We start from the raw sequence: 144,179 nt of genomic DNA, 5'->3' as shown, positions 1-144,179 counted from the left end.
TGCTTTCAAGTCCAAGTTGAAGAAATCTTGTTAAATGTTGACAGCATAACTACCAAAATACAGAAGTATGTCCTTAATATTTTTGCAGTGCTATTTCTGTTGAAAAGTTCAAATGATTACATTAGAGATGTGATGTGCCACTTTTCAAGTGTCTGATGGCTTAAATTAATTTTCATTCATTTTTCATATTTTGAATTCTTTTGAAAGGCTTACAAAAAAACTACATTTGAATTGTAATTCCATGCTATTGACAGGACTATTAATTTTAATGAAGTTAGCTTACCATGTTTACAGTATGATAATTGTGATAGAAATGTGAATTTTAGGCACAGAATATTTTTTACAATTGAACAAGGCAGTAGATTATACAAGCTTGGACAGAAAGTTAATAATGACACCAATTTTTTTTTTAATGGAATTGTTTAGTACTGTTTTACCATTTGTTTACTGTAAAAAGTGTTTATACTTTCAATTAACAAATGGAAGTCTTGTGAAAGATTGACAGGATAACTGGCATTAACTGTCAAAATAATTTCAAACTATTGAAGTTAGCTTACAGAATAAACATGTCAATCAACCCATATGATTTTTGCTGTAATATTTTTGTTTTGAAAAGTCACTGTGACTGATAGAAAAGTGATGGTTTTAGCAACATTTTAACCTGTCTGAATGCTAATAATCATTTTGCGTCGGGGGGGCGAAGGAACCCCCCACCAGGACTTTGTCCTGGACCTACCGGGGCCTGCGGCCCCTGGACCCTGGCTACTAGGTTTTTCTGATTTCAAAAGTTGGCAGGTATGCAATCGAGTTTATATATGTCGCCTATACTGTATAAACTACAAAATAACAAACACGGAGGCTCCAGTTTTACACGAGGAACACTTTATTAGGGCCCGCAATGGCCCATTGCAAAAGGACTCCCACAGGGAGTCCTTATGCAATGGGACATAAGGACCTATTGTTATTGTAAGGTTTTATTCTTTATTCTTTATTATTCTTCCGCCGCCTCTTCGAGCACTAATTTGACCCACTTAACATGCTTCAAAACTCACCATATTTGACCCACACATCAGAACCTGCGAAAATTGTCTTTTAATAAAAAAACCAAACTGCAAAAATCAAAATTGCGCTCTAGCGCCCCCTAGGAAAAAACAAACTAGACTGCCTGTAACTCCCACTAGGAAGGTCGGAAAGACATGAAACAAAATCCTCTATGTAGGTCTGACTCAGACCTAACTTTCATAATGGTACATTCTCGGGCTAAAATCTACAGGAAGTTGGCAATTCCCCCTTCAAGACAAAAAAGTACTAAAAACAGTCACTTTTGCCTCTTTGAGCTGTAATTTGACCCCCTTAACATGCTTCAAAACTCACCGAACTCAACACACACATCAGGACTGGCTAAAACTGTGATCTAATGAAAAAACCTAACCCCAAGTCTAAAAATTGTGCTCTACAGCAATTTTTTTATAAAACGCACAAAAAACTGCTCCTCAGATGAAAAATCTGACAAAACTGCCTGTAACTCCCACTGGGAAGGTCAGAGAGAGATGAAACAAAAACCTCTATGTAGGTCTCACTTAGACCTACATTTCATAAATTGACAACCCCCAGCAAAAATCAACAGGAAGTTTGCTATTCCCCCTTCAAAACAACATTTTTGGAAAAACCGGTCACCTTCCTTCAAAAACGAATTCCTCTGAGCGCGTTTGTCGTTTCGCCTTCAACCTAACACAGGAGAGACATTGAACCCTTGTGATTACAACAACAGAAGCGCTTTTTAATTAACTGCTCCGGTTTCGATTTTATGACCCTTCAAAGACCCGCTGCGCTGATGCTGCTGCACTGCTGTTTTTTTAAGATGGCTGCTTAAAAGCAGGAAGCACCAACGTGCCCACACAATGCAGACAAGGTAGGTACACTAGACAAAAGTCTTGGGACACTTCAGACTACAAGTAGACAAAAGTATTGGGACACTTAGGACTAGCACCTGCCAAATACGCGGGCCCGAACAACGCTGCTTGCAGCTTTAATTTCCTTTGTTTTCAAAACCCCGCTTCACCACAACGTGTCACCACTTCCGCTCGTAGCGCCTTCAAAATAAGAGCTCAAGGCTTATACTGTATAACAGCTTATAACAGGAACTTAACATCACATAGAGGCAAGTCCATAAAAAAATAGGTTACAGTTATATTGTTATTTTTGTAACATTATGCATGTTTTGTATGAATATATAAACGATGCATTTCACTCCACTGCTCCAGCGGGTGGAGGCCTGATCCAGGAGCCGCTGAAGAACAAACTAAGGAGGCTGCAACAAGGTGACCTGTCACATATTTTAGTGCACGTTTAAATCGTACAAATGTTGTGTTCTTATCTGATGATCCCAGGGCGTTCAATCGATCTATCTGACGGTTTGTTTTGTTATGGACGGATTGAACTCAGCAGCGACACCTGCCGGCCGAACACCGACACGACAGCTGGGTTGTACACTACTTCCACTGTTTTGTCGCCTTTTGTCTTTTTTTAAACTAACCAAAAGGGCAATGATTACGGCAATTTACGTTATTTGGTGTATACTTACATAATAAATATAAAAAGTACGATCAATCAGTGAGTAATCCAAGGATAAAATGTTCGGCTGAAAACCGGAAGTAGAATCCTGCATTTTCTTCTTCGGTGGTTTTGATTGATTGATTGATTGATTGATTGAAACTTTTATTAGTCGATTGCACAGTGAAGTACATATTCCGTACAATTGACCACTAAATGGTAACACCCCAATAAGTTTTTCAACTTGTTTAAGTCGGGGTCCACTTAAATTGATTCATGATACAGATATACTGTATTATGATGATAGTATACAGGTAAAAGCCAGTAAATTAGAATATTTTGAAAAACTTGATTTATTTCAGTAATTGCATTCAAAAGGTGTAACTTGTACATTATATTTATTCATTGCACACAGACTGATGCATTCAAATGTTTATTTCATTTAATTTTGATGATTTGAAGTGGCAACAAATGAAAATCCAAAATTCCGTGTGTCACAAAATTAGAATATTACTTAAGGCTAATACAAAAAAGGCATTTTTAGAAATGTTGGCCAACTGAAAAGTATGAAAATGAAAAATATGAGCATGTACAATACTCAATACTTGGTTGGAGCTCCTTTTGCCTCAATTACTGCGTTAATGCGGCGTGGCATGGAGTCGATGAGTTTCTGGCACTGCTCAGGTGTTATGAGAGCCCAGGTTGCTCTGATAGTGGCCTTCAACTCTTCTGCATTTTTGGGTCTGGCATTCTGCATCTTCCTTTTCACAATACCCCACAGATTTTCTATGGGGCTAAGGTCAGGGGAGTTGGCGGGCCAATTTAGAACAGAAATACCATGGTCCGTAAACCAGGCACGGGTAGATTTTGCGCTGTGTGCAGGCGCCAAGTCCTGTTGGAACTTGAAATCTCCATCTCCATAGAGCAGGTCAGCAGCAGGAAGCATGAAGTGCTCTAAAACTTGCTGGTAGACGGCTGCGTTGACCCTGGATCTCAGGAAACAGAGTGGACCGACACCAGCAGATGACATGGCACCCCAAACCATCACCCAACCATGCAAATTTTGCATTTCCTTTGGAAATCGAGGTCCCAGAGTCTGGAGGAAGACAGGAGAGGCACAGGATCCACGTTGCCTGAAGTCTAGTGTAAAGTTTCCACCATCAGTGATGGTTTGGGGTGCCATGTCATCTGCTGGTGTCGGTCCACTCTGTTTCCTGAGATCCAGGGTCAACGCAGCCGTCTACCAGCAAGTTTTAGAGCACTTCATGCTTCCTGCTGCTGACCTGCTCTATGGAGATGGAGATTTCAAGTTCCAACAGGACTTGGCGCCTGCACACAGTGCAAAATCTACCCGTGCCTGGTTTACGGACCATGGTATTTCTGTTCTAAATTGGCCCGCCAACTCCCCTGACCTTAGCCCCATAGAAAATCTGTGGGGTATTGTGAAAAGGAAGATGCAGAATGCCAGACACAAAAACGCAGAAGAGTTGAAGGCCACTATCAGAGCAACCTGGGCTCTCATAACACCTGAGCAGTGCCAGAAACTCATCGACTCCATGCCACGCCGCATTAACGCAGTAATTGAGGCAAAAGGAGCTCCAACCAAGTATTGAGTATTGTACATGCTCATATTTTTCATTTTCATACTTTTCAGTTGGCCAACATTTCTAAAAATCCCTTTTTTGTATTAGCCTTAAGTAATATTCTAATTTTGTGACACACGGAATTTTGGATTTTCATTTGTTGCCACTTCAAATCATCAAAATTAAATGAAATAAACATTTGAATGCATCAGTCTGTGTGCAATGAATAAATATAATGTACAAGTTACACCTTTTGAATGCAATTACTGAAATAAATCAAGTTTTTCAAAATATTCTAATTTACTGGCTTTTACCTGTATACTATCATCATAATACAGTCATCACACAAGATAATCATCAGGGTGTATACATTGAATTATTTACATTATTTACAATCCGGGGTGTGGGGGGGTTAAGTTTGGTTGGTATCAACACTTCAGTCATCAACAATTGCATCATCAGAGAAATTGACATTGGAACAGTGTAGGTCTGACTTGGTACATATGTACAACAAGTAGTGGACATAGAGAGAGAGAGATCAGAAATTATAAGAAAAAGTGACTACATTTGATTATTTACATTTGATTATTTACAATCCGAAGAGGTATGATGAGGAAGGGAGGGTGTTTGTTTAGGGTTGAAGTTGCCTGGAGGTGTTCTTTTAGTGCGGTTTTGAAGGAGGATAGAGATGTCCTTTCTTTTATACCTGTTGGGAGTGCATTCCACATTGATGTGGTATAGAAGGAGAATGAGTTAAGACCTTTGTTAGATGGGAATCTGGGTTTAACGTGGTTAGTGGAGCTCCCCCTGGTGTTGTGGTTATGGCGGTCATTTACGTTAAGGAAGTAGTTTGACATGTACTTCGGTATCAGGGAGGTGTAGCGGATTTTATAGACCAGGCTCAGTGCAAGTTGTTTTACTCTGTCCTCCACCCTGAGCTAGCCCACTTTGGAGAAGTGGGTAGGAGTGAGGTGGGATCTGGGGTGGAGGTCTAGAAGTAATCTGACTAGCTTGTTCTGGGATGTTTGGAGTTTAGATTTGAGGGTTTTGGAGGTGCTAGGGTACCAGGAGGTGCATGCGTAATGGAAAAAGGGTTGAACGAGAGTTCCCGCCAGAATCTTCATGGTGCTTTTGTTGACCAGAGAGGAGATTCTATAGAGAAATCTCGTTCGTTGGTTGACCTTTTTGATGACCTTGGTTGCCATTTTATCACAGGAAAGATTAGCCTCTAGAATGGAACCTAGGTAGGTGACCTCATCCTTCCTGGTGATAACAATGTCACCCACTTTCATAGTGAAGTCACTGACTTTCTTAAGGTTGATGTGGGACCCAAACAGGATGGATTCCGTTTTACCCAAGTGTATGGATAGCTTGTTGTCAGCGAGCCAGGTGCAAGTTCTACAGAGTTCAGCACTGAGGATTTTCTCCACCTGTGACTTGTCCTTGTCTGATACCAGCAGGGCCGAGTCATCCGCAAACAAGAACAATTCAGTCGCATGCTGATGACAAGTCATTTAAAGACAGTAAAGACCCTAATACACTGCCTTGGGGGACTCCACAGCTTACTGAGAGGGGGGGACACGGTGTCGTTCAACTCAACCACCTGTTCCCTCCCCTCCAAGTAAGATTGCATCCAGCTCCATGAGGTTTTATCAAATCCGATTGCTCTGAGCTTATCCAACAGTATAGTGTGGTTCAACAGTATAGTGTGGTTAACGGTGTCAAAGGCCTTCTGAAGGTCCAGCATGACCATGCCCACGTCTACCTCATGTTTGATGTGGTCGCTCAGATAGAGAAGGCATGTGTCAGTGGAGTGGTCAGTTCTGAAGTCAGATAGAGAAGGCATGTGTCAGTGGAGTGGTTAGTTCTGAAGTCAGATAGAGAAGGTATGTGTCAGTGGAGTGGTTAGTTCTGAAGTCAGATAGAGAAGGCATGTGTCAGTGGAGTGGTTAGTTCTGAAGCCGGATTGGAATTTGTACATGAGTTTATTAGTGGCAAGGTAACTATCGACCTGTTCATAAACTATTTTTTCCATTACTTTGGAAATGGAACTGAGAATAGAAACAGGTCGGTAGTTGCCAGGTTCTAATTTGCTTCCTTTTTTAAAGAGGGGAGTTACTCTTGCTATTTTGAAATCTTTTGGTACTTGGCCTTGAGTAATTGAGAGGTTTATTATGTGCGTGATGATCGGGGCAATGATGGAGGCAGAGTCCCTGAGGAATCTGGAGGGGATATTGTCAAGGCCGGTGGCCTTGTTTGGGTGGAGCGCGCTCAATTTTTTAATTGAGACCATTTCTAATTTGAAATCATTGTTGGATACTCCTAGCTTTAATGTGTTCTACACCAAAGCGACCAGAGTGGTGGGACAGCTTGTTGACAAGAGTTGTGGCTATGCTGGTGAAAAAGGCGTTAAGTCTGCTTACTACCTCCATTTTGTCTGTAATGAGGGAGTCACCCTCCTTGATGTTGATGTTGGTGAGTCTGGTTTGAAGTTTCTGGCTGCAACCAGTACTGTATTTCCGTCTCGGTTGTGTGTTTTTATTCTTTCTTTTTTTTAAATAATCACATTTTAGTACACATTTAAATATTTTAATCGTACAAATGTCGTGTTCTTCTCTGTTGATCTCTCTGAAAGTAAACAGGTTTTTAAAAAGAAAGTAATAGTTTATCTGAGTCTGTAAATTAGTTTGCTTGTTGATGATTTTTGTTTGTGTAGTTATATTTGTATGGTAAGTAATATTCTGTGACTGTACCGTATTTTCCGCACCATAAGGCGCCCTGGGTTATAAGCCGCGTCTTCAATGAACGGCATATTTCAAAACTTTGTCCACCTATAAGCCGCCCCGTGTTGTAAGCCGCATCCAACTGCGCTAAAGGAATGTCAAAAAAACAGTCAGATAGGTCAGTCAAACTTTAATAATATATTAAAACCAGCGTGATGTGGGCGCGCATGGAGTCGTATATCAACATGGACGGAGCTGCGTGAAAAAAGCCACCCAGCCTCTTTGCGTAAACTTAAACTTACCTTAACCACTCGCTCATCTTTTCTTCATCCATCCCTTCGAGTTAGCTTTTATGATGACGCCGGCTGGAAAGGTCTCTTTTGGCAAGGTCTTCCTTTTGAATATCACCATGGGTGGAAGTTTCTGGCCATTAGCATGGCAAGCTAGAACCACAGTGAAGGATGACTTCTCATTCCCTGTGGTGCGAATATTCACCGTACGTGCTCCCGTTGTATCCACAGTGCGGTTCACAGGAATATCAGTTGCTGTGAAATAGTAATCCGTGTGCGGATGGAGAGATTGCGTCTTTTCATGAACCGGATCCCTGTCGCTTAGTAGGAGCCATTTTGTGGTCTTTACAGATGTAAACACACAAAGGAAATGAAACGTACGGTGATATCCGCGCGCTTTTTCTTCTTCTACGCGGGCGGGTGGTTGCTTACAGTAGAAGAAGAAGCGCTTCCTGTTCTATGGGGGCGGGTGCTTACCTTGGCGGTTGCTTGCGTAGAAGAAGAAGCGCTTCCTGTTCTACCGGGGAAAAAGATGGCGGCTGTTTACCGAAGTTGCGAGACCGAAACTTTATGAAAATGGATCTTAATATTTATCCATATATAAAGCGCACCGGGTTATAAGGCGCACTGTCAGCTTTTGAGAAAATTTGTGGTTTTTAGGTGCGCCTTATAGTGCGGAAAATACGGTAAATTGTTTGCTTGTTGATGCTTGTATTTGTTTCTGTATTGTGTAGTTCTAATTATATGCTTTCACTTGTAATTGTATTGAGTTTGTGGACCCCAGGAAGACTAGTGGGCTGTTGTGGCAATTAATAAAAATAAAAATCAAATCTGAGGGCGTTCAATCGATCTATCTAACGCTTTGTTTTGTTATGGACGGATGGAACTCAGCAGCGACATCTGCCGGCTGAACTCCGACACGACAGCTGGGTTGTACACTACTTCCGCTTCCGCTGTTTTGTCGCCTCTTGTCTTTTTTAAAACTCACCAAAACTGCAATTTACGTCGTTATTTGGTGTATACTTACACAACAAAGAAATATAAAAAGTATGATCAATCTCTGAGTAATCCAAGGCAAAAATGTTCGGATCAAACCCGGAAGTAAAATCCCGCATAGTCTTCTTCGGTGGTACTGTATTTCCGCCGCGGTTGTGTGTATTTATTCTGTCTTTAATCAAAATAATAGCCAACAAAGTTAATGTTTCTGATAGCTGAGAGTTTTATTAGGGATTAAATGAATGATCCATACGTGTTGGGTGGATAGAAGCTCCGTCCTGGGCTTCTGTAGTGAGTGTCTTCACTGTGCGCCAATGAGAAGCACGCTTGTGATGACGTCATGCGTCATTATGCACACATCGCTGCGATCCGAACACGAAATGTGAGCTTTTAACTCGCATCTCCCAGCATGTTTGCCTTCTGCTTCATCTGGTGAGAGCATGTACGCTCATGCACCATATATATATGTCAAAAGGAATGTTGCTATGGTGTAACCGCGACTTTGTTGGTTGTGTTGTGGAGGATAAAGTAGCTGCTGTGACTGACAGAAGGCGTCACCAGTGAGGTACATCCTTACCTGTTACTCCAGCAATGGAGTTTCAGAACATGATGAATGGAGATCATGAGATATGATTATATCTTCCGCTTGCAGAGAAAAGCAACACTCTGCAAGACCCATTCTGAACCCTTTTCAAAGTGTATAAAATCAAATTTACCAGGGTATAAGGTACTGTGACCAGAGGTGGGTAGTAACGCGCTACATTTACTCCGTTACATCTACTTGAGTATCTTTTGGGATAAATTGTACTACTAAGAGTAGTTTTAATGCAGCATACTAGAGAAGGAACGCTACTTTTACTCCGTTACTTTTATCTACATTCAGCTCGTTACTCGCAGAGGTGGGTAGAGGAGCCAGAAATTGTACTCAAGTAAGAGTACTGTTACTTTAGAGATTTATTACTCAAGTAAAAGTAAGGAGTAGTCACCCAAATATTTATTTGAGTAAAAGTAAAAAGTATGTTGTAAAAAAACTACTCAAGTACTGAGTAACTGATGAGTAACATACACACACATATCATATATATATATATATATATATATGTGTGGGGAAAAAATCACAAGACTATTTCATCTCTACAGGCCTGTTTCATGAGGGGGGGGGTACCCTCAATCGTCAGGAGATTTTAATGGGAGCATTCGCATACCATGGTTTATATAGGGCACAGAGTGGGTGGGTACAGGCTGGCCTAGGGGCGTGGTGATTGGCTCATGTGTTACCTAGGAGGTGTTTCCGTCTGTGGCGGCATGCTGTTACAATTTCGCTGCGCTTGTTGAGGGATGACAGGTCTGGACGGTAAATAATAAACAGTTTCTCTTTCAAGCATAGGTTGCATCTTTTATTACCACTATTGTAAGGTGTGCTGGATGCAAGAATTTGCCATGTTATTGAATATTCAACATTATTGTCTTTGAGGTCCCAAATGTGTTTGCTGAGTTCTGTGGTATTTTGCAGGTTTTGGTTCCTGAAAGAAGCCTTGTGATTGTTCCATCTGGTTTTGAATTCTCCCTCGGTTAATCCTACATATGTGTCGGATGTGTTAATGTCCTTGCGTATTACCTTAGATTGGTAGACAACTGATGTTTGTAAGCACCCCCCGTTGAGGGGGCAATCAGGTTTCTTTCGACAATTACATCCTTTGTTGGTTTTGGAGTCGCTCTGTCTGAGGGCCGACGGCTCATTTGCAATTGTTTTGTTGTGGTTTGAGATGATTTGTCGTATATTGTTCATGCAGCTGTAGCTCAATTTAATGTTGTTCTTGTTGAATACTTTTCTTAGGATGTTGTCTTTGGGAAAGTGTTTGTCAATCAGATTGGGGAATTTGTGTCCAATGTTCGTTGAGACGTTTTTGCTGTATGGGGGGTTGTACCAGATGATGTCGTTCCGTTTTCTGTTCTTTTTTGGCTGGTTTCCTGGCGTGGGTTCATAGGTGAGGGTGAAATTGTATCCGCTTTCATTAATATATATATATATATATATATACATACACACACACACACACATATATACATATATATATATATACACACACACATATATATATATATATATATATATATATACATACATTGATATATACAGTATATAATTTATTTATTTATTTTTTGCCGTTTTTGTTTACATGTTAATAGTGTTTTAATGAATATACATGCATGTTTAACACATATAGATTCCTTTCTTTCATGAAGACAAGAATATAAGTTGGTGTATTACCTGATTCTGATGACTTGCATTGATTGTAATCAGACAGTAGTGATGACAAACGTCCACGTTTTCAAATGGAGGAGAAAAAAAAGTTCCTCCTTTCTGTCTAATACCACATGAAAGTGGTTGGTTTTTGGCTTCTTATTTGTCCAGCTTCCATATTCGTTTTTATACACTTTACAAGAAATACATTGGCGGCAAACTCCGTAGCTTGCTAGCTTGTTTGAACAGGCTTTCGGAGACTCTTATTTTGAAAGCGCAGGCGCGATGGAGCGGCACTTTTATTGTGAAGACAGGAACTGTGCAGTCAGTCTTTAGGCTTTTGACGGAGTGTACGGTTGAAATAAAAAATGGTCTTTTTTCCTTCACACTTTTGATTGATTGATTGGAACTTGTATTAGTAGATTACACAGTACAGTACATATTCTGTACAATTGACCACTAAATGGTAACACCCCAATACGTTTTTCAACTTGTTTAAGTCAGGTCATGTGACCACCTGGCTCTGTTTGATTGGTCCAACGTCACCAGTGACTGCATCTGATTGGTGGAACGAAGTGAAACGTCACCAGTAAGGCAGGCACTATGAAGGTCTGTCTGACAGACCAAAACAAACAAAGCGTGCATTAACAGATCGATAAAAATTAGTAGCGAGTAGCGAGCTGAATGTAGATAAAAGTAGCGGAGTAAAAGTAGCGTTTCTTCTCTATAAATATACTCAAGTAAAAGTAAAAGTATGTTGCATTAAAACTACTCTTAGAAGTACAATTTATCCCAAAAGTTAGTCAAGTAGATGTAACGGAGTAAATGTAGCGCGTTACTACCCACCTTTGGCTACTCGCTACTAATTTTTATCGATCTGTTAATGCACGTTTGTTTTGGTCTGTCAGACAGACCTTCATAGTGCCTGCGTTTCAACAAATACAGTCACTGGTGACGTTCACTCCGTTCCACCAATCAGATGCAGTCACTGGTGACGTTGGACCAATCAAACAGAGCCAGGCGGTCACATGACCTGACTTAAACAAGTTGAAAAACTTATTGGGGTGTTACCATTTAGTGGTCAATCGTACGGAATATGTACTGTACTGTGCAATCTACTAATAAAAGTTCCAATCAATCAATCAAAAGTGTGAAGGAAAAAAGACCATTTTTTATTTCAACCGTACATCCCGTCAAAAGCCTAAAGACTGACTGCACAGTTCCTGTCTTCACAATAAAAGTGCCGCTCCATCGCGCCTGCGCTTTCAAAATAAGAGTCTCCGAAAGCCGGCGCAAACAAGCTAGCAAGCTACGGAGTTTGCCGCCAATGTATTTCTTGTAAAGTGTATAAAAACGAATATGGAAGCTGGACAAATAAGAAGCCAAAAACCAACCACTTTCATGTGGTATTAGACAGAAAGGAGGAACTTTTTTTCTCCTCCATTTGAAAACGTGGACGTTTATCATCACTACTGTCTGATTCCAATCAATGCAAGTCATCAGAATCAGGTAATACACCAACTTATATTCTTGTCTTCATGAAAGAAAGGAATCTATATGTGTTAAACATGCATGTATATTCATTAAAACACCTTTAACATGTAAACAAAAACGGCAAAATAAATAAATATAAATTATATACTGTATATATCAATGTATGTATATATATATATGATATGTGTGTGTATGTTACTCATCAGTTACTCAGTACTTGAGTAGTTTTTTCACAACATACTTTTTACTTTTACTCAAGTAAATATTTGGGTGACTACTCCTTACTTTTACTTGAGTAATAAATCTCTAAAGTAACAGTACTCTTACTTGAGTACAATTTCTGGCTACTCTACCCACCTCTGACTCTGACAATGGTGTGATCTTCACAGGAAAATGCACCGTGGAAGACGACATCGATGCCAACAATACGATTTCCGAGTCCCTGCTGAAGGAGTTGGACACATGTAAGACACGTCATCAAATGTCGGACCATATATGTTTGGTGTTATATCAAGTATGTTTCTGTCATTTCAGTGCAAACAGAATCTCAACTACTAGAAATAAGTCATCAAGAAAAACAAGGTATAGGATATATGTCTCTCTCTCTATTTATATATATATATAGAATAGAATAGAGTTTTAGTGTCATTATTACAGTGAACAGGTTCAAAGAACAACGAAATTGGAGCAGATCCCCTAAGGTGCATACACAATAATATAGTAATATAAATAGTAAAAAAGAAGATATATATCTATTAGAGATGCGCGGTTTGCGGGCACAACCGCGGATTATCCGCGGATCGGGCGGATGAAATTTAAAAAAATTAGATTTTATCCGCGGGTCGGGTCGGGTCGGGTCGGGTCGGGTCGGGTCGGGTCGGGTCGGGTCCGGTGGTTGAAATAAAAAAAAATTAGATTTTAAATAGATTCAGGCGGGTGGCAGTTAAACCAATTGGTAAATATATATACATAGTTAAATGTTGTTACCCACATACGAAAAACGAGCAGGCACCTGCAGCATATGCCACAACAGAAGAAGAAAAAGAAAAAGAGATGGACACTTTTACGGAGCGGAGAAGGGACGCCTCGCCGAGGCCCCTTCCCCCGAGAGGGCCCCACCGGGAGCCGTAGCTGAGGCGATCCGCGAGAAGGGCCCGACGCACGTCCAGGGTCACCACCGCGCCCACCGCACCGACACCCCGCCTCGTCCGCCTTCGCCGCGGCCGGCGTCACGCGCAGCAGGTAAGCAGCTTACCTGCCCGCCACCCCCGTGGCCGGGGGCTCGTAACAGGGGTCACTCCGCGCGCTCCGCCCGCGCAGCTTACCTGCCCGCCACCCCTGTTGCCGGGGGCGCGTAACAGGGGTCACTCCGCGCGCAGTGCGCTCACGAAAGGGGTGGGGCTCACCCTGGTTGATATAGACAGCAGCTAGACGGTGGCCATGGAAGTCGGAACCCGCTAAGGAGTGTGTAACAACCCACCTGCCGAATCAACTAGCCCTGAAAATGGATGGCGCTGGAGCGTCAGGCCCATACCCGGCCGTCGCCGGCAGCGAGACGCGCTTGGAGGTGCGCTCAGCGCGGCTCCCATATGATTGCGCACTGGTGTGCGTCTGGGTCGTGACAGCGTGGCACGCGAATGTCTGTGCTGCATTGGATCAGTCTCCTTTCTTTAACAGGCAAAAGCTTTATAACCTCACTAATGCCTTGCATCGTCTATATTAGATATATAACTGCGGGCGGGTGCGGTTCTGATCAAATGTTACATCGGGTGGATGGCGGATGGTTGACGACTTTCTGATGCGGTTGCGGATGAAATAATTGCCTATCCGCGCATCTCTAATATCTATACATATGTATATATCCACACACATGCATATATCCATACATATGCATATGTACACATATATACATACATACATATATATGTATACACACACACACACACACATATATATATATATATATATATACACACACACACCGTATTATTCCGAGTATAAGTCGCTCCGGACTATAAGCCGTACCGGCCGAAAATGCATAAAAAAGAAGGAAAAAAACATATATAAGTCGCACTGGAGTATAAGTCGCATTTTTTGGGGACATTTATTTGATAAAAGCCAACACCAAGAATAGACATTTGAAAGGCAATTTAAAATATATAAAGAATAGTGAACAACAGGCTGAATAAGTGTACATTATATGAGGCATAAATAACCAACTGGTATGTTAACGTAACATATTATGGTAAGAGTCATTCAAATAACTATAACATATAGAACATGCTATACGTTTACCAAACAATCTGTCACTCCTAATCGCTAAATCCCATGAAATCTTATACGTCTAGTCTCTTACGTCAATGAGATCAATAATATTATTTGATATTTTACAGCAATGTGTTAATCTTTTCACACATAAGTCGCTCCTGAGTATAAGTCGCACCCCCGGCCAAACTATGAAAAAAACTGCCACTTATGGTCCGAAAAATACGGTATATTTATTTTTTTAAAGTAGCTTGTTTTCATCAAGGGAGTAATCACTCGCGACAGTAATAAAATAAAAGTTTGGTCAGTAAATCAAAATGTACACCCACACTGACACTTGATGACAATTACTTTGAAATATTGACAATAATCTAAATTGGTGTTTGTAAACGTTCCACAAGGTGGTGCCATTTCCCCATTTTTTGACAGTGACGTCACTATGTGGCACATCCGAATGCTACGTTAGCTTTTTTTATACCAACGGCTACAGAGAGATTTATCCTTAAAAGGCAGAACCTTGCTTTCCAAAGCAGAAGGTATCTCCAGGCATACGTATGCTGCTATTTCTTTAGATGTTAACCAAAACATATGTAAGACTATTGACAAAATACTTGTTGACTACCATGAATTGATTAACGTGGACCCCGACTTAAAGAAGTTGAAAAACTTATTGGGGTGTTACCATTTAGTGGTATGGAATATGTACTGTACTGTGCAATCTACTAATACACATTTCAATCAATCAATCAAAAGACTTTATTTGGAAAAACAAAATTCATTATACTAAGAAATCTGTTATAATGAACAATTACAATCAGGCAGGGGTGGGACCAAGTCATTGTTTTGCTAGTCACAAGTAAGTCTCAAGTCTTTGCCCTCAAGTCTCGAGTCAAGTCCCAAGTCAAGACTGGAAAGTCTCAAGTCAAGTCCCAAGTCCTGCATTTTGAGTTTCGAGTCCTTTCAAGTCCTTTTAAGCACCGACTAATATATTTACACAGATTGTGTACGCTTTTAAAATGCTGTATTTATTTATTAAAACAAGTGCATTTGAAATTGCAGGGAAAAAAATAGTGGTGACATTGCACTTCATAATAGCACTATTAACCAGTCATTTTAAACATTTAACTCATTCCTTTACAGAATAAACAAAACAAGTGCAACTGTACTTATTTGCACAAAAGTGTTAACATTGTATTTCCATGGCATATTGCATTGTAACTAGTTCCACAGCAGTTTCTATCCTGTTCTTACCTTATCTCATTGATCTCATCTCATACTGTATGTGTGTTGATGTGTGCATACACATGAAAAACATAACAAATACATGAACAAAACAATGAACAGAGTTGTACTTTTTAGATATCAGGGCCCTATGCAATATGTACACATATTCTTAATATATTATAAATTTTAACTGACCTTTATTTGACTATGTTTGTCTTTTTGTAGGTGGCTAAAATACGCCGTGCTGCTGACCGCCGTCTAACGTTACGTTACTGTGTGTGATACATTGACTAACGTTACGTTACTGTGTGTGATACATTGACTAACGTAACGTTACTGTGTGTGATACATTGACTAACGTTACGTTACTGTGTGTGATACATTGACTAACGTAACGTTACTGTGTGTGATACATTGACTAACGTTACGTTACTGTGTGTGATACATTGACTAACGTAACGTTACTGTGTGTGATACATTGACTAACGTAATGTTACTGTGTGTGATACATTGACTAACGTAACGTTATGTGTAGGTAGGGCTGCAGCTAGCGATTATTTTTCTATCGATTAATCTATAGATTATTTTTTCGATTAATCGGTTAATCTATAGACTATTTTTTTTCGATTAATCTATAGATTATTTTTCCTTTTACCGATTATTTTTTTTATTTAAAATGAAGAGGAAAAAATAAATGTAGGCCAGTTTTTTCAAAAGGCATGGCTTTTATTTACAAAAAAAAAAGTATGGCCACTCAGTCAACATTGACAACAACATGACAAAATATTCTGTAACAATGTAAACATTTAAAACTTTTAACATTTAACAAAATTAAAAGTAGCTTATTTGCTTTTTAATGTGCAAATATAAAAGTAAACATCCAGTGCAAATCTTAATATTCTGGAATAGTATAAGCATTTAAAAAGTAAAAGTATTGCTTATTTTGCTTTAAAATGTGCAAAAATAAAGATAAACATCCAATACAAAAAAGTGCAAAACGGAAATATTCTGTAACAAGTGTAAACATTTCAACAAAAGTAAAAGTATTGCTTATTTGCTAAAATGTGCAAAAATAAAGCTAAACATCCAATACAAAAAAGTGTACAGTGTAAACATTTCAACAAAAGTAAAAGTATTGCTTATTTTGCTTAATTACACAACAATGATAGTATGATTAAAGTGAAAGTTAATTGTTGGTTTGTACATAGTATATGTAACTGTTAATGTTGTAAAAGGTATTTGCACAACTAATTAACGTTAGCGTTTGTGACACGTCTTGTGCCGTGGGGTTCTTTCAGGACCGACAGACTGAACGCCAGACGGCTTTGCCAGGTTTACAATCTTTTAATTTTACACAAAGTCTTTTCTCTTCCAACTCTTTTCTCTTTCTTTCCTCGCCTTTCAGCTCCTCTTGCTCGCTCGCTCGTCGTCCCCTGTCTCTTGCGGCGTCGCTCCCGGCGCGCCCCGCCTCGCCGCTCGCTCGCCGCCGCCGCCTCTCCACAGCGTTAAAGAGGAGCGCGTCTTTTTAAACACTGAACAGGCACGCCAAACGCGCCTCTCAGAGCAAACGGTGCTTTAGTTTATGAATTTACAACGCAGATGCAAATGACACATTCATGTTTTTGTGTAATAATGACAACGTATACGCACGCGGACGATTGACTTGTTGATGGTGATGGCAAGAACGCTGTCGGGGGTTTTCTTTTCAAATGTTCGTTCATAGCCGTTGTGCTGCTATGATAGGCCATTTCCGCTCGACACAGTGTGCATACAACAACATTATTAGGCCGTTTATTGAAATACTCCCACACTTTTGGCGTGCTTTTTTCCCCTCGCTCGCATCGTCTGCTTTGCGCTCCGCCATGACAGTAGTGTGACGTAAATATGCGACGCGCCGACGCACAAAAACGGCGTCGACGTATTTACGTAACCGACGACGTCGACGACGTCGACTACGTCGACGCGTCGTTTCAGCCTTATGTGTAGGTAACTCATGCAACCCTGCTTAAAAAAAATCACTTGACAAAAAGTATGAATAAGGTAGCGAACTGCAGTGGACGCAACAGATAGCCGTGTTTGCAATGACGTTATAACCATAGGCATCTTATAAGACGCGAGCAATTTGGCCGCCATCTTGAAGTGGTGATGAGGAGCCGGCGAGCAGCCTAAACTGACAGTTGACAGGTAGAAAACAAAGATGGTGTTCAGCGTTTTCTTGCTCAAATAAGCAGACTGTTGAAAATAGTAATCGGGGGATTACTTTTCACAAGTAAGATTTAACATTATTGACTATTGGTTGTATTTTGTGAAAAGAATATTAGCACAGAGTTGAGAAGGAGCAAAGATCTTCAATATTTGTTTGTAAAAATCACAAATAAATCTTCTGGGGGAGGATGACCCCCCTACAGGGGTTTGCTTTACAAACTTTCAGCCCCACCTAAAACAAAATTCACCAGCCGCCACTGATTATGATACATTTTCATTTTAGGCAAAATATAAGACAATACTTTCTTAACAGTATAATTGTAACCAGGAATAAGTCTTCAAGTAACAATATTCAAATACTAACATTGTTGGGTAAGACAGAATAATTTGCTTTTATTCTGAATCCAGTGAAACAGATTGGTGGTTTTAGCTGATATAAAGACTTTCAGGTGTTTATACAGGTAAAAGCCAGTAAATTAGAATATTTTGAAAAACTTGATTTATTTCAGTAATTGCATTCAAAAGGTGTAACTTGTACATTATATTTATTCATTGCACACAGACTGATGCATTCAAATGTTTATTTCATTTAATTTTGATGATTTGAAGTGGCAACAAATGAAAATCCAAAATTCCGTGTGTCACAAAATTAGAATATTACTTAAGGCTAATACAAAAAAGGGATTTTTAGAAATGTTGGCCAACTGAAAAGTATGAAAATGAAAAATATGAGCATGTACAATACTCAATACTTGGTTGGAGCTCCTTTTGCCTCAATTACTGCGTTAATGCGGCGTGGCATGGAGTCGATGAGTTTCTGGCACTGCTCAGGTGTTATGAGAGCCCAGGTTGCTCTGATAGTGGCCTTCAACTCTTCTGCGTTTTTGGGTCTGGCATTCTGCATCTTCCTTTTCACAATACCCCACAGATTTTCTATGGGGCTAAGGTCAGGGGAGTTGGCGGGCCAATTTAGAACAGAAATAACATGGTCCGTAAACCATGCACGGGTAGATTTTGCGCTGTGTGCAGGCGCCAAGTCCTGTTGGAACTTGAAATCTCCATCTCCATAGAGCAGGTCAGCAGCAGGAAGCATGAAGTGCTCTAAAACTTGCTGGTAGACGGCTGCGTTGACCCTGGATCTCAGGAAACAGAGTGGACCGACACCAGCAGATGACATGGCACCCCAAACCATCACTGATGGTGGAAACTTTACACTAGACTTCAGGCAACGTGGATCCTGTGCCTCTCCTGTCTTCCTCCAGACTCTGGGACCTCGATTTCCAAAGGAAATGCAAAATTTGCATGGTTGGGTGATGGTTTGGGATGCCATGTCATCTGCTGGTGTCGGTCCACTCTGTTTCCTGAGATCCAGGGTCAACGCAGCCGTCTACCAGCAAGTTTTAGAGCACTTCATGCTTCCTGCTGCTGACCTGCTCTATGGAGATGGAGATTTCAAGTTCCAACAGGACTTGGCGCCTGCACACAGCACAAAATCTACCCGTGCCTGGTTTACGGACCATGGTATTTCTGTTCTAAATTGGCCCGCCAACTCCCCTGACCTTAGCCCCATAGAAAATCTGTGGGGTATTGTGAAAAGGAAGATGCAGAATGCCAGACCCAAAAACGCAGAAGAGTTGAAGGCCACTATCAGAGCAACCTGGGCTCTCATAACACCTGAGCAGTGCCAGAAACTCATCGACTCCATGCCACGCCGCATTAACGCAGTAATTGAGGCAAAAGGAGCTCCAACCAAGTATTGAGTATTGTACATGCTCATATTTTTCATTTTCATACTTTTCAGTTGGCCAACATTTCGAAAAATCCCTTTTTTGTATTAGCCTTAAGTAATATTCTAATTTTGTGACACACGGAATTTTGGATTTTCATTTGTTGCCACTTCAAATCATCAAAATTAAATGAAATAAACATTTGAATGCATCAGTCTGTGTGCAATGAATAAATATAATGTACAAGTTACACCTTTTGAATGCAATTACTGAAATAAATCAAGTTTTTCAAAATATTCTAATTTACTGGCTTTTACCTGTATATGTTTATGTTGAAGTATTTGGCAGACGCTTTTATCCAAAGCGACATACATAAAAAATACATATAAAACAATCAGTGTAAACATGATCATTTGAGGGAAGAATGTAATAGAAAATATAAATACAAAGTGTCAAGACAGAATAAACTCTCTGCTGCTGCAGCAACAGAGATACAGTCTATAGATATATAGATATCTAATGTATTCATACATTGTTTATGTAGCATGTATATATAACCTCATCATATTGTTTCTTCAAATTAAAAATAGCTGACCGTTTTTCCCCCCTTATAGCATACATACCTGCCAACTACTCCGGTTTTCCCGTAATTAGTACGGTTTTCATCAACCTATTCCGGGTTACGGTTGCAGTGATAAAAAATACGTTTTTTCATTAATTAAAAAAAAAAATTGTTTTAAAAAGTTTTATTCACGAAATCGCGTAACAACAATGACAATGGACACTGCTTCCAGTAACTTCCTATCGAGCCATTCCGAATGCCATGTGCGAGGCTATTTATAGCACCGCTGCCAAGCACGAGGCACCAGTTGCCATTGTTTCCAAACGAGCGAACGATCATGGAATCAGCCGGAGAAAAATCGCAAACGAGTCTTAAACCGAAAAGAAAACTGCAGTCATTCCGTGAAGAATATTCAAAAGCCTATCCGGGAATAATTATCCGTTCCAAAAAGGGTGAAAACTACGCCAATTGCACCTTGTGCAGACAAGATTTTTCGATCGGACACGGAGGAATTAGCGATGTAAAAGACCACGTTGGGACAAAAAAACACAAGTCTAATGCCGTTGCTAGCGATACAAGTGGAAAACTTTCAACGTTTTTCGGATTTTAGCCACAAAAAGGTAATGACACCAATGTTATCTATTGGAATTGTTTAGTACTGTTATACTGTTAAAAGTGTTTATACTATTTATGCTTTCAAGTCCAAGTTGAAGAAATCTTGTTAAATGTTGACAGCATAACTACCAAAATACAGAAGTATGTCCTTAATATTTTTGCAGTGCTATTTCTGTTGAAAAGTTCAAATGATTACATTAGAGATGTGATGTGCCACTTTTCAAGTGTCTGATGGCTTCAATTAATTTTCATTCATTTTTCATATTTTGAATTCTTTTGAAAGGCTTACAAAAAAACTACATTAGAATTGTAATTCCATGCTATTGACAGGACTATTAATTTTAATGAAGTTAGCTTACCATGTTTACAGTATGATAATTGTGATAGAAATGTGAATTTTAGGCACAGAATATTTTTTTACAATTGAACAAGGCAGTAGATTATACAAGCTTGGACAGAAAGTTAATAATGACACCAATTTTTTTTTTAATGGAATTGTTTAGTACTGTTTTACCATTTGTTTACTGTAAAAAGTGTTTATACTTTCAATTAACAAATTGAAGTCTGGTGAAAGATTGACAGGATAACTGGCATTAACTGTCAAAATAATTTCAAACTATTGAAGTTAGCTTACAGAATAAACATGTCAATCAACCCATATGATTTTTGCTGTAATATTTTTGTTTTGAAAAGTCACTGTGACTGATAGAAAAGTGATGGTTTTAGCAACATTTTAACCTGTCTGAATGCAATCAATCATTTTGCGTCGGGGGGCTTCGCCCGCCTGAATCCCCCACCAGGACTTTGTCCTGGACCTACCGGGCCCTGGACCCTGGCTACTAGGTTTTTCTGATTTCAAAAGTTGGCAGGTATGAGCATATAAGAATATTCTATTACTGTTAAGCAAACTATGAATAATAAAACACGCCACAACATTTGTCCTTTATCATAGCTACACGTATGACAAAAAGGGGGTGAAAATCAGTGGTATTCAGTGAGGTAAGATGAATTAAATGTCATTGATCCTGCCAAATGAATTGCACTGAGTGGAGCGGATCACCACTCCAAGATGGCGGCAGTAGGCAGTAGCGCTCCATGCTGCGTTCTACTTATAAGATGTCTATGGTTATAACGTTAGCAGGGAGTTTACAGCCTCACTGATTTAAATACACAGCAAATAAAAGTCACGTTACTTAGCCAATAAACGTTAGTTTACATTCAAAACTTACCCATCTTTGTGCAATTTAAAATGTCGAAAGTTGGAAGTTATTGCGTCTCCGTCTGTAATCTTCGAACTGCGTGCTTTGCATACGGCAATTCGTTTTTTGTTGACCAAGTCGTAGTTTTTATCCCCGAACGAAACCAACTTTGGCATCATTTTTTCCTCACCGCCGCGTTGTTTGGCAATTCTTCTTCGTTGGTTTTCCTGCAATTTGATTGGATGCGAGCTGTGGGATGAAAACAAGGTAGATCTGATTTGATTGGCTGTTGTACTGACAGGAACGACACGCTGATAGATAGACACACAAGTACAAAATGAAAGATGCGCAGCGATCCTGAATAACTTTTTAATCTTTGGGTTTTGGGGAAAGTAGCAAGTCAAAAGGCTCAAGTCCAAGTGAAGTCATTGATGTTAAAGTCTAAGTCCAGTTGCAAGTCTCTTTACATTTTGTCAAGTCCAGTCTAGAGTCATCAAATTCATGACTCGAGTCTGACTCGAGTCCACACCTCTGCAATCAGGGTGGTCTAAACTTTCTGGATTTCACGACACTAAACAACACCTTCAAGATGAATTGAATAAGACACTATTTGAAAGACCCTACCTCAATTTGGAACTTCATTTCTGAGTTCAAACCCCGGCCGAGTAATACCAAAGACTATAAAAATGGGAGCCATTACCTCCCTGCTTGGCACTCAGCATCAAGGCTTGGAATTGGGGGTTTAATCACCAAAAATGATTCCCGGGCGTGGCCACCGCTGCTGCTCACTGCCCCCCTCACCTCAGAACTTTGATATTGAATATCCTTTTATGTGCAGAGTTGTGCCAGAAGCTGCAGTTCCAGTGCAAAGAATCTGAGCAGGAGTCTGTCAGGTGACCTTGTTGTTTGTTGTTTGTCAAGTCAAAGTCTTCTCACCAAAACGTATTTTAGTCTTTTGTCAAATATCGCTTTTAGTTTTGGTCAACAAAATAGGACAACATTTTAGTCAGCTAAAGTATAAAGTATGAGGGGTGTAGCAAGTTGATTCATAATTGGATGTTGCCGATACAATTCAGAGATGATCGTATTTTTGTGGACCGATCCAAAATGATACAGTAACTTTTTTATTGAAGTAAAAAAATAATAAATAGTTTATAGTGGACACTGCAGGTGAAGTTTCCTATGTTGCTGTTATTTCTTAGTTCTTATTTACTACATGAATGATGGACACAAACAAGCAAACAATGATTCATGTTATTTCTTGTAAGGAATGATGTATACATGAATGATGAAACAAACAACAACAATTATTGTTATTTCTTAAAAATAATGATGTATACATGAATTATGATACAAGTAAACATTAATTAATGTTATTTCTTGTAAGGAATGATGTTTACATGAATTCTCAAACAAACAAACAAGTAAACAACAATTAATGTTATTTCTTGTAAGGAATGATGAATACATGAATTATGAAACAAACAAGTAAACAATAATAAATAATGTTATTTCCTTTAAGGAATGATGTATACATTAATTATGATGCAAACAAACAAGTCCTTGTGTGTGTGTGTGTCTTTCAGTGGTATTTTAACTTCTCTTTTTTTAAAACTTTAAACAACAATTAATGTTATTTCTTGTAAGGAATGATGTGTACATGAATTATGATACAAACAAACAATTAATATTATTTCTTGTAAAAAAAAAAGTTTTATACATGAATTATGAAACAAACACATAAGTAAACAACAATTAATGTTATTTCTTGTAAGGAATGATGTATACATGCATTATGATATAAACAAACAAGTAAACAATAATTAACGATATTTATTGTAAGGAATTTTATGTATATAAGAATTATGATATAAACAAACAAGCAAACAATAGTTAATGTTATTTCTTCTAAGGAATTATGTATATATGAATTATGAAACAAACAAGTAAACAATAATAAATAATGTTATTTCTTGTAAGGAATGATGTATACATGAATTGTGACACAAACAAACAAGTAAACAACAATTAATGTTATTTCTTGTAAGGAATGATATATACATGAATGATGATACAAACATACAAGTAAACAATGCATTCATGTGTTATTTGAATAAAGTTCCGCAATGTTGCTCGATAGTACACAGAATATCTCTTCTGCTTAACTTTCAAAACTTCCCCTTTTTGCCAGAAAATCCCGTTTTTGATCTTCTCTCCTGCCATCCTCCCACTTCTGTTTTGTTTGTTTTGGCTACTGCGGCGATGGAGTCGCTCCACCAGCAACACTCATTAAAGGAGCGCCACAAGTTTCATGATTCGTCATTTAATCAAACAATAACGTGACAGAGATGGAATATATCTCTGCAAAAGTCCAAACTTTGTGTAAATATCTCGACAAATATGCGATGATTCTATAAGTAAAGTAGAGCAGGCAGCTGCTCGCACATTCTCATACTTTCTGTAACATCCAGGGAGGTTTTTTATTGAAATGTTCCTCACCTGCAAACCTTACAATGAGAAATGTCATTTTTTTGACCAATTTTCCCAGGAGATGTGTCTTATTTAGAAATCAAATGTTGATGCTCCTCTTAGACACACGTAATAAAGGTGTTTTTTCATGATCAAACATTATGTCACTACTTTGCTACAAAATAATGTTAAAAATACAAATTGTCCAGATTTTTACTGACATATAATATTCATCTTTAATAACTGTTACTGTAAATATGGGTTATTCCTTTACTATTAATCGGTATATAGTGGTGAAGATGCTGAAGTGTAACACGAGAGGGCAGCATTCATTTGCCATGCTCAACTTTCTTGCCTGATTTGAAACTCTCTTCTTCCTTCTGATCCTGCAAGAAAGACTTGAATATCAGGTGGAATATTTTGTCAATTGTTGTGTTTGTGTGCTCCAGACTTGCCGAGGAGATCAAGAAGCGTGAAGAGCTTCTGGCACAGCTCAGATGTGAAATCCAGGATCTCAAGCTCAAGCAGCGGAAGCAACGGTGGGCATTATTAGTATCAACCAGCGATGGGCAGTTCTGCTCTTGTCAGGGAGCCGCTTCTTTTGGCCCGACTCACTGGACACCACATGTTTTCTTTCTTGATGCGCAGCCTGAAGTCGTAGCTCCAAAAACATGACGGAACACAACAAGATCTCAGTTAGGTGCCATCTCTGATTGTGTGTTAGTCTACATTTACAATAAAACATCCAAAAACAGGTGTCAAACTTAAGACCCGCGGGCCACATCATTTTTTTATGTGGCCCGCGTAAGCCTGGAAAAAAATTGTCAATAAATTACTTCATATTTTCTTTCTAAATGTATTCGTTCGTTTTGTTTTTGTAGGGGGGAAAAAAACATGTATATATTTTAACTTTAGTACCACCTAATTATGCAACAAATATTGTATTTGAGTAAATATTTAACTAAATGTTTATGAATTTAGGTTGGAAAGTATGTGTAGTAATGTTAATTAAAGCTGCAAGCAGCGTTGGTCGGGCCCGCGTATTTGGCAGGTGCTAGTCCTAAGTGTCCCAATACTTTTGTCTACTTTTAGTCTGAAGTGTCCCAAGACTTTTGTCTAGTGTACCTACCTTGTCTGCATTGTGTGGGCACGTTGGTGCTTCCTGCTTTTAAGCAGCCATCTTAAAAAAACAGCAGTGCAGCAGCAGCAGCGCAGCGGGTCTTTGAAGGGTCATAAAATCAAAACCGGAGCAGTTATAAAAAAAAAGGCGCTTCTGTTGTTGTAATCACAAGGGTTCAATCTCTCTCCTGTGTTAGTTTGAAGGCGAAACGACAAACGCGCTCAGAGGAGTTCGTTTTTGAAGGAAGGTGACCGGTTTTTACAAAAATTTTGTTTTGAAGGGGGAATAGCAAACTTCCTGTAGATTTTTGCTGGGGGTTGTCAATTTATGAAATGTAGGTCTAAGTGAGACCTACGGAGAGGTTTTTGTTCCCAGTGAGAGTTACAGGCAGTTTTGTAAATGTTTTCTTCCGAGGAGCAGTTTTTTCTCCGTTTTATTCAAAAATTGCTGTAGAGCGCAATTTTTGAATTTGGGGTTAGGTTTTTTTATTAGATCACAGTTTTTGCCAGTCCTGATGTGTGCGTAGAGTTCGGTGAGTTTTGAAGCATGTTAAGGGGGTCAAATTACAGCACAAAGAGGCAAAAGTGTCTGTTTTTAGTACTTTTTTGTCTTGAAGGGGGAATTGCCAACTTCCTGTTGATTTCTGCCCGATGATATACAATTGTGAGAACTAGGTCTAAGTCAGACCTACATACAGGTTTTTGTTTCATGTCTCTCCGATCTTCCTAGAGGGAGATATAGGCAGTCTAGTTTTATTTTTTCCTAGGGGGCGCTAGAGCGCAATTTTGAGTTTTGGGGTTCGTTTTTTTTAAAGAAAGGTAATTTTCGCAGGTCCTGATGTGTGGGTCAAATATGGTGAGTTTTGAAGCATGTTAAGTGGGTCAAATTACAGTTTGTTGTGGCGGCGGAAGAATAAAGAATAATAAAACGTTAGAATAACAATAGGTCCTTATGTCCCTTCGGGAGTCCTTTTGCAATGGGCCATTGCGGGCCCTAATAATGTAATCTTACTTACAGTTGTACGAATTTCGGTTGGAACGTACCGTATTTTTCGGACTATAAGTCGCAGTTTTTTTCATAGTATAGACTTATACTCAGGAGCGACTTATGTGTGAAATTATTACCACATTTCCGTAAAATATGAAATAATATGATTTATCTCATTGACGTAAGAGACTAGACGTATAAGATTTCATGGGATTTAGCGATTAGGAGTGACAGATTGTATAGCATGTTCTATATGTTATAGTTATTTGAATGACTCTTACCATAATATGTTACGTTAACATACCAGTTGCTTATTTATGCCTCATATAACGTACACTTATTCAGCCTGTTGTTCACTATTCTTCATTTATTTTAAATTGCCTTTCAAATGTCTATTCTTGCTGTTGGCTTTTATCAAATACATTTCCCCAAAAAATGCGAAAATTCTTTATCATACATTTTCGGCCGGTGCGACTTATAGTCAGAAAAATACGGTAAATATTTAATTAAAGGTACCGTATTTTCCGCACCATAAGGCGCCCTGGGTTATAAGCCGCGCCTTCAATGAACGGCATATTTCAAAACTTTGTCCACCTATAAGCCGCCCCGTGTTGTAAGCCGCATCTAACTGCGCTAAAGGAATGTCAAAAAAACAGTCAAATAGGTCAGTCAAACTTTAATAATATATTAAAAACCAGCGTGATGTGGGCGCGCATGGAGTCGTATATCAACATGGACGGAGCTGCGTGAAAAAAGCCACCCGGCCTCTTCGCGTAAACTTACCTTAATCACTCGCTCATCTTTTCTTCATCCATCCCTTCGAGTTAGCTTTTATGATGACGCCGGCTGGAAAGGTCTCTTTTGGCAAGGTCTTCCTTTTGAATATCACCATGGGTGGAAGTTTCTGGCCATTAGCATGGCAAGCTCGAACCACAGTGAAGGATGACTTCTCATTCCCTGTGGTGCGAATATTCACCGTACGTGCTCCCGTTGTATCCACAGTGCGGTTCACAGGAATATCAAAAGTCAGTGGAACCTCGTCCATGTTGATAATGTTCTCTGGCCGGATCTTTTTTTCAGCTATCTTGTTTTTACAATATGCACGGAAAGTAGCCAGCTTTTCTTGAAAGTCTTTAGGCAGTTGCTGTGAAATAGTAGTCCGTGTGCGGATGGAGAGATTGCGTCTTTTCATGAACCGGAAACCTGTCGCTTAGTAGGAGCCATTTTGTGGTCTTTACAGATGTAAACACACAAAGGAAATGAAACGTAATATCCGCGCCCTTCTTCTTCTTCTACGCGGGCGGGTGGTTGCTTACAGTAGAAGAAGAAGCGCTTCCTGTTCTATGGGGGCGGGTGCTTACCTTGGCGGTTGCTTGCGTAGAAGAAGAAGCACTTCCTCTTCTACGGGGAAAAAAGATGGCGGCTGTTTACCGTAGTTGCGAGACCGAAACTTTATGAAAATGAATCTTAATATTAATCCATATATAAAGCGCACTGGGTTATAAGCCGCACTGTCAGCTTTTGAGTAAATTTGTGGTTTTTAGGTGCGGCTAATAGTGCGGAAAATACTGTATATATTTTAACTTTAGTACCACCTAATTATGCAACAAATATTGTATTTGAGTAAATATTTAACTAAATGTGTATGAATTTAGGTTGGAAAGTATGTGTAGTAATGTTAATAATGTAATCTTACTTACAGTTGTACGAATTTCGGTTGGAACGTACCGTATTTTTCGGACTATATGTAGCTGTTGCTGAGGGTTTTCATGCTTTAAATATGTGTCATAAATAAATAAATATTAATAAATAAGTTAATGATGCAGAGTTATAAAATATTATTGCAAAATGTAAATGTATTGAGTTAATTGTATTGCAAAGCGGAACTATTGTTGTGATGTTGCGACCCCACGGACAGTAAATAAGGCAGAACATGCAAGAGGGGAGGGTGCTTGAGCACGTTGTCTTCAGCTCCTCAAAAGATTTAAGTGTATTATATGATTTGTGCAAAACTTCAAGCAAGTGATTATTAGAACCTCTTTTCGTTACAAGCAGCCAACGAGTTCTCACGGCGTGTCGGCGTGGATGGTGTGTACAGCAAGAAGGAGGAGTCAATAAACGCCCGTTTCACAAAAAATAACTTTCCTGTGTTGCCGTGTACCGAAAGGAGTTACACTATAAGTCGCAGTTTTTTTCATAGTTTGGCCGGGGGTGCGACTTATACTCAGGATGAACGTACTGTATGTGTGGAATTATTACCACATTTCCGTAAAATATCAAATAATATTATTGATCTCATTCACGTAAGAGACTAGACGTATAAGATTTCATGGGATTTAGCGATTAGATTGTTTGGTAAACGTATAGCATGTTCTATATGTTATAGTTATTTGAATGACTCTTACCATAATATGTTACGTTAACATACCAGTTGCTTATTTATGCCTCATATAACGTACACAGGGGTAGATGAGATCCGCCCAGAGTTCCTTAAGGCTCTGGATGCTGTGGGGCTGTCTTGGTTGACAAGACTCTGCAGCATCGCGTGGACATCGGGGGCGGTACCTCTGGATTGGCAGACCGGGGTGGTGGTTCCTCTCTTTAAGAAGGGGAACTGTAGGGTGTGCTCTAACTATCGTGGGATCACACTCCTCAGCCTTCCCGGTAAGGTCTATTCAGGTGTACTGGAGAGGAGGCTACGCCGAATAATCGAACCTCGGATTCAGGAGGAACAGTGTGGTTTTCGTCCTGGTCGTGGAACTGTGGACCAGCTCTATACTCTGGGCAGGGTCCTTGAGGGTGCATGGGAGTTTGCCCAACCAGTCTACATGTGTTTTGTGGACTTGGAGAAGGCATTCGACCGTGTCCCTCGGGAAGTCCTGTGGGGAGTGCTCAGAGAGTATGGGGTAACGGACTGTCTTATTGCGGCAGTTCGCTCCCTGTATGATCAGTGTCGGAGCTTGGTCCGCATTGCCGGCAGTAAGTCGGACACGTTTCCAGTGAGGGTTGGACTCCGCCAAGGCTGCCCTTTGTCACCCATTCTGTTCTGAACTTTTATGGACAGAATTTCTAGGCGCAGTCAAGGCGTTGAGGGGATCTGGTTTGGTGGCTGCAGGATTAGGTCTCTGCTTTTTGCAGATGATGTGGTCCTGATGGCTTCATCTGGCCAGGATCTTCAGCTCTCACTGGATCGGTTCGCAGCCGAGTGTGAAGCGACTGGGATGAGAATCAGCACCTCCAAGTCCGAGTCCATGGTTCTCGCCCGGAAAAGGGTGGAGTGCCATCTCCGGGTTGGGGAGGAGATCTTGCCCCAAGTGGAGGAGTTCAAGTACCTCGGAGTCTTGTTCACGAGTGAGGGAAGAGTGGATGGTGAGATCGACAGGCGGATCGGTGCGGCGTCTTCAGTAATGCGGACGCTGTATCGATCCGTTGTGGTGAAGAAGGAGCTGAGCCGGAAGGCAAAGCTCTCAATTTACCGGTCGATCTACGTTCCCATCCTCACCTATGGTCATGAGCTTTGGGTCATGAGCGAAAGGACAAGATCACGGGTACAAGCGGCCCAAATGAGTTTCCTCCGCCGGGTGGCGGGGCTCTCCCTTAGAGATAGGGTGAGAAGCTCTGTCATCCGGGGGGAGCTCAAAGTAAAGCCGCTGCTCCTCCACATGGAGAGGAGCCAGATGAGGTGGTTCGGGCATCTGGTCAGGATGCCACCCGAACGCCTCCCTAGGGAGGTGTTTAGGGCACGTCCGACCGGTAGGAGGCCGCGGGGAAGACCCAGGACACGTTGGGAAGACTATGTCTCCCGGCTGGCCTGGGAACGCCTCGGGGTCCCACAGGAAGAGCTGGACGAAGTGGCTGGGGAGAGGGAAGTCTGGGCTTCCCTGCTTAGGCTGCTGCCCCCGCGACCCGACCTCGGATAAGCGGAAGAAGATGGATGGATGGATGGATAACGTACACTTATTCAGCCTGTTGTTCACTATTCTTTATTTATTTTAAATTGCCTTTCAAATGTCTATATCATGAATTAATTTAGAATCAGAATAAATAAAAATTGCGATTTGAATGTAAATTAATTATATATGTATGTATATACTGTATATACATATATGTGATATGTCTGTATATATATGTATATTCATATTCTAAATTGATCCATAATTTAGAAAATCAATTAAAAAAAATATCTATACTGTGTATGTATTACTTGTTGTTGTTTTATATTGATTTTCTACAATTTTGAATCAATGTAGAATCAAAATAAATAAAAATTGCAATTCGAATTTACGCAATTTTCTTGAGTATCTTCTGAACTTTATTATTATCTGTGAATGCAACCAAATATTTCTAGCATTTTTTTTTAATGATCAAAAATAGACACATAAATGATCTGCTTCTCACCTCGACTTACAATTTGAAAGCAAGTCAATCTGTCGGTAAAAAGGGTAATAATCCAACGCAATTACCGATGCAAACTGTTATACATTTATATGAATACATATTTCCTGGTACAAGCATCCTCTGCTGAAATGTGAAGGATTTACTTTGTGCAGGATGGAGTTTGAGAACCATCTTCACCAGCTGATGGAGCAGCACAAGAAGCTGTACTTTGTCATTGTAAGTCAGCCGCAATATCTCCTTCCTATTCCTCGCTAACGCTTTCTTCTTTGCTGCGCAGAAAGACTCGCGGCCCAAAGAGTGAGTGCACAGGTGTGCTGCACGTACGCTACAAGTCATTACACACACACACTGCTTACTACTGCTTTTCTTACGCCAAGACTTTGAGTCATGCTCCATCATCCTTCTTCATTTATTGAACAATAATGCCTTGCTTTTTCCTCACTGGAATACGTTTGACAGCTTTTGTGTTGATGACATTTGTGAAACGGTAGTAACGTAACAATGAATATTGTCCTTGTTTGAGTTGGCAACTACTAAGGGCACGGTAACATGTTTAATAAAGTACAAAGTGTGTTTACTTGAAGCACAACTAAACATCTTGTATCTCCACTCCAGACCACTGATAAGAATCATTTCAAATATTTACAATCCCAGAGAGAACACACAATAAACTGGACAACCACTAAATCTTTGGTTTAATCACACAATCCAACAGAGTGGAGACGTCCAGGAGTTTGTCATGTCCTACAGAACCACCTCGCTCCTTTCCCCACCAAACATCTTTATTTACATTAAATAACCAGCCAAATAGACACGTACACTTCTCAATCACGTCCAACCTGTTAGACTCAATCCTTACATCGACTTTCATGAGCTGACTTTTAGGCTGCATTCACACCTCTGCTACTCTATTCCAGACCATTATATATATATATATATATGTATGTGTGGGAAAAAAATCACAAGACTACTTCATCTCTACAGGCCTGTTTCATGAGGGGTTCCCTCAATCATCAGGAGATTTTAATGGAAGCATTCACATACCATGGTTTATATAGGGCACAGAGTGGGTGGGTACAGGCTGGCGTAGGGGCGTGGTGATTGGCTCATGTGTTACCTAGGAGGTGTTTCCGTCTGTGGCGGCATGCTGATACAATTTCGCTGCGCTTGTTGAGGGATGACAGGTCTGGACGGTAAATAATAAACAGTTTCTCTTTCAAGCATAGGTTGCATCTTTTATTACCACTATTGTAAGGTGTGCTGGATGCAAGAATTTGCCATGTTATTGAATATTCAACATTATTGTCTTTGAGGTCCCAAATGTGTTTGCTGAGTTCTGTGGTATTTCGCAGGTTTTGGTTCCTGAAAGAAGCCTTGTGATTGTTCCATCTGGTTTTGAATTCTCCCTCGGTTAATCCTACATATGTGTCGGATGTGTTAATGTCCTTGCGTATTACCTTAGATTGGTAGACAACTGATGTTTGTAAGCACCCCCCGGTGAGGGGGCAATCAGGTTTCTTTCGACAGTTACATGCTTTGTTGGTTTTGGAGTCGCTCTGACTGGGGGTTGACGGCTCATTTGCAATTGTTTTGTTGTGGTTTGAGATGATTTGTCGTATATTGTTCATGCAGCTGTAGCTCAATTTAATGTTGTTCTTGTTGAATACATTTCTTAGGTTGTTGTCTTTGGGGAAGCGCAGCGAAATTGTAACAACATGCCGCCACAGACGGAAACACCTCCTAGGTAACACATGAGCCAATCACCACGCCCCTACACCAGCCTGTACCCACCCACTCTGTGCCCTATATAAACCATGGTATGCGAATGCTCCCATTAAAATCTCCTGACGATTGAGGGTACCCCCCCTCATGAAACAGGCCTGTGGAGATGAAATAGTCTTGTGATTTTTTTCCCCCACACATACATATATTGCGCTCTACTACGGTATCGAGCACTATTTTTTGGATAACCTTATTAAGACATATATATATATATATATATATATATATATATATATATATGTATGTGTGGGAAAAAAAATCACAAGACTACTTCATCTCTACAGGCCTGTTTCATGAGGGGTTCCCTCAATCATCAGGAGATTTTAATGGAAGCATTCACATACCATGGTTTATATAGGGCACAGAGTGGGTGGGTACAGGCTGGCGTAGGGGCGTGGTGATTGGCTCATGTGTTACCTAGGAGGTGTTTCCGTCTGTGGCGGCATGCTGATACAATTTCGCTGCGCTTGTTGAGGGATGACAGGTCTGGACGGTAAATAATAAACAGTTTCTCTTTCAAGCATAGGTTGCATCTTTTATTACCACTATTGTAAGGTGTGCTGGATGCAAGAATTTGCCATGTTATTGAATATTCAACATTATTGTCTTTGAGGTCCCAAATGTGTTTGCTGAGTTCTGTGGTATTCCGCAGGTTTTGGTTCCTGAAAGAAGCCTTGTGATTGTTCCATCTGGTTTTAAACTCTCCCTCGGTTAATCCTACATATGTGTCGGATGTGTTAATGTCCTTGCATATTACCTTAGATTGGTAGACAACTGATGTTTGTAAGCACCCCCCGTTGAGGGGGCAATCAGGTTTCTTTCGACAGTTACATGCTTTGTTGGTTTTGGAGTCGCTCTGACTGGGGGTTGACGGCTCATTTGCAATTGTTTTGTTGTGGTTTGAGATGATTTGTCGTATATTGTTCATGCAGCTGTAGCTCAATTTAATGTTGTTCTTGTTGAATACTTTTCTTAGGTTGTTGTCTTTGGGGAAGCGCAGCGAAATTGTAACAACATGCCGCCATAGACGGAAACACCTCCTAGGTAACACATGAGCCAATCACCACGCCCCTACGCCAGCCTGTACCCACCCACTCTACATGGTATGTGAATGCTTCCATTAAAATCTCCTGATGATTGAGGGAACCCCTCATGAAACAGGCCTGTAGAGATGAAGTAGTCTTGTGATTTTTTTCCCCACACATACATATATTGCGCTCTACTACGGTATCGAGCACTATTTTTTGGATAACCTTATTAAGACATATATATATATATATATATATATATATATATATATACTTGGTGCGGTTGGCTCCACCCTGCTATATCTGTCCTGACCAAAGCCTGTGCAGTAAAAAACCTAAGAAATGACATGATCAGGCAGCTTTTGTGATAAATTATCTGACATAACTCAAACATTCTGAACCTAAATGATGTCTACCAGGTTGAATATTTGGTTATTTTTCACAATTTTGAATCTCAGATTTGACAAAAAGCTTGTAAATATACTTTGAAATAAGCTTTTGTGACATAACTCTGATAATCCAGACTAAAATGTTGTCTGCTAGGTCAAAAACGTATTTTTTCAAAAAGGTTCTGATATATTTTTCATCTTAGATTTGACAAAAAGCTTGTAAAATATACTTTGAAAGAGCTTTTATGACATAACTCTGATATTGCAGACTAAAATGTTGTCTGCTAGGTTGAATACTTATTTGTTTAAAACGTTTCTGATATATTTTTCAGCTTAAATTTGACAAAAAGCTTGTAAAATATACTTTAAAGAGCTTTTATGACATAACTCTGATATTGCAGACTAAAATGTTGTCTGCTAGGTTGAATACTTATTTGTTTAAAACGTTTCTGATATATTTTTCAGCTTAAATTTGACAAAAAGCTTGTAAAATATACTTTAAAGAGCTTTTGTGACATAACTCTGATAGTAGACTAAAATGTTGTCTGCTAGGTTAAATATGTATTTTTTTTAAATGGTTCTGATATATTTTTCAGCTTAGATTTGACAAAAAGCTTGTAAAATATACTTTGAAAGAGTTTTTGTGACATAACTCTGATAGTAGACTAAAATGTTGTCTGCTAGGTTGAATACTTATTTGTTTTAAAAAGTTTCTGATATATTTTTCAGCTTAAATTTGACAAAAAGCTTGTAAAATATACTTTAAAGAGTTTTTGTGACATAACTGATATTCCAGACTAAAATGTCGTCTGCTAGGTTAAAAACATATATATTTTTTAAACGGTTCTGATATATTTTTCAGCTTAGATTTGACAAAAACCTTGTAAAATATACTTTGAAAGAGCTTTTATGACATAACTCTGATATTTCAGACTAAAATGTTGTCTGCTAGGTTAAAAACATATATTTTTTTAAAGGTTCTGATATATTTTTCAGCTTAGATATGACAAAAGCTTGTAAAATATACTTTAAAGAGCTTTTGTGACATAACTCTGATAGTAGACTAAAATGTTGTCTGCTAGGTTAAAAAAGTATTTTTTCAAAAAGGTTCTGATATATTTTTCATCTTAGATTTGACAAAAACCTTGTAAAACATACTTTGAAAGAGCTTTTGTGACATAACTCTGATATTCCCGACTAAAATGTTGTCTGCTAGGTTGAATACTTATTTGTTTTAAAAAGTTTCTGATATATTTTTCAGCTTAGATTTGACAAAAAGCGTGTAAAATATACTTTAAAGAGCTTTTATGACATAACTCTGATAGTAGACTAAAAAGAGAGGGGAAAAACAGAGAACTCTTCCAACCTATTTTGTCTTACGTTTGTCATTTTTACGCTCCTCTGAGAGTTGAAATGTGACCGAGACCCATCCCTCAAGCGGTCTCGGCCACACTTGACCAGTAGAGCGAAGAGAGTTCCGGTAACGCGAAGCAAACATGACAGGTGTGAACGCAGCCTCACTCTAGCATGTGTTAGCATGTTAGCATGTGTTTGTGTTTTCAGCCGTCGTCCGTTCCCCAGTTCATTCTGCTAGTCTCCTGGATTGGCACAGTAAATCCCCAAAATGTAAAAACAAAAAAAAGAAAACTACACAATTGATATCAACACAAAGCACCAAGGCCAATGTCCAACTAGAATCCAGGTACATTTATTTAATGGCTTCTGCATTTTTCTCCATTTAGGTGCAACGTCTCACTTCCTGTGTCTTTCAGTCGTGTCCACACAAGTAAGGGTCCACGGACCTCCCCTCTTCCTTTAGCCTGTCCTCTTGCTGAGTCAACATTCCGCACCCATTGACGTCTGTTGTTGTTGTTGTTGCATTTTTCCATGTCAAGTTTCAAGCTTACTTCCGGGGTAAAAATCCAGCAGGTATAAAAAACAAAAAACAAAAAAAAGCACACAAAGCAGACCTGGCATGTGGTTGGCACATTGTGGCTGTTTGATCGTCGCTTTATTAAGATTCCACGTCATCGTTCACTCCTCCGTCTTTCATGTTATCCCAAGGTATTCCCCATCTGTTACCAGAACGACAGGAATGGTTTTGGGGTTAATCAGAATCAGCGACAGAAATGTACAGTGGTGGTCAAAAGTCTACATACTAGAGATGCGCGGATAGGCAATTATTTCATCCGCAACCGCATCAGAAAGTCGTCAACCATCCGCCATCCACCCGTTTCTAACATTTAATCAGAACCGCACCCGCCCGTTGTTATATATCTAATATAGACGATGCAAGGCATTAGTGAGGTTATAAAGCTTTTGCCTGTTAAAGAAAGGAGACTGATCCAATGCAGCACAGACATTCCTTGATGCTGATGTTGGTGAGTCTGGTTTGAAGTTTCTGGCTGCAACCAGTACTGTATTTCCGTCTCGGTTGTGTGTTTTTATTCTTTTTTTTTTTTAAATAATCACATTTTAGTACACATTTAAATATTTTAATCGTACAAATGTCGTGCTCTTCTCTGATGATCTCTCTGAAAGTAAACAGGTTTTTAAAAAGAAAGTAATAGTTTATCTGAGTCTGTAAATTAATTTGCTTGTTGGTGATTTTTGTTTGGTTTTGTATTGTGTAGGTATTAGAGATGCGCGGATAGGCAATTATTTCATCCGCAACCGCATCAGAAAGTCGTCAACCATCCGCCATCCACTCGATGTAACATTTAATCAGAACCGCATCCGCCCGCACCCGCCCGTTGTTATATATCTAATATAGACGATGCAAGGCATTAGTGAGGTTATAAAGCTTTTGCCTGTTAAAGAAAGGAGACTGATCCAATGCAGCACAGACATTCGCTTGATGCTGATGTTGGTGAGTCTGGTCCAGTGCGCAATCATATGGGAGCCGCGCTGAGCGCACCTCCAAGCGCGTCTCGCTGCCGGCGACGGCCGGGTATGGGCCCGACGTTCCAGCGCCATCCATTTTCAGGGCTAGTTGATTCGGCAGGTGGGTTGTTACACACTCCTTAGCGGGTTCCGACTTCCATGGCCACCGTCCTGCTGTCTATATCAACCAGGGTGAGCCCCACCCCTTTCGTGAGCGCACTGCGCGCGGAGTGACCCCTGTTACGCGCCCCCGGCAACAGGGGTGGCGGGCAGGTAAGCTGCGCGGGCGGAGCGCGCGGAGTGACCCCTGTTACGAGCCCCCGGCCACGGGGGTGGCGGGCAGGTAAGCTGCTTACCTGCTGCGCGTGACGCCGGCCGCGGCGAAGGCGGACGAGGCGGGGTGTCGGTGCGGTGGGCGCGGTGGTGACCCTGGACGTGCGTCGGGCCCTTCTCGTGGATCGCCTTCGCCGCAGCCGGCGTCACGCGCAGCAGGTAAGCAGCTTACCTGCCCGCCACCCCCGTGGCCGGGGGCTCGTAACAGGGGTCACTCCGCGCGCTCCGCCCGCGCAGCTTACCTGCCCGCCACCCCTGTTGCCGGGGGCGCGTAACAGGGGTCACTCCGCGCGCAGTGCGCTCACGAAAGGGGTGGGGCTCACCCTGGTTGATATAGACAGCAGGACGGTGGCCATGGAAGTCGGAACCCGCTAAGGAGTGTGTAACAACCCACCTGCCGAATCAACTAGCCCTGAAAATGGATGGCGCTGGAGCGTCGGGCCCATACCCGGCCGTCGCCGGCAGCGAGACGCGCTTGGAGGTGCGCTCAGCGCGGCTCCCATATGATTGCGCACTGGTGTGCGTCTGGGTCGTGACAGCGTGGCAAGCGAATGTCTGTGCTGCATTGGATCAGTCTCCTTTCTTTAACAGGCAAAAGCTTTATAACCTCACTAATGCCTTGCATCGTCTATATTAGATATATAACAACGGGCGGGTGCGGGCGGATGCGGTTCTGATTAAATGTTAGATCGGGTGGATGGCGGATGGTTGACGACTTTCTGATGCGGTTGCGGATGAAATAATTGCCTATCCGCGCATCTCTAGTATGTAGACTTTTGACCACCACTGTATGTTTAATAACAGGAGTGACTTCTAGTGAATAAATGATTTGATGGTAACAAACATGTTGACTGAACTAAAGCTTTATTCCATTAAGGAACATGTTATGTCTCAGAAAGCGTTAAAATCATTATTCTCAAGTGCCTAGTGGTTAGAGTGTCCGCCCTGAGATCGGTAGGTTGTGGGTTCAAACCCCGGCCGAGTCATACCAAAGACTATAAAAATGGGACCCATTACCTCCCTGCTTGGCACTCAGTATCAAGGGTTGGAATTGGGGGTTAAATCACCAAAAATGATTCCCGGGCGTGGCCACCGCTGCTGCCCACTGCTCCCCTCACCTCCCAGGGGGTGATCAAGGGTGATGGGTCAAATGCAGAGAATAATTTCGCCACACCTAGTGTGTGTGTGACAATCATTGGTACTTTAACTTTAACTTTAAACTTCATTGACTGCATCTAAACACAACCTACATATTCTACCCCCCAGTGAGTCATATTTCCTTCCCAGCTACACTGCAAGTTTCATCCTTGCAATAGTAGACTACCTCAAAGCGGCTGTAGACCTTCTTCTCCTTCCTCAGGCTCTCTATCCTCTTCAGCAGTCCCTCCCTCTCTTGGACGCCGACTTGGGGTCGCAGAAAGCGGTTCTTTTTGGCAGAGAAGTCGCTGTCCAGACCCTTGGCCTTGGCATCGCGCTCGCCGTCTCCTGCGTCGTCCCGCTCAAGACGGTTCTTCTGACTGTTGGCTGAGATCTGCTCCAGGATGACCTTGGTGTCATCGCGGAGGTTGCTACTGAACAGGGTCGAGTTGGCGGACGCCTGGTAACGTGAGACGGATGTGCCGGCTGATGTCCGGTGATTGGCGGTTGTTTGATCGGCAGGGGAGGATTCCGCGTCCTTGGCAGAAGAACTCTGCTTTTTGCTGTAATCTTCAACCATTTCTTTCACTGTGCCAATGCTGCGGTCCTCACCCGATGATTTCTTCTCCTTATCTTTGGGTACCAATAATCCCTTCAGTCTCTGAGTCTGTTTCTTCAGGAAGTCAAGGGTTTTACCGTCACCCTTTCCCTCACCACTACTAAGTGTGTTGATGGAGGTGTTGGATCCCCTCTGCTGAGCGTCCTTTGAGTCGTCACGAGGCAAAGTGGAAGAACTCTGGGAACGACTCTTCTTCAGCTCACTCTTCTCCGTGTCTGTGGCATCCGTTAAGAGCTCCTCACCGCAGGAGATCCTACGAGGGTTGAGTCCTTTGAGCTTGAGCGGGTCCCTTTTAAAGATCTTAGGGGACGGAAGGGGCTTCAGTGACTTAAATAAATCTTTCTTTTGGCTATCGGATGAATTCTCCTCCTTGTGAGGTTCAAAAGGCTTCGCAGCGCTTACAAAAGGCTTTGGAGAGATTAGCGATGCTTTTGTAGACGTAAACGAAGATCGCCGATTGAGGTCGGCAATTTTTGCTTGGACTTCTGATTTCTTTGCCTCGGATTCTGTTGACACGACAGCAGCCGCGGGGGTCGTCGTGCTCGCTGTTGTTTTTTCGGGGACTTTGGCAGAAACGTCTGGCTTTTTCTCAGCTGGCTCTGGGCCTTTCAGCGATGACTCGGTCTCCATTTTTGATGCTTTTCTCTTGGCAGCGACGTCATTGAAATACTGCAGTCGACTGGCCGGGTCGTTGATATTTAGAGACGATGACACTCCGTCATTAGACTTCAAAGGTCCCTCAGATTTCTTGTATTCGTCTTTTGCTTCTGTTGTATTTGTCAAGCTTTTCTCCTCTTCTTCTTCTTGATTTGTAACCCCACTTTTCTCTTCTTTCTCCTTACTCTGCTCCTCGGGTGTCTTTTTCCACTCAAAAGGTTCTCGAGATAAAGCCCTCCTCTTCTCTAGGATCTGGGCTACGATGGAGGAAGTGCGCACAGAGTCTAACTTCTCATCTTCTTCTGCGGCTGCTTTCAGGCCAGTGCTCCCGCTGTGCATCTCTGCTTTCGACGACGAGAATATGAGCGAGGAACGTAGACGGGAGCTACGCTGCAGCAGCGGGTTAATCCGTGAACGGAAGGATTCATGTTTCGAAAGGAAGCGATCTGGCGCCTCACTGTCCTCCGTTCCAAAACTCCTATCATCCTCCTCATATCTATCCACTGACATGGATCTTTTGTCACTAACTGAGGAGAGCACTTCCTTTGTGGTTGAGTCCCTGTCGGTTCTGTCAGGTACAACTGGCTTTCCGTAGCGTGGTCTTTGGATCTCTGCTCTGGCCTTGGGGGCAACTGAAATGTCTTGCTCCTGAGAAGGTGGGGGATCTTCAAATGCATCAGGCCCCAAGGGTTGATTCAGACCCTCTTCTCCACCTTCCTCATATGTACTAAGATACGAATGGATCCTCCAGTTCCTTAAACCGTGCCTAACACTCGGGTCTTGGTTGTGCTCCTGTTCGGATTGTTTCGAAAATGGCTTCTTCTCTGGTGGGTGAAGCTGTGTGGGTGAGCTTTGACAGGCGTAAGCATGTCCTAAGGTTGGCCTCTTCAGAGCAGAACTTCCTCCATACCTTCCAGCTATTGGAGGTGTCTGAACCCCTTCTGGTCCACTTAAATCCTCTGATGAAAGATTTACACCACCTCTGCCATAGTTTCCATAGTTTGGCTCTTGATCAGAGCGGAATGAGCTGGAGTCTGAATACTGGTCAATGGCTAGATGTGTAGAACGTATTCTGTCGTAGTGTCCGTGGCCAGAACCTGATCCAGGCCCTTCATTGTACAAATGGAGTTTCTGTTCTCTGTAAATAAAAAAATAAAACAGTGAAGTGCAATTGCTTTAAATATTGATTTAAAAAAAACATTCGCGAAGAAATGTCAATTAACCTGTGGAAGTCTGACTCATCGAGATTGTTCATGACTCTGTGCTTCATGTAGTGCCTCGAGGACTTGTAGTTCTCTTGGGTTCCTTCTGCATAGCTGTGCCTCTTAAAGCCGCTCAACTCCATCTGACGGGATACTATCGACCTTCCCTGGTCCAAATATGACGACTGCAAGCGGAACGGTTGCTGGGAGTACTTGCCAATGGTGATTCCCGCCCCGGGCTCAATAGTGTGTCGGAATGGGTCGTTCCTCCGGAAAGGAAGTGCAGAGTTGCGGTCCTGGTCCCCGTGCGAGAAACCGTAGGAAATCTCGGGTTGCCTTCGGAAACTCACGGGGTTCCGCAATGACTGGGTCCTCTTAAAACCTATCTGTCTGTTGAAGAAACTTCCAGTGTCAGAGAGGGCGAGAGTTCTGTCCGACGGGTCCACGACGAGAGGCTCCGACTGAGCATAGAGAATGCGGAACTCTTCATCAAACGTGGAAACCAGCTCTCCGAGAAAAAGGTGAGCGATGCAGCGATGAATCTTCTCGTATGACCACATGAAGCTGTAAGAACATTTCATAAGTAAATGGTAAACTATGAATTGCTGTCACCTATTCTCATCAATAGAACTCACCTGTAGTTACCGCTAAGTACAGCTCTGCAGTCAGCCAGCAGGAAGCGATCTTTCATCTGCCCCTTAAAGGACTTTCCCGTCCGGGAATTATACGTTATTCCGGCCACAGTCCTGACGCGCATCATCTGTAAAAAAACCACTTTGAGCCTGGTGTACCTCGCAGGAAGACCTACGAGTGACGGTGAATACCTACATGGATCATGTCCAGGTTGACCTTACAGTTGATCACCATGGAGACAAAGTTGTGGGCTTCCTGCTCATCCAAAAGAATATAAATAGGAACATGGCGTGCTGCCGCGTCCAAGAGGTCAGCAAATATGTCAACATCTGTAAACATGTCCATCACCACGGCAACGACCTAAAACAGATGAAGTACACCGTGTCAGAAAATAATCATCAGAAATACCTGATTTTTTTATACAGTTTTGTGTCTGGTCGGGTTATGCAATTTACTTTAGGGGTAGCAGTTCAAGAAGATAAACTACAAACGGTATGTTTTAAATACAAAGATGTGGACGTTAAACTTCCAACATGCCAAAATGTTGTCTGCTAGGTTGAATGCGTATTTTAAAAATATCCATCCATCCATCTTCTTCCGCTTATCCGAGGTCGGGTCGCGGGGGCAGCAGCCTAAGCAGGGAAGCCCAGACTTCCCTCTCCCCAGCCACTTCGTCCAGCTCTTCCTGTGGGACCCCGAGGCGTTCCCAGGCCAGCCGGGAGACATAGTCTTCCCAACGTGTCCTGGGTCTTCCCCGCGGCCTCCTACCGGTCGGACGTGCCCTAAACACCTCCCTAGGGAGGCGTTCGGGTGGCATCCTGACCAGATGCCCGAACCACCTCATCTGGCTCCTCTCCATGTGGAGGAGCAGCGGCTTTACTTTGAGCTCCCCCCGGATGACAGAGCTTCTCACCCTATCTCTAAGGGAGAGCCCCGCCACCCGGCGGAGGAAACTCATTTGGGCCGCTTGTACCCGTGATCTTGTCCTTTCGGTCATAACCCAAAGCTCATGACCATAGGTGAGGATGGGAACGTAGATCGACCGGTAAATTGAGAGCTTTGCCTTCCGGCTCAGCTCCTTCTTCACCACAACGGATCGATACAGCGTCCGCATTACTGAAGACGCCGCACCGATCCGCCTGTCGATCTCACGATCCACTCTTCCCTCACTCGTGAACAAGACTCCGAGGTACTTGAACTCCTCCACTTGGGGCAAGATCTCCTCCCCAACCCGGAGATGGCACTCCACCCTTTTCCGGGCGAGAACCATGGACTCGGACTTGGAGGTGCTGATTCTCATCCCAGTCGCTTCACACTCAGCTGCGAACCGATCCAGTGAGAGCTGAAGATCCTGGCCAGATGAAGCCATCAGGACCACATCATCTGCAAAAAGCAGAGACCTAATCCTGCAGCCACCAAACCAGATACCCTCAACGCCTTGACTGCGCCTAGAAATTCTGTCCATAAAAGTTATGAACGGAATCGGTGACAAAGGGCAGCCTTGGCGGAGTCCAACCCTCACTGGAAACGTGTCCGACTTACTACCGGCAATGCGGACCAAGCTCTGGCACTGATCATACAGGCAGCGGACTGCCACAATCAGACTGTCCGATACCCCATACTCTCTGAGCACTCCCCACAGGACTTCCCGAGGGACACGGTCGAATGCCTTCTCCAAATCCACAAAACACATGTAGACTGGTTGGGCAAACTCCCATGCACCCTCAAGGACCCTGCCGAGAGTATAGAGCTGGTCCACAGTTCCACGACCAGGACGAAAACCACACTGTTCCTCCTGAATCCGAGGTTCGACTATCCGGCGTAGCCTCCTCTCCAGTACACCTGAATAGACCTTACCGGGAAGGCTGAGGAGTGTGATCCCACGATAGTTAGAACACACCCTCCGGTTCCCCTTCTTAAACAGAGGAACCACCACCCCGGTCTGCCAATCCAGTGGTACTGGAACTTAAAAATAAGTTCTGATATATTTTTCAGCTTAGATTTGACAAAAAGCTGGTAAAATATACTTTAAAAGAGCTTTTATGACATAACTCTGATATTCCAGACTAAAATGTTGTCTGCTAGGTTAAATACATATTTTCTAAGGTTCTAATATATTTTTCAGCTTACATTTGACAAAAATCTTGTAAAATATACTTTAAAAGAGCAGGTCTAACCGCTCATGAGCGTGTGACATGTACATTGCTAGCTAATTACCCTTATTAGCCACAAGCCTGCCAGACAGACGGATGTGGAAAGGGTGTGGCAGCAAAGTTGGCAGATAAAAAAATACAATTAGGTTCCTAAGGAGATAGCATAGCCCAAGCATTCTTCACCGTGACAAAGCACAAGATAGCCTCTGGCATGCTGGGTTATTTCCACAAGATTCCGCATGACAGCTATTTTAGCATGCTAAGCTGTGTTCACAAACTACAGTCGCCCCTCGCATCATCACTTTTCAAATATTGCGGCTTCACTACATTGCTGATTTTGTTGTTGTTGATAAAGACAGTCACCGACCGGGACTTACAGGTCAAGTAAGGGTGACAATAACAACTAATAGGCGCCATCTTCACGGCAACAATGGAGTGGACCACCTTTTGTGATGTCTTCATCTTCAACTCCTGCCTCATCAATTTCTGCGTTTCCATTGCAGTTTTTGCAAAGTAAAAGCGACATTTCCCACCAAGTGCATTAGTGGTGGAGGGAATACTTCGAAGACCTCCTCAATCCCACCAACACGTCTACGTATGAGGAAGCAGTGCCTGGGGAATCTGTGGTGGGCTCTTCTACTTCTGGGGCTGAGGTTGCTGAGGTAGTTAAAAAGCTTCTCGGTGGCAAGGCCCCGGGGGTGGATGAGATCCGCCCGGAGTTCCTTAAGGCTCTGGATGCTGTGGGGCTGTCTTGGTTGACAAGACTCTGCAGCATCGCGTGGACATCGGGGGCGGTACCTCTGGATTGGCAGACCGGGGTGGTGGTTCCTCTCTTTAAGAAGGGGAACCGGAGGGTGTGTTCTAACTATCGTGGGATCACACTCCTCAGCCTTCCCGGTAAGGTCTATTCAGGTGTACTGGAGAGGAGGCTACGCCGGATAGTCGAACCTCGGATTCAGGAGGAACAGTGTGGTTTTCCTCCTGGTCGTGGAACTGTGGACCAGCTCTATACTCTCGGCAGGGTCCTTGAGGGTGCATGGGAATTTGCCCAACCAGTCTACATGTGTTTTGTGGACTTGGAGAAGGCATTCGACCGTGTCCCTCGGGAAGTCCTGTGGGGAGTGCTCAGAGAGTATGGGGTATCGGACTGTCTGATTTTGGCGGTCCGCTCCCTGTATGATCAGTGTCAGACCTTGGTCCGCATTGCCGGCAGTAAGTCGGACACGTTTCCAGTGAGGGTTGGACTCCGCCAAGGCTGCCCTTTGTCACCGATTCTGTTCATAACTTTTATGGACAGAATTTCTAGGCGCAGTCAAGGCGTTGAGGGGATCTGGTTTGGTGGCTGCAGGATTAGGTCTCTGCTTTTTGCAGATGATGTGGTCCTGATGGCTTCATCTGGCCAGGATCTTCAGCTCTCGCTGGATCGGTTCGCAGCCGAGTGTGAAGCGACTGGGATGAGAATCAGCACCTCCAAGTCCGAGTCCATGGTTCTCGCCCGGAAAAGGGTGGAATGCCATCTTCGGGTTGGGGAGGAGACCCTGCCCCAAGTGGAGGAGTTCAAGTACCTCGGAGTCTTGTTCACGAGTGAGGGAAGAGTGGATGGTGAGATCGACAGGCGGATCGGTGCGGCATCTTCAGTAATGCGGACGCTGTATCGATCCGTTGTGGTGAAGAAGGAGCTGAGCCGGAAGGCAAAGCTCTCAATTTACCGGTCGATCTACGTTCCCATCCTCACCTATGGTCATGAGCTTTGGGTTATGACCGAAAGGACAAGATCACGGGTACAAGCGGCCGAAATGAGTTTCCTCCGCCGGGTGGCAGGGCTCTCCCTTAGAGATAGGGTGAGAAGCTCTGTCATTCGGGGGGAGCTCAAAGTAAAGCCGCTGCTCCTCCACATGGAGAGGAGCCAGATGAGGTGGTTCGGGCATCTGGTCAGGATGCCACCCGATCGCCTCCCTCGGGAGGTGTTTAGGGCACGTCCGACCGGTAGGAGGCCACGGGGAAGACCCAGGACACGTTGGGAAGACTATGTCTCCCGGCTGGCCTGGGAACGCCTCGGGATCCCCCGGGAGGAGCTGGACGAAGTGGCTGGGGAGAGGGAAGTCTGGGCTTCCCTGCTTAGGCTGCTGCCCCCGCGACCCGACCTCGGATAAGCGGAAGAAGATGGATGGATGGATGGATACATTAGCGAGTTGTAGGTGTTTTGCATCATGAGCCGTAATTCTCCTAAAATCTCATCCCGCGAGACTCCAGTTTGAGGAAGATATTGCAGACGGAGACGATCGATCAAAGGCAACGTCCTTTCGGTCCCCTTGACACTTGTTCGGGGATGTGGGTCTCTCCGAGCCTGCGGGTCGGCCTACATTGCGGGGATAGGACCCGCGAGATGGCCCGGTGCGGCGGTGCCGTCCGATCGCAAGTGAGACCACAACGACACGTCTTCTGTAGTTGTCCTGCATTGGCGCCCCGCCGGTTCGGTGCCTTTTAAATGAGGAAAAAGTGTTTCCATCATGCTTCTGCGGGAAAACTTCTATACTGAAACGTCTCAAAAAGCACCTCACAAGCGCGCTAAAATGTTTTAGCGATATTTGAGAAGTTTTTCTTACTGCGATATTCAAGTTCTGTGCATTTCTCGGGGTGATGGAAACGCAGCTAATAACACATCTCCATATCGGCGAGCTTTTGATGTGAGCGATTTTCAAAAGACGAGACGTACCGGTACCAGTGCGTCACTTAATGCTAACAAGACTGCTATCCGCAGCTGTCTGGGCAATGCTAAGTGGAGATAAACTCTGTTGATTCAAAGACGCGCCTCATCTTCGAGATGAATAACAAAGAAACAAAAACAAAAAAACCCACGGCTAATGGCTATCTTAGCTGCAGCTGTCAAGTTGACCAAGTTTTTGCACAGAAACTTATGTTCTATAAGTTCTATCTTATAGGAATTACCCAGGATGTGATTCAGTATTTCCACGTAGTGGTCGTGTTGTAGTGGCCGGGTTATGATCATAGCAATGACGCCTCTGGGCTATCAGTGACTACTGTAATCTACAGAAGAACAAACTCAAGGCTACTATATTGGGCGAAATAAGCTTAAAGGGACTAAACAGTTTTTTATGCTCAAACTATTAAAATGATCGTACTTCTCGGAAATTCGTTTACAAACCAATTAGCCACGATAAACGGAGGACGACTGTACTTGTGTTCATATGGATTGTTTTGCGTACTATTCAGATGCTTTATTTCAGGGAAAAAACCTATGATGTCTACAGGTTTTCTGTCTCCCGGTTCTTACTTGGCGAGCGTTCTTAATGAGTCTCCTGGCTTGCTCCTTAATGCTAGGCATGTTTGTTTCCGAGGGGTTGACCAGAGTAGTGACTTCCGTGGGCCCGACAAAGTTGTGCTGGGTGATCGGCCAGCCCAGGTCCAGGCCCGGGGCGGCCATATCGGACTGCATGGGCCAGTAGGTGTCTGAGGATCCCTCGACATTGTGGCCCACATCTGAGAAAGTCAGATCTGGGACGCTTTGGGAGTGACTAGGCCCCTGGATGGTAGACTTGATGTGCTCGATTTCCTGTGGCGCGAGAAAGCTGACCACGTCTGCATTCTGGAGGAACTCGCAATAACCCTGATGGGGAGGAAACGCAGAGCCATTTAATAAAAAGTTAAGATCAACTTTATCCAAGTGATCACAATGCCTGAAGTACTAGAAACATTTACCGGGACGTCATGTTCTATCAGTGCATCGATGGCAAGACGATACTCCTCCTTGTAGTGCGGGGGCAGGTAGTTTGGGTCGAGGGGGTTCTCTCCAATCGACGAACTTTGTGACCGGTGAGCCATGGTTAGGGAAACGGGGGTCACAGGTCAGGGTAAAACGGGGGTATGCGAAACTCTGTAACACAGAAGGGATCAAGTCAATGCACACAATGAACAACTCGCTTACATTTTCACATTCAGGTGCGTTTTGCGAGAGAACTGACACCATGACACGGAAATACGTGAAGGAGAGACGGGGAATGACTGAGCAGAGAGTGTTGAAGGTATGCAGAGGTGTACAGACAGGTTCTCTCAGAGTCAACGTGTCACGGCTGGTTGTTGCTTACTTCAAGTCAGCAGTTGGTTTTTAGAAAAGGACATTAAACTTGCAATGGTTTGGAAACACTGAAATAGATTGCTCTGCTTTGAGAACTCTAATAACAAGGTTTGGGTTAGTGTCTCCAGTTTCGCCAAACAGGGTGAACTAATGCACAAAGTTTGCAGGCTGTATTCCAACTTCAGTGATGTGTGAAGTGCAAGCAATTGAGACAACCAGGACAAACCCGCCCCCCCCCTCCACCTCACTTCCATGTTTTTTAATTGAATTTGGCCTTCACAGCTCCGTACGAGATGTCTCGACCGGGGGTCAAGTCGCTAGAAAAGTCCAATCTTCGTTTGAAGTCTGATTTCTGAAAGGGTTCCAACTCCCAAGGAGTGAGAATAAGTCTTTTTGATCTTAGTCAGACCTACGACGAGAACCACAATCCTGTTATACGACTTGTTGCAGCATGTACTTTTTGACTGTTTGGGTACGTTTCCGTGGAAACGTAGTCACTTATACTGTGTTGGGAGCCTATTGATTGTCCGTGCTCAACAATACCTTTTTGTGTGGCACACACACACACAGATCGTCTGTGATAACAAGTGGTCACAGAGTCCGGACCCGAGTGAGTCACCAGGTAACTCGGTTTTTTTTTTTGGGTGCAGCTACACTGCGGTAAAATGGCCGACTTCCTGCTTTCTCTTTCATTCCTAGTAGTAGGAACTGGGGCTTTGTGGTCAGCCTCTCTTCCACTTTTCCACAGTGGCCAGGAAAGTATGTTGGACATGGACTTATTCAACAACCGCCATGCTTCAAGACCCAGCTTGCTGCCTTAGGCGTTGCATCACAAAGAAGCTCATACTTGTTATGAAATGGAGCCTGACTGTCTCTGATTCAAGCATGATTGACCTTCTGCAGAAAAAAAGGAGGACTGTTGGGTGGTTCTCTCCGCCCAGCCCTGGGATAGTCAAACATGAAGTGAGGCCTGCTTTGTTTTGACAGCAAGATCAGACTGTTTAAGGTGCCTCGGGTGATAAGGTGCCTGAGAAGCACCCACACCCCAAACTGGTAGTTGGCAATTAGTAAAGACTACTAAAGCACCAACAACTTGAAATGCCCTTCTTGGCACATGGAGAGTTTCAAGTTGGAGTGACACAATCAAGGAGTTGTAAATCAATCTGCAGAAGCACAAAACTCTTCAGCAGCGTTATTGTCCGGTCTTATATCACGGCCCTTAAAACCTTTGCAGTTTGTTCAACCGGAAGCCGACTGCAGCTGGCCAGCACATATAAGCCCTGTGTGTTTGAGATGCGCCCAAAGTTTGCTCACAAAAGGCCAGTGGCTCATTTTTGGCATTCCTGCATCTACGCCAAAAATGCAAGAGGGGCACTGACAAAAATCTCTCAACGTGACCAAAAAACTTGTCAGACATTGTGAAACCGTCCGCGTTCTCTTAACGCGTGAATACGCCTAGAGAATCGACCGATCGGGAATACCTCGAGCTCATTTCGTGTGATGATTCGGCGTGAATAGACTGAGCGAGGAATACCTGAGAACAGGTTGGGAGGGATGAGCCAGTTTGTGCTCTCAGGACCTTCCAGAGGCGCCTCGGTCGTATTAACACACTCGGGACAGACGAGCGCAAACACAACACGTAACATGTCCCTCGTTTTAACAAAAGCATTGAGTGCCACACAAAGGGGGAGGGCGTACGACCCAAGGTCAGGCTCGTTGAGTCAAGGAACTCAATAAATACGGTGTTCCCTTGGTATATTCTAGAGCCCTGCTTGGTGAGTGAATTTCCACAAAGTAGTAAGGTTTTTATGAATATTATATCCATTTAAAGTCCTTATGAGCCCACTTAAAAACACTTCCTATGTCACTAAAACCTCTGCAATTTCACATGAAAACTTCAAATCTCAATATGGTACTTTAAAATCTGCAATGCACTGAAGTGAACCGCCAAACACTGTCGCTTGACTGTCAAGAACTGTTGGTGAGCCTCTGTTTCTGGTATCGGGTCGAACAGAACACAACGACAAATAACGATGTTTGCTGTGTTTAAAGCCATCAATGCCCGAAAAGTGCTTATGCACAATTAAATAAACGTGTTTTCAGCCTGGGTTTGAACTAGGGCTGCAGCTAACGATTATTTTTCTATCGATTAATCTATAGATTATTTTTTTCGATTAATCGGTTAATCTATAGATTATTTTTTTCGATTAATCTATAGATTATTTTTCCTTTTACCGATTTTTTTTTTTTTTTTTTAATGAAGAGGAAAAAATAAATGTAGGCCAGTTTTTTCAAAAGGCATGGCTTTTATTTACAAAAAAAAAAGTATGGCCACTCAGTCAACATTGACAACAACATGACAAAATATTCTGTAACAATGTAAACATTTAAAACTTTTAACATTTAACAAAATTAAAAGTAGCTTATTTGCTTTTTAATGTGCAAATATAAAAGTAAACATCCAGTGCAAATCTTAATATTCTGGAATAGTATAAGCATTTAAAAAGTAAAAGTATTGCTTATTTTGCTTTAAAATGTGCAAAAATAAAGATAAACATCCAATACAAAAAAAGTGCAAAACGGAAATATTCTGTAACAAGTGTAAACATTTCAACAAAAGTAAAAGTATTGCTTATTTGCTAAAATGTGCAAAAATAAAGCTAAACATCCAATACAAAAAAGTGTACAGTGTAAACATTTCAACAAAAGTAAAAGTATTGCTTATTTTGCTTAATAACACAACAATGATAGTATGATTAAAGTGAAAGTTAATTGTTGGTTTGTACATAGTATATGTAACTGTTAATGTTGTAAAAGGTATTTGCACAACTAATTAACGTTAGCGTTTGTGACACGTCTTGTGCCGTGGGGTTCTTTCAGGACCGACAGACTGAACGCCAGACGGCTTTGCCAGGTTTACAATCTTTTAATTTTACACAAAGTCTTTTCTCTTCCAACTGCGCGGATCGCGCACCTGGGCACGATTGCGGCGTCGCTCCCGGCGCGCCCCGCCTCGCCGCTCGCTCGCCGCCGCCGCCGCCTCTCCACAGCGTTAAAGAGGAGCGCGTCTTTGTAAACACTGAACAGGCACGCCAAACGCGCCTCTCAGAGCGAAACGGTGCTTTAGTTTATGAATTTACAACGCAGATACAAATGACACATTCATGTTTTTGTGTAATAATGACAACGTATACGCACGCGGACGATTGACTTGTTGATGGTGATGGCAGGAACGCTGTCGGGGGTTTTCTTTTCAAATGTTCGTTCATAGCCGTTGTGCTGCTATGATAGGCCATTTCCGCTCGACACAGTGTGCATACAACAACATTATTAGGCCGTTTATTGAAATACTCCGACACTTTTGACGACTTTTGGCGTGCTTTTTTCCCCTCGCTCGCATCGTCTGCTTTGCGCTCCGCCATGACAGTAAAGTAGAGTGACGTAAATATGCGACGCGCCGACACACAAAAACGGCGTCGACGTATTTACGTAACCGATGACGTCGACTACGTCGACGCGTCGTTTCAGCCTTAGTTTGAACATTGCCAACGTTAAGACCCGTCCCACATCTTCAAGAAGACTATTCTTGATTTTAGGAGCATCAAACTGAAACGCAGTTTCACCTACTTTGGTCCTGACTTTCCAGCTGGAGACCACTCTCTGAGGTTCTCGGATCTCGAGATGTCGAACTTGGAGCCATGGTATGATGACATAAATGGAGTGTCTACCCAAATAAACCGGAGAAAAAAAACGCTCACGGCCAGCTGGACCAAACAGACAACTGCCCTATGAGTGAGTCACACTTTAATATCGATCATGATACATGCAGCACGTCATAGGTGTTACATACACTGTCTGGCTAGCTGTGTACAAACAAAAGATGAAATAATACTTTACAAATGATTGTTCATGTTTTTCACTCAGTACAGATTGGTGTTCTATCACAGTGTTGTGCGTTACAAACTCAAACACGTAAGGTGCTTATCTCTTTCCGTAGCTAGCGTTTACGATGTGTTAGTACGCTAGCAAAAGAGTTGTTCACTCTTACAATAACAATGTTGCTACAGCTTGGTTATTATCAGAGGTGGGTAGAGTAGCCAGAAATTGTACTCAAGTAAGAGTACTGTTACTTTAGAGATTTATTACTCAAGTGAAAGTAAGGAGTAGTCACCCAAATATTTACTTGAGTAAAAGTAAAAAGTATGTTGTGAAAAAACTACTCAAGTACTGAGTAACTGATGAGTAACATACACACTCATATCATATCATACATATATATATATATATATGTATATATACACATATATATATACATACATTGATATATACAGTATATAATTTATATTTATTTATTTTGCTGTTTTTGTTTACATGTTAAAGGTGTTTTAATGAATATACATGCATGTTTAACACATATAGATTCCTTTCTTTCATGAAGTCTAGAATATAAGTTGGTGTATTACCTGATTCTGATGACTTGCGTTGATTGTAATCAGACAGTAGTGATGACAAACGTCCACGTTTTCAAATGGAGGAGAAGAAAAGTTCCTCCTTTCTGTCTAATACCACATGAAAGTGGTTGGTTTTTGGCATCTTATTTGTCCAGCTTCCATATTTGTTTTTATACACTTTACAAGAAATATATTGGCGGCAAACTCTGTAGCTTGCTAGCTTGTTTGCGCTGGCTTTCGGAGACTCTTGTTTTGAAAGCGCAGGCGCGATGGAGCGGCACTTTTATTGTGAAGACAGGAACGTCCTCATGTGCGTTCAGTCTTTAGGCTTTTGACGGGATGTACGGTTGAAATAAAAAAGTCTCTTTTTTCCTTCACACTTTTGATTGATTGATTGGAACTTTTATTAGTAGATTGCACAGTACAGTACATATTCCGTACAATTGACCACTAAATGGTAACACCCCAATACGTTTTTCAACTTGTTTAAGTCAGGTCATGTGACCACCTGGCTCTGTTTGATTGGTCCAACGTCACCAGTGACTGCGTCTGATTGGTGGAACGAAGTGAAACGTCACCAGTAAGGCAGGCACTTTGAAGGTCTGTCTGACAGACCAAAACAAACAAAGCATGCATTAACAGATCGATAAAAATTAGTAGCGAGCTGAATGTAGATAAAAGTAGCGGAGTAAAAGTAGCGTTTCTTCTCTATAAATATACTCAAGTAAAAGTAAAAGTATGTTGCATTAAAACTACTCTTAGAAGTACAATTTATCCCAAACGTTACTCAAGTAGATGTAACGGAGTAAATGTAGCGCGTTACTACCCACCTCTGGTTATTATACAGCTTACACAACGTAAATGACGTATTGTTGACGCTCTTTGAATGCATTTTTAAAGTCATTTAGAGGTAGAACGGATCGCTAACATTAGCTGAATTGCTAGCCACCAAGAACGAGACGATTTCTACATGTTGGAATGCAAAAAAATTTAAAGCTGCAAGCAGCGTTGGACGGGCCCGCGTATTTGGCAGGTGCTAGTCCTAAGTGTCCCAATACTTTTGTCTACTTGTAGTCTGAAGTGTCCCAAGACTTTTGTCTAGTGTACCTACCTTGTCTGCATTGTGTGGGCATGTTGGTGCTTCCTGCTTTTAAGCAGCCATCTTAAAAAAACAGCAGCGCAGCAGCATCAGCGCTGCGGGTCTTTGAAGGGTCATAAAATCAAAACCGGAGCAGTTATAAAAAAAAAAGCGCTTCTGTTGTTGTATTCACAAGGGTTCAATCTCTCTCCTGTGTTAGTTTGAAGGCGTTGAAAGGAGTTCGTTTTTGAAGGAAGGTGACCGGTTTTTACAAAAATTTTGTTTGAAGGGGGAATAGCAAACTTCCTGTTGATTTTTGCTGGGGGTTGTCAATTTATGAAAGGTAGGTCTAAGTGAGACCTACATAGAGGTATTTGTTTCATCTCTCTCTGACCTTCCCAGTGGGAGTTACAGGCATTTTTGTCAGATTTGTCATCCGAGGAGCAGTTTTTTGTGCGTTTTATTAAAAAATTGCTGTAGAGCACAATTTTTTGATTTTGGGTTGGGTTTTTTCATTAGATCACAGTTTTTGCCAGTCCTGATGTGTGTGTTCAGTTCAGTGAGTTTTGAAGCATGTTAAGGGGGTCAAATTACAGCTCAAAGAGGCAAAAGTGACTGTTTTTAGTACTTTTTTGTCTTGAAGGGGGAATTGCCAACTTCCTGTAGATTTTAGCCCGAGAATGTACCATTATGAAAGTTAGGTCTGAGTCAGACCTACATAGAAGATTTTGTTTCATGTCTTTCCGACCTTCCTAGTGGGAGTTACAGGCAGTCTAGTTTTTTTTTTCCTAGGGGGCGCTAGAGCGCAATTTTGAGTTTTGCAGTTGTTTTTTTTTTATTAAAAGACAATTTTCGCAGGTCCTGATGTGTGGGTCAAATTTGGTGAGTTTTGAAGCATTTTAAGTGGGTCAAACTAGTGCTCGAAGAGGCGGCGGAAGAAAAATAAAGAATAATAAAACCTTACAAATACAATAGGTCCTTATGTCCCATTGCGGGCCCTAACAACTACTTTTGTCTTCTTGTCTCTCATAATGATTGTGAACATTCCCCCAAAAATGCATTTTCCCTTAAAGGCCAAGTGGTGCTTAGAAACATAGAGAATTTTGTTCATAGTAACATTTTAGTAACCATGTTTTGAATCATGATTTGGTGCGAAAGTAAATACTTGTTTGATCGTATGTGTCAGCATACCTAACCAGGACAGGCACGATGGAAAAAGTATGGATATTTCGTAAGGGTGTAACGCAGCGTTTCTCAAAGTGTGGGGCGCGCCCCACTGGTGGGGAATAGAGACATGACAGGTGGGGCGCGAGGAACGGGAGGAAATTTCACTTTAAATTTTTTTTTTTAATTATTATATTCTTAGATTATTTTTTTTACTATGCTTTCATTTTCTATACACACTGTAAATCACTTTGTGATTCTGTCTGTGAAATCCGCTATATAAATAAATGGAAATTACCGGTACTTATTTTTACTGTAGGCTTTATATTTCTCGGTAGGAGCGAAAGTTTGACAGACATAGCAACAGTAACTAATGGGGGCGGGGCTAAGCGGAACAAACTTTTTAGCGGGCTAATGTGTGGACCACAATTCCACAAATATATACATTTGTGACTCGCACCTCAAAGGTCGTCGAGCCAGAGCCAGCGCCTGCAGAGAAACAAAAATGTAACACTTTTTTTGATTTATTATTGAACTTGATGCAAGTTATAACACTTTTTTTAATTTATTATTGAACTTGATGCAAGTTATAACACTTTTTTTTATTTATTATTGAACTTGATGCAAGTTATTTGATTTATTATTGAACTTGATGCAAGTTATTTGATTTATTATTGAACTTGATGCAAGTTATAACACTTTTTTTGATTTATTATTGAACTTGATGCAAGTTATAACACTTTTTTAAATTTATTATTGAACTTGATGCAAGTTATAACACTTTTTTTGATTTATTATTGAACTTGATGCAAGTTATTTGATTTCTTATTGAACTTGATGCAAGTTATAACACTCTTTTTTTTTATTATTGAACGTGATGCAAGTTATAACACTTTTTTTTTTTTATTATTGAACTTGTTGCAAGTTATAACACTTTTATTTGATTTATTATTGAACTTGATGCAAGTTATAACACTCTTTGATTTATTATTGAACGTGATGCAAGTTATAACACTTTTATTTGATTTATTATTGAACTTGATGCAAGTTATAATAGTTTTTTTGATTTATTATTGAACTTGATGCAAGTTATAACACTTTTTTTTTTTTTTTTAATTGAACTTGATGCAAGTTATAACACTTTTGTTTTATTTATTATTGAACTTGATGGAAGTTATTTTATTTATTATTGAACTTGATGCAAGTTATACCACAGCTGCACAGTTATTGTATTTATTATTGAACTTAATGTTATTTTATGTTATTGAGTTTGAATGTATACAACTTGATGTTCAATAAATTTGAAAATGTTAAAGTTTGGCATTAGCGCTCTGTTGGGGCGATGGGGGCAGGTGGGGCTTGAAAACTCCCCCTTGTCCAAAGTGGGGGATGACAAAAAAAAGTTTGAGAACCACTGGTGTAACGGTACGTGTATTTGTATTTGTATTGAACCGTTTCGGTTCGGTTCGGAGGTGTACCCAACGAGTTTCCACACGGACATATTAAGTAGCGTACCGCACGATGTGTAAACAATGCACACTGAAGCACAACACACGGCGTGCTAGCAGCGACCGGGCTAGGACAACATGTAAAAGCCAGAGCTGGAAGACCTTCCTGCCTCGTTAAAGATCTCCCGTTTGGCAACACTAAGGCTTTGCGGTGCGATACAACAATGGAGGACGGAGGTTTGCCGACATTGTTCAGCAGCTTCTGCCAACACGTCAAACATGCTAACTCATTTGAAGCGGCACCACCCCCAAAGTGAACATCGCTTCAACGAAGATAAAGACGAGCGTGGTTGCAAACACCGCATTCAAGCACATACTTGCCAACCCTCACGGATTTTCCGGGAGACTCCCGAAATTCAGCGCCTCTCCCGGAAAAACTCCCGGGACAAATTTTCTCCCGAAATACAGGCGGACTGACCCGAGTCCGCTAACAACAACAGCAGTCACGTTTTTTTGTATACCGTAAAGCAGTTCGTCTGGCGTAAACAGCAATGTTGTGACACTCTTTAAACAGGACAATACTGCCATCTAGTGCATTTGATGAAAGCACTTTTGTGCGTGACACACAGCAATGCATCATCGGAGCAGCATGGTTCGAAAAAATAGTGACAGAGAATAGAACAAGGATGGACAATTCAACCCTTAACTCAACAATGAGTAGATGAGTGTTATGTGTGTGTGTATATGTGTAAATAAATGAACACTGAAATTCAAGTATTTATATATATTGCTAGAATTCACCAAGTCAAGTATTTCATATATATATATATATATATATATATATAAGAAAGAAATACTTGACGTTCAGTGAATTCTAGCTATATATATATATATATATATATATTTTTTTTTTTTTTTATATATATATATATATATATATATATATATATATATATATTAGAGATGCGCGGTTTGCGGGCACAACCGCGGAGTCCGCGGATCGGGCGGATGAAATTAAAAAAAATTAGATTTTATCCGTGGGTCGGGTCGGGCGGTTGAAATAGAAAAAAATTAGATTTTAAATAGATTCAGGCGGGTGGCAGTTAAACCAATTGGTAAATATATATACATAGTTAAATGTTGTTACCCACATACGAAAAACGAGCAGGCACCTGCAGCATATGCCACAACAGAAGAAGAACAAAAAAAAAGAGATGGACACTTTTACGGAGCGGAGAAGGGACGCCTCGCCGGGGTCCGGGACCGAGGCCCCTTCCCCCGAGAGGGCCCCACCGGGAGCCGTAGCTGAGGCGATCCGCGAGAAGGGCCCGACGCACGTCCAGGGTCACCACCGCGCCCACCGCACCGACACCCCGCCTTCGCCGCGGCCGGCGTCACGCGCAGCAGGTAAGCAGCTTACCTGCCCGCCACCCCCGTGGCCGGGGGCTCGTAACAGGGGTCACTCCGCGCGCTCCGCCCGCGCAGCTTACCTGCCCGCCACCCCTGTTGCCGGGGGCGCGTAACAGGGGTCACTCCGCGCGCAGTGCGCTCACGAAAGGGGTGGGGCTCACCCTGGTTGATATAGACAGCAGCTAGGACGGTGGCCATGGACGTCGGAACCCGCTAAGGAGTGTGTAACAACCCACCTGCCGAATCAACTAGCCCTGAAAATGGATGGCGCTGGAGCGTCGGGCCCATATACCCGGCCGTCGCCGGCAGCGAGACGCGCTTGGAGGTGCGCTCAGCGCGGCTCCCATATGATTGCGCACTGGTGTGCGTCTGGGTCGTGACAGCGTGGCACGCGAATGTCTGTGCTGCGTTGGATCAGTCTCCTTTCTTTAACAGGCAAAAGCTTTATAACCTCACTAATGCCTTGCATCGTCTATATTAGATATATAACAACGGGCGGGTGCGGGCGGATGCAGTTCTGATCAAATGTTAGATCGGGTGTATTGCGGATGGTTGACGACTTTCTGATGCGGTTGCGGATGAAATAATTGCCTATCCGCGCATCTCTAATATATATATATACATATATATATATTATTATTATTTATTTCTTATATATATATATATATATATATATGAAATACTTGACTTGGTGAATTCTAGCTGTAAATATACTCCTCCCCTTTTAGCCACGCCCCAACCACGCCCCCGTCCCACCCCGACCACCAAATTTTTGTGTACCGTTACACCCTTAATATTTCCAATAAATGACCTTTAAACCTGTGCTAGGCTACTGAAGTGGCCAAGGACGTGAATAGACGACCAAGCTGGCGTTGTATGACAAGGAGGCGTGGCCTAGGTGGAAACGCGGAAAGTTCCCAGCGCACTTTTTCCCCCCCGAGTCCACGCCAGCTTTGGTCTGCGTGTGCTTCGACAGAGATGACATTCTGGAATAAGCAGCACACATGTGTGCACCCGCCACAAGAAATTTGCCACTAGACCGACTTTCCCCTCCTGTAATCACACACACACACACACACACACACACACACACACACTGTGCCTAGATAGTGACTCACACTGAAAACATGCAGTTTGGAATTATCAAACTAATGTGATCCACATATGTGCAATAAAGACGTGTTCAGGACCAAAGTCTGCAGGTAATCTGCAATCTGCCACCCACGTCTGATACGGCGTCCTTCAAGTAAACTCCCTCTTGGACGCCATGTTACTTTTTGACTAAGTGATTTTTTTTTGTTCTTGTTGTGCCTCTTTCACAGAAAAGTACAGTCGTAGAATTTTTGTAAAAAAGTCAGAAGACCACGGACGGTCCTTTTCAGCAGCACCCGCAGTTATGAATAATTCATGATATGATTATACAATTGGCAATAATGTAAACAAATCTTTAGATTTTGCAGTAAAAAAAAAAACCCAAACTGGCGGTGATTCTTAAACTGTGGTACCGCTCGGTCCATACCACTGAATGAAATATTCAAACACGGTGTTACCGATCAAACTGTATGTGATGTTACAGTGGCCAAAAACATTAAACATACATCTGCCTTGTTTTTTAATTATTTTTTTAGGCTCACTATGCTACTCTTGTTTTCCCAGTCTGTGGAACGCTCTCCCTGACCACCTGAGGGCACAACAGACTGTGGATGCTTTAAAAAGAAATAAAAAAAGGCTTAAAAACCCTTCTTTTTAAAAATATAATTTTTTTAGGCTCACTATGCTACTCTTGTTTTCCCAGTCTGTGGAATGCTCTCCCTGACCACCTGAGGGCACAACAGACTGTGGATGCTTAAAAAAAAAAAAAAAAAAAAAAGGCTTAAAAACCCTTCTTTTTAAAAAATATCATTTTTTAGGCTCACTATGCTACTCTTGTTTTCCCAGTCTGTGGAATGCTCTCCCTGACCACCTGAGGGCACAACAGACTGTGGATGCTTTTTAAAAAAGGCTTAAAAACCCTTCTTTTTAAAAAATCCTTTTTTTAAAGATATATGCATACTAGTTTTAGCTCTTTGGCTGTTATCTTTTTATTTTATTTTTTTAAATACACTAGCACTTTGAGGTTGTTTACTCAATGTAAAGTGCTTTTTACAAATAAAATATATTATTATTAGGGCCCGCAATGGGACATAAGAACCTATTGTTATTCTAAGGTTTTATTCTTTATTATTATTATACCGGCCGCCTCTTTGAGCTGTAATTTGACCCACTTAACATGCTTCAAAACTCACCATATTTGACGCACACATCAGGGCTGGCGAAAATTGCCGTTTGATAAAAAAACCAAACCCCACAAATCAAAATTGCGCTCTAGCGCCCCCTAGGAAAAAAAAAAAAACTAGACTGCCTGTAACTCCCACTAGGAAGGTCGGAGAGACATGAAGCAAAAACCTCTATGTAGGTCTGACTTAGGAAGTTGGCTATTCCCCCTTCAAGACAAAAAAGTACTAAAAACAGTCACTTTTGCCTCTTTGAGCTGTAATTTGACCCCCTTAACATGCTTCAAAACTCACCAAACTGAACACACACATCAGGACTGGCTAAAACTGTGATCTAATGAAAAAACATAACCCCAAATCTAAAAATTATGCTCTACAGCAATTTTTGAATAAAACGGAGAAAAAACTGTTCCTCGGAAGAAAAAAAATGACTAAACTGCCTGTAACTCCCACTGGGAAGGTCGGAGAGACATGAAACAAAAACCTCAATGTAGGTCTCACTTAGACCTACATTTCATAAATTGACAACCCCCAGCAAAAATCAACAGGAAGTTTGCTATTCCCCCTTCAAAACAAAATTTTTGCAAAAACCGGTCACCTTTCTTCAAAATCTATCTCCTCTGAGCGCGTTTGTCGTTTCGGCTTCAAACAGGAGAGAGATTAAACCTTTGTGATTAAAAGTATAGATGGGATTTTTAATAACTGCTCCGGTTTTGATTTTATGACCCTTCAAAGACCCGCTGCGCTGATGCTTCTGCTCTGCTGTTTTTTTTAAGGTGGCTGCTTAAAAGCAGGAAGCACCAGCGTGCCCACACAATGCAGACAAGGTAGGTACACTAGACAAAAGTCTTGGGACACTTCAGACTAAAAGTAGACAAAAGTATTGGGACACTTAGGACTAGCACCTGCCAAATACGCGGGCCCGACCAATGCTGCTTGCAGCTTTAATTATTATTATTATTTTATTTTATTATGGTGGTAGTTGGAGAGGCCAGGGTTTTCCCAGTAAATGGAAAATCAGTACTATAATTTTAACCTGCCAGTTTTTTTTCTGTGGGGGGGGGTATAGCTCGATTGGTAGAGGGTTGCAGGTTCGATCCCCACTGCCGTTGTGTCCTTGGGCGAGACACTTTACCCACTTGCTCCCGGTACCACCCACACTGCTTTAAATGTAACTTAGATATTGGCTTTCTCTCTGTAAAAGTGCTATATAAATATAATTCACTTCACTTCCCTTTTACCGTAAAATCTTTTGGCATTTTTACAATTTGATCCGAAATTTTGCCCTTAAATTCTAAGTCAAGCAGGTATTCATCATCAGTATTTTTTTTTTTTTTAATTAAAATCAACGTTTGCTATCATTCTATTTGTTGCATGAAAAGACATGCACGTGTATTTTTTTAAATGTCAAAAATGGAAAGAACTAACACATTTTGTAAGAAAACAATGACTTCGGCGGGGCCACCTTAAATGAAGCGGCGGGCCAGATCCGGCCCCCCCCCGGGCCTTGGGTTCAGGGCCGGCCCGTGGCATAGGCCGTATAGGCAAATGCTAAGGGCGCCGTCCGTCAGGGGGCGCCACGCCAGTGCCACAAATGTTGGAGAAAAAAGAAAAAAAAAAGTTGGTACTATTATTTCTAAATACAAAAAAATAATCCCACGTTAATTAAAATGCAAAGTAAAGCCTATTTAATAGAAATATTATTTGTTACAACATTACGCCCCTTCCCCCCCGCACGGTGCGCCCCCTCCCTTCCCGTATCATGACTCTTTGTGGACGTCACCACATCAAAAAATCAACACAAGATGTCAAAACGGCCAAAACTGTCAGGTGCCCAGGGAAGAAAAAAGAGAAAAGAAGAGGAGGAGAAACGAGAAAAGACAGAGGTAGCAGGTAGGTAACGTTAGCCTACATGAAATTATTTGTCTGTTACAGAATGTGATAGTAACCTGGCTTTTTAGCATTAAGCTAATGTTACATGATTCGGCAATTGCTAATCAATAAATAGCTAGTTCTGTTTTAACGTCGGGTTAATATTGTGGAGGGGGCTCAATTGTTATGGAAAATAATAATGTAACGTTAGGTAATTACAGTACTCCCGCCTTACATTCCTCAGGGACATTTGTATTAGATCTTTTAAGCAGCTGTTTTTTGTTTACATTGTTATTGCCTTCTGGTTAGCTAATGTTTGCCCTGCAGGTAATAGTCACTTTTCCACCCCTTTATATATTAGGTATAGTTGTAAGTAAAAAAAAAAAAAGGTCAAAGACAAAGCTATTCGGGTTCTTGTGAGTATATACACTTCACTGCCGATGTGGGGGGGTGGGGGGGCCACCTAAAATCTTGCCTAGGGCGCCAGATTGGTTAGGGCCGGGCCTGCTTGGGTTTTGACAGAAGAGTACCACAGCAAGGAGTGGCAGCGTGCATTTCATTGGTTTTTTTTTAAAAGTGCAACTCCAAGCACAATCGGCGTAGAACTTAGACTGAGAAGAAAGAGCAAGCAGAGAGAAACAGGAAGTAGAGAGCAAGAGAAGCATGTGAATAAAATAAGCAGAATATCTCATTTACATTGTACTGCAGTACAATATATGTTGTACTGCAGTACAATATATGTTGTACTGCAGTACAACATATATTGTTGTACAAAGTCTCTGGGTGTTGTTGATAAATGGCTTTGGCATTGCATAGTAGAGTTTTATTGCAGTAGAAAGTAAGGCAGTCAAGTTAGTGAATGGAAGAATTGTACCGTCAGCGCTTTTCTTCCAACGTCTTCTTGACCTCCAAACTTTGCCGCGGCAACAACTTTGTCTTCTCCTTCTTCCCGCCGTCACATCCCGCGTAAAAAAAAAAAAGTCGCGGAAAAAAATCCGATTTCAAAAACAAACCAAAAAAAAGCCCAGCGAGGCTGCAGGCCCGGGCTCCGTCTTCACCGTGAGGGCCGCCGCCACTACGGCACCGAGCAGCGCCGAATGAGGAAGGAGAGGGAGCCGGCGGGGCGAGGCTCCCTCTCACCGGCAGGCGGGCTCCTCCCCCGCGGGGGACCTTGTTGACTCGGAGCCGCTGCAGGCGCGCCCCTAGCGGTTCCTGGGGGGGACTGCAACAGTCACGTGTCATGGCCGAATGTCGTTATATGCCTAATATAATTGAATACAACTATTATTATAGTTTAATATATGTAAATATACCACACCGCCACTCATTGTCCAAAGTGTGACTCATGGCTAACTACAAAATACTATTAAAAAAAAGAAAACATAAAAAAGTGTAATAAAAGAGCAAACAGGTGAAATATAATATAGGCTTGTTTCCTTGAAAATTCATTGCTTAAAAAAAAAAAAATACAAAAGAATCAAAATAAATGTTAGGGTGTGAATCTTTGGGCAACCTAACAATTTGATCCGATTCCTGGGGTGGCGATTCCATTCTTGAGTCCAACCGTGTTATTTGGTATAATTAAAAAAGATACTTAAAAACCAAGTTACAGGTTAGAATATACTTGCCAACCCTGAGACCTACGATTTCGGGAGGTGGGGGCGTGGGGGCGTGGTCGGGGGTGGGGCGGGGCGTGGTTAAGAGGGGAGGAGTATATTGACAGCTAGTCACCAAGTCAAGTATTTCATACATATTATATATATATATATTTATATATATATATATATATCTACATATATATACAGTGGGGCAAAAAAATATTTAGTCAGCCACCAATTGTGCAAGTTGTCCCACTTAAAATGATGACAGAGGTCTGTAATTTTCATCATAGGTACACTTCAACTGTGAGAGACAGAATGTGAAAAAAAAATCCAGGAATTCACATTGTAGGAATTTTAAAGAATTTATTTGTAAATTATGGTGGAAAATAAGTATTTGGTCACTTCAAACAAGGAAGATCTCTGGCTCTCACAGACCTGTAACTTCTTCTTTAAGAAGCTCTTCTGTCCTCCACTCGTTACCTGTATTAATGGCACCTGTTTGAACTCGTTATCTGTATAAAAGACACTTGTCCACAACCTCAAACAGTCAGACTCCAAACTTCACTATGGCCAAGACCAAAGAGCTGTCGAAGGACACCAGGAAAAGAATTGTAGACCTGTACCAGACTGTGAAGAGTGAATCTACAATAGGCAAGCAGCTTGGTGTGAAAAAATCAACTGTGGGAGCAATTATCAGAAAATGGAAGACATACAAGACCACTGATAATCTCCCGCGATCTGGGGCTCCACGCAAGATCTCATCCCGTGGGGTCAAAATGATCATGAGAACGGTGAGCAAAAATCCCAGAACCACACGGGGGGACCTGGTGAATGACCTGCAGAGAGCTGGGACCAAAGTAACAAAGGTTACCATCAGTAACACACTACGCCGACAGGGAATCAAATCCTGCAGTGCCAGACGTGTCCCCCTGCTTAAGCCAGTGCATGTCCAGGCCCGTCTGAAGTTTGCCAGAGAGCACATGGATGATACAGCAGAGGATTGGGAGAATGTCATGTGGTCAGATGAAACCAAAATAGAACTTTTTGGTATAAACTCAACTCGTCGTGTTTGGAGGAAGAAGAATACTGAGTTGCATCCCAAGAACACCATACCTACTGTGAAGCATGGGGGTGGAAACATCATGCTTTGGGGCTGTTTTTCTGCTAAGGGGACAGGCCGACTGATCCGTGTTAAGGAAAGAATGAATGGGGCCATGTATCGTGAGATTTTGAGCCAAAACCTCCTTCCATCAGTGAGAGCTTTGAAGATGAAACGTGGCTGGGTCTTCCAGCATGACAATGATCTCAAACACACCGCCCGGGCAACAAAGGAGTGGCTCCGTAAGAAGCATTTGAAAGTCCTGGAGTGGCCTAGCCAGTCTCCAGACCTCAACCCCATAGAAAATCTGTGGAGGGAGTTGAAAGTCCGTGTTGCTCGGCGACAGCCTCAAAACATCACTGCTCTCGAGAAGATCTGCATGGAGGAATGGGCCAAAATACCAGCTACTGTGTGTGCAAACCTGGTAAAGACCTATAGTAATCTTTTGACCTCTGTTATTGCCAACAAAGGTTATATTACAAAGTATTGAGTTGAATTTTTGTTATTGACCAAATACTTATTTTCCACCATAATTTACAAATAAATTCTTTAAAAATCCTACAATGTGAATTCCTGGAATTTTTTTCACATTCCGTCTCTCACAGTTGAAGTGTACCTATGATGAAAATTACAGACCTCTGTCATCATTTTAAGTGGGAGAACTTGCACAATTGGTGGCTGACTAAATACTTTTTTGCCCCACTGTATATATATATATATATATATATATATATATATATATATATATATATATATATATATATTTATATATATATATATATATATATATATATATATATATATATATATATATATATCTACATCCTGAAAATATGTAAAACAAAACTGTGTTTAGATAATTGATACTTCAAACTTGCATAAATAAATATTAAGGAATATAACATAACTTGGCTTCTGAGAGTTTCAAAATGTAATGAATAAAATGCTAAAGTTGTTGATAAACAAGCAATTATTTTAATAATTAAATATGGTCATTTTAAATGAATTATTATGATAATTTAAAATCAATTATTTGAAATGTGTTTATTTTAATGTATAATTCTATGGCTGGATGTAATAAGGAGTCAGGAAAAAATACAAATAAAAATACAATTAATTTTGATGTTTTTAGCAAAATATAGTAAAAATGTATTTATTTATTTATTTATTTTTTTAATTAAAAAATATATTTATTTTTAGGTAAAATAAACATAATAATACAATTTATCTCTAGTCTGGATGATTTAGTTCTTGTCACCCTGTTGTCCTCCCGTCATGAAAAAAGGCTGTCCTCACTCAGGTCCACATGGAGCTGGAGGGGGCGTGGCTTCCAGCTCCGGCTGAAAATCGGGAGATTTTCGGGAGAGTATTTGTCCCGGGAGTTTTTTTGGGAGAGGCACTGAATTTCGGGAGTCTCCCGGAAAATTCGGGAGGGTTGGCAAGTATGTGTTAGAAAGGAGATGGCCTGAAAACGTGTTTTTAAAAATGAATTCATGTAAAAAAAAAAATAGATTTTTGAAAATGATGAATTGGGATGTACGATAAGTGCGATTTGGTTGTAAAATTGATTTTTTTGTACACCCTGGATAAATGTTGTTATGAATTATTTATATTACCTAACATCAAATATTCCATTTTGAATGCTATTTGGGGAAAACTACTGCATATTTTTGTGTGTTTGCCATATACAAACAACGCTTTTCTTTGACAAAAAGGGCATCAAACAAAAAAATAATATGAATTTATCATAGACAACTCGATCTGAAGTTGATCTACAAATGTAAGTGCTGAAAATTCCCCAAAAAAGAGAAAAAAATATGACTTATTTTCAACACTTTTATGAGTTTAGCCCTTTTGGATTCCCAATAATTTTAGTAGGATTTTTTTTGCTCAAAAATCAATATTGTTATGAATTATTGACACATTCAAAGCTCCAATTCCTTCACATCAAATATTCCATCTTGACATATTTTTAAGGAAACTACTGCATATTTTATGCATTTGCCATATAAGAAACTACGTTTTCTATGACAAAAAGAGCATAAAAAAACCTAAGACAATGAAAAAAACATACAATATATCTAAAGTTGGCACCAGGACACCCTAGGCCGCAGTTCTATGATCGACTTTGTAGTTGTGTCATCGGATTTGCGGCCTCATGTTTTGGACACTCGGGTGAAGAGAGGGGCGGAGCTTTCTACCGATCACCACCTGGTGGTGAGTTGGCTGCGATGGTGGGGGAGGATGCCGGACAGACCTGGCAGGCCCAAACGCATTGTGAGGGTTTGCTGGGAACGTCTGGCAGAGTCTCCTGTCAGAGAGACTTTCAATTCCCACCTCCGGAAGAACTTTGAACATGTCACGAGGGAGGTGCTGGACATTGAGTCCGAGTGGACCATGTTCCGTACCTCTATTGTCGGGGCGGCTGATTGGAGCTGTGGCCGCAAGGTAGTTGGTGCCTGTCGTGGCGGTAATCCTAAAACCCGTTGGTGGACACCGGCGGTGAGGGATGCCGTCAAGCTGAAGAAGGAGTCCTATCGGGTTCTTTTGGCTCATAGGACTCCTGAGGCAGCGGACAGGTACCGACAGGCCAAGCGGTGTGCGGCTTCAGCGGTCGCGGAGGCAAAAACTCGGACATGGGAGGAGTTCGGGGAAGCCATGGAAAACGACTTCCGGACGGCTTCGAAGCGATTCTGGACCACCATCCGCCGCCTCAGGAAGGGGAAGCAGTGCACTACCAACACCATGTATGGTGAGGATGGTGTTCTGCTGACCTCGACTGCGGAAGTTGTGGATCGGTGGAGGGAATACTTCGAAGACCTCCTCAATCCCACCAACACGTCTTCCTATGAGGAAGCAGTGCCTGGGGAATCTGTGGTGGGCTCTCCTATTTCTGGGGTTGAGGTTGCTGAGGTAGTTAAAAAGCTCCTCGGTGGCAAGGCCCCGGGGGTGGATGAGATCCGCCCGGAGTTCCTTAAGGCTCTGGATGCTGTGGGGCTGTCTTGGTTGACAAGACTCTGCAGCATCGCGTGGACATCGGGGGCAGTACCTCTTGATTGGCAGACCGGGGTGGTGGTTCCTCTCTTTAAAAAGGGGAACCGGAGGGTGTGTTCTAACTATCGTGGGATCACACTCCTCAGCCTTCCCGGTAAGGTCTATTCAGGTGTACTGGAGAGGAGGCTACGCCGGATAGTCGAACCTCGGATTCAGGAGGAACAGTGTGGTTTTCGTCCTGGTCGTGAAATTGTGGACCAGCTCTATACTCTCGGCAGGGTCCTTGAGGGTGCATGGGAGTTTGCCCAACCAGTCTACATGTGCTTTGTGGACTTGGAGAAGGCATTCGACCGTGTCCCTCGGGAAGTCCTGTGGGGAGTGCTCAGAGAGTATGGGGTTTCGGACTGTCTGATTGTGGCGGTCCGCTCCCTGTATGATCAGTGTCAGAGCTTGGTCCGCATTGCCGGCAGTAAGTCGGACACGTTTCCAGTGAGGGTTGGACTCCGCCAAGGCTGCCCTTTGTCACTGATTCTGTTCATAACTTTTATGGACAGAATTTCTAGGCGCAGTCAAGGCGTTGAGGGGATCCGGTTTGGTGACTGCAGGATTAGGTCTCTGCTTTTTGCAGATGATTTGGTCCTGATGGCTTCATCTGGCCAGGATCTTCAGCTCTCACTGGATCGGTTCGCAGCCGAGTGTGAAGCGACTGGGATGAGAATCAGCACCTCTAAGTCCGAGTCCATGGTTCTCGCCAGGAAAAGGGTGGAGTGCCATCTCCGGGTTGGGGAGGAGACCCTGCCCCAAGTGGAGGAGTTCAAGTACCTCGGAGTCTTGTTCACGAGTGAGGGAAGAGTGGATGGTGAGATCGACAGGCGGATCGGTGCGGCGTCTTCAGTAATGCGGACGCTGTATCGATCCGTTGTGGTGAAGAAGGAGCTGAGCCGGAAGGCAAAGCTCTCAATTTACCGGTCGATCTACGTTCCCATCCTCACCTATGGTCATGAGCTTTGGGTTATGACCGAAAGGACAAGATCACGGGTACAAGCGGCCGAAATGAGTTTCCTCCGCCGGGTGGCGGGGCTCTCCCTTAGAGATAGGGTGAGAAGCTCTGTCATCCGGGGGGAGCTCAAAGTAAAGCCGCTGCTCCTCCACATGGAGAGGAGCCAGATGAGGTGGTTCGGGCATCTGGTCAGGATGCCACCCGAGCGCCTCCCTAAGGAGGTGTTTAGGGCATGTCCGACCGGTAGGAGGCCACGAGGAAGACCCAGGACACGTTGGGAAGACTATGTCTCCCGGCTGGCCTGGGAACGCCTCGGGATCCCCCGGGAGGAGCTGGACGAAGTGGCTGGGGAGAGGGAAGTCTGGGCTTCCCTGCTTAGGCTGCTGCCCCCGCGACCCGACCTCGGATAAGCGGAAGAAGATGGATGGATGGATGGATGGATGTATCTAAAGTTGATCAAGAGATTTGTTGAAAGTTAAAAAAAAAAGTATGACTTCTAGTTGGATTTTTTTTTTTTTTTTTTAACTATCATTGCTCAAAAATAATAATGAATAATCAACGTTGTTATGAATTATTGACCTATTTTAGGCTCCAATTACTTCAAATATTACACTTTGACATTTTTTGGGGGGGAAATATTGCATACAAAGGTTATGTCAACAGCTAGATGTGAAGTTGATGCCAAGATTGAAGCATTGAGTGTAAAAATAATGATTTTGTTCATGACTGTCAGGGAGGTGAGTTGTGTTTGTGAACCTTTGTCTTGTGTTTGTGCAGGTAGACCTGCATGGAGGAAGGCAAACATGGCAGCAGGTGAGACCAACTTCTTTACATAACGTCCAAACACACCTTGTTCCTTGGCACACACACACACACACACACACACACACACACACACACACACACACACACACACACACACACACACACACACACACACACACACCAGGGAGTGTCCTCTCTGCACTGCAAAAAGTCAGTGTTCAAAAACAAGGGAAAATTAAAGCTGCAAGCAGCGTTGGTCGGGCCCGCGTATTTGGCAGGTGCTAGTCCTAAGTGTCCCAATACTTTTGTCTACTTTTAGTCTGAAGTGTCCCAAGACTTTTGTCTAGTGTACCTACCTTGTCTGCATTGTGTGGGCACGCTGGTGCTTCCTGCTTTTAAGCAGCCATCTTAAAAAAACAGCAGCGCAGCAGCATCAGCGCAGCGGGTCTTTGAAGGGTCATAAAATCAAAACCGGAGCAGTTAGAAAAATTCCTTCGATAACTTTTATTTGGACGGGTTCAATCTCTCTCCTGTGTTAGTTTGAAGCCGAAACAACAAACGCGCTCAGAGGAGATAATGTTTGAAGAAAGGTGACCGGTTTTTACAAAAATGTTGTGTTGAAGGGGGAATAGCAACCTTCCTGTAGATTTTTGCTGGGGGTTGTCAATTTATGAAATGTAGGTCTAAGTGAGACCTACGGAGAGGATTTTGTTTCATGTCTCTCCGACCTTCCTATTGGGAGTTACAGGCAGTTTTGTCATTTTTCTTCTTCCGAGGAGCAGTTTTTTCTCCGTTTTATTCAAAAATTGCTGTAGAGCATAATTTTTAGATTTGGGGTTATGTTTTTTCATTAGATCACAGTTTTAGCCAGTCCTGATGTGTGTGTTCAGTTCGGTGAGTTTTGAAGCATGTTAAGGGGGTCAAATTACAGCTCAAAGAGACAAAACTATATAAATCCCAGTTATTATTATTATTATTATTATTAAAAGTGACTGTTTTTAGTACTTTTTTGTCTTGAAGGGGGAATTGCCAACTTCCTGTTGATTTTTGCCCGAGGATATACAATTATGAGAACTAGGTCTAAGTCAGACCTACATAGAGGTTTTTGTTTCATGTCTCTCCGACCTTCCTAGTGGGAGTTACAGGCAGTCTAGTTTTTGTTTTTTTCCTAGGGGGCGCTAGAGCGCAATTTTGAGTTTTGATAAAAAGTTTTGCCGTATATTACTGATGTGTGTGTAAAATTTGGTGAGTTTTGAAGTATGTCAAGGGGGTCAAATTACAGCGCAAAGTTGCGGAATAATAATAATAATAATAATAATAAAACCTTAGAAATTCAATAGGTCCCTATGTCCCATTGTATAAGGACTCCCTTTGGGAGTCCTTATACAATAGACAGAAAAAAGTGCAAGTCAAAACAGTACAATTTTAAAGTCAGTAAATGATTCACACCCTTTCCCTTAAAACCCAAACCACCCACCCACCCTCCCACCCCACTCAGGTCCCACTAACGAGGGACAAATGGCACAATTATGTAACAAGTAAGACGACAAAGACAGACACATTCTCACACATACACACAAATACGAGGCCAGAGACAGACAGATATATAAAAAAAAATATATATATATATATAATAATAATAATAAAATAAAATAAAAATTAATAATAATAATATGTAATAAAATTAAAAATAGAATAAAATAATACTAATAAATAAAAGGGAGATTATTCCTCATCTGCGTCTGGGCAGGCCCGGCCCTAACCAATCTGGCGCCCTAGGCAAGATTTTAGGTGGCGCCCCCCCACATCGGCAGTGAAGTGTATATACTCACAAGAACCCGAATAGCTTTGTCTTTGACCTTTTTTTTTTACTTACAACTATACCTAATATATAAAGGGGTGGAAAAGTGACTATTACCTGCAGGGCAAACATTAGCTAACCAGAAGGCAATAACAATGTAAACAAAAAACACCTGCTTAAAAGATCTAATACAAATGTCCCTGAGGAATGTAAGGTGGGAGTACTGTAATTACCTAACGTTACATTATTATTTTCCATAACAATTTAGCCCCCTCCACAATATTAACCCGACGTTAAAACAGAACTAGCTATTTATTGATTAGCAATTGCCGAATCATGTAACATTAGCTTAATGCTAAAAAGCCAGGTTACTATCACATTCTGTAACAGACAAATCATTTCATGTAGGCTAACGTTACCTACCTGCTACCTCTGTCTTTTTCTCGTTTCTCCTCCTCTTCTTTTCTCTTGTTTCTTCCCTGGGCACCTGACAGTTTTGGCCGTTTTGGCATCTTGTGTTGATTTTTTGATGTGGTGACGTCCAAAAAGAGTCATGATACGGGAAGGGAGGGGGCGCACCGTGCGGGGGGAGGAGGGGAGGCGTAATGTTGTAACAAATAATATTTCTATTAAATAGGCTTTACTTTGCATTTTAATTAACGTGGGATTATTTTTTGTATTTAGAAATAATAGTACCAACTTTTTTTTTTTTTTTTTTTTTTCTCCAACATTTGTGGCACTGGCGTGGCGCCCCCTGATGGACGGCGCCCTTAGCATTTGCCTATACGGCCTATCTTTTAAGCAGGTGTTTTTTGTTTACATTATTGCCTTCTGGTTAGCTAATGTTTGCCCTGCAGGTAATAGTCACTTTTCCACCCCTTTATATATTAGGTATAGTTGTAAGTAAAAAAAAAAAAGGTCAAAGACAAAGCTATTCGGGTTCTTGTGAGTATATACACTTCACTGCCGATGTGGGGGGGGGCGCCACCTAAAATCTTGCCTAGGGCGCCAGATTGGTTAGGGCCGGGACTGGTTTCAAGCATGTTTTACTCAATATAGGTCATCACATCTCAGCAACAAGCTGTAATATCTTACTGAGATCATTTAGGAGCAAAACACTTAAAATAAGTACAAACCCCGTTTCCATATGAGTTGGGAAATTGTGTTAGATGTAAATATAAACGGAATACAATGACTTGCAAATCCTTTTCAAGCCATATTCAGTTGAATATGCTACAAAGACAACATATTTGATGTTCAAACTCATAAATAATTAACTTAGAATTTCATGGCTGCAACACGTGCCAAAGTAGTTGGGAAAGGGCATGTTCACCACTGTGTTACATGGCCTTTCCTTTTAACAACACTCAGTAAAGGTTTGGGAACTGAGGAGACACATTTTGGAAGTGGAATTCTTTCCCATTCTTGCTTGACGTACAGCTTAAGTTGTTCAACAGTCCGGGGGTCTCCCTTGTGGTATTTTAGGCTTCATAATGCGCCACACATTTTCAATGGGAGACAGGTCTGGACTGCAGGCGGGCCAGGAAAGTACCCGCACTCTTTTACTATGATGTAACGCGTGGCTTGGCATTGTCTTGCTGAAATAAGCAGGGGCGTCCATGGTAACGTCGCTTAGATGGCAACATATGTTGCTCCAAAAGCTGTATGTACCTTTCAGCATTAATGGCGCCTTCACAGATGTGTAAGTTACCCATGTCTTGGCCACTAATACACCCCCATACCATCACACATGCTGGCTTTTACACTTTGCGCCTAGAACAATCCGGATGGTTCTTTTCCTCTTCGACGTCCACAGTTTCCAAAAACAATTTGAAATGTGGACTCGTCAGACCACAGAACACTTTTCCCACTTTGTATCAGTCCATCTTAGATGAGCTCAGACCCAGCGTTTCTGGGTGTTGTTGATAAACGGTTTTCGCCTTGCATAGGAGAGTTTTAACTTGCACTTACAGATGTAGCGACCGACTGTAGTTACTGACAGTGGGTTTCTGAAGTGTTCCATGTGGTGATATCCTTTACACACTGATGTGGCTTGTTGATGCAGTACAGCCTGAGGGATGGAAGGTCACGGGCTTAGCTGCTTACGTGCTACATTCTCTGAACCCTTTGATGATATTACAGACCGTAGATGGTGAAATCCCTAAATTCCTTGCAATAGCTGGTTGGGAAAGGTTGTTCTTAAACTGTTCAAAAATTTGCTCACGCATTTGTTGACAGAGTGGTGACCCTCGCCCCGTCCTTGTTTGTGAATGACTGAGCATTTCATGGAATCTACTTTTATACCCGATCACGGCACCCACCTGTTCCCAATTAGCCCGCACACCTGTGGGATGTTCCAAATAAGTGTTTGATGAGCATTCCTCAACTTTATCAGTATTTATCGCCACCTTTCCCAACTTCTACAGGTGGAGGCAACACGGCTGACATGCAGCAGGTACACACGCGCGCGCACACGCTCGCTCAAAGCTGAGGGCGCGGCCGCTTGGAGGAATGCGCTCCAGGCACGTTGAGCGCACCCTCTCCCGCCCCCGCCATCTCGCTGGGCCTCCCCGTGCTGACTCACCTGCCGAACCTGAAAGTGTTCAAGTCCCAACCTTGCTTGGCAACACACCCTCAGACTGTGAGTGTCAACCACTGCCCTGACTCTCCTTCTTGCTTGGCAACACACCCTCAGACTGTGAGTGTCAACCACTGCCCTGACTCTCCTTCTTGCTTGGCAACACACCCTCAGACTGTGAGTGTCAACCACTGCCCTGACTCTCCTTGCTTGGCAACACACCCTCAGACTGTGAGTGTCAACCACTGCCCTGACTCTCCTTCTTGCTTGGCAACACACCCTCAGACTGTGAGTGTCAACCACTGCCCTGACTCTCCTTCTTGCTTGGCAACACACCCTCAGACTGTGAGTGTCAACCACTGCCCTGACTCTCCTTGCTTGGCAACACACCCTCAGACTGTGAGTGTCAACCACTGCCCTGACTCTCCTTCTTGCTTGGCAACACACCCTCAGACTGTGAGTGTCAACCACTGCCCTGACTCTTCTTCTTGCTTGGCAACACACCCTCAGACTGTGAGTGTCAACCACTGCCCTGACTCTTCTTCTTGCTTGGCAACACACCCTCAGACTGTGAGTGTCAACCACTGCCCTGACTCTCCTTCTTGCTTGGCAACACACCCTCAGACTGTGGGTGTCAACCACTGCCCTGACTCTCCTTCTTGCTTGGCAACACACCCTCAGACTGTGAGTGTCAACCACTGCCCTGACTCTTCTTCTTGCTTGGCAACACACCCTCAGACTGTGAGTGTCAACCACTGCCCTGACTCTTCTTCTTGCTTGGCAACACACCCTCAGACTGTGAGTGTCAACCACTGCCCTGACTCTTCTTCTTGCTTGGCAACACACCCTCAGACTGTGAGTGTCAACCACTGCCCTGACTCTCCTTCTTGCTTGGCAACACACCCTCAGACTGTGGGTGTCAACCACTGCCCTGACTCTCCTTCTTGCTTGGCAACACACCCTCAGACTGTGAGTGTCAACCACTGCCCTGACTCTTCTTCTTGCTTGGCAACACACCCTCAGACTGTGAGTGTCAACCACTGCCCTGACTCTTCTTCTTGCTTGGCAACACACCCTCAGACTGTGAGTGTCAACCACTGCCCTGACTCTCCTTCTTGCTTGGCAACACACCCTCAGACTGTGGGTGTCAACCACTGCCCTGACTCTCCTTCTTGCTTGGCAACACACCCTCAGACTGTGAGTGTCAACCACTGCCCTGACTCTTCTTCTTGCTTGGCAACACACCCTCAGACTGTGGGTGTCAACCACTGCCCTGACTCTCCTTCTTGCTTGGCAGCACACCCTCAGACTGTGAGTGTCAACCACTGCCCTGACTCTTCTTCTTGCTTGGCAACACACCCTCAGACTGTGAGTGTCAACCACTGCCCTGACTCTCCTTCTTGCTTGGCAGCACACCCTCAGACTGTGAGTGTCAACCACTGCCCTGACTCTTCTTCTTGCTTGGCAACACACCCTCAGACTGTGAGTGTCAACCACTGCCCTGACTCTCCAAAAACTATTTGAAATGTGGACTCAGCAAACCATAGAATACTTTTACCACTTTGCATCAGTCCATCTTAGATGAGCTCGGGCCCAGCGAAGCGTTTCCGGGTGTTGTTGATAAATGACTTTGTCTTTGCATAGTAGAGTTTTAACTTGCACTTACAGATGTAGCGACCAACTGTAGTTACTGACAGTGGGTTTCTGAAGTGTTCCTGAGCCCATGTGGTGATATCCTTTACACACTGATATGGCTTTTTGATGCAGTACTGCCTGAGGGATCCGAGGTGTGTAATATCATGGCTTACGTGCAGTGATTTCTCCACATTCTCTGAACTTTTTGATGATATTACGGAGTGTAGATGGTGAAATTCCTAAATTCCTTGTTGAGAAATGTTGTTTTTAAACAATTTGCTCAGGCATTTGTTGACAAAGTGGTGACCCTCGCCCCCGTCCTTGTTTGTGAATGACTGAAATACCCAATCATGGCACCCACCTGTTCCCAATTAGCCTGTTCACCTGTGGGATGTTCCAAATAAGTCTTTGATGAGCATTCCTCACTCTTTTTTGCCACTTGTGCCAGCTTTTTTTGAAACATGTCGCAGGCATCAAATTCCAAGTGAGCTAATATTTGCAACAAATAACAAAGTTTGTCAGTGTGAACATGAAATATCTTGTCTTTATCAAAATGAAAATGAGAATGTAGTAAAAGTTCCGATGAAGAAGTTAAAAGGAGGTGAAAATGAAAATATAGTAAAACGAAATCGTTCATTTTGACAAATCAACGTCGTAAAGTCGTTATGTACAAAGTGAAATATGTCAAGCTTTATTTCTTATCAATGTGATGATTGTGGTGTGCAGTTTTTATTTAGTTATTATTTATTATTTTTTAATTGTTATTTTATCTTATTTAATTTTAGATTTAGATTTAGATTTAGATTGTGGTGTACAGTTTTTATTTAGTTATTATTTATTATTTTTTAATTGTTATTTTATCTTATTTAATTTTAGATTTAGATTTAGATTTAGATTTGGATTGTGGTGTACAGTTTTTATTTAGTTATTATTTATTATTTTTTAATTGTTATTTTATCTTATTTAATTTTAGATTTAGATTTAGATTTAGATTGTGGTGTACAGTTTTTATTTAGTTATTATTTATTATTTTTTAATTGTTATTTTATCTTATTTAATTTTAGATTTAGATTTAGATTTAGATGTAGATTGTGGTGTACAGTTTTTATTTAGTTATTATTTATTATTTTTTAATTGTTATTTTATCTTATTTAATTTTAGATTTAGATTTAGATTGTGGTGTACAGTTTTTATTTAGTTATTATTTATTATTTTTTAATTGTTATTTTATCTTATTTAATTTTAGATTTAGATTTAGATTTAGATTTTGGTGTACAGTTTTTATTTAGTTATTATTTATTATTTTTTAATTGTTATTTTATCTTATTTAATTTTAGATTTAGATTTAGATTTAGATTGTGGTGTACAGTTTTTATTTAGTTATTATTTATTATTTTTTAATTGTTATTTTATCTTATTTAATTTTAGATTTAGATTTAGATTTAGATTGTGGTGTACAGTTTTTATTTAGTTATTATTTATTATTTTTTAATTGTTATTTTATCTTATTTAATTTTAGATTTAGATTTAGATTTAGATTTAGATTTAGATTGTGGTGTACAGTTTTTATTTAGTTATTATTTATTATTTTTTAATTGTTATTTTATCTTATTTAATTTTGGATTTAGATTTATATTTAGATTTAGATTTAGATTGTGGTGTACAGTTTTTATTTAGTTATTATTTATTATTTTTTAATTGTTATTTTATCTTATTTAATTTTAGATTTAGATTTAGATTTAGATTTAGATTGTGGTGTACAGTTTTTATTTAGTTATTATTTATTATTTTTTAATTGTTATTTTATCTTATTTAATTTTACATTTAGATTTAGATTTAGATTGTGGTGTACAGTTTTTATTTAGTTATTATTTATTATTTTTTAATTGTTATTTTATCTTATTTAATTTTAGATTTAGATTTAGATTTAGATTTAGATTGTGGTGTACAGTTTTTATTTAGTTATTATTTATTATTTTTTAATTGTTATTTTATCTTATTTAATTTTAGATTTAGATTTAGATTTAGATTGTGGTGTACAGTTTTTATTTAGTTATTATTTATTATTTTTTAATTGTTATTTTATCTTATTTAATTTTAGATTTAGATTTAGATTTAGATTGTGGTGTACAGTTTTTATTTAGTTATTATTTATTATTTTTTAATTGTTATTTTATCTTATTTAATTTTAGATTTAGATTTAGATTTAGATTTAGATTGTGGTGTACAGTTTTTATTTAGTTATTATTTATTATTTTTTAATTGTTATTTTATCTTATTTAATTTTAGATTTAGATTTAGATTTAGATTGTGGTGTACAGTTTTTATTTAGTTATTATTTATTATTTTTTAATTGTTATTTTATCTTATTTAATTTTAGATTTAGATTTAGATTTAGATTGTGGTGTACAGTTTTTATTTAGTTATTATTTATTATTTTTTAATTGTTATTTTATCTTATTCAATTTTAGATTTAGATTTAGATTTAGATTTAGATTGTGGTGTACAGTTTTTATTTAGTTATTATTTATTATTTTTTAATTGTTATTTTATCTTATTTAATTTTAGATTTAGATTGTGGTGTACAGTTTTTATTTAGTTATTATTTATTATTTTTTAATTGTTATTTTATCTTATTTAATTTTAGATTTAGATTTAGATTTAGATTTAGATTGTGGTGTACAGTTTTTATTTAGTTATTATTTATTATTTTTTAATTGTTATTTTATCTTATTTAATTTTAGATTTAGATTTAGATTTAGATTGTGGTGTACAGTTTTTATTTAGTTATTATTTATTATTTTTTAATTGTTATTTTATCTTATTTAATTTTAGATTTAGATTTAGATTTAGATTGTGGTGTACAGTTTTTATTTAGTTATTATTTATTATTTTTTAATTGTTATTTTATCTTATTCAATTTTAGATTTAGATTTAGATTTAGATTGTGGTGTACAGTTTTTATTTAGTTATTATTTATTATTTTTTAATTGTTATTTTATCTTATTTAATTTCAGATTTAGATTTAGATTTAGATTTAGATTTAGATTTAGATTGTGGTGTACAGTTTTTATTTAGTTATTATTTATTATTTTTTAATTGTTATTTTATCTTATTTAATTTTAGATTTAGATTTAGATTTAGATTGTGGTGTACAGTTTTTATTTAGTTATTATTTATTATTTTTTAATTGTTATTTTATCTTATTTAATAATTTTTTTGTTTACAGTTTTTGAAAACCAAAATCTTCCGAAATGTTTAATTGCAAGTTTTAAAAGACTTCAAGATTCTATCAAAGCAAGTCTTGAATTTATTTTATTTATTGTATTTTTATTTTTATTTTTTTGGTCTACAGTTTTTCAAAATCCTGAATTTTCTGAAATTTTCAATTTGAGGTTTTTGTAGGCTGTAATTTGTTTTATTTTATTTGTATTTTTTTGGTTTATCAATCAATCAATCAATCAATGTTTACTTATATAGCCCTAAATCACGAGTGTCTCAAAGGGCTGCACAAGCCACAACGGTTAAACTTTGTGAAAACCTCAAATGTTCAATTTGAGGTTTTAATTGTCATCAACATGCTATCAAAAGAAGTATTGAAAGTGTATTTTATTATCATTATTTTTAATCAATGTATTTATATAATTTTACTTTTTTAGGGGGTTCACAGTTTTTTGAAAACCCAAAATGTTATGACATTTTCAATTTGCAGTTTTCGTGGGCTGTAAGCCATCAAAATGATATCAGGAGAAGTCTTGAAATGTATTTTTATAATTCAATTTTTTTTTTTTTTTTTCCAGTTTATTTGGGTAAGCGCTCCATTTATGTCGAAATAGAATGGGTTCAATTTCCACATTTTGCGGCTGCTCGTCACTTTCACCTCACTTTCTCAGCTTCTGTCTGCTCTAACGTCTCACTCATCCTCCGTGCTCGCTTCTAGAAGCAGCACTTCATCCTCCGTATGTTCGGCTTCAAAAAGATAAAGTTATGAATCCTCTTTTGTCCACAAAAAGTCGTCTTTGTTGTCTGTTACCAAGTCTGCCAAAACTACAACACACTCACGTTTGTTTTTGGAAGTAGGAAGTGCGTTGCTATGGAAACGGAAATAAATGCGCTGAAAAAAAAAGTATCCCGGCAATTATTAAAATGACGAAAATACAGTAAATCATGTACATATTACATATTGTTATGAAGGTGTCTGTTACTACATTATATATATATACTTGCAGTGTGTATATTGTACATATTACATATTGTTATGAAGGTGTCTGTTACTACATTATATATATATACTTGCAGAGTGTATATTGTACATATGACATATTGTTATGAAGGTGTCTGTTACTACATTATATATGTACTTGCAGTGTGTATATTGTACATATTACATATTGTTATGAAGGTGTCTGTTACTACATTATATATATACTTGCAGTGTGTATATTGTACATATTACATATTGTTATGAAGGTGTCTGTTACTACATTATATATCTACTTGCAGTGTGTATATTGTACATATTACATATTGTTATGAAGGTGTCTCTTACTACATTATATATATATATATATATACTTGCAGTGTGTATATTGTACATATTACATATTGTTATGAAGGTGTCTGTTACTACATTATATATATGTTATGAAGGTGTCTGTTACTACATTATATATATACTTGCAGTGTGTATATTGTACATATTACATATTGTTATGAAGGTGTCTGTTACTACATTATATATATACTTGCAGTGTGTATATTGTACATATTACATATTGTTATGAAAGTGTCTGTTACTACATTATATATATATACTTGCAGTGTGTATATTGTACATATTACATATGGTTATGAAGGTGTCTGTTACTACATTATATATATACTTGCAGTGTGTATATTGTACATATTACATATTGTTATGAAGGTGTCTGTTACTACATTATATATATACTTGCAGTGTGTATATTGTACATATTACATATTGTTATGAAGGTGTCTGTTACTACATTATATATCTACTTGCAGTGTGTATATTGTACATATTACATATTGTTATGAAGGTGTCTCTTACTACATTATATATATATATATATATATATATATATATACTTGCAGTGTGTATATTGTACATATTACATATTGTTATGAAGGTGTCTGTTACTACATTATATATATGTTATGAAGGTGTCTGTTACTACATTATATATATACTTGCAGTGTGTATATTGTACATATTACATATTGTTATGAAGGTGTCTGTTACTACATTATATATATACTTGTAGTGTGTATATTGTACATATTACATATTGTTATGAAGGTGTCTGTTACTACATTATATATATACTTGCAGTGTGTATATTGTACATATTACATATTGTTATGAAGGTGTCTGTTACTACATTATATATATACTTGCAGTGTGTATATTGTACATATTGTTATGAAGGTGTCTGTTACTACATTATATATATACTTTCTGTGTGTATATTGTGTTCTTCCCGTCTGCAATCCACTTGTCAACAGAAGCAAGTAGTGTGTGGCCCAGCAAGCTTTCCCAGCATGCATTTCTGCGGCTGTAATGTCACACCTGAGTATCAGGTGACACCCTGCGCCCCCCAGGTCATCTTGACACCATTGTGCTGCCAGCGCCGGCATGTCCGCTTCCAAGCAGGTTAGGTTGCTTCCACTTATCACTTTGACTATTATTATTATTATTGTTATTATTATTATGGTCAATAATCATATCAATGATCCTAGCTAACTTGTGTCTTATCAGCCTGCCGTGAGCAAGGGGCGGGGCTTCCTTCCCGAGACAGAAAGAGCCCCAGGTGAGAACACACAAGAGCCGGAACATTCCCAAGGTCGAGCGCGGCGTCTTAAACAGGAAGTGGGCGTGGCGGGCGGGGGGGCGTAGGCACATACCTGCGACAGGTGTCACGCAGATGCGAGAGACGTCAAACAGGACTGGAATATGTGAGAGTCATAAATTGATGATTAACAATGAAATGTCTCGTGAGGCGTTCACTGACACGGCCGCCAAAATAAATATCCTTGTTCATAAAGCGTACAAATATTCCAGGAACTTTGTTCACACAGACACCTGAAATGGCAGGAAATGTGGTAGTTATTTTGTTTTGTATATCATATCATCATATATATGTATATATATGTATATAATGGTAATATATAATAATAATGAACACAATGATGGTGGTTAGATTTGATGTATGGACTGGACTCTCACAATATTATGTCAGACCCACTCGACAGCCATTGCATTCGGTCTCCCCTAGAGGGGGGGGGGGGTTACCCACATATGCGGTCCTCTCCAAGGTTTCTCATAGTCATTCACATTGACATCCCACTGGGGTGAGTTTTTCCTTGCCCTTATGTGGGCTCTGTACCGAGGATATATATATATATATATATATATATATATATATATATATATATATATATATATATATATATATATATATATAGATAGGCTCTGTATATATAGATGTGGGCTCTGTACCGAGGATGTGGTTGTGGCTTGTGCAGCCGTTTGAGACACTTGTGATATAGGGCTGTATAAATAAACATTAATTGATTGATTGATTGATATATTTAATAATAATAATACCAATATAATATTTTATTATATTTATGGTGCATATATATATATATATATATATATATATATATATATATATATATATATATATAGACCCTCGCGACCCCGAAAGGGACAAGCGGTAGAAAATGAATGGATGGATGGATGTGTCATATACAGGTATATAATAAATTATTAGTATTATTGAATGTGTTCATTAGTAGTATTATTATCATATATATATATATAATAAATTATTATTATTATACAATTTATCTTACTACCATCAATGTGTTTATTATTATTATTATAATATATTGATTATATATATATATTATAATGAGGAAAAGGTGTGTCCAAACTTTTGGCCTGTACTCATATATATATATATATATATATATGTATATATATATATATATATATATATATATATATATGTATATATATATATATATATATATATATATATATATATATATATATATATATATATATATATATATATATATATACACACATACATATTTATACATCATATATATAATACAATTATTATTATTATTAAATGTATCTTACCACCATCAATGTGTTCATTATTATTATTATACTATATTGATTATATATATATATATAATCAAGACCTCTTCATAGAAGACCTCTATGAAGAACACGAACAAGGAACCCATATTTCCCTCGCCCGGACGCGGGTCACCGGGGCCCTCCTCTGGAGCCAGGCCCGGAGGTGTGGCACGATGGCGAGCGCCTGGTGGCCGGGCCTGTCCCCATGGGGCCCGGCCGGGCACAGCCCGAAGAGGCAACGTGGGTCCCCCCTCCAATGGGCTCACCACCCATAGCAGGGGTCATAGAGGTCGGGTGCGATGTGAGCTGGGCGGAAGCCGAAGGCAGGGCACTTGGCGGTCCGATCCTCGGCTACAGAAGCTAGCTCTTGGGACGTGGAACGTCACCTCGCTGGGGGGGAAGGAGCCTGAGCTAGTGCGTGAGGTGGAGAAGTTCCGGCTAGATATAGTCGGACTCACCTCGACGCACAGCAAGGGCTCTGGAACCAGTTCTCTTGACAGGGGCTGGACTCTCTTCCACTCTGGCGTTGCCAGCAATGAGAGGCGACGGGCTGGGGTGGCAATTCTTGTTTCCCCTCGGCTCAAAGCCTGCACGTTGGAGTTCAACCCGGTGGACGAGAGGGTAGCCTCCCTCCGCCTTCGGGTGGGGGGACGGGTCCTGACTGTTGTTTGCGCTTACGCGCCAAACAGCAGTTCAGATTACCCACCCTTTTTGGATTCACTCGAGGGAGTACTGGAGAGTGCTCCCCCGGGTGATTCCCTCGTTCTACTGGGGGACTTCAACGCTCATATTGGCAACGACAGTGAAACCTGGAGAGGCGTGATTGGGAAGAATGGCCGCCCGGATCTGAACCCGAGTGGTGTTTTGTTATTGGACTTTTGTGCTCGTCACGGATTGTCAATAACAAACACCATGTTCAAACATAAGGGTGTCCATATGTGCACTTGGCACCAGGACACCCTAGGCCGCAGTTCCATGATCGACTTTGTAGTTGTGTCATCGGATTTGCGGCCTCATGTTTTGGACACTCGGGTGAAGAGAGGGGCGGAGCTTTCTACCGATCACCACCTGGTGGTGAGTTGGCTGCGATGGTGGGGGAGGATGCCGGACAGACCTGGCAGGCCCAAACGCATTGTGAGGGTTTGCTGGGAACGTCTAGCAGAGTCTCCTGTCAGAGAGAGTTTCAATTCCCACCTCTGGAAGAACTTTGAACATGTCACGAGGGAGGCGCTGGACATTGAGTCCGAGTGGACGATGTTCCGTACCTCTGTTGTCGGGGCGGCCGATTGGAGCTGTGGCCGCAGGGTAGTTGGTGCCTGTCGTGGCGGTAATCCTAGAACCCGTTGGTGGACACCGGCGGTGAGGGATGCCGTCAAGCTGAAGAAAGAGTCCTATCGGGTTCTTTTGGCTCATGGGACTCCTGACGCAGCAGACAGGTACCGACAGGCCAAGCGGTGTGCGGCTTCAGCGGTCGCGGAGGCAAAAACTCGGACATGGGAGGAGTTCGGTGAGGCCATGGAAAAAGACTTCCGGACGGCTTCGAAGCAATTCTGGACCACCATCCGCCGCCTCAGGAATGGGAAGCAGTGCAGTGTCAACACCGTGTATGGTGGGGATGGTGTTCTGCTGACCTCGACTGCGGATGTTGTGGATCGGTGGAGCGAATACTTCGAAGACCTCCTCAATCCTACCAGCACGTCTTCCTATGAGGAAGCAGGGCCTGGGGAATCTGTGGTGGGCTCTCCTATTTCTGGGGCTGAGGTTGCCGAGGTAGTTAAAAAGCTCCTCGGTGGCAAGGCCCCGGGGGTGGATGAGATCCGCCCGGAGTTCCTTAAGGCTCTGGATGTTGTGGGGCTGTCTTGGTTGACAAGACTCTGCAACATCGCGTGGACATCGGGGGCGGTACCTCTGGATTGGCAGACCGGGGTGGTGGTTCCTCTCTTTAAGAAGGGGAACCGGAGGGTGTGTTCCAACTATCGTGGGATCACACTCCTCAGCCTTCCCGGTAAGGTCTATTCAGGTGTACTGGAGAGGAGGCTACGCCGGATAGTCGAACCTCGGATTCAGGAGGAACAGTGTGGTTTTCGTCCTGGTCGTGGAACTGTGGACCAGCTCTATACTCTCGGCAGGGTCCTTGAGGGTGCATGGGAGTTTGCCCAACCAGTCTACATGTGCTTTGTGGACTTGGAGAAGGCATTCGACCGTGTACCCCGGGAAGTCCTGTGGGGAGTGCTCAGAGAGTATGGGGTAACGGACTGTCTTATTGTGGCGGTTCGCTCCCTGTATAATCGGTGTCAGAGCTTGGTCCGCATTGCCGGCAGTAAGTCGGACACGTTTCCAGTGAGGGTTGGACTCCGCCAGGGCTGCCCTTTGTCACCGATTCTGTTCATAACCTTTATGGACAGAATTTCTAGGCGCAGTCAGGGCGTTGAGGGTATCTGGTTTGGTGGCTGCAGGATTAGGTCTCTGCTTTTTGCAGATGATGTGGTCCTGATGGCTTCATCTGGCCAAGATCTTCAGCTCTCACTGGATCGGTTCGCAGCCGAGTGTGAAGCGACTGGGATGAGAATCAGCACCTCCAAATCCGAGTCCATGGTTCTCGCCCGGAAAAGGGTGGAGTGCCATCTCCGGGTTGGGGAGGAGATCTTGCCCCAAGTGGAGGAGTTCAAGTACCTCGGAGTCTTGTTCACGAGTGAGGGAAGAGTGGATCGTGAGATCGACAGGCGGATCGGTGCGGCATCTTCAGTAATGCGGACGCTGTATCGATCCGTTGTGGTGAAGAAGGAGCTGAGCCAGAAGGCAAAGCTCTCGATTTACCGGTCGATCTACGTTCCCATCCTCACCTATGGTCATGAGCTTTGGGTCATGACCGAAAGGACAAGATCACGGGTACAAGCGGCCGAAATGAGTTTCCTCCGCCGGGTGGCGGGGCTCTCCCTTAGAGATAGGGTGAGAAGCTCTGTCATCCGGGGGGAGCTCAAAGTAAAGCCGCTGCTCCTCCATATCGAGAGGAGCCAGATGAGGTGGTTCGGGCATCTGGTCAGGATGCCACCCGAACGCCTCCCTCGGGAGGTGTTTCGGGCACGTCCGACCGGTAGGAGGCCACGGGGAAGACCCAGGACACGTTGGGAAGACTATGTCTCCCGGCTGGCCTGGGAACGCCTCGGGATCCACCGGGAGGAGCTGGATGAAGTGGCTGGGGAGAGGGAAGTCTGGGCTTCCCTGCTTAGGCTGCTGCCCCCGCGACCCGACCTCGGATAAGCGGAAGAAGATGGATGGATGGATGGATATATATATATATATATATATATATATATATATATACACATATATATATATATATATATATATATATATATATATATATACACATATATATATATATATATACATATATATATATATATATATACACATATATATATATATATATACATATATATATATATATATATATATATATATATATATATATATATATATATATATATATATATATATATATATATATATATATATACACACATATATATATATATATATATATATATATATACACATATATATATATATATATACATATATATATAATGATAATAATAAACACATTGATGGTGGTAAAATACATTTAATAATAATAATGTATTATATATGATGTATAAATATGTATATATATATATATATATATATATATATATGATAATAATACGAACACATTCAATAATATTAATAATATATTATATATAACATATATATATGGATGGATATATTGATGGATACCATATATATATATATATATATATATATATATATATATATATATATATATATATATATATATATATATATATATATATATATATATATACCATGTATATAATAAAATATTATTATATTTGTATTATTATTATTAAATGTATCTAACCACCATCATTGTGTTCAATATACTATTATATCCATATATATGCATATGTATATATATATATATTGTATTATTATTATTAAATGTATCTAACCACCATCATTGTGTTGATTATACTATTTTATATATATATATATATATATATATATATATATATATATATATATATATATATATATATATATCTATATATATATATATATATATATATATATATATATATATGTATCTATATATGTATCTATATATATATATATATATATATATATATATATATATATATATATATATAGATGGATAGATACATTTAATAATAATAATAATACAATATAATAATATTTTATTGTATACATGGTATATACAGTATATACGTATATATATGGTATCCATCCATCCATATATATATGTCATATATAAATCATTCATATTATTGAATGTGTTCATATTATTATCATATATATATATATATATATATATATATATATATATATATATATATATATATATATATATATATATATATATATATATATATATATATATATATATATATACACACACATATTTATACATCATATATAATACATTATTATTATAAAATGTACTTTACCACCATCAATGTGTTTATTATTATCATTATATATATATATACATATATATATTTATATATATATATATATATATATTTATACATCATATAAAGTTAAGTTAAAGTAGCAATGAATGTCACACACACACTAGGTGTGGTGAAATTTGTCCTCTGCATTTGACCCATCCCCTTGTTCACCCCCTGGGAGGTGAGGGGAGCAGTGGGCAGCAGCGGTGCCGCGCCCGGGAATCATTTTTGGTGATTTAACCCCCAATTCCAACCCTTGATGCTGAGTGCCAAGCAGGGAGGTAATGGCTCCCATTTTTATAGTCTTTGGTATGACTCGGCCGGGGTTTGAACTCACAACCTAGCCATTTCAGGGCGGACAATATAACCACTAGGCCACTGAGTAAACAATAATCATAATATATATAATATAATCATTATTATTATTATTATTATAAAATGTATCTTACCACCATCAATGTGTTCATTATTATATATATATATACATATATATATAAATACACTATTATTATTATTATTATTATTATTATTGAATATATCTTACAACCATGAATGTGTGAATATGGAGTGAATGCATGAAGACTTCCCAGTTTTTAAATAAAACCATTATTATTATTATTATAAATATAAATATTGTTATTCATACCTGCACATACGAGCCCGACACAACTGTGTTATACTGCCCCCTGTCTGCAGATAATGGTGACACACCCGTGTTATACTGCCCCCTGTCTGCAGATAATGGTGACACACCCGTGTTATACTGCCCCCTGTCTGCAGATAATGGTGACACACCCGGGTTATACTGCCCCCTGTCTGCAGATAATGGTGACACACCCGTGTTATACTGCCCCCTGTCTGCAGATAATGGTGACACACCCGTGTTATACTGCCCCCTGTCTGCAGATAATGGTGACACACCCGTGTTATACTGCCCCCTGTCTGCAGATAATGGTGACACATAGTCCTATCTATGATGGTAAGATACATTTATTAATAATCATAGTAATAATTGTTATGATGCTGGTAAGATACATTTATTAATAATAATAATAATCCTAATGAAAGTGGTAAGATAAAGTTATTAATAATAATCATAATGTTGTTGATAAGATACATTTAATAATAATCAGAATTATAACCCTATTGATGGTGGTAAGATACATTTAATAATAATCATAATGATGGCGGTAAGATATATTTAATACAAATCCTAGTAATAATTGTAATGATGGTGGTACGATATATTTAATAATAATAATAATTGTAATGATGGTGGTAAGATACATTTAATAATAATCATCATAATAGTCCTGTTGACGGTGGTAAGACACATTTATTAATAATCATATTGATGTGATAAGATAAATTTAATAATAATCATAATAATAATCCTATTGATGCGGGTAAGATGCATTTAGTAATAATCATAATGATGGTGGTAAGATAAATTTAATAATAATCCTAATGATTCTGGTAAGATACATTTAATAATAATCATAATGATGGTGTAAGATACATTTAATAATAGTAATCCTAATGATGGTGGTAAGATACATTTAATAATAATAATCATAATGATGGTGGTAAGATACATTTAATAATAGTAATCCTAATGATGGTGGTAAGATACATTTAATAATAATAATCATAATGATGGTGGTGAGATACATTTAATAATAATAATCATAATGATGGTGGTAAGATACATTTAATAACAATAATCATAATGATGGTGGTAAGATACATTTAATAATAATCATAATGATGGTGTAAGATACATTTAATAATAATCATAATAATAGTCCTGTTGACGGTGGTAAGACACATTTATTAATAATCATATTGATGTGATAAGATAAATTTAATAATAATCATAATAATAATCCTATTGATGCGGGTAAGATGCATTTAGTAATAATCATAATGATGGTGGTAAGATAAATTTAATAATAATCCTAATGATTCTGGTAAGATACATTTAATAATAATCATAATGATGGTGTAAGATACATTTAATAATAGTAATCCTAATGATGGTGGTAAGATACATTTAATAATAATAATCATAATGATGGTGGTAAGATACATTTAATAATAGTAATCCTAATGATGGTGGTAAGATACATTTAATAATAATAATCATAATGATGGTGGTGAGATACATTTAATAATAATAATCATAATGATGGTGGTAAGATACATTTAATAACAATAATCATAATGATGGTGGTAAGATACATTTAATAATAATCATAATGATGGTGTAAGATACATTTAATAATAATCATAATAATAGTCCTGTTGACGGTGGTAAGACACATTTATTAATAATCATATTGATGTGATAAGATAAATTTAATAATAATCATAATAATAATCCTATTGATGCGGGTAAGATGCATTTAGTAATAATCATAATGATGGTGGTAAGATAAATTTAATAATAATCCTAATGATTCTGGTAAGATACATTTAATAATAATCATAATGATGGTGTAAGATACATTTAATAATAGTAATCCTAATGATGGTGGTAAGATACATTTAATAATAATAATCATAATGATGGTGGTAAGATACATTTAATAATAGTAATCCTAATGATGGTGGTAAGATACATTTAATAATAATAATCATAATGATGGTGGTGAGATACATTTAATAATAATAATCATAATGATGGTGGTAAGATACATTTAATAATAATAATCATAATGATGGTGGTAAGATACATTTAATAATAATAATCATAATGATGGTGGTAAGATACATTTAATAATAATCATAATGATGGTGTAAGATACATTTAATAATAATCATAATAATAGTCCTGTTGACGGTGGTAAGACACATTTATTAATAATCATATTGATGTGATAAGATACATTTAATAATAATCATAATAGTAATCCTATTGATGGTGGTAAGATGCATTTAGTAATAATCATAATGATGGTGGTAAGATACATTTAATAATAATAATCATAATGATGGTGGTAAGATACATTTAATAATAATAATCATAATGATGGTGGTAAGATACATTTAATAATAATAATCATAATGATGGTGGTAAGATACATTTAATAATAATCATAATGATGGTGTAAGATACATTTAATAATAATCATAATAATAGTCCTGTTGACGGTGGTAAGACACATTTATTAATAATCATATTGATGTGATAAGATACATTTAATAATAATCATAATAATAATCCTATTGATGGTGGTAAGATGCATTTAGTAATAATCATAATGATGGTGGTAAGATACATTTAATAATAATCATAATGATTCTGGTAAGATACATTTAATAATAATCATAATGATGGTGTAAGATACATTTAATAATAGTAATGCTAATGATGGTGGTAAGATACATTTAATAATAATAATCATAATGATGGTGTTAAGATACATTTAATAATAATAATCATAATGATGGTGGTAAGATACATTTAATAATAATAATCATAATGATGGTGGTAAGATACATTTAATAATATTAATCATAATGATGGTGGTGAGATACATTTAATACTAATAATCATAATGATGGTGGTAAGATACATTTAATAATAATAATCATAATGATGGTGTAAGACACATTTAATAATAATAATCATAATGATGGTGTTAAGATACATTTAATAATAATAATCATAATGATGGCGGTAAGATACATTTAATAATAATAATCATAATGATGGTGGTAAGATACATTTAATATTAATAATCATAATGATGGTGGTAAGATACATTTAATAATAATAATTATAATGATGGTGTAAGATACATTTAATAATAATAATAATAATCATAATGATGGTGTTAAGATACATTTAATAATAATAATCATAATGATGGTGGTAAGATACATTTAATAATAATAATCATAATGATGGTGGTAAGATACATTTAATAATAATAATCATAATGATGGTGGTAAGATACATTTAATAATAATCATAATGATGGTGTAAGATACATTTAATAATAATCATAATAATAGTCCTGTTGACGGTGGTAAGACACATTTATTAATAATCATATTGATGTGATAAGATAAATTTAATAATAATCATAATAATAATCCTATTGATGGGGGTAAGATGCATTTAGTAATAATCATAATGATGGTGGTAAGATAAATGTAATAATAATCATAATGATTCTGGTAAGATACATTTAATAATAATCATAATGATGGTGTAAGATACATTTAATAATAATCATAATAATAGTCCTATGGCGGTGGTAAGACACATTTATTAATAATCATATTGATGTGATAAGATCCATTTAATAATAATCATAATAATAATCCTATTGATGGGGGTAAGATGCATTTAGTAATAATCATAATGATGGTGGTAAGATAAATTTAATAATAATCATAATGATGGTGTAAGATACATTTAATAATAATCATAATAATAGTCCTGTTGATGGTGGTAAGACACATTTATTAATAATCATATTGATGTGATAAGATACATTTAATAATAATCATAATAATAATCCTATTGATGGGGGTAAGATGCATTTAGTAATAATCATAATGATGGTGGTAAGATAAATTTAATAATAATCCTAATGATGGTGGTAAGATACTTTTAATAATAATCATAATGATGGTGGTAAGATACATTTAATAATAGTAATGCTAATGATGGTGGTAAGATACATTTAATATTAATAATCATAATGATGGTGGTAAGATACATTTAATAATAATAATCATAATGATGGTGGTAAGATACATTTAATAATAATAATCATAATGATGGTGGTAAGATACATTTAATAATAATAATCATAATGATGGTGGTAAGATACATTTAATAATAATAATCATAATGATGGTGGTAAGATACATTTAATATTAATAATCATAATGATGGTGGTAAGATACATTTAATAATAGTAATCCTAATGATGGTGGTAAGATACATTTAATAATAATAATAATAATAATCATAATGATGGTGGTAAGATACATTTAATAATAATAAACACATTAAAGTGATAATATACATTTAATAATAACAATGCTTGGCTTTCATTCAGAAATAATACATCAGTTGGGTCATCCATCCATTTTATACTGCTTGTCCCTCCCGGCGGGGGTCAGTATTTATATTTATTTGTATATTAATTCTCCATTTCTTTGTTTATGTCCTCAGTTATTCTAACTTTATTATTTTCTAATTATTATTAATAAATGATCCATAAAAGTAGCACGTAGGACAACATCTTCATAGTCGTACTAAAAGTAGCACGTAGGACAACATCTTCATAGTCGTACTAAAAGTAGCACGTAGGACAACATCTTCATAGTCGTACTAAAAGTAGCACGTAGGACAACATCTTCATAGTCGTACTAAAAGTAACACGTAGGACAACATCTTCATAGTCGTACTAAAAGTAGCACGTAGGACAACATCTTCATAGTCGTACTAAAAGTAGCACGTAGGACAACATCTTCATAGTCGTACTAAAAGTAGCACGTAGGACAACATCTTCATAGTAGCACTAAAAGTAGCACGTAGGACAACATCTTCATAGTCGTACTAAAAGTAGCACGTAGGACATCTTCATAGTCGTACTAAAAGTAGCACGTAGGACAACATCTTCATAGTCGTACTAAAAGTAGCACGTAGGACATCTTCATAGTCGTACTAAAAGTAGCACGTAGGACAACATCTTCATAGTCGTACTAAAAGTAGCACGTAGGACAACATCTTCATAGTCGCACTAAAAGTAGCACGTAGGACAACATCTTCATAGTCGTACTAAAAGTAGCACGTAGGACAACATCTTCAGAGTCGTACTAAAAGTAGCACGTAGGACAACATCTTCATAGTCGTACTAAAAGTAGCACGTAGGACAACATCTTCATAGTCGTACTAAAAGTAGCACGTAGGACAACATCTTCATAGTCGTACTAAAAGTAGCACGTAGGACAACATCTTCATAGTCGTACTAAAAGTAGCACGTAGGACAACATCTTCATAGTCGTACTAAAAGTAGCACGTAGGACATTAGTCGTACTAAAAGTAGCACGTAGGACAACATCTTCATAGTCGCACTAAAAGTAGCACGTAGGACAACACTTCATAGTCGTACTAAAAGTAGCACGTAGGACAACATCTTCATAGTCGTACTAAAAGTAGCACGTAGGACAACATCTTCATAGTCGTACTAAAAGTAGCACGTAGGACAACATCTTCATAGTCGCACTAAAAGTAGCATGTAGGACAACATCTTCATAGTCGTACTAAAAGTAGCATGTAGGACAACATCTTCATAGTCGCACTAAAAGTAGCATGTAGGACAACATCTTCATAGTCGTACTAAAAGTAGCACGTAGGACAACATCTTCATAGTCGTACTAAAAGTAGCACGTAGGACAACATCTTCATAGTCGTACTAAAAGTAGCACGTAGGACAACATCTTCATAGTCGCACTAAAAGTAGCACGTAGGACAACATCTTCATAGTCGTACTAAAAGTAGCATGTAGGACAACATCTTCATAGTCGTACTAAAAGTAGCACGTAGGACATTAGTCGTACTAAAAGTAGCACGTAGGACAAGCTCTTCATAGTCGTACTAAAAGTAGCACGTAGGACAACATCTTCATAGTCGTACTAAAAGTAGCACGTAGGACAACATCTTCATAGTCGCACTAAAAGTAGCACGTAGGACAACATCTTCATAGTCGTACTAAAAGTAGCACGTAGGACAACATCTTCAGAGTCGTACTAAAAGTAGCACGTAGGACAACATCTTCATAGTCGTACTAAAAGTAGCACGTAGGACAACATCTTCATAGTCGTACTAAAAGTAGCACGTAGGACATTAGTCGTACTAAAAGTAGCACGTAGGACAACATCTTCATAGTCGCACTAAAAGTAGCACGTAGGACAACATCTTCATAGTCGTACTAAAAGTAGCACGTAGGACAACATCTTCATAGTCGTACTAAAAGTAGCACGTAGGACATTAGTCGTACTAAAAGTAGCACGTAGGACAACATCTTCATAGTCGTACTAAAAGTAGCACGTAGGACAACATCTTCATAGTCGCACTAAAAGTAGCACGTAGGACAACATCTTCATAGTCGCACTAAAAGTAGCACGTAGGACAACATCTTCATAGTCGCACTAAAAGTAGCACGTAGGACAACATCTTCATAGTCGTACTAAAAGTAGCACGTAGGACAACATCTTCATAGTCGCACTAAAAGTAGCACGTAGGACAACATCTTCATAGTCGTACTGAAAGTAGCACGTAGGACAACATCTTCATAGTCGTACTAAAAGTAGCACGTAGGACATTAGTCGTACTAAAAGTAGCACGTAGGACAAGATCTTCATAGTCGTACTAAAAGTAGCACGTAGGACAAGATCTTCATAGTCGTACTAAAAGTAGCACGTAGGACAACATCTTCATAGTCGCACTAAAAGTAGCACGTAGGACAACATCTTCATAGTCGCACTAAAAGTAGCACGTAGGACAACATCTTCATAGTCGTACTAAAAGTAGCACGTAGGACAACATCTTCATAGTCGTACTAAAAGTAGCATGTAGGACAACATCTTCATAGTCGTACTAAAAGTAGCACGTAGGACAACATCTTCATAGTCGTACTAAAAGTAGCACGTAGGACAACATCTTCATAGTCGTACTAAAAGTAGCACGTAGGACAACATCTTCATAATCGCACTAAAAGTAGCACGTAGGACAACATCTTCATAGTCGTACTAAAAGTAGCACGTAGGACAACATCTTCATAGTCGTACTAAAAGTAGCATGTAGGACATTAGTCGTACTAAAAGTAGCACGTAAGACAACATCTTCATAGTCGTACTAAAAGTAGCACGTAGGACAACATCTTCATAGTCGTACTAAAAGTAGCACGTAGGACAACATCTTCATAGTCGCACTAAAAGTAGCACGTAGGACAACATCTTCATAGTCGTACTAAAAGTAACACGTAGGACAACACATTCATAGTCGTACTAAAAGTAGCACGAAGGACAACATCTTCATAGTCGTACTAAAAGTAGCACGTAGGACAACATCTTCATAGTCGCACTAAAAGTAGCACGTAGGACAACATCTTCATAGTCGTACTAAAAGTAGCACGTAGGACAACATCTTCATGGTCGCACTAAAAGTAGCACGTAGGACAACATCTTCATAGTCGTACTAAAAGTAGCACGTAGGACAACATCTTCATAGTCGTACTAAAAGTAGCACGTAGGACATTAGTCGTACTAAAAGTAGCACGTAGGACATTAGTCGTACTAAAAGTAGCACGTAGGACAACATCTTCATAGTCGTACTAAAAGTAGCATGTAGGACATTAGTCGTACTAAAAGTAGCACGTAGGACAACATCTTCATAGTCGTACTAAAAGTAGCACGTAGGACATTAGTTGTACTAAAAGTAGCACGTAGGACAACATCTTCATAGTCGTACTAAAAGTAGCACGTAGGACATTAGTCGTACTAAAAGTAGCACGTAGGACAACATCTTCATAGTCGTACTAAAAGTAGCACGTAGGACAACATCTTCATAGTCGCACTAAAAGTAGCACGTAGGACAACATCTTCATAGTTGTACTAAAAGTAACACGTAGGACAACACATTCATAGTCGTACTAAAAGTAGCACGAAGGACAACATCTTCATAGTCGTACTAAAAGTAGCACGTAGGACATTAGTCGTACTAAAAGTAGCACGTAGGACATTAGTCGTACTAAAAGTAGCACGTAGGACATCTTCATAGTCGTACTAAAAGTAGCACGTAGGACATTAGTCGTACTAAAAGTAGCACGTAGGACAACATCTTCATAGTCGTACTAAAAGTAGCACGTAGGACATTAGTTGTACTAAAAGTAGCACGTAGGACAACATCTTCATAGTCGTACTAAAAGTAGCACGTAAGACAACATCTTCATAGTCGTACTAAAAGTAGCACGTAGGACAACATCTTCATAGTCGTACTAAAAGTAGCACGTAGGACAACATCTTCATAGTCGTACTAAAAGTAGCACGTAGGACATTAGTCGTACTAAAAGTAGCACGTAGGACATTAGTCGTACTAAAAGTAGCACGTAGGACAACATCTTCATAGTCGTACTAAAAGTAGCATGTAGGACATTAGTCGTACTAAAAGTAGCACGTAGGACAACATCTTCATAGTCGTACTAAAAGTAGCACGTAGGACATTAGTTGTACTAAAAGTAGCACGTAGGACAACATCTTCATAGTCGTACTAAAAGTAGCACGTAGGACATTAGTCGTACTAAAAGTAGCACGTAGGACAACATCTTCATAGTCGTACTAAAAGTAGCACGTAGGACAACATCTTCATAGTTGTACTAAAAGTAACACGTAGGACAACACATTCATAGTCGTACTAAAAGTAGCACGAAGGACAACATCTTCATAGTCGTACTAAAAGTAGCACGTAGGACATTAGTCGTACTAAAAGTAGCACGTAGGACATTAGTCGTACTAAAAGTAGCACGTAGGACATCTTCATAGTCGTACTAAAAGTAGCACGTAGGACATTAGTCGTACTAAAAGTAGCACGTAGGACAACATCTTCATAGTCGTACTAAAAGTAGCACGTAGGACATTAGTTGTACTAAAAGTAGCACGTAGGACAACATCTTCATAGTCGTACTAAAAGTAGCACGTAGGACAACATCTTCATAGTCGTACTAAAAGTAGCACGTAGGACAACATCTTCATAGTCGTACTAAAAGTAGCACGTAGGACATTAGTCGTACTAAAAGTAGCACGTAGGACAACATCTTCATAGTCGTACTAAAAGTAGCACGTAGGACATTAGTCGTACTAAAAGTAGCACGTAGGATAACATCTTCATAGTCGTACTAAAAGTAGCACGTAGGACATTAGTCGTACTAAAAGTAGCACGTAGGACAACATCTTCATAGTCGTACTAAAAGTAGCACGTAGGACATTAGTCGTACTAAAAGTAGCACGTAGGACAACATCTTCATAGTCGTACTAAAAGTAGCACGTAGGACAACATCTTCATAGTCGTACTAAAAGTAGCACGTAGGACAACATCTTCATAGTCGCACTAAAAGTAGCACGTAGGACAACATCTTCATAGTCGCACTAAAAGTAGCACGTAGGACAACATCTTCATAGTCGTACTAAAAGTAGCACGTAGGACAACATCTTCAGAGTCGTACTAAAAGTAGCACGTAGGACAACATCTTCATAGTCGTACTAAAAGTAGCACGTAGGACAACATCTTCATAGTCGTACTAAAAGTAGCACGTAGGACAACATCTTCATAGTCGTACTAAAAGTAGCACGTAGGACAACATCTTCATAGTCGTACTAAAAGTAGCACGTAGGACAACATCTTCATAGTCGTACTAAAAGTAGCACGTAGGACATTAGTCGTACTAAAAGTAGCACGTAGGACAACATCTTCATAGTCGCACTAAAAGTAGCACGTAGGACAACACTTCATAGTCGTACTAAAAGTAGCACGTAGGACAACATCTTCATAGTCGTACTAAAAGTAGCACGTAGGACAACATCTTCATAGTCGTACTAAAAGTAGCACGTAGGACAACATCTTCATAGTCGCACTAAAAGTAGCATGTAGGACAACATCTTCATAGTCGTACTAAAAGTAGCATGTAGGACAACATCTTCATAGTCGCACTAAAAGTAGCATGTAGGACAACATCTTCATAGTCGTACTAAAAGTAGCACGTAGGACAACATCTTCATAGTCGTACTAAAAGTAGCACGTAGGACAACATCTTCATAGTCGTACTAAAAGTAGCACGTAGGACAACATCTTCATAGTCGCACTAAAAGTAGCACGTAGGACAACATCTTCATAGTCGTACTAAAAGTAGCATGTAGGACAACATCTTCATAGTCGTACTAAAAGTAGCACGTAGGACATTAGTCGTACTAAAAGTAGCACGTAGGACAAGCTCTTCATAGTCGTACTAAAAGTAGCACGTAGGACAACATCTTCATAGTCGTACTAAAAGTAGCACGTAGGACAACATCTTCATAGTCGCACTAAAAGTAGCACGTAGGACAACATCTTCATAGTCGTACTAAAAGTAGCACGTAGGACAACATCTTCAGAGTCGTACTAAAAGTAGCACGTAGGACAACATCTTCATAGTCGTACTAAAAGTAGCACGTAGGACAACATCTTCATAGTCGTACTAAAAGTAGCACGTAGGACATTAGTCGTACTAAAAGTAGCACGTAGGACAACATCTTCATAGTCGCACTAAAAGTAGCACGTAGGACAACATCTTCATAGTCGTACTAAAAGTAGCACGTAGGACAACATCTTCATAGTCGTACTAAAAGTAGCACGTAGGACATTAGTCGTACTAAAAGTAGCACGTAGGACAACATCTTCATAGTCGTACTAAAAGTAGCACGTAGGACAACATCTTCATAGTCGCACTAAAAGTAGCACGTAGGACAACATCTTCATAGTCGCACTAAAAGTAGCACGTAGGACAACATCTTCATAGTCGCACTAAAAGTAGCACGTAGGACAACATCTTCATAGTCGTACTAAAAGTAGCACGTAGGACAACATCTTCATAGTCGCACTAAAAGTAGCACGTAGGACAACATCTTCATAGTCGTACTGAAAGTAGCACGTAGGACAACATCTTCATAGTCGTACTAAAAGTAGCACGTAGGACATTAGTCGTACTAAAAGTAGCACGTAGGACAAGATCTTCATAGTCGTACTAAAAGTAGCACGTAGGACAAGATCTTCATAGTCGTACTAAAAGTAGCACGTAGGACAACATCTTCATAGTCGCACTAAAAGTAGCACGTAGGACAACATCTTCATAGTCGCACTAAAAGTAGCACGTAGGACAACATCTTCATAGTCGTACTAAAAGTAGCACGTAGGACAACATCTTCATAGTCGTACTAAAAGTAGCATGTAGGACAACATCTTCATAGTCGTACTAAAAGTAGCACGTAGGACAACATCTTCATAGTCGTACTAAAAGTAGCACGTAGGACAACATCTTCATAGTCGTACTAAAAGTAGCACGTAGGACAACATCTTCATAATCGCACTAAAAGTAGCACGTAGGACAACATCTTCATAGTCGTACTAAAAGTAGCACGTAGGACAACATCTTCATAGTCGTACTAAAAGTAGCATGTAGGACATTAGTCGTACTAAAAGTAGCACGTAAGACAACATCTTCATAGTCGTACTAAAAGTAGCACGTAGGACAACATCTTCATAGTCGTACTAAAAGTAGCACGTAGGACAACATCTTCATAGTCGCACTAAAAGTAGCACGTAGGACAACATCTTCATAGTCGTACTAAAAGTAACACGTAGGACAACACATTCATAGTCGTACTAAAAGTAGCACGAAGGACAACATCTTCATAGTCGTACTAAAAGTAGCACGTAGGACAACATCTTCATAGTCGCACTAAAAGTAGCACGTAGGACAACATCTTCATAGTCGTACTAAAAGTAGCACGTAGGACAACATCTTCATGGTCGCACTAAAAGTAGCACGTAGGACAACATCTTCATAGTCGTACTAAAAGTAGCACGTAGGACAACATCTTCATAGTCGTACTAAAAGTAGCACGTAGGACATTAGTCGTACTAAAAGTAGCACGTAGGACATTAGTCGTACTAAAAGTAGCACGTAGGACAACATCTTCATAGTCGTACTAAAAGTAGCATGTAGGACATTAGTCGTACTAAAAGTAGCACGTAGGACAACATCTTCATAGTCGTACTAAAAGTAGCACGTAGGACATTAGTTGTACTAAAAGTAGCACGTAGGACAACATCTTCATAGTCGTACTAAAAGTAGCACGTAGGACATTAGTCGTACTAAAAGTAGCACGTAGGACAACATCTTCATAGTCGTACTAAAAGTAGCACGTAGGACAACATCTTCATAGTCGCACTAAAAGTAGCACGTAGGACAACATCTTCATAGTTGTACTAAAAGTAACACGTAGGACAACACATTCATAGTCGTACTAAAAGTAGCACGAAGGACAACATCTTCATAGTCGTACTAAAAGTAGCACGTAGGACATTAGTCGTACTAAAAGTAGCACGTAGGACATTAGTCGTACTAAAAGTAGCACGTAGGACATCTTCATAGTCGTACTAAAAGTAGCACGTAGGACATTAGTCGTACTAAAAGTAGCACGTAGGACAACATCTTCATAGTCGTACTAAAAGTAGCACGTAGGACATTAGTTGTACTAAAAGTAGCACGTAGGACAACATCTTCATAGTCGTACTAAAAGTAGCACGTAAGACAACATCTTCATAGTCGTACTAAAAGTAGCACGTAGGACAACATCTTCATAGTCGTACTAAAAGTAGCACGTAGGACAACATCTTCATAGTCGTACTAAAAGTAGCACGTAGGACATTAGTCGTACTAAAAGTAGCACGTAGGACATTAGTCGTACTAAAAGTAGCACGTAGGACAACATCTTCATAGTCGTACTAAAAGTAGCATGTAGGACATTAGTCGTACTAAAAGTAGCACGTAGGACAACATCTTCATAGTCGTACTAAAAGTAGCACGTAGGACATTAGTTGTACTAAAAGTAGCACGTAGGACAACATCTTCATAGTCGTACTAAAAGTAGCACGTAGGACATTAGTCGTACTAAAAGTAGCACGTAGGACAACATCTTCATAGTCGTACTAAAAGTAGCACGTAGGACAACATCTTCATAGTTGTACTAAAAGTAACACGTAGGACAACACATTCATAGTCGTACTAAAAGTAGCACGAAGGACAACATCTTCATAGTCGTACTAAAAGTAGCACGTAGGACATTAGTCGTACTAAAAGTAGCACGTAGGACATTAGTCGTACTAAAAGTAGCACGTAGGACATCTTCATAGTCGTACTAAAAGTAGCACGTAGGACATTAGTCGTACTAAAAGTAGCACGTAGGACAACATCTTCATAGTCGTACTAAAAGTAGCACGTAGGACATTAGTTGTACTAAAAGTAGCACGTAGGACAACATCTTCATAGTCGTACTAAAAGTAGCACGTAGGACAACATCTTCATAGTCGTACTAAAAGTAGCACGTAGGACAACATCTTCATAGTCGTACTAAAAGTAGCACGTAGGACATTAGTCGTACTAAAAGTAGCACGTAGGACAACATCTTCATAGTCGTACTAAAAGTAGCACGTAGGACATTAGTCGTACTAAAAGTAGCACGTAGGATAACATCTTCATAGTCGTACTAAAAGTAGCACGTAGGACATTAGTCGTACTAAAAGTAGCACGTAGGACAACATCTTCATAGTCGTACTAAAAGTAGCACGTAGGACATTAGTCGTACTAAAAGTAGCACGTAGGACAACATCTTCATAGTCGTACTAAAAGTAGCACGTAGGACAACATCTTCATAGTCGTACTAAAAGTAGCACGTAGGACATCTTCATAGTCGCACTAAAAGTAGCACGTAGGACAACATCTTCATGGTCGCACTAAAAGTAGCATGTAGGACAAAAAACGAGGTCTAAAAATCCCGACGTTGAGTTACGAAGTTTACGTAAAAGTTACCGTGTTTGTCAAAAAAGAAAAACGAAACATTTCGTTGGAAGTTCCGACGTTTACGTTTACATTCGCTGTTTAGTGGATGCCAAAGTTGCCATTTTTGTTCCCAAAAAGTGTTCTTTAGATTGAAATGTGTGCGAATAAAAGCGTGTTTTGGCGATGTTAGCTAGCCTGCCGTCGGGACAAAGCTATTAAAGTGGGAGTGAGGCTCCTCCTGGCTAAATGCTGCCTCTCAGGGATTGGCCAATAAAAGTAGCATGATGTGACGTCAGGGCCAGGAGGGACCGCCCATTTAGCTCATTTTCCTCGCAGCTCATTGGTCCCGTATCAGGTGGTCTCCCAACATGGCCGCCGTAGCCACGCCCCCTACCCCACTGAGGCGGCCATAAATCCAATTAGCCAGTCAGGTATGTCATCAAAGTGGCCGACTTAATTGGGATAATTAGCACCTGGACTTTGTGGAAGTGAGCCAAAGTTCGCCACAAGGCCAATAAAAAGTTATTGAGCAAACAGAGCCGGAGGCCTCCTATTGGTCGGTTCGTGCGGTATGCAAATGAGCCCCTCCGACGTCACATCCTGAACTTGAGCGCCATCTTTTCTCGTTACGGCGAAGAAAGGGACAAAAAAAAAAGGGCCGCGGCGAATTTTTTTTTTTTTTCTGCGGGGGGGTTCGCGATTGTCCTCGTCTCCGGTTGAGCGGCGCCGACGTCACCCTTTTTTGTCAGCAAGCACCGGAGCGGGTGAACGCAGACGCCGGATGCGGCTCGGGTGAGCGTGTTTGGCGGGCGTCGGAGCGCAGACGAAGCGGCGTCGCTGCTGCGGACCGAGAGGCACCGAGAGGCACCGGGGGGAACGGGGGAGCGGGGCTCGGAGGACCCCCCGAACGCTGCTTCGGAACCGGGCACCAGGCAGGTAAACGTGCGCGATGCTGCAAGCGCTGCCTTTTGTTTGCACTTTTGCAAGCGCCTAGTTTCCCACGCTGTGCATGTCATTGAACGCCTCATTCGGCACAACATCACGATGCATGGCCACACAAAGATGCTGCGTTAGCATCCCCTGCTACAAATGCTACATCATACAAAATATGCAAAGTGACGTCACAGCACGCACCAAGCACCGGAAGTCGTCCCCCTCCCAGCCGCCAGGGGGCGCACTCGCACTGGCGGCTTCTTCCTGCAAGCCGGGGGTCGGACAGGAAGTGAAGCCGCCAAGAAGGAGTTTGTGGTCGATAGTGACGCCGTCTAACGTGTGTCCATCAACACGTTGCAGGTCGCTGAGGAAGCATGTATCAGCTCCCGGTCGGGAACCTGGACAAGATCCGGAAGGCGCGCAAGTCCGTCAAACATGTCCTGAGTGAGATCGGCCTGGAGGATTGCCAGAACTTTCTCAAGGTTGGTTTGTTCCTCTCATTTTAACATCATTTATTTCTATTATTACCCACTATCGCCATCAAAATTTGGCAACTTGACATACATCAGTATCGGCCTCTTGTTGTCGGTATCAACAGGTACAATATCCGTATACTACTGTATCAGCCTCTTGTTATCTGTATCAACAGGTACAATATCAGTATACTACTGTATCAGCCTCTTGTTGTCTGTATCAACAGGTACAATATCAGTATACTACTGTATCGGCCTCTTGTTATCTGGATCAACAGGTACAATATCAGTATACTACTGTATCAGCCTCTTGTTATCTGTATCAACAGGTACAATATCAGTATACTACTGTATCGGCCTCTTGTTATCTGTATCAACAGGTACAATATCCGTATACTACTGTATCGGCCTCTTGTTATCTGGATCAACAGGTACAATATCAGTATACTACTGTATCAGCCTCTTGTTGTCGGTATCAACAGGTACAATATCAGTATACTACTGTATCGGCCTCTTGTTGTCGGTATAAACAGGTACAATATCAGTATACTACTGTATCGGCCTCTTGTTGTCGGTATCAACAGGTACAATATCCGTATACTACTGTATCGGCCTCTTGTTATCTGGATCAACAGGTACAATATCAGTATACTACTGTATCGGCCTCTTGTCTGTATCAACAGGTACAATATCAGTATACTACTGTATCGGCCTCTTGTTATCTGTATCAACAGGTACAATATCAGTATACTACAGTATCGGCCTCTTGTTGTCGGTATCAACAGGTACAATATCAGTATACTACTGTATCAGCCTCTTGTTATCTGTATCAACAGGTACAATATCAGTATACTACTGTATCGGCCTCTTGTTGTCTGTATCAACAGGTACAATATCAGTATACTACTGTATCGGCCTCTTGTTGTCTGTATCAACAGGTACAATATCAGTATACTACTGTATCGGCCTCTTGTTGTCGGTATAAACAGGTACAATATCAGTATACTACTGTATCGGCCTCTTGTTATCTGTATAAACAGGTACAATATCAGTATACTACTGTATCAGCCTCTTGTTGTCTGTATCAACAGGTACAATATCAGTGTACTACTGTATCGGCCTCTTGTTATCTGGATCAACAGGTACAATATTAGTATACTACTGTATCGGCCTCTTGTTGTCTGTATCAACAGGTACAATATCCGTATACTACAGTATCGGCCTCTTGTTGTCGGTATCAACAGGTACAATATCAGTATACTACTGTATCGGCCTCTTGTTGTCTGTATCAACAGTAAGGCTGCAGCTAACGATTATTTTTCTATCGATTAATCTATAGATTATTTTTTCGATTAATCGGTTAATCTATAGATTATTTTTTTCGATTAATCTATAGATTATTTTTCCTTTTACCGATTTTTTTTTAAATTTCAAATGAAGATGAAAAAATAAATGTAGGCCAGTTTTTTCAAAAGGCATGGCTTTTATTTACAAAAAAAAAAGTATGGCCACTCAGTCAACATTGACAACAACATGACAAAATATTCTGTAACAATGTAAACATTTAAAACTTTTAACATTTAACAAAATTAAAAGTAGCTTATTTGCTTTTAATGTGCAAATATAAAAGTAAACATCCAGTGCAAATCTTAATATTCTGCAATAGTATAAGCATTTCAAAAGTAAAAGTATTGCTTATTTTGCTTTAAAATGTGCAAAAATAAAGATAAACATCCAATACAAAAAAGTGCAAAACGAAATATTCTGTAACAAGTGTAAACATTTCAACAAAAGTAAAACTTTTGCTTATTTTGCTTAATAACACAACAATGATAGTATGATTAAAGTGAAAGTTAATTGTTCGTTTGTACATAGTATACGTAATTGTTAATGTTGTAAAAGGTATTTGCACAACTAATTAACGTTAGCGTTAAAGAGGAGCGCGTCTTTGTAAACACTGAACAGGCACGCCAAACGCTCCTCTCAGAGCGAAACGGTGCTTTTAGTTTATGAATTTACAACGCAGATACAAATGACACATTCATGTTTTTGTGTAATGATGACAACGTATACGCACGCGGACGATTGACTAGTTGATGGTGATGGCAAGAACGCTGCCGTTGTGCTGCTATGATAGGCCATTTCCGCGCGACACAGTTGTGCATGCAACAACATTATTAGCAGAGGTGGGTAGAGTAGCCAGAAATTGTACTCAAGTAAGAGTACTGTTACTTTAGAGATTTATTACTCAAGTAAAAGTAAGGAGTAGTCACCCAAATATTTACTTGAGTAAAAGTAAAAAGTATGTTGTGAAAAAACTACTCAAGTACTGAGTAACATACACACACATATCATATATATATATATATATATATATATATATATATATATATATATATATATATATATATATATATATATATATGTATATATATATATATGTATGTGTGGGAAAAAAAATCACAAGACTATTTCATCTCTACAGGCCTGTTTCATGAGGGGGGGTACCCTCAATCGTCAGGAGATTTTAATGGGAGCATTCGCATACCATGGTTTATATAGGGCACAGAGTGGGTGGGTACAGGCTGGCCTAGGGGCGTGGTGATTGGCTCATGTGTTACCTAGGAGGTGTTTCCGTCTATGGCGGCATGTTGTTGCAATTTCGCTGCGCTTGTTGAGGGATGACAGGTCTGGACGGTAAATAATAAACAGTTTCTCTTTCAAGCATAGGTTGCATCTTTTATTACCACTATTGTAAGGTGTGCTGGATGCAAGAATTTGCCATGTTATTGAATATTCAACATTATTGTCTTTGAGGTCCCAAATGTGTTTGCTGAGTTCTGTGGTATTTCGCAGGTTTTTGTTCCTGAAAGAAGCCTTGTGATTGTTCCATCTGGTTTTGAATTCTCCCTCGGTTAATCCTACATATGTGTCGGATGTGTTAATGTCCTTGCGTGTTACCTTAGATTGGTAGACAACTGATGTTTGTAAGCACCCCCCGTTGAGGGGGCAATCAGGTTTCTTTCGACAGTTACAGTCTTTGTTGGTTTTGGAGTCGCTCTGTCTGGGGGCCGACGGCTCATTTGCAATTGTTTTGTTGTGGTTTGAGATGATTTGTCGTATATTGTTCATGCAGCTGTAGCTCAATTTAATGTTGTTCTTGTTGAATACTTTTCTTAGGATGTTGTCTTTGGGAAAGTGTTTGTCAATCAGATTGGGGAATTTGTGTCCAATGTTCGTTGAGACGTTTTTGTTGTATGGGGGGTTGTACCAGATGATGTCGTTCCGTTTTCTGTTCTTTTTTGGCTGGTTTCCTGGCGTGGGTTCATAGGTGAGGGTGAAATTGTATCCGCTTTCATCAAGGGCTTTTTGGTACGGGGGGGTTGCTTGGTCAAATTCAGCTTTGCTAGATGACAGCATCGATAGCCTTTTATTGATTCCGGTAGGTATTCTTTTCGTGGTGGTGGGTGGGTGGTTGCTGTCATGGTGCACGTATTGGAGTGTTGTGTTGGGTTTCGTGAATGGTTGGTAGCTGTTATTTCTCAGGTTGAAAGTGACGTCGAGGAAGTTGACGGTTTGCTTGTTGGCTTCAATATATATATATATATATATATATATATATATATATATATATATATATATATATATATATATATATACATACATTGATATATACAGTATATAATTTATATTTATTTATTTTGCCGTTTTTGTTTACATGTTAAAGGTGTTTTAATGAATATACATGCATGTTTAACACATATAGATTCCTTTCTTTCATGAAGACAAGAATATAAGTTGGTGTATTACCTGATTCTGATGACTTGCATTGATTGGAATCAGACAGTAGTGATGATAACGTCCACGTTTTCAAATTGAGGAGAAGAAAAGTTCCTCCTTTCTGTCTAATACCACATGAAAGTGGTTGGTTTTTGGCATCTTATTTGTCCAGCTTCCATATTCGTTTTTTATACACTTTACAAGAAATACATTGGCGGCAAACTCCGTAGCTTGCTAGCTTGTTTGCGCTGGCTTTCGGAGACTCTTATTTTGAAAGCGCAGGCGCGATGGAGCGGGACTTTTATTGTGAAGACAGGAACTGTGCAGTCAGTCTTTACGGTTGAAATAAAAAAATGGTCTCTTTGGTCTGTTTGACAGACCAAAACAAACAAAGCGTGCATTAACAGATCGAATAATTTATGGAGTCAATACTTTATGGAGTGAATACTTTATGGAGTCAATACTTTATGGAGTCAATACTTTATGGAGTGAATACTTTATGGAGTGAATACTTTATGGAGTCAATACTTTATGGAGTCAATACTTTATGGAGTGAATACTCTATGGACTTAATACTTTATGGACGTAATACTTTATGGAGTCAATACTTTATGGAGTCAATACTTTATGGAGTGAATACTTTATGGAGTGAATACTCTATGGACTTAATACTTTATGGACGTAATACTTTATGGACTTAATACTTTATGGACGTAATACTTTATGGAGTGAATACTCTATGGACTTAATACTTTATGGAGTGAATACTTTATGGAGTCAATACTTTATGGAGTCAATACTTTATGGAGGTAATACTTTATGGAGTGAATACTTTATGGAGTGAATACTCTATGGACTTAATACTTTATGGAGTCAATACTTTATGGAATGAATACTTTATGGAGTGAATACTTTATGGAGTCAATACTTTATGGAGTCAATACTTTATGGAGTCAATACTTTATGGAGTCAATACTTTATGGACTTAATACTTTATGGAGGTAATACTTTATGGAGTCAATACTTTATGGAGTCAATACTTTATGGAGGTAATACTTTATGGAGTCAATACTTTATGGACTTAATACTTTATGGAGTCAATACTTTATGGACTTAATACTTTATGGAGTCAGTACTTTATGGAGTCAATACTTTATGGAGTCAATACTTTATGGACGTAATACTTTATGGACGTAATACTTTATGGAGTCAATACTTTATGGACGTAATACTTTATGGAGTCAATACTTTATGGACTTAATACTTTATGGAGTCAATACTTTATGGACTTAATACTTTATGGAGGTAATACTTTATGGAATGAATACTTTATGGAGTGAATACTTTATGGAGTCAATACTTTATGGAGTGAATACTCTATGGACTTAATACTTTATGGAGTGAATACTCTATGGACTTAATACTTTATGGAGTGAATACTTTATGGAGTGAATACTTTATGGACTTAATACTTTATGGACGTAATACTTTATGGAGTCAATACTTTATGGACGTAATACTTTATGGAGGTAATACTTTATGGAATGAATACTTTATGGAGTCAATACTTTATGGAGTGAATACTTTATGGACTTAATACTTTATGGACGTAATACTTTATGGAGTCAATACTTTATGGACCTAATACTTTATGGACGTAATACTTTATGGAGTCAATACTTTATGGAGTCAATACTTTATGGACTTAATACTTTATGGAGTGAATACTTTATGGACTTAATACTTTATGGAGTGAATACTTTATGGAAGTAATACTTTATGGACTTAATACTTTATGGACTTAATACTTTATGGAGGTAATACTTTATGGACTTAATACTTTATGGAGTCAATACTTTATGGACTTAATACTTTATGGAGTGAATACTTTATGGACTTAATACTTTATGGAGTGAATACTTTATGGAAGTAATACTTTATGGACTTAATACTTTATGGACTTAATACTTTATGGAGGTAATACTTTATGGAGGTAATACTTTATGGACTTAATACTTTATGGAGTCAATACTTTATGGAGTCAATACTTTATGGACTTAATACTTTATGGAGTGAATACTTTATGGACTTAATACTTTATGGAGTGAATACTTTATGGAAGTAATACTTTATGGACTTAATACTTTATGGACTTAATACTTTATGGAGGTAATACTTTATGGAGGTAATACTTTATGGACTTAATACTTTATGGAGTGAATACTTTATGGACTTAATACTCTATGGACTTAATACTTTATGGAGTGAATACTTTATGGAGGTAATACTTTATGGACTTAATACTTTATGGAGTGAATACTTTATGGAGGTAATACTTTATGGACTTAATACTTTATGGAGTGAATACTTTATGGAGTGAATACTCTATGGACTTAATACTTTATGGAGTGAATACTTTATGGAGGTAATACTTTATGGACTTAATACTTTATGGAGTGAATACTTTATGGAGGTAATACTTTATGGAGTTAATACTTTATGGAGGTAATACTTTATGGACTTAATACTTTATGGACTTAATACTTTATGGAAGTAATACTTTATGGAGTGAATACTTTATGGAGTGAATACTTTATGGACTTAATACTTTATGGAGTGAATACTTTATGGAAGTAATACTTTATGGAGTGAATACTTTATGGACTTAATACTTTATGGAGTGAATACTTTATGGAGTCAATACTTTATGGAGTCAATACTTTATGGAGTGAATACTTTATGGACTTAATACTTTATGGAGTGAATACTTTATGGAGTGAATACTTTATGGACTTAATACTTTATGGAGTCAATACTTTATGGAGTCAATACTTTATGGAGTCAATACTTTATGGACTTAATACTTTATGGAGTCAATACTTTATGGAGTCAATACTTTATAGAGGTAATACTTTATGGACTTAATACTTTATGGAGTGAATACTTTATGGACTTAATACTCTATGGACTTAATACTTTATGGAGTGAATACTTTATGGAGGTAATACTTTATGGACTTAATACTTTATGGAGTGAATACTTTATGGAAGTAATACTTTATGGACTTAATACTTTATGGAGTGAATACTTTATGGAGTGAATACTCTATGGACTTAATACTTTATGGAGTGAATACTTTATGGACTTAATACTCTATGGACTTAATACTTTATGGAGTGAATACTTTATGGAGGTAATACTTTATGGACTTAATACTTTATGGAGTGAATACTTTATGGAGGTAATACTTTATGGAGTTAATACTTTATGGAGGTAATACTTTATGGACTTAATACTTTATGGACTTAATACTTTATGGAAGTAATACTTTATGGAGTGAATACTTTATGGAGTGAATACTTTATGGACTTAATACTTTATGGAGTGAATACTTTATGGAAGTAATACTTTATGGAGTGAATACTTTATGGACTTAATACTTTATGGAGTGAATACTTTATGGAGTCAATACTTTATGGAGTCAATACTTTATGGAGTGAATACTTTATGGACTTAATACTTTATGGAGTGAATACTTTATGGAGTGAATACTTTATGGACTTAATACTTTATGGAGTCAATACTTTATGGAGTCAATACTTTATGGAGTCAATACTTTATGGAGTCAATACTTTATGGAGTCAATACTTTATGGAGTCAATACTTTATGGAGTCAATACTTTATGGACGTAATACTTTATGGAGGTAATACTTTATGGAGTCAATACTTTATGGAGTCAATACTTTATGGACTTAATACTTTATGGAGGTAATACTTTATGGAATGAATACTTTATGGAGTGAATACTTTATGGAGTGAATACTTTATGGAGGTAATACTTTATGGACTTAATACTTTATGGAGTCAATACTTTATGGAGTCAATACTTTATGGACTTAATACTTTATGGAGTCAATACTTTATGGAGTCAATACTTTATGGAGTGAATACTTTATGGAGTCAATACTTTATGGACGTAATACTTTATGGAGGTAATACTTTATGGAGTCAATACTTTATGGAGTCAATACTTTATGGACGTAATACTTTATGGAGGTAATACTTTATGGAGTCAATACTTTATGGAGTCAATACTTTATGGACTTAATACTTTATGGAGGTAATACTTTATGGAATGAATACTTTATGGAGTGAATACTTTATGGAGTGAATACTTTATGGAGGTAATACTTTATGGACTTAATACTTTATGGACTTAATACTTTATGGAGTCAATACTTTATGGACTTAATACTTTATGGAGTGAATACTCTATGGAGTGAATACTTTATGGACTTAATACTTTATGGAGGTAATACTTTATGGAGGTAATACTTTATGGACTTAATACTTTATGGACTTAATACTTTATGGAGTCAATACTTTATGGAAGTAATACTTTATGGAGTGAATACTCTATGGAGTGAATACTTTATGGACTTAATACTTTATGGAGGTAATACTTTATGGAGTGAATACTTTATGGAGTGAATACTCTATGGACTTAATACTTTATGGAGTCAATACTTTATGGAATGAATACTTTATGGAGTGAATACTTTATGGAGTGAATACTCTATGGACTTAATACTTTATGGAGTCAATACTTTATGGAGTGAATACTTTATGGAAGTAATACTTTATGGAGTGAATACTTTATGGAGTGAATACTCTATGGACTTAATACTTTATGGAGTGAATACTTTATGGACTTAATACTTTATGGAGTCAATACTTTATGGACTTAATACTTTATGGAGTGAATACTTTATGGAGTGAATACTCTATGGACTTAATACTTTATGGAGTGAATACTTTATGGAAGTAATACTTTATGGAGTCAATACTTTATGGAAGTAATACTTTATGGAGTGAATACTTTATGGACTTAATACTTTATGGAGTCAATACTTTATGGAGTGAATACTTTATGGAAGTAATACTTTATGGAGTCAATACTTTATGGAAGTAATACTTTATGGAGTTAATACTTTATGGAGTTAATACTTTATGGAGTGAATACTTTATGGAGTGAATACTTTATGGACTTAATACTTTATGGAGTGAATACTTTATGGAGTGAATACTCTATGGACTTAATACTTTATGGAGTGAATACTTTATGGAAGTAATACTTTATGGAGTCAATACTTTATGGAAGTAATACTTTATGGAGTGAATACTTTATGGACTTAATACTTTATGGAGTCAATACTTTATGGAGTGAATACTTTATGGACTTAATACTTTATGGAGTGAATACTTTATGGAAGTAATACTTTATGGAGTCAATACTTTATGGAAGTAATACTTTATGGAGTGAATACTTTATGGACTTAATACTTTATGGAGTCAATACTCTATGGACTTAATACTTTATGGAGTGAATACTTTATGGAGTGAATACTTTATGGAAGTAATACTTTATGGACTTAATACTTTATGGACTGAATACTTTATGGAGTGAATACTTTATGGAGTGAATACTTTATGAAGTCAATACTTTATGGAGTCAATACTTTATGGAAGTAATACTTTATGGAGTGAATACTTTATGGAGTGAATACTTTATGGAGTCAATACTTTATGGACTGAATACTTTATGGAGTGAATACTTTATGGAGTCAATACTTTATGGAAGTAATACTTTATGGAGTCAATACTTTATGGAGTCAATACTTTATGGACTGAATACTTTATGGAGTGAATACTTTATGGAGTCAATACTTTATGGAAGTAATACTTTATGGAGTCAATACTTTATGGAGGTAATACTTTATGGAGTGAATACTTTATGGAGTTAGTACTTTATGGAGTTAATACTTTATGGAGGTAATACTTTGTAAGGTTTCCTCCTGAAGTGTATTTACAACATGTGATACATGACATATTTGATATTACATGTGCAAAAAGAAATAGGAAGAAATAGAGCTGAATTAATCCTACACCTTTCCCACTTCATAGCAATTACGAGCACATTTGTTGACTTCCTGTTCTCACTGTGTACACTTCCTGTTCTCACTGTGTACACAACACTTCTGATTGTTACTACTAACTTTCTCTACTTATCACTGTTTTTATTTTGAAATATCAAATGCTGGTATCATATATGTGTATATTGTATCTGCTGATGTACTTGTGAAATATATAAGTTCATATGTGTGTGTGTGTATGTACTTATACTGTATGTGTGTATATATGTACTTATACTGTATGTGTGTATATATGTACTTGTACTGTATGTGTGTATATATGTACTTATACTGTATGTGTGTATATATGTACTTGTCCTGTATGTGTGTGTATATATGTACTTGTACTGTATGTGTGTATATATGTACTTGTCCTGTATGTGTGTATGTACAAAGTAGAAAAGCAGTGAAGTTGTGTAAATGGTAAATAAAAAGAGAATACAACAAATCCTTTTCATCTTATATTCAATTGAATAGACTGCAAAGACAAGATATTTAACTTTATTATTTGTTGCAAATATTAGCTCATTTGGAATTTGATGGCTGCAACATGTTTCAAAAAAGGCATTTTTACCACTGTGTTACATGGCCTTTCCTTTTAACAACACTCAGTAAAGGTCTGGGAACTGAGGAGACACATTTTTGAAGTGGAATTCTTTCCCATTCTTGGCATTGTCTTGCTGAAAATAAGCAGGGGCGTCCATGATAACAACATATGTCGCTCCAAACGCTGTATGTACCTTTCAGCATTAATCAGTTTCCAAAAAAAATTTGAAATGTGGACTCGTCAGACCACAGAACACTTTTCCACTTTGCATCAGTCCATCTTAGATGAGCTCGGGCCCAGCGAAGCCGACAACGTTTCTGGGTGTTGTTGATAAATGGCTGTGGCTTTGCATAGTAGAGTTTTAACTTGCACTTACAGATGTAGCGACCAGCTGCAGTTACTGACAGTGGGTTTCTGAAGTGTTCCTGAGCCCATGTGGTGATATCCTTTACACACTGATGTGGTTTTTTTGATGCAGTACTGCCTGAGGGATCCAAGGTGTGTAATATCATGGCTTACGTGCAGTGATTTCTCCACATTCTCTCAACCTTTTGATGATATTACGGAGCGTAGATGGTGAAATCCCTCAATTCCTTGGTTGAGAAATGTTTGTTCTTAAACAATTTGCTCAGGCATTTGTTGACAAAGTATCTGCTGCAGTGGTTGTAAAATATATATAAGTTAATTCATTTAATCAAGTCAAAATACAAATAAGGCAACAAGAGAAGTATCCTACACTTGTCTTTTGTAAAGTGCAGCAGGTATAGATCATCTACATCTACTTTATGATTTGTCTGAGAAGCTGGACAGGACAAAAATATACAAAAATCAAGCAAAATTAAAGCTGCAAGCAGCATTGGTCGGGCCTGCGTATTTGGCAGGTGCTAGTCCTAAGTGTCCCAATACTTTTGTCCAGTTTTAGTCCCAAGTGTCCCAATACTTTTGTCTACTTTTAGTCCCAAGTATCCCAATACTTTTGTCCAGTTTTAGTCCTAAGTGTCCCAATACTTTTGTCAAGTTGTAGTCCCAAGTGTCCCAATACTTTTGTCAAGTTTTAGTCCCAAGTATCCCAATACTTTTGTCCAGTTTTAGTCCTAAGTGTCCCAATACTTTTGTCAAGTTTTAGTCCCAAGTATCCCAATACTTTTGTCCAGTTTTCGGCCTAAATGTCCCAATACTTTTGTCCAGTGGTAGTCCTAAGTGTCCCAATACTTTTGTCCAGTTTTAGTCCTAAGTGTCCCAATACTTTTGTCCAGTTTTAGTCCTAAGTGTCCCAATACTTTTGTCCAGTTTTAGTCCCAAGTGTCCCAATACTTTTGTCTACTTTTAGTCCCAAGTATCCCAATACTTTTGTCCAGTTTTAGTCCTAAGTGTCCCAATACTTTTGTCAAGTTGTAGTCCCAAGTGTCCCAATACTTTTGTCAAGTTTTAGTCCCAAGTATCCCAATACTTTTGTCCAGTTTTAGTCCTAAGTGTCCCAATACTTTTGTCAAGTTTTAGTCCCAAGTATCCCAATACTTTTGTCCAGTTTTCGGCCTAAATGTCCCAATACTTTTGTCCAGTGGTAGTCCTAAGTGTCCCAATACTTTTGTCCAGTTTTAGTCCTAAGTGTCCCAATACTTTTGTCCAGTGGTAGTCATAAGTGTCCCAATACTTTTGTCAAGTTGTAGTCCCAAGTATCCCAATACTTTTGTCCAGTTGTAGTTGTAAGTGTCCCAATACTTTTGTTCAGTTGTAATCCCAAGTGTCCCAATACTTTTGTCTAGTTTTAGTCCTAAGTGTCCCAATACTTTTGTACAGTGTAAGTGTCCCAATACTTATGTTCAGTGGTAGCCATAAGTGTCCCAATGCTTTTGTCAAGTTGTAGTCCTAAGTGTCCCAATACTTTAGCCAGTTGTAGTCGTAAGTGTCCCAATACTTTAGTCCAGTGTAAGTGTCCCAATACTTTTGTCCAGTTGTAGTCCTAAGTGTCCCAATACTTTTGTCAAGTTGTAGTCCTAAGTGTCCCAATACTTTTGTACAGTGTAAGTGTCCCAATACTTATGTTCAGTGGTAGCCATAAGTGTCCCAATGCTTTTGTCAAGTTGTAGTCCTAAGTGTCCCAATACTTTAGCCAGTTGTAGTCGTAAGTGTCCCAATACTTTAGTCCAGTGTAAGTGTCCCAATACTTTTGTCCAGTGGTAGTCCTAAGTGTCCCAATACTTTTGTCAAGTTGTAGTCCCAAGTATCCCAATACTTTTGTCCAGTTGTAGTTGTAAGTGTCCCAATACTTTTGTCCAGTTGTAATCCCAAGTGTCCCAATACTTTTGTCTAGTTTTAGTCCTAAGTGTCCCAATACTTTTGTACAGTGTAAGTGTCCCAATACTTTTGTCCAGTGGTAGTCATAAGTGTCCCAATACTTTTGTCAAATTGTAGTCCCAAGTGTCCCAATACTTTTGGCCAGTTTTGGTGCTATGTGTCCCAATACTTTTGTCCAGTGGTAGTCCTAAGTGTCCCAATACTTTTGTCTACTTTTAGTCCGAATTGTCCCAATACTTTTGTTTAGTGTACCTACCTTGTCTGCATTGTGTGGGCACGCTGGTGCGCCCTGCTTTTAAGCAGCCTTCTTGAGAAAACAGCAGCATCAGCGCAGCAGTTCTTTGAAGGCTCATAAAATCAAAACCGGAGCAGTTATAAACATTATTTCGATAACTTTTATTTGGAAGGGTTCGATCTCTCTCCTGTGTTAGTTTGAAGCCGAAACGACAAACGCGCTCAGAGGAGATAATGTTTGAAGAGAAGTGACCGGTTTATAAAAAAATTTTGTTTTGAAGGGGAAATTGCAAACTTCCTGTTGATTTTTGCTGAGGGTTGTCAATCTATGAAAAGTAGGTCTAAGTGAGACTTACATAGAGGTTTTTGTTTCATGTCTCTCTGACTTTCCCAGTGGGAGTTACAGGCAGTTTTGTCATTTTTTTTCTTCCGAGGAGCAGTTTTTTCTGCGTTTTATTAAAAAATTGCGGTAGAGCACAATTTTGAGATTTGGGGTTAGGTTTTTTTTTATTAGATCACAATTTTAGCCAGTCCTGATGTGTGCGTTCAGTTTGGTGAGTTTTGAAGCATGTTAAGGGGGTCAAATTACAGCTCAAAGAGGCAAAAGTGACTGTTTTTAGTACTTTTTTGTCTTGAAGGGGGAATTGCCAACTTCCTGTTGATTTTTGCCCGAGAATATACTATTATGAAATCTAGGTCTAAGTCCGACCTACCGTATTTTCCGCACCATAAGGCGCCCTGGGTTATAAGCCGCGCCTTCAATGAACGGCATATTTCAAAACTTTGTCCACCTATAAGCCGCCCCGTGTTGTAAGCCGCATCTAACTGCGCTAAAGGAATGTCAAAAAAACAGTCAGATAGCTCAGTCAAACTTTAATAATATATTAAAACCAGCGTTCTAACAACTCTGTTCACTCCCAAAATGTACGCAAATGTGCAATCACAAACATACGTATATCAACATGGACGGAGCTGCGTGAAAAAAGCCACCCGGCCTCTTCGCGTAAACTTAAACTTACCTTAACCACTCGCTCATCTTTTCTTCATCCATCCATCCCTTCGAGTTAGCTTTTATGATGACGCCGGCTGGAAAGGTCTCTTTTGGCAAGGTCTTCCTTTTGAATATCACCATGGGTGGAAGTTTCTGGCCATTAGCATGGCAAGCTAGAACCACAGTGAAGGATGACTTCTCATTCCCTGTGGTGCGAATATTCACCGTACGTGCTCCCGTTGTATCCACAGTGCGGTTCACAGGAATATCAAAAGTCAGTGGAACCTGGTCCATGTTGATAATGTTCTCTGGCCGGATCTTTTTTTCAGCTATCTTGTTTTTACAATATGCACGGAAAGTAGCCAGCTTTTCTTGAAAGTCTTTAGGCAGTTGCTGTGAAATAGTAGTCCGTGTGCGGATGGAGAGATTGCGTCTTTTCATGAACCGGAAACCTGTCGCTTAGTAGGAGCCATTTTGTGGTCTTTACAGATGTAAACACACAAAGGAAATGAAACGTAATATCCGCGCGCTTCTTCTTCTTCTTCTACGGGGGCGGGTGGTTGCTTACAGTAGAAGAAGAAGCGCTTCCTGTTCTATGGGGGCGGGTGCTTACCTTGGCGGTTGCTTGCGTAGAAGAAGAAGCACTTCCTCTTCTACGGGGAAAAAAGATGGCGGCTGTTTACCGTAGTTGCGAGACCGAAACTTTATGAAAATGAATCTTAATATTAATCCATATATAAAGCGCACCGGGTTATAAGGCGCACTGTCAGCTTTTGAGAAAATTTGTGGTTTTTAGGTGCGCCTTATAGTACGGTACAAACATAAATACTCTTCAAATGTACTGTACTACTGAAAACAATAAATCACAACTAAATTAATAATAAATTATTGCAAGGCCGTCAAAAATGAAGTTAATTCATGTGATTAATCACAAAAAAACATGCCTGTACACAGATTAATCATACAATTTATTTTGCTTTTACTTCCCAGATGGTGTTTAGATAAAACACTTTAATAAATTCCTGTTTGACATTCTCACAATAAAATATTGCACTCTTTTTTTTTTAAGTTAATTTAAATAGCTAGTATTAATCTGTGATTAATCACGATTAAAGTGTGATTAACCTGATTTAAAAATAAATAAAATGAGTACCGTATTTTTTGGACTATAAGTCGCAGTGCGACTTCTTTATGTTTTTTCCTTCTTTATGATGCATTTTCGGCAGGTGCGACTTATACTCCGAAAAATACGGTAATTCGTTTATTAAATAAACTGTCGATAAAATTGAAGTACAATGAAAATCACAACAAAATAATAAATAATTGCAAGGCCGTCAAAAATGAAGCTAATTCATGTGATTAATCACAAGAAACTTGCCTGGACGCAGATTAATCATACCATTTATTTTGCTTTTACTTCCAAATACTCCCAGATGGTGTTTGGATAAAACACTTTTCAGCACATTGAAGAAATATCCCTGTTTGACATTCTCAATCAAATATTGGGCTCTTTTTTTCAAGTGAATTTAAATTGTGCAAGCTAGTATTAATCACCATTCAAGTGTGATTAACCCAGTGGTTCTCAAACTTTTTTTGTCATCCCCCACTTTGGACAAGGGGGAGTTTTCAAGCCCCACCTGCCCCCATCGCCCCAACAGAGCGCTAATGCCAAGCTTTAACATTTTAAAATGTATTGAACATCAAGTTGTATACATTCGAACTCAATAACATAAAATAACATTAAGTTCAATAATAAATAAAATAACTGTGCAGCTGTGGTATAACTTGCATCAAGTTCAATAATAAATAAAATAACTTCCATCAAGTTCAATAATAAATCAAACAAAAGTGTTATAACTTGCATCAAGTTCAATAATAAATCAAAAAAAGTGTTATAACTTGCATCACGTTCAATAATAAATCAAAAAAAGTGTTATAACTTGCATCAAGTTCAATAATAAATCAAATAAAAGTGTTATAACTTGCATCAAGTTCAATAATAAATCAAAAAAAGTGTTATAACTTGCATCACGTTCAATAATAAAAAATAAAAAAAGTGTTAACTTGCATCAAGTTCAATAATAAATCAAATAAAAGTGTTATAACTTGCATCAAGTTCAATAATAAATAAAACGAAAGTGTTATAACTTGCATCAAGTTCAATAATAAATAAAAAAAAGTGTTATAACTTGCATCAAGTTCAATAATAAATCAAATAAAAGTGTTATAACTTGCATCAAGTTCAATAATAAATCAAATAACTTGCATCAAGTTCAATAATAAATAAAACAAAAGTGTTATAACTTGCATCAAGTTCAATAATAAATCAAAAAGTGTTATAACTTGCATCAAGTTCAATAATAAATCAAAAAAAGTGTTATAACTTGCATCAAGTTCAATAATAAATCAAATAAAAGTATTATAACTTGCATCAAGTTCAATAATAAATCAAAAAAGTGTTATAACTTGCATCAAGTTCAATAACAAATCAAAAAAAGTGTTATAACTTGCATCAAGTTCAATAAGAAATCAAATAACTTGCATCAAGTTCAATAATAAATAAAACAAAAGTGTTATAACTTGCATCAAGTTCAATAATAAATCAAAAAAAGTGTTATAACTTGCATCAAGTTCAATAATAAATCAAATAAAAGTTTTATAACTTGCATCAAGTTCAATAATAAATCAAAAAAAGTGTTATAACTTGCATCAAGTTCAATAATAAATCAAAAAAGTGTTATAACTTGCATCAAGTTCAATAAGAAATCAAATAACTTGCATCAAGTTCAATAATAAATAAAACAAAAGTGTTATAACTTGCATCAAGTTCAATAATAAATCAAAAAAAGTGTTATAACTTGCATCAAGTTCAATAATAAAAAATAAAAAAAGTGTTAACTTGCATCAAGTTCAATAATAAATAAAACAAAAGTTTTATAACTTGCATCAAGTTCAATAATAAATCAAATAAAAGTGTTATAACTTGCATCAAGTTCAATAATAAATCAAATAACTTGCATCAAGTTCAATAATAAATAAAACAAAAGTGTTATAACTTGCATCAAGTTCAATAATAAATCAAAAAAAGTGTTATAACTTGCATCAAGTTCAATAATAAATAAAAAAAAGTGTTATAACTTGCATCAAGTTCAATAATAAATCTAAAAAAGTGTTATAACTTGCATCAAGTTCAATAATAAATAAAACAAAAGTGTTATAACTTGCATCAAGTTCAATAATAAATCAAATAAAAGTGTTATAACTTGCATCAAGTTCAATAATAAATCAAATAACTTGCATCAAGTTCAATAATAAATCAAAAAAAGTGTTATAACTTGCATCAAGTTAAATAATAAATAAGACAAAAGTGTTATAACTTGCATCAAGTTCAATAATAAATCAAAAAAGTGTTATAACTTGCATCAAGTTCAATAATAAATCAAAAAAAGTGTTATAACTTGCATCAAGTTCAATAATAAATCAAATAACTTGCATCAAGTTCAATAATAAATCAAAAAAAGTGTTATAACTTGCATCAAGTTCAATAATAAATAAAACAAAAGTGTTAACTTGCATCAAGTTCAATAATAAATAAATAAAAGTGTTATAACTTGCATCAAGTTCAATAAGAAATCAAATAACTTGCATCAATTTCAATAATAAATTAAAAAAAAGTGTTATAACTTGCATCAAGTTCAATAATAAATCAAATAAAAGTGTTATAACTTGCATCAAGTTCAATAATAAATCAAATAACTTGCATCAAGTTCAATAATAAATCAAAAAAAGTGTTATAACTTGCATCAAGTTAAATAATAAATAAGACAAAAGTGTTATAACTTGCATCAAGTTCAATAATAAATCAAAAAAGTGTTATAACTTGCATCAAGTTCAATAATAAATCAAAAAAAGTGTTATAACTTGCATCAAGTTCAATAATAAATCAAAAAAAGTGTTATAACTTGCATCAAGTTCAATAATAAATCAAAAAAAGTGTTATAACTTGCATCAAGTTCAATAATAAATCAAAAAAAGTGTTATAACTTGCATCAAGTTCAATAATAAATCAAAAAAAGTGTTATAACTTGCATCAAGTTCAATAATAAATCAAATAAAAGTGTTATAACTTGCATCAAGTTCAATAATAAATCAAAAAAAGTGTTATAACTTGCATCAAGTTAAATAATAAATAAAACAAAAGTGTTATAACTTGCATCAAGTTCAATAAAAAAAATAAAAAAAAGTGTTATAACTTGCATCAAGTTAAATAAGAAATCAAATAACTTGCATCAAGTTCAATAAGAAATCAAATAACTTGCATCAAGTTCAATAATAAATCAAAAAAAGTGTTATAACTTGCATCAAGTTCAATAATAAATCAAAAAAGTGTTATAACTTGCATCAAGTTCAATAATAAAAAAAAAGTGTTATAACTTGCATCAAGTTAAATAATAAATAAGACAAAAGTGTTATAACTTGCATCAAGTTCAATAATAAATCAAAAAAGTGTTATAACTTGCATCAAGTTCAATAATAAATCAAAAAAAGTGTTATAACTTGCATCAAGTTCAATAATAAATCAAATAACTTGCATCAAGTTCAATAATAAATCAAAAAAAGTGTTATAACTTGCATCAAGTTCAATAATAAATAAAACAAAAGTGTTAACTTGCATCAAGTTCAATAATAAATAAATAAAAGTGTTATAACTTGCATCAAGTTCAATAAGAAATCAAATAACTTGCATCAATTTCAATAATAAATTAAAAAAAAGTGTTATAACTTGCATCAAGTTCAATAATAAATAAAACAAAAGTGTTATAACTTGCATCAAGTTCAATAATAAATCAAATATAAGTGTTATAACTTGCATCAAGTTCAATAATAAATCAAATAACTTGCATCAAGTTCAATAATAAATCAAAAAAAGTGTTATAACTTGCATCAAGTTCAATAATAAATCAAAAAAAGTGTTAACTTGCATCAAGTTCAATAATAAATCAAATAAAAGTGTTATAACTTGCATCAAGTTCAATAATAAATCAAATAACTTGCATCAAGTTCAATAATAAATCAAAAAAAGTGTTATAACTTGCATCAAGTTCAATAATAAATAAAACAAAAGTGTTATAACTTGCATCAAGTTCAATAAAAAAAATAAAAAAAAGTGTTATAACTTGCATCAAGTTCAATAATAAATCAATAACTTGCATCGAGTTCAATAAGAAATCAAAAAAAGTGTTATAACTTGCATCAAGTTCAATAATAAATAAAACAAAAGTGTTATAACTTGCATCAAGTTCAATAATAAATCAAAAAAAGTGTTATAACTTGCATCAAGTTCAATAATAAATCAAATAACTTGCATCAAGTTCAATAATAAATCAAATAACTTGCATCAAGTTCAATAATAAATCAAATAACTTGCATCAAGTTCAATAATAAATCAAAAAAAGTGTTATAACTTGCATCAAGTTCAATAATAAATCAAAAAAAGTGTTATAACTTGCATCAAGTTCAATAATAAATCAAAAAAAGTGTTATAACTTGCATCAAGTTCAATAATAAATCAAAAAAAGTGTTATAACTTGCATCAAGTTCAATAATAAATCAAAAAAAGTGTTATAACTTGCATCAAGTTCAATAATAAATCAAATAAAAGTGTTATAACTTGCATCAAGTTCAATAATAAATCACATAACTTGCATCAAGTTCAATAATAAATAAAAAAAAGTGTTATAACTTGCATCAAGTTAAATAATAAATAAAACAAAAGTGTTATAACTTGCATCAAGTTCAATAAAAAAAATAAAAAAAAGTGTTATAACTTGCATCAAGTTCAATAAGAAATCAAATAACTTGCATCAAGTTCAATAAGAAATCAAATAACTTGCATCAAGTTCAATAATAAATCAAAAAAAGTGTTATAACTTGCATCAAGTTCAATAATAAATCAAAAAAGTGTTATAACTTGCATCAAGTTCAATAATAAAAAAAAAGTGTTATAACTTGCATCAAGTTCAATAATAAAAAAAAAAAAGTGTTATAACTTGCATCAAGTTCAATAATAAATAAAAAAAAGTGTTATAACTTGCATCAAGTTCAATAATAAATAAAACAAAAGTGTTATAACTTGCATCAAGTTCAATAATAAATCAAATAACTTGCATCAAGTTCAATAATAAATCAAAAAAAGTGTTATAACTTGCATCAAGTTAAATAATAAATAAAACAAAAGTGTTATAACTTGCATCAAGTTCAATAAAAAAAATAAAAAAAAGTGTTATAACTTGCATCAAGTTCAATAAGAAATCAAATAACTTGCATCAAGTTCAATAAGAAATCAAATAACTTGCATCAAGTTCAATAATAAATCAAAAAAAGTGTTATAACTTGCATCAAGTTCAATAATAAATCAAAAAAGTGTTATAACTTGCATCAAGTTCAATAATAAAAAAAAGGGTTATAACTTGCATCAAGTTCAATAATAAAAAAAAAAAAGTGTTATAACTTGCATCAAGTTCAATAATAAATAAAAAAAAGTGTTATAACTTGCATCAAGTTCAATAATAAATAAAACAAAAGTGTTATAACTTGCATCAAGTTCAATAATAAATCAAATAACTTGCATCAAGTTCAATAATAAATCAAAAAAGTGTTATAACTTGCATCAAGTTCAATAATAAATCAAAAAAGTGTTATAACTTGCATCAAGTTCAATAATAAATCAAAAAGTGTTATAACTTGCATCACGTTCAATAATAAATCAAAAAAAGTGTTATAACTTGCATCAAGTTCAATAATAAATCAAATAACTTGCATCAAGTTCAATAATAAATCAAAAAAAGTGTTATAACTTGCATCAAGTTCAATAATAAATCAAATAAAAGTGTTATAACTTGCATCACGTTCAATAATAAATCAAAAAAAGTGTTATAACTTGCATCAAGTTCAATAATAAATCAAAAAAAGTGTTAACTTCCATCAAGTTCAATAATAAATAAAACAAGTGTTATAACTTGCATCAAGTTCAATGATAAATCAAAAAAAGTGTTATAACTTGCATCAAGTTCAATAATAAATCAAAAAAAGTGTTATAACTTGCATCAAGTTCAATAATAAATCAAATAACTTGCATCAAGTTCAATAATAAATCAAAAAAAGTGTTATAACTTGCATCAAGTTCAATAATAAATAAAACAAAAGTGTTATAACTTGCATCAAGTTCAATAATAAATCAAAAATGTGTTATAACTTGCATCAAGTTCAATAATAAATCAAATAACTTGCATGAAGTTCAATAATAAATCAAAAAAAGTGTTATAACTTGCATCAAGTTAAATAATAAATAAGACAAAAGTGTTATAACTTGCATCAAGTTCAATAATAAATCAAATAACTTGCATCAAGTTCAATAATAAATCAAAAAAAGTGTTATAACGTGCATCAAGTTCAATAATAAATAAGACAAAAGTGTTATAACTTGCATCAAGTTCAATAATAAATCAAATAACTTGCATCAAGTTCAATAATAAATCAAAAAAAGTGTTATAACTTGCATCAAGTACAATAATAAATAAAACAAAAGTGTTATAACTTGCATCAAGTTCAAAAATAAATCAAAACAAGTGTTATAACTTGCATCAAGTTCAATAATAAATCAAATAACTTGCATCAAGTTCAATAATAAATCAAATAACTTGCATCAAGTTCAATAATAAATCAAAAAAAGTGTTATAACTTGCATCAAGTTCAATAATAAATTAAAAAAAGTGTTATAACTTGCATCAAGTTCAATAATAAATCAAAAAAAGTGTTATAACTTGCATCAAGTTCAATAATAAATAAAAAAAAGTGTTATAACTTGCATCAAGTTCAATAATAAATCAAAAAAAGTGTTATAACTTGCATCAAGTTCAATAATAAATCAAAAAAAGTGTTATAACTTGCATCAAGTTCAATAATAAATCAAATAACTTGCATCAAGTTCAATAATAAATCAAAAAAAGTGTTATAACTTGCATCAAGTTCAATAATAAATCAAAAAAAGTGTTATAACTTGCATCAAGTTCAATAATAAATCAAAAAAAGTGTTATAACTTGCATCAAGTTCAATAATAAATCAAAAAAAGTGTTATAACTTGCATCAAGTTCAATAATAAATCAAAAAAAGTGTTATAACTTGCATCAAGTTCAATAATAAATCAAATAAAAGTGTTATAACTTGCATCAAGTTCAATAATAAATCAAAAAAAGTGTTATAACTTGCATCAAGTTAAATAATAAATAAAACAAAAGTGTTATAACTTGCATCAAGTTCAATAAAAAAAATAAAAAAAAGTGTTATAACTTGCATCAAGTTAAATAAGAAATCAAATAACTTGCATCAAGTTCAATAAGAAATCAAATAACTTGCATCAAGTTCAATAATAAATCAAAAAAAGTGTTATAACTTGCATCAAGTTCAATAATAAATCAAAAAAGTGTTATAACTTGCATCAAGTTCAATAATAAAAAAAAAGTGTTATAACTTGCATCAAGTTAAATAATAAATAAGACAAAAGTGTTATAACTTGCATCAAGTTCAATAATAAATCAAAAAAGTGTTATAACTTGCATCAAGTTCAATAATAAATCAAAAAAAGTGTTATAACTTGCATCAAGTTCAATAATAAATCAAATAACTTGCATCAAGTTCAATAATAAATCAAAAAAAGTGTTATAACTTGCATCAAGTTCAATAATAAATAAAACAAAAGTGTTAACTTGCATCAAGTTCAATAATAAATAAATAAAAGTGTTATAACTTGCATCAAGTTCAATAAGAAATCAAATAACTTGCATCAATTTCAATAATAAATTAAAAAAAAGTGTTATAACTTGCATCAAGTTCAATAATAAATAAAACAAAAGTGTTATAACTTGCATCAAGTTCAATAATAAATCAAATATAAGTGTTATAACTTGCATCAAGTTCAATAATAAATCAAATAACTTGCATCAAGTTCAATAATAAATCAAAAAAAGTGTTATAACTTGCATCAAGTTCAATAATAAATCAAAAAAAGTGTTAACTTGCATCAAGTTCAATAATAAATCAAATAAAAGTGTTATAACTTGCATCAAGTTCAATAATAAATCAAATAACTTGCATCAAGTTCAATAATAAATCAAAAAAAGTGTTATAACTTGCATCAAGTTCAATAATAAATAAAACAAAAGTGTTATAACTTGCATCAAGTTCAATAAAAAAAATAAAAAAAAGTGTTATAACTTGCATCAAGTTCAATAATAAATCAATAACTTGCATCGAGTTCAATAAGAAATCAAAAAAAGTGTTATAACTTGCATCAAGTTCAATAATAAATAAAACAAAAGTGTTATAACTTGCATCAAGTTCAATAATAAATCAAAAAAAGTGTTATAACTTGCATCAAGTTCAATAATAAATCAAATAACTTGCATCAAGTTCAATAATAAATCAAATAACTTGCATCAAGTTCAATAATAAATCAAATAACTTGCATCAAGTTCAATAATAAATCAAAAAAAGTGTTATAACTTGCATCAAGTTCAATAATAAATCAAAAAAAGTGTTATAACTTGCATCAAGTTCAATAATAAATCAAAAAAAGTGTTATAACTTGCATCAAGTTCAATAATAAATCAAAAAAAGTGTTATAACTTGCATCAAGTTCAATAATAAATCAAAAAAAGTGTTATAACTTGCATCAAGTTCAATAATAAATCAAATAAAAGTGTTATAACTTGCATCAAGTTCAATAATAAATCACATAACTTGCATCAAGTTCAATAATAAATAAAAAAAAGTGTTATAACTTGCATCAAGTTAAATAATAAATAAAACAAAAGTGTTATAACTTGCATCAAGTTCAATAAAAAAAATAAAAAAAAGTGTTATAACTTGCATCAAGTTCAATAAGAAATCAAATAACTTGCATCAAGTTCAATAAGAAATCAAATAACTTGCATCAAGTTCAATAATAAATCAAAAAAAGTGTTATAACTTGCATCAAGTTCAATAATAAATCAAAAAAGTGTTATAACTTGCATCAAGTTCAATAATAAAAAAAAAGTGTTATAACTTGCATCAAGTTCAATAATAAAAAAAAAAAAGTGTTATAACTTGCATCAAGTTCAATAATAAATAAAAAAAAGTGTTATAACTTGCATCAAGTTCAATAATAAATAAAACAAAAGTGTTATAACTTGCATCAAGTTCAATAATAAATCAAATAACTTGCATCAAGTTCAATAATAAATCAAAAAAAGTGTTATAACTTGCATCAAGTTAAATAATAAATAAAACAAAAGTGTTATAACTTGCATCAAGTTCAATAAAAAAAATAAAAAAAAGTGTTATAACTTGCATCAAGTTCAATAAGAAATCAAATAACTTGCATCAAGTTCAATAAGAAATCAAATAACTTGCATCAAGTTCAATAATAAATCAAAAAAAGTGTTATAACTTGCATCAAGTTCAATAATAAATCAAAAAAGTGTTATAACTTGCATCAAGTTCAATAATAAAAAAAAGGGTTATAACTTGCATCAAGTTCAATAATAAAAAAAAAAAAGTGTTATAACTTGCATCAAGTTCAATAATAAATAAAAAAAAGTGTTATAACTTGCATCAAGTTCAATAATAAATAAAACAAAAGTGTTATAACTTGCATCAAGTTCAATAATAAATCAAATAACTTGCATCAAGTTCAATAATAAATCAAAAAAGTGTTATAACTTGCATCAAGTTCAATAATAAATCAAAAAAGTGTTATAACTTGCATCAAGTTCAATAATAAATCAAAAAGTGTTATAACTTGCATCACGTTCAATAATAAATCAAAAAAAGTGTTATAACTTGCATCAAGTTCAATAATAAATCAAATAACTTGCATCAAGTTCAATAATAAATCAAAAAAAGTGTTATAACTTGCATCAAGTTCAATAATAAATCAAATAAAAGTGTTATAACTTGCATCACGTTCAATAATAAATCAAAAAAAGTGTTATAACTTGCATCAAGTTCAATAATAAATCAAAAAAAGTGTTAACTTCCATCAAGTTCAATAATAAATAAAACAAGTGTTATAACTTGCATCAAGTTCAATGATAAATCAAAAAAAGTGTTATAACTTGCATCAAGTTCAATAATAAATCAAAAAAAGTGTTATAACTTGCATCAAGTTCAATAATAAATCAAATAACTTGCATCAAGTTCAATAATAAATCAAAAAAAGTGTTATAACTTGCATCAAGTTCAATAATAAATAAAACAAAAGTGTTATAACTTGCATCAAGTTCAATAATAAATCAAAAATGTGTTATAACTTGCATCAAGTTCAATAATAAATCAAATAACTTGCATGAAGTTCAATAATAAATCAAAAAAAGTGTTATAACTTGCATCAAGTTAAATAATAAATAAGACAAAAGTGTTATAACTTGCATCAAGTTCAATAATAAATCAAATAACTTGCATCAAGTTCAATAATAAATCAAAAAAAGTGTTATAACGTGCATCAAGTTCAATAATAAATAAGACAAAAGTGTTATAACTTGCATCAAGTTCAATAATAAATCAAATAACTTGCATCAAGTTCAATAATAAATCAAAAAAAGTGTTATAACTTGCATCAAGTACAATAATAAATAAAACAAAAGTGTTATAACTTGCATCAAGTTCAAAAATAAATCAAAACAAGTGTTATAACTTGCATCAAGTTCAATAATAAATCAAATAACTTGCATCAAGTTCAATAATAAATCAAATAACTTGCATCAAGTTCAATAATAAATCAAAAAAAGTGTTATAACTTGCATCAAGTTCAATAATAAATTAAAAAAAGTGTTATAACTTGCATCAAGTTCAATAATAAATCAAAAAAAGTGTTATAACTTGCATCAAGTTCAATAATAAATAAAAAAAAGTGTTATAACTTGCATCAAGTTCAATAATAAATCAAAAAAAGTGTTATAACTTGCATCAAGTTCAATAATAAATCAAAAAAAGTGTTATAACTTGCATCAAGTTCAATAATAAATCAAATAACTTGCATCAAGTTCAATAATAAATCAAAAAAAGTGTTATAACTTGCATCAAGTTCAATAATAAATTAAAAAAAGTGTTATAACTTGCATCAAGTTCAATAATAAATCAAAAAAAGTGTTATAACTTGCATCAAGTTCAATAATAAATAAAAAAAAGTGTTATAACTTGCATCAAGTTCAATAATAAATAAAAAAGTGTTATAACTTGCATCAAGTTCAATAATAAATCAAATAACTTGCATCAAGTTCAATAATAAATCAAAAAAAGTGTTATAACTTGCATCAAGTTCAATAATAAATCAAATAACTTGCATCAAGTTCAATAATAAATCAAAAAAAGTGTTATAACTTGCATCAAGTTCAATAATAAATCAAAAAAAGTGTTATAACTTGCATCAAGTTCAATAATAAATAAAACAAAAGTGTTATAACTTGCATCAAGTTCAATAATAAATCAAAAAAAGTGTTACATTTTTGTTTCTCTGCAGGCACTGGCTCTGGCTCGACGACCTTTGAGGTGCGAGTCACAAATGTATATATTTGTGTAATTGGGGTCCACACATTAGCCTGCTAAAAAGTTTGTTCCGCTTAGCCCCGCCCCCATTGGTTACTGTTGCTATGTCTGTCAAACTTTCGCTCGTACCGAGAAATATAAAGCCTACAGTAAAAATAAGTACCGGTAATTTCCATTTATTTATATAGCGGATTTCACAGACAGAATCACAAAGTGATTTACAGTGTGTATAGAAAATGAAAGCATAGTAAAAAAAAAAAAATCTTTTTTGCGCTTAAACTCCAGACTTCTTCTGCTTGATGTTGTCATTACTGCCACAAGTGGTGGAAAAGTGTACTACAACTGCTCTGAGAAACACCCACTAGGGGGCGCTCATGGCTACAAAAACACGGAGCTGAAGTACTGCTCAAACTAGTATTCCGGTACAAAGGGTCCTGGTACTAATATTTCATCAATTGTTTTGCTTTCCTGCAGGAGTTTGACCAAAGCCCGGAGCAGAACTCCGAGGAAGCGGATCCTCCTCAAGGCGCCGAGGGCAGCGACTCTGCCGACGCACATCACAACCGACTCCAAAAGAAGGACGGCGATGATCTGCAGGGCACCGAGTGGAGCGACTTCACCGACGGATACCATGGCCGACTCCAAAAGAAGGTGTCCTGTAGTGCCGGCTGTGTTTGCCCTCCCGGCAGAATCCTCACTCTCGCTTGTCTCCTCAGTGGCCGTATCGGAGCAGGACCATGTGCTGCGCCATGTGCAAGTACTCGTCCCAGAACATCTACCACTACCGCAACCACGTGGCGCGCTGCCACGAGTGCCTGCAGACGCTGTGCGCACTGACCGCCTGCCACCGCTGCATCTTCGTGGCGCACCCCCGCGTGCTCAAGAAGCACCTGGCCTTCTTCCACGGCAACCGAGGCGTGGGGCCGCTGCCCGGGGAGGCGGTGCACCGCGGCAACGAGCGCTACCAGTGCAGGAAGTGCGGCTTCCCCACCCACTCCGTCTTCGCCATCAAGAAGCACATCATCCTCAAGCACCTGGAGAGCTACACGGATCAGTACATCGGCTACAGGTACCCCGTGTCGGGCTCCGCCGTCAAGCTGTACTGCTGCAAGGTGTGCAAGGTGAACACGGGCACCCTGGACCAGATGCTGCACCACATGCTGGTGGACCCCAAACACTTCGCCGTCAACTCGCAGGTGCAGACTATGATTTACGAGAACAAGAACTTTGCCAAGCCGCCGCCTAACGGCAACGGCGGCTTTGTCACGTTGCCGAGCCTCGCGCCAAAGCCGCAGCAAAGTAAGTCCTTTGTGGTGCCGAGCAACGGCCAACACGGCGGCGCCATGGTGGCTCTGAATCAGATGCAGGGCGCGTCCAACAGCGCCACGCTTATCTGCGCTCCCAACAGCAACCAAGCCTTCCTGCCCCCTCAGGCGTCGGCGCTCGTGCAGCTGGCGAGCGCCGAAGCGAAAGGTTTGCTCCAGCCCGGCGCCACAATCGCCCTGCGGGGCTCATCGCTGGTCCAATACCCCAACATGTCCCTGAAGCAGGCGCCGCCCCAATCGCAGCAGATCCTCATTCCGTCGGGTCCGCAGGTCAACGCGGCGGCCGGGCCCGGCTCCGGCTCCGCGCCCAGGTCCGCGATGGTGGTGCAGAACCCGCCGGCGAACCAGATGACTCTCCAGGGCACCATGCTGACGTCCCAGTCGCTGCTCAGTCACCTGATCCCCACAGGCAACCGGGTGAACGGCATGCCCACATACACCTTCGCTCCGCTCCAGATGGCCGCGCCCGGCCCCCAGAGTCCGGCCGGCCCGGCAGCCAACCAAACAAAGAAGTGGATCACGTGCCCGCTCTGCAACGAACTCTTCCCCTCCAACGTCTTTGACATGCACATCGAGGTGGCACACCACAGCAAGTCCACAGTTTCCCGCTCGGAAAGCCTGGCGGGGCGGGCGGCCTTCCTGAGGAAGATGCCCGACAAGACTCTCAAATGTCTGACGTGCAAAGTTCTGCTGTCGGAGAAAAGCGTCCTCCAACACCTGCTACACGGCCTGGGCTGCCTGTACTGTGCCACCACCTTCTTCTCCGTCAAGCAGCTCAACGAACACGTCCGGCAACACAACCCCAGTGGCAAGCTTTACTGTGACTTCCTGCGGCAGAACTACAAGATCTACACAAAACCTAACGCCGGGATCTTGTTCCCTTACTTTGACGTCGCCACCACGGCGCCCAGGGAGGTCCTGGGAGAGTGCGAGGTCAACCTGGCGCTGGTCACCAGCTCCTTGGAGCTCATCTACGTCCAGCTGCAGCCCAGCAGCCAGCCGGAGATCTGCTCCGCCCCCGTCCGAGTCAACGCCACTTTCTGCCCCTTCTGCGACGAGAAGTTCCAGGAGGAGTCCAAGCACCTGCAGCACCTGAAGCAGAAACACTTTGTGGCGCCCACCATCCACGCCATCCTCAAGACGGAGGCCTTCAAGTGCGTCTACTGTAACGGCGTCTACACGGGGAAGGTCACGCAGCAGGCCGTCATGCTCCACATCCAGCGGTGCCGCAGTTCACCCAAACCAGCCAAAATCACGGCGCCGCCGCCACCACCGCTTCCTAAGTCTGTGCAGGTGGCCCGGCAGCCATCGGGACTGTACTTCCTCCAAATGCCAGTGAAACAAATGCCAGCCAAAGCTCTTGGTCCTGCCAGCCCGGCGGCTGCAGGGCCGTCTCCTCAGCCGAGCACGGAGCAGATGCAGTCCACTAGAAGACTGGAGGCCGCCTTGAAGGAGGTCATCGCCTTCAACAAGCGGGAGCGCGAGCACAAGGCGGCCATGCGCAAGAAGCGAGAGCAGGAGCGCTTGATGCCGCCGCCCGAGCCCGAAGTCCAGAGCGACCCCAACATCAAACTGGTGCTGGAGCCCGGCGCACTAGACCGCCGTGGCCCTGACGAGCGGCGGAACTTCATCGCCAGATACTTCAACACCAACCCCTACGCCGGCCGCGCCGAGACGGAGGAGCTGTGTCGGCGCCTGGCGCTGACCAAGGCTGAGGTGGTGGCGCTCTTCAGCACGAAGCGCAGCCGATGCCTGAAGAACCTCAAGAAGAGCTCGGCAGCCGTGCTGATGGGCTTCGACATGGCCCGCCTGGCGCAGCTCAAACACCCGCTGCACATTCCTGAACAACGGCCTGCCGAGCTGCGGGAGGAGGAGCCAGTGGAGGAGGAGGAGCCAGAGGAGGAGGCGGAGTCGATGGAGGAGAAGATGGCGGAGGGCGGGAATGAGAAGGAGGAGAAGATGGCTGAAGAGGTCCCCATGGAGCAGAACTCCTAAAGAGAACTTTCACTTTTTTTTGCCGAGTTGGCGTTTCCACAAGTTACCGAAGGTCGTTATGGACAACAAAACACTGATAATAACTTTTTGTACCAATCCTATCAATTATTGTTTGTTTGATCCACCTGCGGGACCAGACCAGACCACACAGTCCTTCTCGTGTTCCAGCTGCCGTAGTACCTCGGAGCAAGGCCTGGTCCTCACCACATATATAAAGATATTTCTTTTCTACATGTCCTGAAGAACACTCCCTTCCTGGTCCAAATAAAGAGTTCTTCCAAAAGTGGTGTGTTCCCTCACAGCTTCAAAACCTTCTAATCTGAACTCCAAGGTTCTGGTCTTAGATAAAGAGGTCCAGGGACTAGACTGGTACAAGTACTTTGCAACATGCTAGCTCAGGACATCCTTGATGGTGATTGGCCCAGCAGTAAAGAGGGCGTGGCCTCCCTTTGTGGGCCGATACCAACATGATTGCGATATCACATGAACTGCTCCTAGTACCGACTTTTATACATCCAAGTTCACTAGAATATTCTCTGTTAGTTGCACTTGAATACAAATCCCAAGAAAAGCAATAAAATGGGGTTTAAGTAGAAATAAACGACGACTAAATAAAGTTAACATTATTGCTGTTTTGTTGAACGTGCTCAAAAATGTTGTATTTTTTTATACTTTCCTGGCAGAGGAAACATCAAATATTGTTATTTATGAGTCTAAATGTCTTTATTTTGTCATTTCTTTAATAAATGCAAATTGGGTGATCAAGTTGTTTCACTTCCGGTTGAGGACACCAGCGTCTGTTCCAACTTGACAAATATTTCATATAGTAAACGTATTTTAATAGTTTACTCCATAAGATTACATCATTGGGAAGGATGTTAATGCCTCTTCTTTTCATGTTAGCATTCAAGCCCGCTAGCAAGCTAACACTAGTCTGTTAATAATTCTAGCAAAGTGAGTTTATCGATCACCTTTTTGTCAGCCTTGTCATTTAAAACTGCAATAATAAGCCTCGGGAGTTTCACAGCGGTTAGCATTACCAGCGTTTATGTTTTATGATAGCATTTGAGCTAGCTAACTCCATAAGTTTATCAAAGTGATTTTATATCATTGTCATTTAATTAATTGCATCATTAAACCATTACATTATATAATTAATTGCATCATTAAACCATTACATTATATAATTAATTGCATCATTAAACCATTACATTATATAATTAATTAATTGCATCATTAAACCATTACATTATATAATTAATTGCCTCATTAAACCATTACATGATATAATTAATTAATTGCATCATTAAACCATTACATTATATAATTAATTGATTGCATCATTAAACCATTACATTATATAATTAATTGATTGCCTCATTAAACCATTACATTATATAATTAATTAATTGCCTCATTAAACCATTACATTATATAATTAATTAATTGCATCATTAAACATTACATTATATAATTAATTGATTGCCTCATTAAACCATTACATTATATAATTAATTAATTGCCTCATTAAACCATTACATTATATAATTAATTGATTGCATCATTAAACCATTACATTATATATTTAATTGCATCATTAAACCATTATGTTATATAATTAATTAATTGCATCATTAAACCGTTAAATTACATAATTAATTGCATCATTAAACCATTACATTATATAATTAATTGATTGCATCATTAAACCATTGCATTATATAATTGATTACATCATTAAACCGTTACATTATATAATTAATTAATTGCCTCATTAAACCATTACATTATATAATTAATTAATTGCATCATTAAACCATTACATTATATAATTAATTGATTGCCTCATTAAACCATTACATTATATAATTAATTGCATCATTAAACCATTACATTATATAATTAATTGATTGCATCATTAAACCATTACATTATATATTTAATTGCATCATTAAACCATTACATTATATAATTAATTAATTGCCTCATTAAACCATTACATTATATAATTAATTGATTGCATCATTAAACCATAGTATTATATAATTGATTGCATCGCATCATTAAACCATTACATTATATAATTAATTGCATCATTAAACCATTACATTATATAATTAATTAATTGCCTCATTAAACCATTACATTATATAATTAATTAATTGCCTCATTAAACCATTACATTATATAATTAATTAATTGCATCATTAAACCATTACATTATATAATTAATTAATTGCATCATTAAACCATTACATTATATAATTAATTGCATCATTAAACCATTACATTATATAATTAATTGATTGCATCATTAAACCATTACATTATATAATTAATTGATTGCATCATTAAACCATTACATTATATAATTAATTGATTGCCTCATTAAACCATTACATTATATAATTAATTAATTGCCTCATTAAACCATTACATTATATAATTAATTAATTGCATCATTAAACATTACATTATATAATTAATTGATTGCCTCATTAAACCATTACATTATATAATTAATTAATTGCCTCATTAAACCATTACATTATATAATTAATTGATTGCATCATTAAACCATTACATTATATATTTAATTGCATCATTAAACCATTATGTTATATAATTAATTAATTGCATCATTAAACCGTTAAATTACATAATTAATTGCATCATTAAACCATTACATTATATAATTAATTGATTGCATCATTAAACCATTGCATTATATAATTGATTACATCATTAAACCGTTACATTATATAATTAATTAATTGCCTCATTAAACCATTACATTATATAATTAATTAATTGCATCATTAAACCATTACATTATATAATTAATTGATTGCCTCATTAAACCATTACATTATATAATTAATTGCATCATTAAACCATTACATTATATAATTAATTGATTGCATCATTAAACCATTACATTATATATTTAATTGCATCATTAAACCATTACATTATATAATTAATTAATTGCCTCATTAAACCATTACATTATATAATTAATTGATTGCATCATTAAACCATAGTATTATATAATTGATTGCATCGCATCATTAAACCATTACATTATATAATTAATTGCATCATTAAACCATTACATTATATAATTAATTAATTGCCTCATTAAACCATTACATTATATAATTAATTAATTGCCTCATTAAACCATTACATTATATAATTAATTAATTGCATCATTAAACCATTACATTATATAATTAATTAATTGCATCATTAAACCATTACATTATATAATTAATTGCATCATTAAACCATTACATTATATAATTAATTGATTGCATCATTAAACCATTACATTATATAATTAATTGATTGCATCATTAAACCATTACATTATATAATTAATTAATTGCATCATTAAACCATTACATTATATAATTAATTGCATCATTAAACCATTACATTATATAATTAATTAATTGCCTCATTAAACCATTACATTATATAATTAATTAATTGCCTCATTAAACCATTACATTATATAATTAATTAATTGCCTCATTAAACCATTACATTATATAATTAATTGCATCATTAAACCATTACATTATATAATTAATTAATTGCCTCATTAAACCACTACATTATATAATGAATTAATTGCCTCATTAAACCATTACATTAAATAATTAATTGCATCATTAAACCATTACATTATATAATTAATTGATTGCATCATTAAACCATTACATTATATATTTAATTGCATCATTAAACCATTACATTATATAATTAATTAATTGCCTCATTAAACCACTACATTATATAATTAATTAATTGCCTCATTAAACCATTACATTAAATAATTAATTGCATCATTAAACCATTACATTATATAATTAATTGCATCATTAAACCATTACATTATATAATTAATTAATTGCCTCATTAAACCATTACATTAAATAATGAATTGCATCATTAAACCATTACATTATATAATTAATTGCATCATTAAACCATTACATTATATAATTAATTGCGTCATTAAACCATTACATTATATAATTAATTAATTGCCTCATTAAACCATTACATTATATAATTAATTGATTGCATCATTAAACCATTACATTATATAATTAATTAATTGCATCATTAAACCATTACATTATATAATGAATTGATTACATCATTAAACCGTTACATTATATAATCAATAGTTTTTCCCGACCGTATGAAAAGAGCTAAGGTCATACTTTTATTTGAAACTGGAGATAAACATACATTTGGTCATTATAGAGCAGTATCTCAATCCTCAAAAGTGCTTGAAAAAGAGTTTGTTAATAAATGAAGATTGCTTTATTGAAAAACATCAATCATTACATTACATGAAAATCAGGATGGGTTTGGATCAAATAGCTTGAACGTTTTTGAAGAGATTACAACTGCAATTGATCCAAATAAATACACAATAAGAGCGTTGATTGACTTAAAGAAACACTAACTGTCATTTGTAAATGATATACTTCTGGAGTTAAGCAGTTATTTACAACAAGAAGTTGAGATTGATGATTATGGGTCAATGTCACATTCCTTACAGTACGTATTATTGGCAGACTGTACACCTTCATACTGAACATCTTAGAAGAGGTAATAGTTTCACTAAAATTGTGGTTTGATGTCAATAAATGGTCTTTAAGTGTGTAAAAGACTAAGTGTATGGAGTAATAAAAGACAACATAAACAAAGTGAACACGTCTTGTGGTCATCTTAGATGAAAAGTTGACATGAAAGTTGATATTTTGCATGTGAAAAATAAGCTTATTTATTTTCAACAAGGTCAAATGGAGTTTAACACAGTGAGAATGTTCTATTGCTCAATGATTGTGCCTTATTTCAATGATTGTGCAGCAACATAATGCCTTTATTTCTTTCACAGAAAAGGGTTTTATTTTGAAAGTAGGATATAGAGAGCACACAAATCCACTCTTCATTACTCCAACTCAAAGGCGTCGCACAAACGCAAACTATCAGTGATGTTCAAAGCTAGAAATAAAGTTGTTGGTGTTGACGTCTGAAGATGAGAAAAGACAGAAGTGTGACTTTCAACATCCAAGAGAAAGTGTCAGTCGTTGCTGTGAAAGCGTGGAATTATCTCAAGAAAGACTTGAATGTAAAAAGAGTTGCAAGAAGAGACAACTGGAATGATATCAAACTGATTTTTGACTTTGATTGGACGCGTCTTTGTGAAAATGCTTGAAGGAGAATGAAAAAGTATGTTGGAGGGAACATTGATGAAGTCATCTCAAATAATTGCTGTTAAAAAAAGGGGTCGGATAAATATAAGAATTTTATTCTTCCATCTGCTCCTTTCTCATCATGGAAATGTAGAAGAAAGACAAAAGAATGAAAGTGTCAACTGTATGTGGCTTGTAAATATACACATTATATATATACTTCCATACATACATGCTATATACTTGTAAATATACACATTATATATATACTTCCATACATACATGCTATGTATACACATTATATATATATTTCTATACATACATGTTATATACTTATATATATATACACATTATATATACTTGTATGTATACCTACTCAGTGGCCTAGTGGTTAGAGTGTCCGCCCTGAGATGGGTAGGTTGTGAGTTCAAACCCCGGCCGAGTCATACCAAAGACTATAAAAAATGGGACCCATTGCCTCCCTGCTTGGCACTCAGCATCAAGGGTTGGAATTGGGGGTTAAATCACCAAAATGATTCCCGGGCGTGGCCACTGCTGCTGCCCACTGCTCCCCTCACCTCCCAGGGGGTGATCAAGGGTGATGGGTCAAATGCAGAGAATAATTTCGCCACACCTAGTGTGTGTGTGACAATCATTGGTACTTTAACTTTAACTTTATACATATTATATATATACTTCTATACATACATGTTATATACTTATATATATATATATATATATACACATTATATATACCTACTCAGTGGCCTAGTGGTTAGAGTGTCCGCCCTGAGATGGGTAGGTTGTGAGTTCAAACCCCGGCCGAGTCATACCAAAGACTATAAAAATGGGACCCATTGCCTCCCTGCTTGGCACTCAGCATCAAGGGTTGGAATTGGGGGTTAAATCACCAAAATGATTCCCGGGCGCAAACACTGCTGCTGCCCACTGCTCCCCTCACCTCCCAGGGGGTGATCAAGGGTGATGGGTCAAATGCAGAGAATAATTTCGCCACACCTAGTGTGTGTGTGACAATCATTGGTACTTTAACTTTAACTTTATACACATTATATATATACTTCTATACATACATGTTATATACTTATATATATATATATATATATATATATATATACACATTATATATACCTACTCAGTGGCCTAGTGGTTAGAGTGTCCGCCCTGAGATGGGTAGGTTGTGAGTTCAAACCCCGGCCAAGTCATACCAAAGACTATAAAAATGGGACCCATTGCCTCCCTGCTTGGCACTCAGCATCAAGGGTTGGAATTGGGGGTTAAATCACCAAAATGATTCCCGGGCGCGGCCACTGCTGCTGCCCACTGCTCCCCTCACCTCCCAGGGGGTGATCAAGGGTGATGGGTCTAATGCAGAGAATAATTTCGCCACACCTAGTGTGTGTGTGTGTGACAATCATTGGTACTTTAACTTTAACTTTATACACATTATATATATACTTCTATACATACATGTTGTATACTTATATATATATACACATTATATATACTTGTATATATACACATTATATATATATATATATACTTATATATATACGCATGTTATATACTTGTATATATGCATTTTCATGCAAGGAATAAAAAGAGATGATTACTAGCGTTTATTTGCATGCTTTTATGATAGCATTTAAGCTAGCTGGCTAACTCCATAAATTCAAAGTGTTTTTATAATCACACTTTTTCCATGATTGTATTTTAATAAGTGAACACTAGGTGTGTTTAATAATAAATGTATTTTAATAAGTGAACACTAGGTGTGTTTAATAATAAATGTATTTTAATAAGTGAACACTAGGTGTGTTTAATAATAAATGTATTTTAATAAGTTAACACTAGGTGTGTTTAATAATAAATGTATTTTAATAAGTTAACACTAGGTGTGTTTAATAATAAATGTATTTTAATAAGTGAACACTAGATGTGTTTAATAATAAATGTATTTTAATAAGTTAACACCAGGTGTGTTTAATAATAAATGTATTTTAATAAGTGAACACTAGGTGTGTGTGAGTACAAACACATGTTCATACATGGTAGAGTTCATTGACTCCTGTGGGAGGACTTTAGTTGCAGCCCTGACCTTACCTGCAGTCTCTGCACGCGCACGCGCACACATTGTCAGCCAATAAAGGATGAATGTTCCAGAGCAGTGAGGGTGTGTCTCATGTGGTCCAGGAAGGTTGGACCCGTGTAGTTGTTGGTCTCCAACGCCTGCAGACGCTCACAGTACTCCACTGGGAGGCCCTGCTGACGCGCACCACAACACACCACCTGCACACACACACACACACACACTTACACACACAATGTCACTGTGAGCGTCACCATGGCAACCAGGCCAGGAGACTCACATGTTTGTAGGGGGGTGAGGGAGGACAGGGCTGGAAGTTGTTGAGCTGGTAGGTCCTGCACCTGGTAGTGGTAGGAGGTGTGCCACCATCACCACTCTCCACCCACACGTCCAGGGGGGAGTACACGCCTTTACTCACGCCTTCTTGCCTGTGGAGCACAGTGTGACTGTTCAAACTGCTTACTCAGGCCTACTACGCTACTGCACACCACACACCAACTAGTCTACATGTGCTAACACATATAACCATTACAAGTTAACTCCCAACATTAGTCACTAAACATATAACCATTACAAGTTAACTCCTGTCATTTGGAATAGTTAAAATGGTGAATAAATGTTGAAGTTGTAAGAGTTCTTAAACTGAACAAATGGTATTACAGCATTTTGGGAAAGCCGGGAATTTTTCAAGTTCTTAAACGGGCTTCTTTTTTGTCCTGATGAAGAAGTATGTTTGGATGGAGGTCACTTGAAGGGTGTTGGGAAATGTGGGAGGGGTAGTCCACAGAAAAAAGGGTGAAAAAAAGGTTTGGAAAAAAATGGGAATTCCTGGAATGATTTGGAACCTGGAAATGGTAGTTTGAATGTCCAGGATGAGTGGAATGTGTTGAAGGGGGAATGCTTTCAATGGGTTGAAAAATGTGGCAATTGTGGACGTTGAATAATGAATAATTCATTTTGAATGGGGAAAATGTCCCGGAAAACTGGGAATTTTTGGAAATCCGGGTATTTTTTTGTAATAATTACTGAAAGGGAAGAACACAATTCCTGAACAGGCTGAATATTTTGAAGTTGGAACGGTTTGAATGGGATAAAAAAATGTGGGAGTTGTGGAACTTTGAAAAATGTTCAATTCTTTTCAATGGGACTTTTCCAGAAAATTTGGGAATTTTGGGGAAAGCTGGATTTTTTTTTGAAAATGGTAAAAAAAAAAGTGAATGTTCATTCGTCAAGTACCCAAGTATTTGATGCTGCAAAATTCGCAAAAAAAAGTTAGCATGCTAACCAGTAGCATTCATCAAGTACCCAAGTATTTGATGCTGCAAAATTAGCTAAAAAAAAAAAAAAAAAAAAAGCTAGCATGCTAACAGGTAGCATTCGTCAAGTACCCAAGTATTTGATGCTGCAAAATTAGCTAAAATAAATAAATAAATAAGCTAGCATGCTAACAGGTAGCATTCATCAAGTACCCAAGTATTTGATGCTGCAAAATTAGCTAAAAAAAAAAGGAAAAAAAAGCTAGCATGCTAACAGGTATCATTCGTCAAGTACCCAAGTATTTGATGCTGCAAATTTCGCAAAAAAAGCTAGCATGCTAACAGGTAGCATTCATCAAGTACCCAAGTATTTGATGCTGCAAAATTAGCTAAAAAAAAAAAAAAAAAAAAAAGCTAGCATGCTAACAGGTATCATTCATCAAGTACCCAAGTATTTGATGCTGCAAAATTCGCAAAAAAAAAAAAAAGCTAGTATGCTAACAGGTAGCATTCATCAAGTACCCAAGTATTTGATGCTGCAAAATTCGCAAAAAAAGCTAGCATGCTAACAGGTAGCATTCATCAAGTACCCAAGTATTTGATGCTGCAAAACTTGCAAAAAAAAAAAGCTAGCATGCTAACAGGTAGCATTTGTCAAGTACCCAGGTATTTGATGCTGCAAAACTTGCAAAAAAAAAAAAAAGCTAGCATGCTAACAGGTAGCATTTGTCAAGTACCCAGGTATTTGATGCTGCAAAATTCGCAAAAAAAGCTAGCATGCTAACCGGTAGCATTCATCAAGTACCCAAGTATTTGATGCTGCAAAATTAGCTTAAAAAAAAAAAAAAAAAAAAAAAAAAAAAAAGCTAGCATGCTAACAGGTAGCATTCGTCAAGTACCCAGGTATTTGATGCTGCAAAATTCGCAAAAAAAGCTAGCATGCTAACAGGTAGCATTCATCAAGTACCCAAGTATTTAATGCTGTAAAATTAGAAAAAAACAGCTAGCATGCTAACAGGTAGCATTCATCATGTACGGTACCCAAGTATTTGATGCTGCAAAACAAAAGCTAGCATGCTAACAGGTAGCATTCATCATGTACCCAAGTATTTGATGCTGCAAAATTCACCATAAAAAGCTAGCATGCTAACAGGTAGCATTCATCAAGTACCCAAGTATTTAATGCTGCAAAATTAGCAAAAAAACAGCTAGCATGCTATTATTGTAATGCACTTTAGACACCCTGTATCTGACTAGTGTGTGCAAATAAACGCCATGTAGTACCGACACTGACCGATGAGAGGCAGTAATGAGCTGCAGCGCAAACAAAATGACCGACAACAACAACAACAACAAACGAAGGAGCTAAGCTAGCCGTTAGCTTAACTAGTAGCCAGTAGATGGTCATTCTTTCAGCAACTGTTAGCGTCACTATCGACTCAAATAAACATTATAAAAAACACTCGCCGTAGCTCAGTGAGTCCGTTTTCCATTTTGGCAAGTTAGGCATAGTTTGAACTTCGCCGTTGTCGCCCGCCATTATTTACTTCCGCGTTCCGTTTCAGTCGCTCCTTGATTGGCTGTCGAGCCATCCCACGTGACACGTCCCGCCTTTATTTACTTCCGTTTTAGTCGCTCCTTGATTGGCTGTCGACACATCCATTCCCTCCCCCCCCCCACCGCTTGTGTATGTGACGTCATGGTTACAATGCTTGTGCGGACTAATGATGGAAGTTTCCTCTCACTCGTCCAGCGTGTCCTTGTTGCGGTTGCTGATGCTCCAGACGACGCCCCACACCTCCGAGCCGGGACTGTGGCGGATGGTGGCCACGCCTCCGTGCCAGATGTTGCCCACGATGGCCTCGCACACGCCGAACTCCAGCTGGTAGTCCTGGGAGGCAACGTTGCATTTAGCAGGAAGTCTTTTCACAATAAAAGCATCATTGCTTGTAATGTCTGTGGAGATACCGCCACCTAGCGACCAATAACATGCATCAATGGCTAGCAGGTGGAATCATTTAGCGTAGATGAGTGTTAGCAGGTGGAATCATTTGAAGGCAGCATAACGGACCTTGAGTCTGGCGGTGGTGAAGAAGGCAGCAGAAGGGTTGGCCGCCTGCAGTCTTTCCTTCAACAAGTTGCTGCCAAAAGCAAAGTACATGAAAGTCCCGTCGTCGGCTGACTTTGACATGTTGGTCGCTAAGAGGACTGCTGCTGGAATTACAATGTTCCTGGAGGAAATCAATAAAGTACAGAATGTTCCAGAAGGAATCAATAAAGTACGAACTAAAGAGCAGCGCGATCTGACTGATTATAACAACATTGCTTGCGAAACTGTCAGTTTGTCCCAAACAGTCAAGTTGTCACGCGGAGAAGCAAAGTCCATTTATGGTAAACATGCACTTCCGGTCATGGTGTCAAAATAAGAGACCAGGCGATGGCGAGCACAAAAAATGTTTTCACTCCCGCTCAACGATTCCCAAGTGAAACATATTTTCTGCAAGTAAAAACTAATTATTCACAACTTAGTATGACAATTATCTTCAAGTACCAAAACTTTTTATAATTTTCTTTAGTAAAGAAAAGTTTTTATCTCGCAAATGTTTGTCTTTTTAATTAAATAGTTTTTATCATGCAAATATCGTTTTTTAATTTAAGTTTTCTTGCAAATATTAAGCCAATTGCTTTTATACTTGCACACGTTTTTAATTCAAGACAATTGTTTGCCTTCCAAATAGTTTTTAAGTACATTGTTTACTGTGCAAATGGTTAAAGAAAATATTTTTTATACCTGCAAATATTTGTTTAATTACTAAAGGAAATTGTTGACCTTGTGTGAGTAAAAAGATGTTTAAAGAGTTTAGGCCGTCTCTTTTCACTTCTAGAAAAAGTCTCATTTGCAGCTCTTTGTGTGCTAAACATGGACTTTGTGGGAGTGTGACAGATTACGTTGTTGTAATGAAGCAGAGAGACATCATCTAGCTGTTGTAATGAAGCAGAGAGACATCATCTAGTTGTAATGAAGCAGAGAGACATCTAGTTGTAATGAAGCAGAGACATCATCTAGTTGTTGTAATGAAGCAGAGAGACATCATCTAGTTGTTGTAATGAAGCAGAGAGACGTCATCTAGTTGTTGTAATGAAGCAGAGAGACATCATCTAGTTGTTGTAATGAAGCAGAGAGACATCATCTAGTTGTTGTAATGAAGCAGAGACATCATCTAGTTGTTGTAATGAAGCAGAGAGACATCATCTAGTTGTAATGAAGCAGAGAGACATCATCTAGTTGTAATGAAGCAGAGAGACATCATCTAGTTGTTGTAATGAAGCAGAGACATCATCTAGTTGTTGTAATGAAGCAGAGACATCATCTAGTTGTTGTAATGAAGCAGA

At 38.2% G+C, this 144,179-nt stretch overlaps 4 protein-coding genes and 1 non-coding gene across 8 annotated transcripts in view; 3 read left to right on the top strand and 2 right to left on the bottom strand.

Moving 5' to 3' along the window:
- LOC133577478 (synaptonemal complex central element protein 1) overlaps nt 1–31,507 on the top strand; it is a 33,564-nt gene extending 2,057 nt beyond the window's left edge. Inside the window, exons 2-8 of the mRNA XM_061931348.2 lie at nt 2,265–2,321; nt 12,274–12,348; nt 12,419–12,466; nt 22,520–22,574; nt 24,600–24,689; nt 30,808–30,871; nt 30,933–31,507. Coding sequence (XP_061787332.2) covers nt 2,265–2,321; nt 12,274–12,348; nt 12,419–12,466; nt 22,520–22,574; nt 24,600–24,689; nt 30,808–30,871; nt 30,933–30,956 — 413 coding nt within the window. The 3' untranslated portion in view covers nt 30,957–31,507. The remainder of the gene's footprint in view (nt 1–2,264; nt 2,322–12,273; nt 12,349–12,418; nt 12,467–22,519; nt 22,575–24,599; nt 24,690–30,807; nt 30,872–30,932) is intronic.
- LOC133577608 (U8 small nucleolar RNA) lies at nt 8,700–8,830 on the top strand. Its single transcript, XR_009811752.2, has one exon. It is a non-coding gene; the product is annotated as a U8 small nucleolar RNA (small nucleolar RNA).
- Nucleotides 31,508–35,546: 4,039 nt separating the features above from the next.
- Nucleotides 35,547–62,349, bottom strand: fam83hb (family with sequence similarity 83 member Hb). The gene is made up of 8 exons (XM_061930956.2): nt 62,138–62,349; nt 47,192–47,366; nt 46,767–47,099; nt 41,514–41,678; nt 41,321–41,445; nt 40,707–41,249; nt 38,395–40,621; nt 35,547–35,929 (listed from the first exon to the last, which is right to left on the bottom strand). Exons 2-8 carry the CDS (start codon nt 47,312–47,314, stop codon nt 35,909–35,911), a joined length of 3,537 nt encoding a protein of 1,178 aa, XP_061786940.2. The 5' UTR covers nt 47,315–47,366; nt 62,138–62,349; the 3' UTR covers nt 35,547–35,908.
- Nucleotides 62,350–68,646: 6,297 nt separating this feature from the next.
- adnp2b (ADNP homeobox 2b) lies at nt 68,647–132,487 on the top strand. Of its 4 annotated transcripts, none has more exons than XM_061931295.2 (4): nt 68,647–68,770; nt 102,363–102,484; nt 129,359–129,535; nt 129,601–132,487. In XM_061931295.2, the coding sequence occupies exons 2-4, from the start codon at nt 102,377–102,379 to the stop codon at nt 132,202–132,204; spliced, it is 2,889 nt and encodes a 962-aa protein (XP_061787279.2). In that variant the 5' UTR covers nt 68,647–68,770; nt 102,363–102,376; the 3' UTR covers nt 132,205–132,487. The 4 variants fall into 4 exon arrangements, with proteins under 4 accessions (XP_061787279.2, XP_061787278.2, XP_061787277.2 ...); XM_061931294.2 differs by lacking the exon at nt 68,647–68,770 and adding an exon at nt 80,548–80,567; XM_061931293.2 differs by lacking the exon at nt 68,647–68,770 and adding an exon at nt 101,597–102,001.
- Nucleotides 132,488–137,518: 5,031 nt separating this feature from the next.
- Nucleotides 137,519–143,148, bottom strand: ggcta (gamma-glutamylcyclotransferase a). Its single transcript, XM_061931062.2, has 5 exons — nt 142,858–143,148; nt 142,532–142,677; nt 139,811–139,958; nt 139,545–139,730; nt 137,519–137,555 (listed from the first exon to the last, which is right to left on the bottom strand). Exons 1-4 carry the CDS (start codon nt 142,975–142,977, stop codon nt 139,578–139,580), a joined length of 567 nt encoding a protein of 188 aa, XP_061787046.2. The 5' UTR covers nt 142,978–143,148; the 3' UTR covers nt 137,519–137,555; nt 139,545–139,577.
- Nucleotides 143,149–144,179: the final 1,031 nt, after the last annotated feature.

This window comes from Nerophis lumbriciformis, linkage group LG37, assembly GCF_033978685.3.
Source record: "Nerophis lumbriciformis linkage group LG37, RoL_Nlum_v2.1, whole genome shotgun sequence".
NCBI lineage: Eukaryota > Metazoa > Chordata > Actinopteri > Syngnathiformes > Syngnathidae > Nerophis > Nerophis lumbriciformis.
Note: the sequence above shows the minus strand (reverse complement) of the source record. Positions and strands in the feature narration are given on the sequence as shown.

Excerpts from the sequence above, each read along its gene's own strand:
- fam83hb (XM_061930956.2), bottom strand. The coding sequence starts at position 47,314 with ATGGCTCACCGGTCACAAAGTTCGTCGATTGGAGAGAACCCCCTCGAC. Across the intron at positions 41,446-41,513 it reads TCAACCTGGACATGATCCAT|ATGATGCGCGTCAGGACTGT; the intron begins GTAGGTATTCAC and ends GTTTTTTTACAG. Across the intron at positions 35,930-38,394 it reads AGGTCTACAGCCGCTTTGAG|ATGGGGAATACCTTGGGATA; the intron begins GTAGTCTACTAT and ends TTCTGGTAACAG.
- adnp2b (XM_061931295.2), top strand. The coding sequence starts at position 102,377 with ATGTATCAGCTCCCGGTCGGGAACCTGGACAAGATCCGGAAGGCGCGC. Across the intron at positions 102,485-129,358 it reads ATTGCCAGAACTTTCTCAAG|GAGTTTGACCAAAGCCCGGA; the intron begins GTTGGTTTGTTC and ends GCTTTCCTGCAG. Across the intron at positions 129,536-129,600 it reads ATGGCCGACTCCAAAAGAAG|TGGCCGTATCGGAGCAGGAC; the intron begins GTGTCCTGTAGT and ends TTGTCTCCTCAG.
- ggcta (XM_061931062.2), bottom strand. The coding sequence starts at position 142,977 with ATGTCAAAGTCAGCCGACGACGGGACTTTCATGTACTTTGCTTTTGGC. Across the intron at positions 142,678-142,857 it reads TCACCACCGCCAGACTCAAG|GACTACCAGCTGGAGTTCGG; the intron begins GTCCGTTATGCT and ends GTTGCCTCCCAG. Across the intron at positions 139,731-139,810 it reads CCTCACCCCCCTACAAACAT|GTGGTGTGTTGTGGTGCGCG; the intron begins GTGAGTCTCCTG and ends GTGTGTGTGCAG.